Source organism: Ranitomeya variabilis, chromosome 2 (assembly GCF_051348905.1).
Source record: "Ranitomeya variabilis isolate aRanVar5 chromosome 2, aRanVar5.hap1, whole genome shotgun sequence".
In the NCBI taxonomy this organism is placed as follows: Eukaryota; Metazoa; Chordata; class Amphibia; order Anura; family Dendrobatidae; genus Ranitomeya; species Ranitomeya variabilis.
In genome coordinates this window covers 1,100,181,786-1,100,310,223 of record NC_135233.1, presented here as the reverse complement: position 1 = coordinate 1,100,310,223, position 128,438 = coordinate 1,100,181,786, and the positions used below count along the sequence as shown (strand labels likewise).

At 45.9% G+C, this 128,438-nt stretch overlaps 1 protein-coding gene across 2 annotated transcripts; it reads right to left on the bottom strand.

Moving 5' to 3' along the window:
- Window positions 1-25,079: 25,079 nt before the first annotated feature.
- LOC143808797 (fucolectin-like) lies at window positions 25,080-94,531 on the bottom strand. Of its 2 annotated transcripts, XM_077291840.1 has the most exons (5): window positions 94,379-94,531; window positions 83,933-84,114; window positions 83,725-83,797; window positions 26,311-26,611; window positions 25,080-25,361 (listed from the first exon to the last, which is right to left on the bottom strand). In XM_077291840.1, exons 3-5 carry the CDS (start codon window positions 83,780-83,782, stop codon window positions 25,214-25,216), a joined length of 507 nt encoding a protein of 168 aa, XP_077147955.1. In that variant the 5' UTR covers window positions 83,783-83,797; window positions 83,933-84,114; window positions 94,379-94,531; the 3' UTR covers window positions 25,080-25,213. The 2 variants fall into 2 exon arrangements, with proteins under 2 accessions (XP_077147955.1, XP_077147954.1); XM_077291839.1 differs by lacking the exon at window positions 83,933-84,114.
- Window positions 94,532-128,438: the final 33,907 nt, after the last annotated feature.

The window sequence follows — 128,438 nt, the reverse complement described above, 5'->3', positions numbered from 1 at the left end:
GGAATTTAGGACCTGAGAATTACGTCACGGCTTGTGATTGGTCGCGTGGCGGTCACATGAGCGGCATGCGACCAATCAGAAGCCGTGACGTCATGGAAGGTACTGAACGCGCTCATTTTAAGCAAAGCAGGCTGCCGGTTACTACCAGGGTGCGTCAGAAGGTGAGTATATCCCTATTTTTTATTTTAATTCTTTATTTTTTACATGGATATGGATCCCAGGGCCTGAAGGAGAGTTTCCTCTCCTTCAGACCCTGGGAACCATACACTGGGAACTTCCGATTCCCGATACCACAAAAGTATCGGATCTCGGTATCGGAATTCCGATACCGCAAGTATCGGCCGATACCCGATACTTGCGGTATCGGAATGCTCAACACTACACTCTTGGCATTCTCTTGATGAGCTTCAAGAGGTAGTCACCGGGAATGGTCTTCCAACAATCTTGAAGGAGTTCCCAGAGATGCTTAGTAGAGATGAGCAGTGTTCGAGTCGAACTGTTCGCCAATTTCAAATTCGAGTAGTTTTGGGCGGTGTTCGAGTCGTTCGATGAACCCGAACAATTTGCTTAAAATTCGGCTGTTCGAGTTTCTGTTCGATAACTGTTCGTTCACCAAAAGCCTAGCTTGATTTGCACATTAAAACTGTTTATCATTGTTAACGGACTGTTTCAGTGTATAGTGGGCGGGGGGCGGGGGATAGATCTGTGCTGAAATAACGCCGATCTCCATTTTTTTTTTTCTTTCCCGCATTTACAGAGGGGCGGTGCAGTCTCTCAGCCTATCAGCAGTGCGCACACAGACAGCAATGTGCATGTGATGCAGACAAGCAAGGGCATGTGTCATTGGCTGTGTATGTCACATGTCACTCCTTGCCCAATGAGAACCAGCCATTTGCCCCGTCGCCACCATTTCCTCACTGCTGCAGCTTAGTGTTAGACGGCACTGCTGCTGCTGTGGGCGCTATACAGCCTAAGAGTGTTTTTTTTGAGCGAATTGTCAGAGAGATAGGTTTAGGGAGTCGGGAGTCAGGACTAGTTGTAATATCAGCCCTTTTCAGGGTAGGTTACAGCAGTTCATAGCACTGTTTGCCAGGCAGGTCTGAGCCAGTGCTGTGCAAGTGTTAGTCACAGCATTTGGTGTAATCTAGCTCAGCCAATCCTTTTGGGCTAGTAGCATTGTCTGATAGTCATCTGAGTAGCCCACCTGTGAAGCTAGCTACACCGCCTGTGTATCTCAATTTTTACTGCATCTAATCCAGTTAATAGTTTTAGGGTTTGGGGCTTAGTAGCAGTGTCTGCACGTCAGCAGAGTAGCCCACCTGTGAAGCTAGCTACACCGCCTGTGTATCTCAATTTTAACAGCATCTAATCCAGTTAATAGTTTTGGGGTTTTGGGCCTAGGAGCAGTGTCTGCATGTCAGCAGAGTAGCCCGCCTGTGAAACTAGCTACACCGCCTGTGTATCTCAATTTTTACTGCATCTAATCCAGTTAATAGTTTTGGGTTTTTTTGCCTAGGAGCAGTGTCTGCACGTCAGCAGAGTAGCCCGCCTGTGTATCTCAATTTTTACTGCATCTAATCCAGTTAATAGTTTTGGGCCTAGTAGCAGTGTCTACACGTCAGCAGAGTAGCCCCCCTGTGAAACAAACTATACCGCCTGTGTATCTCAGTTTTTACTGCATCTAATCCAGTTAATAGTTTTGGGCCTAGGAGCAGTGTATGCACTGTCTGAAGAGGCCTGGTGCAATACGTTATGATGTATAGCCTGGGCCAACGAGCTCAAGAGGTGGGGCAAATCACGCTGCTGGAGTGGTCTCCGATCAGGGACCTATGCACCCTTCTGCACAGTTTTGAAATAGCAATGAAGATGTTTAGTGCTGACGATGCCATTATCAGCATGACTATTCCGGTGATTTACATGCTGGAGCACACCTTACACAGTGTCCGGAGTTAGGTGGTGGAACAAGAGGAGGAGGAGGAGGAACAGGAGGAGTCGTATGCGAAAGGGATCATATCTCCAGGGTCAAGAAGGTTGGCAGCACCAAGGCGGCTGGCATTGGAGGCTGGGGGAGAGGGATTACCGAGGGCGCATGGTAGCAGCCAAACTGTTGAGGAAGGTGCAGGAGACGAGGAAGAAGTGGAGGACGAACTGCCGCTGGGCATGGAAGACTCATCAGATGAGGGAGACTGTTGTGAACTCTGTTCTGGAACTCCCTCCTGTGGTCAGGAATTATATTTCTGTGAGTTCTGTCCATGGGTTCCCTCTGGTGGCTGGAAGTGGAGCTGCTGGTCTGGAGGTGGCTTCCTCAGCTGCATCGTTTAAAGACTGGGCTGGTTCCTCTATTTAACTCTGCTCAGATCGTTACCTGATGCCAGTTGTCAATGTATTCAGACATTGTGGTTCAGATCTCACTTGGATCTCCTGATGACCTGTCTACTTCAGCAGAAGCTAAGTCCCTGTTAAGCTCATTTGTTGTTCATTTGTGTGCTGAATATATTTCTGAGTACCTGCTAAGTTTTGTCCAGCTGGCTATCATGATATTGTCTCGCTAGCTGGAAGCTCTGGGTTGCAGAGTGGCACCTACCGCGCCGTGAGTCGGCGCGGGGGGTTTCTTGCTCACTCTGCGTGGCTTTTTGTAGTTTTTTGTGCTGACCGCAAAGATCCCTTTATCTATCTTTTGTCTATTTAGTAAGTTGGGCCTCCTTTGCTGAAACCTGTCTCATTCCTATGTTTGTGCCTTCCTCTTAACTCACAGTCAATATATGTGGGGGGCTGCTCTTTTCCTTTGGGGAATTTCTCTGAGGCAAGGTGAGGCTATATTTCTCTCTAGGGGAAGTTACCTCTCAGGCTGTGAAGAGTCGTCTAGGCAGAGTCAGGTACGATCCACGGCTAATTCTAGTGTGTGTGATAATAGATTAGGGCTGCGGTCAGCAGAGCTCCCACTTCCCAGAGCTCGCTCTGTTTTGCAGTTTTTACTATCACGTCATTCCCGGTGCTCCTAACCACCAGGTCCAGCCATAACAGGAGACCTTGATCAAATTTCTGTTGTGCGAGGTTGGGGGGAGAGGGCAGACGATGGAAGCATGATTCTCACCTCGCCACCACCAAGACAACAAGGACTTGGTCCTTCTAGATGCGCAAGACACATGAGTGCCTTCTTGCTGCACTACCTGCAACATGACCCTCGTATTGTCAGAATCCGAAGTAATGCCGACTACTGGGTTGCCACACTCTTAGATCCCCGGTACAAAAGCAAATTTGGCTAAATAATTTCTGCCATAGAAAGGGATTCACGCATGCAGGAGTATCAGCAGAGACTGTTACAGAATCTAACATCTGCTTTTCCACAAAACACCAGTGGTGCACGTAGTGAATCTCTGAGTTCTAACTTGCCAACCGTGGGACTATCGAGTCATCACTCAAACCGTAACAGTAACATCATATCTGGTGGTAACAGCAATTTTTTCCAATCGTTTTGAGATTTTTTTAGACCATCCTTTGCAAGGCCACAGGAGACAAGAAGTCTGACGCACAGCCAACGCCTAGAGAGGATGGTACAAGAGTATCTCCAAGTTAACATCGATGCCATGACTGTGGAACTGGACCCTTGCTCATTTTGGGCTTCCAATCTTGAAAAATGGCCTGAGCTCGCCACTCATGCCTTGGAGATCTTGCCGTGCCCTGCAGCCAACGTTCTCTCTGAACGTGTGTTCAGAGCTGCTGGTGGTGTGCTGACAGATAAGCGCACGCGGCTGTCCAGTGACAATGTAGACAGACTAACGTTCATCAAGATGAACAAATCCTGGATCCGCAAGGACTTTTCTACCCCTGTGTCATCTTGGGGAGACTAAAAGCTTGATGATTTTTGAAAATCACCTCACCAACCGTTTTAAAAAACTCTGGCAAAATTGATGCCACTTAAGTGGTGTCTGTGGCCGAATTTTTGGAAAAAATGGAGACTCTTTGATTTAGTCTCCGTGCTGAGTTTTACATGACATTGCCATCGTCAATTCCAGGTGGGTGGGGTCGTAGGCAGAGTTGTTTACTCATACTATGGCCTGGGATTCAGAGGTCTGCTCCAAAGCTTCAGTGTCTGCTAGTCAGCAGAGTAGCCCAGCCACCCACCGTCTGTTTACCTAAGTACTAGTTTTAACAGCATCTGGCCCAGGAAATCCTTTGGGGCCTTGTAGAATTTGGTGCAACTCAGCAGCGTACCCCACCCATGAAGCAAGCTACACCGCCTGTTTACCTAAGTACTATTTTTAACAGCATCTGGCCCAGGAAATCCTTTGGGGCCTAGTAGAATTTGGTGCTACTCAGCAGCGTACCCCACCCATGAAGCAAGCTACACCGCCTGTTAACCTAAGTACTATTTTTAACGTCATCTGGCCCTGGTAATCCTTTTGGGCCTAGGAGAATTTAGTGCTACTCAGCTGCGTACCCCACCCATGAAGCAAGCTACACCGCCTGTTTACCTAAGTACTATTTTTAACAGCATCTGGCCCAGGAAATCCTTTGGGGCCTAGTAGAATTTGGTGCAACTCAGCAGAGTACCCCACCCATGAAGCAAGCTACACCGCCTGTTTACCTAAGTACTATTTTTAACAGCATCTGGCCCAGGAAATCCTTTGGGGCCTAGTAGAATTTGGTGCAACTCAGCAGTGTACCCCACCCATGAAGCAAGCTACACCGCCTGTTTACCTAAGTACTATTTTCAACAGCATCTGGCCCAGGAAATCCTTTGGGGCCTAGTAGAATTTGGTGCTACTCAGCAGCGTACCCCACCCATGAAGCAAGCTACGCCGCCTGTTAACCTAAGTACTATTTTTAACGGCATCTGGCCCTGGTAATCCTTTTGGGCCTAGTAGCAATTTCTGCTACTCAGCAGAGTACCCCTGTTATGGACCTGGTGGTTAGGTGCACCTGGAATGACCTGATGGCTAAACTAAAAAACAGGACAAGCTCTGGGAAGTGGGAACTCTGCTGACCGCAAATCCTAATCCTAACACACACACTAGAAATAGCTGTGGAGCATACCTAACTCTCCCTAGACGCCTCTTCACAGCCTAAGAGCTAACTACCCCTAAAGATAGGAAAATAAGCCTTACCTTGCCTCAGAGAAATTCCCCAAAGGTAAAGGCAGCCCCCCACATATATTAACTGTGAGTTAAGAGGAAAGTCACAAACACAGGGATGAAACAGGTTTCAGCAAAGGAGGCCAGACTTACTAGATAGACTGAGGATAGGAAAGGGATCTATGCGGTCAGCACAAAAAACAACAAAAAGCCACGCAGAGTGTGCAAAAAGACCCCCGCACCAACTCACGGTGCGGAGGTGCCACTCTGCAACCCAGAGCTTCCAGCTAGCAAGGCAATATCATGTTAGCAAGCTGGACTAGAACTTAGCAAGCACTAAGAAACATATTCAGTACACAATGAACAACAAATGAACTAGCAGGGACTTAGCTTATGCTGGAGTAGACAGGTCATCAGAAAGATCCAAGAGAGATCTGAACCAGTACTAATACATTGACAGCTGGCATGGAGTAACGATCTGAGTGGAGTTAAATAGAGAAGCCAGCCTAGCCGCAAACGAGGGCAGCTGAGGAAGCAACCTCAGAACCAGCAGTTCCACTCACAGCCACCAGAGGGAGTCCACGGACAGAACTCACCGAAGTACCATTCATGACCACAGGAGGGAGTTCAAGAACGGAATTCACAACATACCCCACCCATGAAGCAAGCTACACCGCCTTTTTTCTCAATCTAACCCCTCGGCTCAGGGGTGTCCACTCTCCCTCCAGCTCTCTCCTTCTCACAGGTGGACTACCGCGTGTTTTCAAACTGTGGAGAATCTTTTGGGCCCAGGCATAAGAAGTCGTCGAGGTAATGGATAATATGTGCCGCCTTACAAACGTCCGTGACGACGCATTTGAGGAAGCAACTAAACGCCTCAAATAGTGAGCAGGATATGGAACACCCCATGGGCAAACAGCAATCTATGTAGTATGCTCCTTCACAGAAGCAGCCCAATGGGAGGACACTATTCGGAGGCATAGGTAGTAACCGGAACTCCCCCTCAATGTCTGTTTTGGCCATTAGGGTGCCCCTTACCAACTTCTTGACCCACCTGATTGCCTCGTCAAAGTAGGTACAGTACATAGTACTGTACTTGGTTCCGCATCGATGTTGTCATTTACTGACCTGCCCCTTGGATATGACAAATGGTGGATTAGTCTGAATGTATTGGGTTCTTTTTTTGGCACAACTCCCAACGGGGGTACCACTACGTCTTCTAAGGAAAGTGTTCTGAATGGACCCACCTCCATTCTACCTAAAGATTTTTATTTTTTTATTTTTTTTGTCAAGACGTCTGGGTATTGATAGAGTGAGTTTAGATTTTTACTCCAGCCTTTCTTGATTTTAGAAGGGCATGACATGCCTATATCTGTGTCTCCTCCTCCTTTTACTCCTCCACCTCTTTTCTTTTCACATGACTATATGTAGTTGTGTCATTTCCATGTGTTTGTTGTGTCTTCTGAGCAGTTTGTCAGCTTTTGGACACCTTTTAAGGTGTTTTCTATGTGTTTTCCATGTGTTTGTATGTGTTTGTGTTTGCCTGCCATTGGTTTCTATGGGGTTCGACGGTGTTCGTCGAACGTTCGACGAACAGTTCGTCGAACATCTCCCTGTTCGACGAAGCGAACCGAACCCGAACACTAGGGAGGTGGCTCATCACTAATGCTTAGCACTTGTTGGCCATTGTTATGATCTGGTGACCTTGGAGCCGCATGAGAGACTTTCTCAGGAGTAGGTGGTACCTGTACTGACCGCAAGCCCTAAACTAACACCGCAACTAGAAGTAGCCGTGGGATGTACCTAACACGTCCTAGACATCTCGACACATCCGGAGGACTAAATACCCCTATAGATGGAAATGGGAATTCTATCTTGCCTCAGAGCAGAACCCCAAAGGATAGGCAGCCCCCCACAAATATTGACTGTGAGTATAAGAGGAAAGACACACGCAGGCAGAAAAACAGGATTTAGCAAAAGAGGCACTTCTAGCTAAATACAAAAGGATAGGACAGAATTCTAAGCGGTCAGCATTAAAATCCTAAAAATATCCACAGCAGATAATACAAATATTCCACATCTAACTAAAGACATAGAAAGTATATCTGCATCTCCTGAGAATCCAGCATGACTGAAAAATCCAGACAAAGTCTAAGCTGGACAAAACACAATAAATTGCACTGAATTGCAAAGCACACCGCATGTGTGCACAGAGACAAAAAACCAGACACCTATCTTAGCTGAATTTGGCAGCAGGGCATGAGGAGCCAGAGAGAGATGCAATTACCTCCAAGTACAATGGACAACTGGCACAGACTCATGGATCCTGCACACCTAAATACCTAATAGAGCTGCAATCAGCAGAAACACCTGCCCGGATTACAACCCCAAGACAACTGCACTACCACCAACAACCACTGGAGGGAGCCCAAGAGCAGAATTCACAACAGTACCCCCCCCTTGAAGAGGGGTCACCAAACCCTCACCAGAGCCCCCAGGCCGATCAGGACGAGCCAGATGAAAGGCACGGACCAAATCAGCAGCATGGACATCAGAGGCAGAAACCCAAGAATTATCCTCCTGGCCATAACCCTTCCATTTGACAAGGTACTGAAGCCTCCGCCTCGAAAAGCGAGAATCCAAAATCTTCTCAACCACATACTCCAACTCCCCATCAACCAACACAGGAGCAGGAGGATCAACAGAGGGAACAACGGGCACCACATATTTCCGCAATAAAGATCTATGGAAAACATTATGGATGGCAAAAGAGGCCGGAAGGGCCAAACGAAATGACACCGGATTGATAATCTCAGAAAGCCTATAAGGACCAATAAACCGAGGCTTAAACTTAGGGGAAGAAACCTTCATAGAAACATGACGGGAAGACAACCAGACCAAATCCCCAACCCGAAGCCAGGAACCAACACACCGAAGACGGTTAGCAAAACGCTGAGCCTCCTCCTGAGACAACACCAAATTGTCCACCACATGAGCCCAAATCTGCTGCAACCTGTCAACCACAGAATCCACACCAGGACAATCAGAAGGTTCAACTTGCCCCGAAGAAAAACGAGGATGAAAACCAAAATTACAAAAGAAGGGCGAAACCAAAGTAGCCTAACTAGCCCGATTATTAAGGGCAAACTCGGCCAATGGCAAGAAAGCCAGCCAATCATCCTGATCAGCAGACACAAAGCATCTCAAATAAGTTTCCAAAGTCTGATTAGTTCGCTCGGTCTGGCCATTTGTCTGAGGATGAAATGCGGAAGAAAAAGACAAATCAATGCCCAGCCTAGCACAAAAGGCCCGCCAATACCTAGATACAAACTGGGAACCTCTGTCAGACACAATATTCTCCGGAATACCATGCAAACGAACCACATGCTGAAAAAACAACGGAACCAAATCAGAAGAGAAAGGCAATTTAGGCAAAGGCACCAAATGAACCATCTTAGAAAACCGGTCACAAACCACCCAGATAACCGACATCCTCTGGGAAACTGGAAGATCTGAAATAAAATCCATAGAAATATGCGTCCAGGGCCTCTCAGGGACCGGCAAAGGCAAAAACAACCCACTAGGACGGGAACAACAAGGCTTGGCCCGCGCACAAGTCCCACAGGACTGCACAAAAGAACGCACATCACGCGACAAAGAAGGCCACCAAAAGGACCTACCAACCAAATCTCTGGTACCAAAAATACCAGGATGGCCAGCCAACACAGAACAATGAATCTCAGAAATCACTCTACTAGTCCATCTATCAGGAACAAACAGTTTCCCCACTGGACAGCGGTCAGGTTTGTCAGCCTGAAATTCCTGCAGAACCCATCGCAAATCAGGGGAAATGGCAGAAAGGACCACCCCTTTCTTCAGAATGCCGACCGGCTCAAGTACCTCAGGAAAATCAGGCAAAAAACTCCTAGAGAGGGCATCAGCCTTAACATTTTTAGAACCCGGAAGATACGAGACCACGAAATCAAAATGGGAGAAAAACAGGGACCATCGAGCCTGTCTAGGATTCAGCCGTTTGGCAGATTCGAGGTAAATCAGATTTTTATGATCGGTCAAGACCACAATACGGTGCTTGGCTCCCTCAAGCCAATGTCGCCATTCCTAAAACGCCCACTTCATAGCCAACAACTCCCGATTGCCGACATCATAATTGCGTTCAGCACACGAAAACTTACGGGAAAAGAAGGCACACGGTTTCATCAAGGAACCATCAGAATTCCTCTGAGACAAAACGGCCCCTGCCCCAATCTCAGAAGCGTCAACCTCAACCTGAAACGGAAGAGAAACATCTGGCTGACGCAACCCCGGGGCAGAAGTAAATCGGCGTTTAAGCTCCTGAAATGCAGAGACAGCCACAGGGGACCAATTCGTTACATCAGCGCCTTTCTTCGTCAAATCGGTCAGGGGTTTAACCACACTGGAGAAGTTAGCAATGAAACGGCGATAAAAATTAGCAAAGACCAAAAATTTCTGAAGGCTCTTCACAGATGTGGGCTGAATCCAATCATGAATGGCCTGAACCTTAACCGGATCCATCTCTATAGATGAGGGAGAAAAAATGAAGCCCAAAAAAGAAACCTTCTGCACTCCAAAGAGACACTTAGACCCCGTCACAAACAAAGCATTATCACGAAGGATCTGAAATACCATCCTGACCTGTTTCACATGAGACTCCCAATCATCGGAAAAATTAAGATGTCATCCAAATACACAATCATGAATTTATCAAGCTAATTCCGGAAGATATCATGCATGAAGGACTGAAAAACAGATGGAGCATTAAAGAGCCCGAGTGGCATCACAAGGTATTCAAAATGGCCTTCGGGCGTATTAAACGCAGTTTTCCATTCGCCACCCTGCTTAATACGAACAAGATTATATGCCCCCCGAAGGTCAATTTTAGTAAACCAACTAGCCCCCTTAATCCTAGCAAACAAATCGGAAAGCAAAGGTAAAGGGTATTGAAACTTGACCGTGATCTTATTCAAGAGGCGATAATCAATACAGGGTCTCAAGGAGCCATCCTTCTTAGCAACAACAAAAATCCCGCTCCCAACGGTGCAGAAGATGGCCGAATATGCCCTTTCTCCAATGACTCCTTAACATAACTCCGCATGGCGGTATGTTCCGGCACAGACAGGTTGAAAAGTCGGCCCTTAGGAAACTTACAGCCTGGAATCAAGTCAATAGCACAATCACAGTACCTATGCGGTGGAAGGGAACTGGACTTGGGCTCATCGAATACATCCTGAAAATCAGACAAAAACTCTGGAACTTCAGAAGAGGAGGAAGAGGAGATTGACATCACAGGAACGTCATTATGAACCCCCTGACAACCCCAACTAGTCACAGACATAGACTTCCAATCCAACACAGGATTATGTATCTGCAACCATGGAAAACCCAGCACAATAGCATCATGCAAATTATGCAACACCAGAAAACGACAATCTTCCTGATGGGCTGGCGCCATGCATATGGTCACCTGTGTCCAAAACTGGGGTTTATTTTTAGCCAAAGGTGTAGCATCAATGCCCCTTAAAGGAATAGGGTTCTGCAAAGACTGCAAGGGAAAACCACAACGCCTGGCAAATTCAAAGTCCATTAAGTTCAAAGCGGCGCCTGAATCCACAAACGCCATGACAGAAAATGACGACAATGAGCAGATCAAGGTCACAGATAACAGAAATTTAGGTTGTACAGTTCCGATGGTAACTGAACTAGCGATTCTCTTTGTACGCTTTGTGCAGACTGAAATGACATGAGAAGCATCGCCACAATAAAAACACAACCTATTCTGATGTCTGAATCCTTGTTGTTCCGTTCTAGACAGAATCCTATCACACTGCATAGGCTCAGGCATCTGCTCTGAGGACAACGCCACAGCGCGCACAGTTCTGCACTCCCTCAAGCACCGATCGATCTGAATGGCCAGAGACATAGAATCACTCAGATCAACAGGCGTGGGAAACCCCACCATAACATCTTTAACAGATTCAGAAAGACCCTTTCTGAAAATTGCCGCCAAAGCATCCTCATTCCATTTAGTCAGCACAGACCATTTTCTAAATTTCTGACAATACAATTCTGCCGCTTCTCGACCCTGAGACAGGGCCAACAAGGTCTTCTCTGCTTGATCCACAGAATTTGGTTCATCATATAATAATCCTAGAGCCTGAAAAAAGGCATCTACATTAAGCAAGGCCGGATTCCCAGATTCCAGGGAAAATGCCCAATCCTGAGGGTCGCCACGCAGCAGGGAGATGACAATTTTAATCTGCTGAATGGGATCCCCAGAGGAACGAGGCTTCAGGGCAAAAAACAGTTTACAGTTGTTTTTAAAACTCAAAAATTTTGACCTGTCCCCAAAAAACAAATCAGGAGTAGGAATCCTAGGCTCTAAAAGCGGAGTCTGAGCAATTTAATCAGAAATACCCTGTACCCTAGCAGCAAGCTGGTCTACACGAGAAACTAATCCCTGAACATCCATGCTAGCACAAGACTCCTCAGTCACCCAGAGGAAAAGAGGGAAGAAAAGACAAAGCAGGCTACAGAAAAAAAAAAGGCTCTTTCTTCCCTTCTTCTGAGATGCATTTAACTCATTGTTGGCCAGTTGTACTGTTATGATCTGGTGACCTTGGAGCCGCATGAGAGACTTTCTCAGGAGTAGGTGGTACCTGTACTGACCGCAAGCCCTAAACTAACACCGCAACTAGAAGTAGCCGTGGGATGTACCTAACACGTCCTAGACATCTCGACACAGCCGGAGGACTAAATACCCCTATAGAGGGAAATGGGAATTCTATCTTGCCTCAGAGCAGAACCCCAAAGGATAGGCAGCCCCCCACAAATATTGACTGTGAGTATAAGAGGAAAGACACACGCAGGCAGAAAAACAGGATTTAGCAAAAGAGGCACTTCTAGCTAAATACAAAAGGATAGGACAGAATTCTAAGCGGTCAGCATTAAAATCCTAAAAATATCCACAGCAGATAATACAAATATTCTACATCTAACTAAAGACATAGAAAGTATATCTGCATCTCCTGAGAATCCAGCATGACTGAAAAATCCAAACAAAGTCTAAGCTGGACAAAACACAATAAATTGCACTGAATTGCAAAGCACACCGCATGTGTGCACAGAGACAAAAAAACAGACACTTATCTTAGCTGAATTTGGCAGCAGGGCATGAGGAGCCAGAGAGAGATGCAATCCCTCCAAGTACAATGGACAACTGGCACAGACTCATGGATCCTGCACACCTAAATACCTAATAGAGCTGCAATCAGCAGAAACACCTGCCTGGATTACAACCCCAAGACAACTGCACTACCACCAACAACCACTGGAGGGAGCCCAAGAGCAGAATTCACAACAGGCCATTTTGCCTTCACTCTGCTGTACAGCTCACCCCAAACCATCTCGATTGGGTTCAGGTCTGGTGACTGTTGAGGCCAGGTCATCTGGCGTAGCACCCCATCACTCTCCTTCTTGGTCAAATAGCCCTTACACAGCCTGGGGGTGTGTTTGGGGTCATTGTCCTGTTGAAAAATAAATGATGGTCCAACTAAACCCAAACTGAATGGAATAACATGCTGCTGCAAGATGCTGTGGTAGCCATGCTGGTTCATTATGCCTTCAATTTTGAATAAATCCCCAACAGTGTCACCAGCAAAGCACCCCCACACCATCACACCTCCTCCTCCATGCTTCACGGTGGGAACCAGGCATGTAGAGTCCATCCATTCACCTTTTCTGCGTCGCACAAAGACACGGTGGTTGGAACCAAAGATCTCAAATTTGGACTCATCAGACCAAAGCACAGGTTTCCAATGGTCTAATGTCCATTCCTTGTGTTCTTTAGCCCAAACAAGTCTCTTCTGCTTGTTTCCTGTCCTTAGCAGTGGTTTCCTAGCAGCTATTTTACCATGAAGCCCTGCTGCACAAAGTCTCCTCTTAACAGTTGTTGTAGAGATGTGTCTGCTGCTAGAACTCTGTGTGGCATTGACCTGGTTTCTTATCTGAGCTGCTGTTAACCTGTGATTTCTGAGGCTGGTGACTCGGATAAACTTATCCTCAGAAGCAGAGGTGACTCTTGGTCTTCCTTTCCTGGGGCGGTCCTCATGTGAAACAGTTTCTTTGTAGCGCTTGATGGTTTTTGCAACTGCACTTGGGGACACTTTCAAAGTTTTCACAATTTTTCGGGCTGACTGACCTTCATTTCTTAAAGTAATGATGGCCACTCGTTTTTCTTTACTTAGCTGCTTTTTTCTTGCCATAATACAAATTCTAACAGTCTATTCAGTAGGACTATCAGCTGTGTATCCACCAGACTTCTGCACAACACAACTGATGGTCCCAACCCCATTTATAAGGCAAGAAATCCCACTTATTAAACCTGACAGGGCACACCTGTGAAGTGAAAACCATTCCCGGTGACTACCTCTTGAACCTCATCAAGAGAATGACAAGAGTGTGCAAAGCAGCCATCAAAGCAAAAGGTGACTACTTTGAAGAACCTAGAATATAAGACATAATTTCAGTTGTTTCACACTTTTTTGTTAAGTATATAATTCCACATGTGATAATTCATAGTTTTGATGCCTTCAATGTGAATGTACAATTTTCATAGTCATGAAAATTCAGAAAAATCTTTAAATGAGAAGGTGTGTCCAAACTTTTGGTCTGTACTGTATGTATATTTATCTATGGGAGTTTTTTAAGAATTCCACCAGGAATACATGATGGGTTAATTGCTGCAAAAGATTTTTTTCATGTTTCATAGGGGAAGTATTTTCATGCACTTGAAATATATTTAATTTACTCCTTTTATGTCCAATAAGCTTTTTAAATTTAAACATTTGTAAGCGCTCTACAGTAAGAGGATTAAATCGTCGGGGCTGCGGTTTGAATCAGTGACGCCAACTAGGTAATGGTACCCCTTGTTATATGTTCTTTTTCTTTTTTTCCCTGATACACCATAATTAGAAATATAACTTCAATCCCGCAGAGCTGGTGAGGGAAATCACTAAACCCCCTTTTTTTTTCTTCTCACTATGTCTACTCAGAAAACCAGTAGTTTAACAGAGTATCAACTCCTCTTTCCGGGCTGTCCCTGGACCCCAGTATAATTTTATAAATAATTTCTGGGGTATTGTTAAGATCTATACATTCTTGTTAAGCTTTTTAATATTCCTCTCTGAAATAATTTTAGACAACCAATCATTCCTTTGTTCAAAAGACTGAGCTTTGGCAGATGAGCCATCTCCTTCCTTTCCTTTTATTCTAATTCATCATTAAACAGGAATAAAAAGCCGGAATAAAGTTTTAAAAAAAAAATTATATATTTATAATTTTTTTTCTCTTTTTTATTAATAAAATAATTATTTTTACTTGATTAAAATTTAGATCCATACAATTTAAAATTGTTTTAAATAATGGTTTCTTTTAACATATGTCTCCTCCACATTAGATACGCTGGCAGGAACTTGTTAGTATAGCCGAGTGGTGTAATTGTCGGGCGGCGGATCTTGAGGGAGCTGAGGCATATCTTTTGGGGTTCGTGTCAGAGACGGGATTTTCTTGCTCAGGATAGATGTGTTTTTTTAATTTTCCCTATATTTTTTACTCCTTGTGTTTAAAATAGAGATGTCAGTATAAGAACGGCTTCTATTTATTACTCTAAACTTTGATGCAAATAACAGTATATGGTCGGCTAACTTTGAACTTTGACATGTGTCATGTGACATCGTTTTCCTTTGAAACCTGTGTGTCTTTAATGCTCCACCTATGTATGTTTCATGTGGTATCTGCTGAATTAGGCTACGTTCACATTTGCGTTGTGCGCCGCAGCGTCGGCGACGCAACGCACAACGCAAACAAAAACGCAACAAAACGCACGCTAAAACGCTGCGTTTTGCGACGCATGCGTCCTTTTTTGCCGAAAGTTGGACGCAAAAAAAATGCAACTTGCTGCGTTCTCTGCGCCCAACGCTTGCGGCCAAAAAAACGCATGCGTCGCAAAACGCAGCACAACGCATGTCCATGCGCCCCCATGTTAAATATAGGGGCGCATGACGCATGCGGCGCCGCTGCGGCACCCGACGCTGCGGCGCCGAACGCTAATGTGAACGTAGACGAAGAGGTTGCAAAAAACCTTGAAAGGCGTCGAATAAACCACTGACAAACTTTAATAACTTTCTGGAATCTCATCATTTTGGCAGCACGAACAAAATCCACATATTCCTTTGCAGAGTTCTGTGTTATGCAGTCGGTGACCGACTTGTGGATCTGCGGCAGCCATTACCTACGCGTGCTTGGAATAACTAATACCAGGTGAGCAGTTTTCAGATAAATTGCCTACTATATCTGTGGGATAAGACCCTATTGGCGCTTGTGTCTCCCGTCTCCTCACAATACTAGTGTCATGGGCAGAGCAATGTGGTGATCACCCCCTCTGGACCACATGGCAGCGAAGCTACTGACGTGTATTTCCATATCTTTTCATATGGTGCATTTTTACAGGATGTCAATACTTTTATGATTTTCTTTGCCATGAAGCTATGGCTCATCCATTACTTGGCTGCCAGAATTAATATACACGGTATGGAAAGTATAAAGTGACCGTCTAACCTTGGCATATAACCTATGATATTTTATTGTTACTGTTGTGAGGGAACAAATTCCATTTTGTGTCTGTAGTATCCATGTTGTCTTATATCTCCAGTGTCATGTTGATCAAATAACACTGATAGGCGGAGAACGTTCATATTTCTATTCACGCCCCTGAAGCTCCTGTTGGCTACAAATGTCATAGGGAACTTTTCCTTTGTCTGTGACACTACTTAAGTAGCTTCCATGTGCTAGTAAAGCAGAAATCCTGAGTACATCATGCAAGGCTGTGCAGTATTGATTTTCAGTGCACTTGGAAAACATATCTTATAATTTGGAGTTCAAAAGGCATACAAGAGAGTGGATTTCGCACACACTGTAAAGTCGCATTGTTAGGCGGTGTCATGTAGCAATAAACCACTATAATGTTAAAATTTAATGGTCAGATATTTTTGTAGCTAGAAATCGGATACAATGATTAAATGGGTTATTCTACAGTTGAGTACATCAGAAGACGTGGAGCCTATTGGCCTCTTCCTAGGTCTCATGTACACTGTCAACACTTAGCTTGCACTTCTGTGTGGCAATATCACAATTAATCTGAATTATCCAGACATATTATTTCAGAAGGCCCAGGCACATCAGCTTCAGTTCATGTGAGAATGACTGTTGACCCTTATTGTCATTGAATTACTGTTCACTGGCTGCCATTTGTTGACCGCCTGCTGATTAGCTATTGTATCTGTCCTTGTATTGCAGTCCTAGTATTGTTCTACTATCTTTGGGAAACAAAGGCACAATGTTTGAATGTTTGTTAATATGTTGACCCATTGGTGCTCTGCAATATGAATCTATGCAAGTTGTTTGAACACTCCAGCAGTGAGGGATGGCCTCCTACCTCCTTCCCCCAAGCCTGTTGTGGAGTGGCTGAATGAGAAGTTGTGACTAGTGTTGAGCGATACCTTCCGATATTTGAAAGTATCGGTATCGGATTGTATCGGCCGATATCCGAAAAATATCGGATATCGCCGATACCGATACCCGATACCAATACAAGTCAATGGGACACAAATATCGGAAGTGATCCTGGATGGTTCCCAGGGTCTGAAGGAGAGGAAACTCTCCTTCAGGCCCTGGGATCCATATTCATGTGTAAGATAAAGAATAAAAATAAAAAATAGAGATATACTCACCCTCTGACGCGCCCTGGTAGTAACCGCTGCAACCGGCAGCCTCCGTTCCTAAGAATGAGCGAGTGAAGGACCTTCGATGACGTGGCGGCTTGTGATTGGTCGCGTGACCGCTCATGTGACCGCTCACGCGACCAATCACAAGACCGCAATGTCATCGCAGGTCCTTTACTCGCTCATTCTTAGGAACGGAGGCTGCCTGTTGCAGCGGTTACTACCAGGGCGCGTCAGAGGGTGAGTATATCCCTATTTTTTATTTTTATTCTTTATTTTACACATGAATATGCATTCTGATCCTGATTCCCGATATCGTAAAAATATCGGAACTCGGTATCGGAATTCCGAAACCACAAATATCGGCCGATACCCGATACTTGCGGTATCGGAATGCTCAACACTAGTTGTGACCTGTAAAAAGGAGGATCCGCCTGTGTTCAGAGAGCCTACATTACAGTAAACATGGCATTATGGCTCCAACTGAAGAAATACACAGCTGCCTCATTGACCATCACTGAACCCTCAAAAATGTTTAGAGAATCCAGGTTGGGACAATCAAGTCACCTGACCTTGTACATTAATGGGCTGTCAGCTTCCTAAGCTTGTGGTTACCACCTCACTGTGGGGGAACGTCAAAAGTGGGGGGCCACTGGTGGGGGTATTCGGCATTGCAAGCAGCTCTAATCCCGACGAGTCAGCGGAAGGGTGAGACTCTGTAATTTGCACCATTTTGGCTATTTGCTGGGACTGTTCTATATGTTATTGTGTGTTGGTGGTTCAATAAATTATTGCCACACTGTTTTACCCTCACCCTGTGTTGTCTGCGTAGTGTTCTACCAATGGGGAGAGAGTGCAGGCGTTTAGTGGTATGAGCCCTGGTAAAAGTAGTCTTTCTAAAGACAGCTGGACCAGCGGACGAGAGCACCCACTAACCCTGTATCTTTACATTCTGCTTCATCCTTCACCAATGTGACATGCCACCACCAGCCGTAAATGAATTGATGACAGCCATTGTGTAATAATTATAGGGGATAACTCAGGAGACTCTTTGCATGGAACAAGACAACTACAGGACACAGTTTTATAAGTGGTAAAGTCTATATTATCACACCGTGATTCAAACAGGTGCAGAGAGAAACTCAAGTCCACAACACTTGGAGTAAATATTAAATGCAGCTTAGCAGTCTATAGGAAACATCAGAGGAAAATGCAATCACGCAGAAAGTCTATGAAGCACAATTATTCTTGAGGATACTTGACACGAATAAGTCCTTGCTTAGTCCAAAACACAGATAGATATGCTTATAAGGCAGTTCAAATAATATCTTAGCTCAACCAGGGAGGCCTGGGTAATAGTCTCAGGTTCTTGCAGAGCAGCAACAGCTTACATGTCCAGCAAATGCAGATGGAAGTAAACACGAGCAGCAGGTGAAGGAGGATTATTGGAACTGGTGTATGCAGCAGGAACTCAGAGCAGAGTAGCAGGATAACCCCACAGGTTCACAGGAGCAGGTACATAGCCAGGGAGTCACCAGAGGTCAGGAGCTGGATGCAAGGCAGAATACTCTAGCACAGACTGAAGGCTGGGGTGGAGTTTTATAGCAGGAAGACACAGTGCACATGAGACCAAAGATGCCATCTTGGAAAAGGGCAGTAATGCACAAAAGGTAATAAAAAATGTTCAGAGTCCTGACATTACTCCCTCCTTAGAAGCGGCCTCAGGACGATCCTGGACCTGGTTTCTCAGGGAATCTCTGGTGAAAACGAGAAATCTTCTGTTGGGCATTGATGTTTTCCACAGGTTCCCAAGAGTCTTCCTCAGGGAGATATCCCTGCCATCTTATCAGATATTGGAGCCGATTCCTGCGAATCCTGGAATCAACAGTTTCCTCCACCACAAATTGTTCTTGCCCATCAATCACCACAGGCTGCGGAGGTGGCACAACACGTCCCTGGAAGGTATTAGGAGGGTATTAGGAGATACAGGCTTTAGTAATGATACATGAAAAACTGGGTGTACCTTCATAGTCCTAGGCAGCTTCAGCCGGCAGGCCACAGAGCTCACAATACCGTTGATCTTGAAAGGGCCAATGAATTTCTGTCCAAGTTTTTGTGAAGGAATGTTTAACTTCAGATTCTTAGTTGCTAACCACACGGAATCTCCTACCTTGAACATGGGTTCCAGAATCTTGAAGTGAAGTGCACTCCACGGTCAGAGATGATCTCATCCGGATCCGAATGCAACCGAAAGACATTCTGTATAACCAAGTTCACTGTATCTTTAGCTGAGGGGAGGCCGGTGCACGGAACAAAATGAGCAGCTTTAGTCAGGCGATCAACTACCACCATGATTGTATTCATGCCCCCCGATGTAGGCAGCTCCACAATAAAGTCCATTGATATAGACCCCCAAGGGCGGGACGGAACAGGTAATGGTTGTAGAAGAACCGTAGGTGCCACATGAGGAGTCTTGTAACGAGCACATACCTCGCAAGAGAGAACATAGTCCTTGGCATCCTTCAGGCAAGTTGGCCACCAGAAGAATCGGCTCAGGAACTCTTGTGTCTTCTGTATCCCCCTGTGACCAGCCAACTTGGAGTCATGTACCAACTTGAGGATCTGCAGACGGATGACCTCAGGGACGTAGATACGTCGATCTCTGAACCGCATGCCACCCTTAAAGACAAGATTAATATCCACAGGTGGGTTGGCCAGAAATACATCACTTTCATAGGCCTCCCTGCACTCCTTCCACAAGTCCTTATCGTGGATAACTCCGATGAAATTGGCATCAGATAGAATGGTCTTGGACGGGGCTCCAGGTACGGAATCCGCAGCATGGATTCGGGATAAAGCATCAGCCTTACCATTACGAGAACCTGGACGGTACGAGATAACAAAGTTAAATTGATTTAAAAATAAGTTCCAACGAGCCTGACGAGGAGAAAAACATCTAGCGGATCTAAGGAACTCTAAATTGCGATGGTCAGTTAGCACTATGATCTGTTGTGCAGCTCCTTGCAGATGATGCCTCCATTCTTTGAAAGCTGCAATAATAGCCAGCAATTCCTTGTCCCCCACGTCGTAATTCTTCTCTGCTGAGGTTAGTCTATGGGAAAAGAAAGCACAAGGATGTAGCAGACCCTTCTCTCCAGTTCTTTGGGAGAGAATAGCCCCCAAAGCATTATCAGAAGCATCCACCTCCACAATGAAAGAAAGTGTTGGATCTGGGTGTATCAACAGCGGTGCTGAGGTGAAACAGATCTTAAGCCGATCAAAAGCTTCTTGAGCCTGTGATGACCACTTAAAGGGCTTTTCCTTCTTTGTCAAGGAAGTAATGGGACAGACAATATCAGAAAAATTTCGAATGAAGCGTCTGTAGAAATTTGCAAAACTAATAAAACGTTGGACCTCCTTAACGTTCTTGGGTACCGGCCAGTCAAGAATAGCCTGAATCTTACCAGATTCCATGTTCAGCCCCTGGGGAGAGATGATATAATCTAAGAACTGTATCTCAGAACGATGGATCTCGCATTTCTCTGGCTAAATATACAGATGGTTCTCTTTCAGACGTCTTAAAACAGTTTCGACTAGTGTTGAGCATTCCGATACTGCAAGTATTGGGTATCGGCCGATATTTGCTGTATCGGTATTCCGATACCGAGTTCCAATATTTTTGCGATATCGGAAATCGGAATCGGAAGTGTGCGGTGCGTATGGTTCCCAGGGTCTGGAGGAGAGGAGACTCTCCTTCAGGCCCTGGGATCCATATTCATGTAAAAAATAAATAATAAAAATAAAAAATATTGATATACTCACCCCTCCGGCAGCCCCTGGACCTTAGCGATGTAACCCGCAGCCTCCGTTCCTAAGAATGAGTGAGTGTAGGGCCTGCGATGACGTCGCGGCTTGTGATTGGTCGCGTGAGCGGTCACATGAGCGGTCACGCGACCAATCACAAGCCGCGACGTCATCGAAGGTCCTTCACTCTGCATTCTTAGGGAACGGAGGCAGACGCTTGGACCGGTGAGAGCCGGGGCCGTCAGAGGGGTGAGTATATCAATATATATTTTTTTATTCTTTATTTTATACATGAATATGGATCCCAGGGCCTGAAGGAGAGTTTCCTGTTGTGAATTCTGCTCTTGGGCTCCCTCCGGTGGTTGTTGGTGGTAGTGCAGTTGTCTTGGGGTTGTAATCCAGGGCAGGTGTTTCTGCTGGTTGCAGCTCTATTAGGTATTTAGGTGTGCAGGATCCATGAGTCCGTGCCAGTTGTCCATTGTACTTGGAGGGATTGCTTCTCTCTCTGGCTCCTCATGCCCTGCTGCCAATTCAGCTAAGATAAGTGTCTGGTTTTTTGTCTCTGTGCACACATGCAGTGTGCTTTGCAATTTAGTGCAATTCATTGTGTTTTTGTCCAGCTTAGACTTTGTTTGGATTTTTCAGTCATGCTGGATTCTCAGGAGATGCAGATATACTTTCTATGTCTTTAGTTAGATGTAGAATATTTGTATTATCTGCTGTGGATATTTTTAGGATTTTAATACTGACCACTTAGAATTCTGTCCTATCCTTTTCTATTTAGCTAGAAGTGCCTCTTTTGCTAAATCCTGTTTTTCTGCCTGCGTGTGTTTTTCCTCTTATACTCACAGTCAATATTTGTGGGGGGCTGCCTATCCTTTGGGGTTCTGCTCTGAGGCAAGATAGAATTCCCATTTCCATCTATAGGGGTATTTAGTCCTCCGGCTGTGTCGAGGTGTCTAGGACGTGTTAGGTACATCCCACGACTTCTTCTAGTTGCGGTGTTAGTTTAGGGTTTGCGGTCAGTACAGGTTCCACCTTCTCCTGAGAAAGTCTCTCATGCGGCTCCAAGGTCACCGGATCATAACAGTTTCCTCTCCTTCAGACCCTGGGAACCATTCCGATATTTTGTGTCCCATTGATATGCATTGGTATCGGGTATCGGTATCGGCGATATCCGATACTTTTTGGGTATCGGTCGATCCAATCCGATACCGATACCTTTGCATATCGGAAGGTATCGCTCAACACTAGTTTCGACATGTTCTTCATGTTCCTGTAGAGAGTCAGAAACGATTAGTATATCGTCCAAATAGATCACTACAAACTGGTCCAACAAATCTCTGAAAATATCATTAGCAAGGTGTTGAAACGTTGCAGGGGCGTTACAAAGCCCGAAGGGCATCACAAGAGATTCAAAGTGTCCATACCGGCATCTGAATGCAGTCTTCCAGTCATCCCCTGGATGAATATGCACCAAATTATAAGCCCCACGAAGATCCAGTTTAGAGAACACCTTAGTATGGCGGACTCTTTCCAGTAATTCGGGAATCAGAGGCAAAGGGTAACGGTTTTGTACGGTTACCTTATTGAGTTCCCGATAGTCAACACAGGGTCTCAGGGTCCCATCCTTCTTCTTTACAAAAAAGACAGGTGCCCTGCTGGTGAGGAAGAAGGACGTATGAAGCCTTTGGCCAGATTTTCATCAATATACTCCTTTAAGGCTTAAAGCTCAGGTGCCACCAAAGGGTATATGTTACCAAAAGGAATAGCTGCCCCAGGAAGCAACTCAATGGGACAGTCATAATGCCTGTGTGGAGGAAGCTGATCTGCATTCTTCTTGTCACAGATGTCAGAGAACTCTTTATATGCTGGAGGTAAAGAAAATACCTGTACATGTGGTTCCGTAGCCGTGGACTCAGGGACAGCTTCTGTTAATGCTGAGTTGCTCCTTGCTGGAAAGTTAATCTCCTTGGTCTCCCAGTTGATAATTGGGTTCTGAGAACGCAACCAAGGAATGCCTAAAATCACAGGAAAATGAGGAGAAGAAATTAGCAAGAAAGAAAATTTCAAGGGGTACGGTCTCCTGATCCACAGGCCCAGAGATTAAAGGTGACCCATCCACTGTTTCCATGGTAATTGGAGAGGCTCTTTGCTGAATTTCAATACCATGTTCCTTGGCAAATGTGATATCCATGAAATTGCCACCTGCACCAGAGTCAATCATAGCTGCACTGGAAATCCACTGTCTTTAATAGGGAGAGAACAGTGAGAGTTCTTTTCCTTAAGCTCCTTGGGGGGTGAAGTCATAGAAAGTGAATGGAATACAGCTTTTAAAGGCAGGCTACATTCAGAGATGTCAAATTCATCATCACAGTTGTCATACTCCCCTACCGCTGCTAGCACCTTGTTAGGCCATCTGGGACACTTAGGACAATTGATCAGAAAGTGGTCAGACTGGCCGCAGTAGAAACATAGACTTTCACGAATGCAATGCTCCCGGCACTCATTGATCTCACGCCTCTGAATGGAATCAATTTGCATGGGCACCTCCTCCACCTCCCGAGATGTTTTACCTGCAGGCTCTTTGGAAGGAAGGGAAAAGTTAGAAATACGGTTATATGCAGCAAACTTCTCCTGCCTACGCTCAGTAAGGCGAATGTCAATGCGCACACAATGCTGTATAAATGTCTCTAGCTCTTGTGGTGACTCAGAGCGAGCTAGTTCATCTTTTACAATACTAGTCAGACCCCTTTTAAAAATAGGCAATTGTGCATAACTGTCCCAATTGGTATCTACCGCTAATCTCCTGAATTCAGTAGCATACTCAATAACAGAACGTCTTGCCTGGCGTAAAGACAATAAAGCAGATTCAGCGGTTGCACGGCGATTAGGGTCATCAAACATTAATGCCATAGCGGCCAAGAAATCATCCAAGTTATTTAACCGTGGGTCACGAGACTCAATCATCGGATTCGCCCAGGCGAGCGCTTGTGCGGTCAGCAGCATTATTACACACAATACTTTGGATCTATCATTAGGAAAATGGTCAGCATGCCCATCAAAATATAGCATAAATTGATTCACAAAGCCACAAAATTTGTCGCGATCACCATTAAATCTGAATGGGGGCAACTTAGATGGGCCAGCTGGTGGCGGTTGCACAGAGGGAAAAGTCGCTTGTGCAGCTATTTGCTTATGTCCTGAAAAGCCCGTCCATGCTGGGACTCTATGCCAGCAAGTTTGTTTTCCTGGGCTGCCATGCGCGTGCTTAAGTCCTGCAAAGTCTGTCCAAACACTTGTTGATTGTGTTCAAAGCTTCCAAACTTCTTTTGCAGACCTTCCATATCTTTCCGCAGTGATCTAATTATGGAAAACACCTGCTCTAGTCTGCTTTCTGCAGTCATTGTTCCAGCAGTCTCCTTTTTTTTTTTTTTGGCTAGAGTATCCTGTAATAATTATAGGGGATAACTCAGGAGACTCTTTGCATGGAACAAGACAACTACAGGACACAGTTTTATAAGTGGTAAAGTCTATATTATCACATGGTGATTCAAACAGGTGCAGAGAGAAACTCAAGTCCACAACACTTGGAGTAAATATTAAATGCAGCTTAGCAGTCTATAGGAAACTTCAGAGGAAAATGCAATCACGCAGAAAGTCTATGAAGCACAATTATTCTTGAGGATACTTGACACGAATAAGTCCTTGCTTAGTCCAAAACACAGATAGATATGCTTATTAGGCAGTTCAAATAATATCTTAGCTCAACCAGGGAGGCCTGGGTAATAGTCTCAGGTTCTTGCAGAGCAGCAACAGCTTACATGTCCAGCAAATGCAGATGGAAGTAAACACGAGCAGCAGATGAAGGAGGATTACTGGAACTGGTGTATGCATCAGGAATTCAGAGCAGAGTAGCAGGATAACCCCACAGGTTCACAGGAGCAGGCATATAGCCAGTGAGACACCAGAGGTCAGGAGTTGGATGCAAGGCAGAATACTCTAGCACAGACCGAAGGCTGGGTGGAGTTTTATAGCAGGAAGACACAGTGCACATGAGACCAAAGACGCCATCTTGGAAAAGGGCAGTAATGCACAAAAGGTAATAAAAAATGTTCAGAGTCCTGACACATTGTCTGAGCCTCTGGCAGATACAGCAGAAAAGGCCCCTGTGCAAGAATAATATGTAGGCCCTTTGCAGCCCAAGAACTTCTAAAAATACGAAACTGCATCTACATTGGAGGTAGAAATGACTCCCTTACCTGTTGGGCCCCTGTGTGGCCACACAGGATGCACTAATAATATGTCCGCTCCTGGACTGAACTTTCCTTTATAACAAACCATCTTGGAAACTCATCCTATGAACTCCAGGAAGGAAAGAATTGGACATCATGAATTATAAATGTGAATGCCTTTTTATTTCATGATATTTTGAACTTGTATACATGTAAATGTATTGTAGATTATTACTATGATGTTATTAATATTTTACTTCCGATTATCGCCACAAGTTCTACTTCAATAATCTGTTCCAAAAACCTGAACTTCGCACAGGTGAAGATAGTCCATCCTTCCACGCAAAATGATGTTGACATATCTCCCGACCATATTGTTGCATAGGTAGGTTTGAGAACCTCCACGTGGAATTCCCGTCACCACTGCACACCTGTAATGGGAACCATGATGGGTTGGCGTTATTCCATCCAATGGTATATTCATATAGAAGAGGGCACTGGGCCTGACTGTTAAGGACATAGCTTGAATTCAAGCCCTTAAATTCCAAATAAGATAAACTGCCAGAACAGAGGAGTGAAGACAAGGGAGAAAACTGGAGAGAACAGAAGTGTCTGATTGTGAGAGAGGAGCATGGAGGAGACAAATGGGTGTGGGGGAACAGAGAAGATGAAAAAAAGACAGAAAGTTGTGGAGTGAACAGAGGGGTGTGGATGAAATAGAGGGCGTGGAGGAGGACAGAGGAGTCTGGAGAGAAGAATAGAGTCTGAGTGAGGACACAGAGGTGTGGAGGCAACCGAACCGTCTGGAGGACAGAAGGGTCTGGAGAGGACATAGGAGTTAAAAGAGAAAACGTCTATGTAGAGAACAGAGAAGTCTGGAGGACACTGTAGTCAGAAGGAGACAGTGATCTGCAGAGGACAGAGAAGTCTGGAGATGACAGAGATGTTTGGAGAGGGAAGAGGGTTCTGGAAGAGATAGAGAAGTCTGGAGCAGACATAGGCATCTGGAGAACACAGGGGTCTGGATAGGACAGAGGAGTCTGGAGAAGACAGAGGGTTGTAGAGTGTATAGAAGAGTCAACAGAGGAAAGTGGTGTATGGCGCTAACAGAGGAGGTAAGGGGGTGTCTGGAGGGCACTAAGGACTGAGTCTACAGTAGACAAAGTAGTCTAGAGATGACAGAGGAGTCTGGAGGAGCTATGGGTCTGGAGAGGACAGAGGAGTCTTGGCAACCTGCTGGTCGTATTTCTCTTGACTGCTATAGATAAAACAAATATATTCCTGGATTTTAACATGACGTGGTGAGCTCCGGATATTTATCACCTTGTGAGGTATAAAACACATATTGGTAAATGAGAATCTGTAGCTGCTCGTTCTCACCTTTTATTATTGTTCCCTTCGTTGGCCAACGAGTCTCCAACAAGGATTTCTGCCCCGTTCAGCCGTTCTTCACAACAGTCATTCCGGGTAGTGATGGTGATGTGGTTAATTATGTAAACCCTCAGCAAGTCCACCCTCCACCACGGAGACACATCATTGCTTGTGTGGGAACAGGATCCATGATAAAAATCTGTGTCCTGGTTTCCATCTATTGCGTTTATTGCCATAGACATGTAGCCATAGGTCGGATCCTTTGCAATCGAAGACTGAGTGGCTCGACCATGGAGTGCGAGGTTCCTATCTATCAAAAGAAGGTGAAACATGGAAGATTGAGCGGGTTATACCAGTAGCACACAAACAACAACGCAATGAACATCCAATTGCTTCTTAAAGGGATTTTTACGTTCTTCTTCCTGAGTCCTTAAAGAGATTGTCCACTAATTTTACATTCAAATTTGCTGTCGAAATTGCTGCAGCGCTGCAGAAAATAACAAAGACTGAGAGCAGCGGTGGAGACTCAGCACTGAACCAGGGGAGGGACTGTAAAGCTCAGGGTTTTTTTTCTTTTAAACAACTGCAGCCGGGGACAGGGGTTTTCCGAAACTGAAAAATCCCTTTACGCCATAGCTGCATTCTACATACGGTGTGTTTAGCTTCACCTGAGCAAAAATCTCTCAGCTTCCCACATCTCCTTTGTGTATGCAGAATTTCCCATGACCATGTGCATGTAGAGAGTGATTGGGTGGTTATGTGCCCCCTCTAACTATAGAACCTATAATAATTAGGGGTCAAAAAATAAAGACTAGCAATCCGAAGAGAGGAAATGGATCCTTTGTAATTATGTGGCTGAAAACAATAACAAAACTTTATTAAATAAAAATAAATTCTAATAAAATTGCAGCGCCCCAGAGTCTTGGTCATTGCAGTAATGTCGCTCTTCCACCAGGGGGAGTGATGTTATGTCTGATGGCACTAAAGGAGTTCACCTGACCAGGTATCACAGTCACACATTACACTTCACACTCCAACCACCTTGGGGAGCAAAAGGTTCTATGTATTAGACCACTCCTCACACTCAGGTAAAACTGGGGGTTGGATAGGAAGTCAGGCAGAAAGCTACTGGGTTTGACCCAGGGAAGACCTGTCAGGCAGACAGGGGGAGAAGGAGGAACATCCGAGCTGCAGACAGAGGTCCCTGTCAGGGGTGGGATCCTGACAGAGACATAGCAAGAGATAGAATGTTACGGCACTGCGCCTGCACTACATTGCGGCAGCATCCTAAGAAAGGACACGAAGCGAAGTATAATGTGGAGAGTGAGAAACGAGAGTGCAGCGCCCCAGAGCCCTGGTCGTTGCAGTACTGTGACCCCGCCACTATGGGGAGCCATGGTACGTCTGATGGCACTGAAGGAGTTCATCTGACCAGGTATCACAGACACCAATACATTTCACAGCCGGGCCACCAGGGGGAGCTAAGGGTGCTATTCACTAGGCCACTCCCCATCATTGTGGGTAAAACTGGGGGTCAGGCAGGAAGTTAGAGGAGAAAGCTGACTGGATTAGACCAGACAACACCTTGTGGCAGAGGGTGTTGTAGGGGAAGAGACAGTAGGGTCTCTGTCAGGGGTGGGATCCTGACAGAGGCTTGGCAAGTTGAGCGAATGTAACGGGACCGTGCCTGCTCAGAATAGCGGCGGTGCCCAAGGAAGGATCAGAAGCGAGATATATTGTGCTGAGTGAGAAACGAGATCGAAGCAATAGGAGAATACCAGTAGGAGTCGTGCTGTAAGACCGAGGCAACATCCTACTGAGGCGCACAACCGGTGGCCGGAACGCCGAGAGAGTATTAGACACTGAGCTTCAAGCAATACTCTAAACAGCGGCAGGACAGTCAGTCTAAGGCGGGCTGTCTCACTCAAATCACCTATGCAGTCTTGGGGGGCAACTTGTGGAGAGGGGCGACTCTAGGGTCCCGGAAGAGCTCCGAGCCTACCCGTCAAACGGGTGCCGTTCCAACCAGATCAACAGGGAAGAACGGAGGATTAGCAGAACATCATCTAATCGAGTTGTGAGGGAACTTAAGAAACAGACACAACAGTTGTGGGGTACTTTCCGTAAGCACAGCAGGGAAGGACTACAACACATAGCGCTAAGAAGGAAGGCACTGATTTCCACCTGCAAAGTGAACTCTGGAAGTGCCATTGGACCGGCCGGACTTGCGCAGCCTGGTGATCTGTATTCCGGACTGAGGACCCAGAGATCTTCAGTAAAGAGGTAAAGAGACTGCAACCTGGTGTCCTCGTTATTTACCGTGACCTGCACCCCACAACTACACCACTACTTCACCACCACTTATTGCACCGGACGTCCCCCACTGACAGACAGGGCCACGGACCGGGCCTAGCCACCGTGACAACCCCAGAGCAGAGACTCAGAGGCCCGGCTCCGGGTGCCCCTCTGCCCTGCGGCGGTGTGGGGGCGCTCCAACTTGGTGTCACGAACAGGATCTACTTAAGCCTGAAGAATCAGGTCATGTGTGCCTTGGAACTGTGACTTATTGTGCTTGGACTGTACTTTATTGAAAGGACTGTGCTGTGCTGTTAACCGCCAAAACCGCCGCCATTGCAGCGCTGAGGAGAGGCGCGGGAGAAGAAGAGGGGCGTGGAGTAGGCGTAGACAAGCTGAAGAGCGCGAAGGACAATGGCCGCCCAGTCTAAATATTTCTGTATCCTGAGGACGTGTCCGTCAACAGCCGAGGTCCGCCTCCTGATCCTGTTTGGAGGGTGGAGACCATGGAGACGGGGCTGCCCATGAAAGAGACCGCGGGAAGAGGACACCGAAGAAGGAGAAAAGATGGCGACACCGAGAACACCGCGTGGGACTGACCCGATCCAGCCTGAGGCTGCACCGCCCGACACAGCCCCAGATGCGCCAGCGTTGCGGGGACTGACCCTCACGGAGCTACCGATGGGCCGACCCCCCTTGCCACCGTCAGAGGAGTGTGTAGCTGCAGCCGAGGCCCGCCAGATAGCGCGCCGCGTGGAGGCCGAGGCCCGCGTGCTCGCTCGACTGGGCCAACCCACGGAGGTCCGATTGACTCCGGTGTCCCCTGCTCCTCCCGACCCGGCCGCGGCTGAAGGTGCGCTGCAGACACCAGGCCTGAAGATTGTGCCAGAGGCCGAGCACCTGCGGCGCTTGATGACTGCATGGCGAAACCGACCACAACCGGCAGCCCAGGTTGATTTGACCACCATCGCGGAGGTCCCATCGTCCCACTGGGGTGTAGTGGTCTCCTTCAACCCCCGATATGGAAGAGGGGTTATACAGGAGATCGGGGAGCCGCTACAAGTCCACGTGGACCGGAAGGAGGTCGAGCACTGCGGAGGAAGGTTTGCTCGCGACCTGGAGCCCGGTGAAGCCGTAACTTACACCAGGTGGAGGAGAGCAACAGGCGAAGCTGGCTGGATGGCGCGGGGCGTCCAGCGATGCGTTGCGCTCCAGGCCACCGCTGAAACAGCCAAAGATGAGCCTCCCGCCGAAAAGGCAAAAGAACCTGACCCGGCAGAACAACAGAGAACCCGGACCCACCACGTGCCTTGGGGGCATGCAGGATCCTCGGTGAGAAGAGCATCACGGCGAGAGATCCTGTCGTTGCTGGGACCAGAGCCACTTCCTGGATCGGCAGCGCGGCCCGTTGGCCTGGTGAGGCCCGGGAGGAAACCACCTGCCGCACCACAACAATAAGGAAGAATACTGCAAAAATGTAAATAGTTCTCTCTTTAACTGTTTGTTTACTGTTTGCTAAACCCGTTCAGGGTTAGTTTTTCATGGATCCCTTTGTTGACCCGGGATCCCTATTGTTTTGTTGATTTTTCTAAAGTTTTGCACAAAGTTTACAGAACTGCCGTAATCATGAACAGTGCATGATACAAACTTCTTGTATATAGTTTGCACCTTCTTAAAGGCGCTTCCTACTGGTTTTACTTAAAAAGAGACTCTTTGCGAAGATACCGTACCGGAGCCTTTGCTGAGTAAGGACTGGTAGCCTGAGAAGATATGCTACCTCATAAAAACTTGATCCCCTCTTAAAGGGGATGTTCATTTGTTGCACTCGAGAGGATCATATTGCTTTGAGACTGACAGAAAGCAATAATGTCATAAGAAAGTACTGATGATAATGGTGTTTACATGTAAAGTTATATGTATTTGACTAAGTTAATTGTAACAGAAATGCTGATAATGTCCCGTAGAAGAAAGTGTGAGAGCTAGAAGAAAGGTGCAGTAAGCCCGTAGGGGGTAGACATGGTGTCTCACATAGTTGCAAGCAAGAAAGTACAGATAGAAGTTCATGCCCCAAGAAAATGTTTGATAATGTTGATAGATAATGGGGATAGAAGGTAAACCCTGAGTCCTCCGCAGAAAGCTAGTTTATTGTAAAGGAAAGAGTTAATAATGTGTTGCAGAAGGACAGAAAGTGAACCCGTAGGGGTTAGTCAGTGAGTCCTCCTAGGAGCCATATGAAGATGGCTCAGTGTTCCTAAACTGAAAGTATGTTATGTTCTATACCGTGTATAGTAGTTGAAAAGACAGAAGGCTCGGGCTGAAAGGAGCGGTCCTGTAAGAAAGGAGAGGCAGTAGGTCTGGCGCCGTTAGGACAGGCGGTCCTGCAGATTAAAGAAGGAGAATGCAAAGTTAAAACTTGCCTTATAATGTGATTATAAGAGGGTCTTTAATGGATGTTGAGTGTTGTGAATTTGGATTCTGGGCTCCCCCGGTGGCTACTGGTGGAATTGAACTGGTGTCTTCATCTTCTCTGTTCACCTGTTCCCATCAAGATGTGGGAGTCGCTATATAACCTTGCTGCTCTGTTAGTTGCTTGCCGGTCAACAATGTTATCAGAAGCCTCTCTGTGCTTGTTCCTGCTCCTAGACAACTACTAGATAAGTTGGACTCTTGTCCATGTTTGTTTTTGCATTTTGGTTCCAGTTCACAGCTGTAGTTTCGTTACTGTGTCTGGAAAGCTCTTGTGAACAGGAATTGCCACTCTGGTGTTATGAGTTAATGCCAGAGTTTTAAAGTAATTTCTGGATGGTGTTTTTGATTAGGGTTTTCAGCTGACCATGAAAGTGTCCTTTCTGTCTTCTGCTATGTAGTAAGTGGACCTCAAATTTGCTAAACCTATTTTCATACTACGTTTGTTATTTCATCTTAATTCACCGCCAATACATGTGGGGGGCCTCTGTCTCCTTTTGGGGTATTTCTCTAGAGGTGAGCTAGGACTAGTGTTTTCCTCTGCTAGCATTATTTAGTCCTCCGGCTGGTGCTGGGCATCTAGAATCAACGTAGGCATGCTACCCGGCCACTGCTAGTTGTGTGTTAGGTTTAGTTCATGGTCAGCTCAGTTCCCATCTTCCAAGAGCTAGTTCCTATATATGCTTATGCTATGATCTCTTGCCATTGAGATCATGACAGTTTGACCGGCCCACTAAAGGGTTAAAATCCTTGGCTGAGAAAGGAGAGAAATAAGTAGTCTGCTGAAATTTTTTTTTTTTTTTTTTTTTTCTCTCCTTTGAATGGCTCTGTGTCCACCTGTTTGTAATGGATCTTCAGAGTGTAACTGCAGGTTTGAATAATCTCGCCACGAAGGTACAAAATTTGCAAGATTTTGTTTGTCATGCACCTGTATCTGAGCCGAGAATTCCTTTGCCGGAATTTTTCTCGGGGAATAGATCTGGGTTTCAGAATTTTCGAAATAATTGCAAATTATTTTTGTCCCTGAAATCTCGCTCTGCCGGAGACCCTGCACAGCAGGTCAGGATTGTGATTTCCTTGCTCCGGGGCGACCCTCAAGACTGGGCTTTTTCATTGACACCAGGGGATCCTGCGTTGCTCAATGTGGATGCGTTTTTTCTGGCCTTGGGGTTGCTTTATGACGAACCTCATTTGGAGCTTCAGGCAGAAAAAACTTTGATGTCCCTATCTCAGGGGCAAGATGAAGCGGAAATTTACTGCCAAAGATTCCGTAAATGGTCTGTGCTTACTCAGTGGAATGAGTGCGCCCTGGCGGCGACTTTCAGAGAGGGTCTCTCTGATGCCATTAAGGATGTTATGGTGGGGTTCCCTGTGCCTGCGGGTCTGAATGAGTCCATGACAATGGCTATTCAGATCGATAGGCGTTTGCGGGAGCGCAAACCAGTGCACCATCTGGCGGTGTCCACTGAGAAATCGCCAGAGAGTATGCAGTGTGATAGAATTCTGTCCCGAAGCGAGCGGCAGAATTTTAGACGGAAAAATGGGTTGTGTTTCTATTGTGGTGATTCTACTCATGTTATATCAGCATGCTCTAAGCGCACTAAAAAACTTGGTAAATCTGTTTCCATTTGCACCTTACCGTCTAAGTTTATTCTATCTGTGACCCTGATTTGCTCTTTGTCATCTATTACCACGGACGCCTATGTCGACTCTGGCGCCGCTTTGAGTCTTATGGATTGGTCCTTTGCCAAACGCTGTGGGTATGATTTAGAGCCTTTGGAGACTCCTATTCCTCTGAAGGGGATTGACTCCACCCCATTGGCTAATAATAAACCACAATACTGGACACAAGTAACTATGCGTATTAATCCGGGTCACCAGGAGATTATTCGCTTTCTGGTGCTGTATAATCTACATGATGATTTAGTGCTAGGATTGCCTTGGCTGCAATCTCACAACCCAGTCCTCGACTGGAGAGCTATGTCTGTGTTGAGCTGGGGATGTAAAGGGGCTCATGGGGATGTACCTGTGGTTTCCATTTCATCATCTATTCCCTCTGAAATTCCTGAGTTCCTGTCTGACTATCGTGACGTCTTTGAAGAATCCAAGCTTGGTTCGTTACCTCCGCACCGAGAGTGCGATTGTGCCATAGATTTAATCCCGGGTAGTAAATACCCAAAGGGTCGTTTATTTAATCTGTCTGTGCCTGAACATGCTGCTATGCGAGAATATATAAAGGAGTCCTTGGAAAAGGGACATATTCGTCCATCGTCATCTCCCTTAGGAGCCGGTTTTTTCTTTGTGTCAAAAAAAGACGGCTCTTTGAGACCATGTATTGATTATCGGCTTTTGAATAAAATCACTGTTAAATATCAATACCCATTGCCGTTGCTGACTGATTTGTTTGCTCGCATAAAGGGGGCCAAGTGGTTCTCTAAGATTGACCTTCGTGGGGCGTATAATTTGGTGCGAATCAGGCAGGGGGATGAGTGGAAAACCGCATTTAATACGCCCGAGGGCCACTTTGAGTATTTAGTGATGCCTTTTGGTCTTTCAAATGCCCCTTCAGTCTTCCAGTCCTTTATGCATGACATTTTCCGCGATTATTTGGATAAATTTATGATTGTGTATCTGGATGATATTCTGATTTTTTCGGATGACTGGGACTCTCATGTCCAGCAAGTCAGGAGGGTTTTTCAGGTTTTGCGGTCTAATTCTTTGTGTGTGAAGGGTTCTAAGTGTGTTTTTGGGGTACAGAGGATTTCCTTTTTGGGATATATTTTTTCCCCCTCTTCCATTGAAATGGATCCTGTCAAGGTTCAAGCTATTTGTGATTGGACGCAGCCCTCTTCTCTTAAGAGTCTTCAGAAATTTTTGGGCTTTGCTAACTTTTATCGTCGATTTATTGCTGGTTTTTCGGATATTGCTAAGCCATTGACCGATTTGACTAAGAAGGGTGCTGATGTTGCTGATTGGTCCCCTGATGCTGTGGAGGCCTTTCGGGAGCTTAAGCGCCGTTTTTCCTCTGCCCCTGTGTTGCGTCAGCCTGATGTTGCTCTACCTTTTCAGGTTGAGGTCGACGCTTCTGAGATCGGAGCTGGGGCAGTGTTGTCGCAGAAAAGTTCTGACTGCTCCGTTATGAGGCCTTGTGCCTTCTTTTCCCGTAAATTTTCGCCCGCTGAGCGGAATTATGATGTTGGGAATCGGGAGCTTTTGGCCATGAAGTGGGCTTTTGAGGAGTGGCGCCATTGGCTTGAGGGGGCCAGACATCAGGTGGTGGTATTGACTGACCACAAAAATTTGATTTATCTTGAGACCGCCAGGCGCCTGAATCCTAGACAGGCGCGCTGGTCATTATTTTTCTCTCGGTTTAATTTTGTGGTGTCATACCTACCGGGTTCTAAGAATGTTAAGGCGGATGCCCTTTCTAGGAGTTTTGAGCCTGACTCACCTGGTAACTCTGAGCCCACAGGTATCCTTAAGGATGGAGTGGTATTGTCAGCCGTTTCTCCAGACCTGCGGCGGGCCTTGCAGGAGTTTCAGGCGGATAGACCTGATCGTTGCCCACCTGATAAACTGTTTGTTCCTGATGATTGGACCAGTAGAGTCATCTCTGAGGTTCATTCTTCTGCGTTGGCAGGTCATCCTGGCATTTTTGGTACCAGGGATTTGGTGGCAAGGTCCTTCTGGTGGCCTTCCCTGTCACGAGATGTGCGAGGCTTTGTGCAGTCTTGTGACGTTTGTGCTCGGGCCAAGCCTTGTTGTTCTCGGGCTAGTGGATTGTTGTTGCCCTTGCCTATTCCTAAGAGGCCTTGGACGCACATCTCGATGGATTTTATTTCAGATCTGCCTGTTTCTCAGAAGATGTCTGTCATCTGGGTGGTGTGTGACCGTTTCTCTAAGATGGTCCATTTGGTTCCTCTGCCCAAGTTGCCTTCTTCTTCCGAGTTGGTTCCTCTGTTTTTTCAAAATGTTGTTCGTTTGCATGGTATTCCTGAGAATATCGTTTCTGACAGAGGGACCCAATTCGTGTCTAGATTTTGGCGGGCATTCTGTGCTAGGATGGGCATAGATTTATCTTTTTCGTCCGCTTTCCATCCTCAGACGAATGGCCAGACCGAGCGGATTAATCAGACCCTGGAGACATATCTGAGGTGTTTTGTGTCTGCTGACCAGGATGATTGGGTTGCTTTTTTGCCATTGGCGGAGTTCGCTCTCAATAATCGGGCCAGCTCTGCCACTTTGGTGTCCCCGTTTTTCTGTAATTCGGGGTTTCATCCTCGATTTTCCTCTGGTCAGGTGGAATCTTCGGATTGTCCTGGAGTGGATGCTGTGGTGGAGAGATTGCATCAGATCTGGGGGCAGGTGGTGGACAATTTGAGGTTGTCCCAGGAGAAGACTCAGCTTTTTGCCAACCGCCACCGTCGTGTTGGTCCTCGGCTTTGTGTTGGGGATTTGGTGTGGTTGTCTTCTCGTTTTGTCCCTATGAGGGTCTCTTCTCCTAAGTTTAAGCCTCGGTTCATTGGTCCGTATAAGATATTGGAGATTCTTAACCCTGTTTCCTTCCGTTTGGACCTCCCTGCATCCTTTTCTATTCATAACGTTTTTCATCGGTCATTATTGCGCAGGTATGAGGTACCGGTTGTGCCTTCCATTGAGCCTCCTGCTCCGGTGTTGGTTGAGGGTGAGTTGGAGTACGTTGTGGAGAAAATCTTAGACTCTCGTGTTTCCAGACGGAGACTCCAGTATCTGGTCAAGTGGAAGGGATACGGCCAGGAGGATAATTCTTGGGTGAATGCATCTGATGTTCATGCCTCTGATCTGGTTCGTGCCTTTCATAGGGCCCATCCTGATCGCCCTGGTGGTTCTGGTGAGGGTTCGGTGCCCCCTCCTTGAGGGGGGGGTACTGTTGTGAATTTGGATTCTGGGCTCCCCCGGTGGCTACTGGTGGAATTGAACTGGTGTCTTCATCTTCTCTGTTCACCTGTTCCCATCAAGATGTGGGAGTCGCTATATAACCTTGCTGCTCTGTTAGTTGCTTGCCGGTCAACAATGTTATCAGAAGCCTCTCTGTGCTTGTTCCTGCTCCTAGACAACTACTAGATAAGTTGGACTCTTGTCCATGTTTGTTTTTGCATTTTGGTTCCAGTTCACAGCTGTAGTTTCGTTACTGTGTCTGGAAAGCTCTTGTGAACAGGAATTGCCACTCTGGTGTTATGAGTTAATGCCAGAGTTTTAAAGTAATTTCTGGATGGTGTTTTTGATTAGGGTTTTCAGCTGACCATGAAAGTGTCCTTTCTGTCTTCTGCTATGTAGTAAGTGGACCTCAAATTTGCTAAACCTATTTTCATACTACGTTTGTTATTTCATCTTAATTCACCGCCAATACATGTGGGGGGCCTCTGTCTCCTTTTGGGGTATTTCTCTAGAGGTGAGCTAGGACTAGTGTTTTCCTCTGCTAGCATTATTTAGTCCTCCGGCTGGTGCTGGGCATCTAGAATCAACGTAGGCATGCTACCCGGCCACTGCTAGTTGTGTGTTAGGTTTAGTTCATGGTCAGCTCAGTTCCCATCTTCCAAGAGCTAGTTCCTATATATGCTTATGCTATGATCTCTTGCCATTGAGATCATGACAGTTGAGTGTACATCCTTAAGGGCAATGTTAAATTATTGTTCAAATAATTGCACTAAGTAGAATACCCGGTTGGGTACTAGAAGTTATTTATAGCCTGTTGCTGTAATATTTAACCATGTTTGCAACGTTCAAGTGTCCTCACCTCCCATAAAGGGAAGCCTGTTCAAGTATACTTATTGTTATTTGCACTCACAAAAATTGTATGTCTTTTTGCTAACTGTATTGTTGTTTTCTTCCCAGTCCCGGAGTACTGGATTTAACCGGGGGGGAGTGCAGCGCCCCAGAGCCCTGGTCGTTGCAGTACTGTGACCCCGCCACTATGGGGAGCCATGGTACGTCTGATGGCACTGAAGGAGTTCATCTGACCAGGTATCACAGACACCAATACATTTCACAGCCGGGCCACCAGGGGGAGCTAAGGGTGCTATTCACTAGGCCACTCCCCACCATTGTGGGTAAAACTGGGGGTCAGGCAGGAAGTTAGAGGAGAAAGCTGACTGGATTAGACCAGACAACACCTTGTGGCAGAGGGTGTTGTAGGGGAAGAGACAGTAGGGTCTCTGTCAGGGGTGGGATCCTGACAGAGGCTTGGCAAGTTGAGCGAATGTAACGGGACCGTGCCTGCTCAGAATAGCGGCGGTGCCCAAGGAAGGATCAGAAGCGAGATATATTGTGCTGAGTGAGAAACGAGATCGAAGCAATAGGAGAATACCAGTAGGAGTCGTGCTGTAAGACCGAGGCAACATCCTACTGAGGCGCACAACCGGTGGCCGGAACGCCGAGAGAGTATTAGACACTGAGCTTCAAGCAATACTCTAAACAGCGGCAGGACAGTCAGTCTAAGGCGGGCTGTCTCACTCAAATCACCTATGCAGTCTTGGGGGGCAACTTGTGGAGAGGGGCGACTCTAGGGTCCCGGAAGAGCTCCGAGCCTACCCGTCAAACGGGTGCCGTTCCAACCAGATCAACAGGGAAGAATGGAGGATTAGCAGAACATCATCTAATCGAGTTGTGAGGGAACTTAAGAAACAGACACAACAGTTGTGGGGTACTTTCCGTAAGCACAGCAGGGAAGGACTACAACACATAGCGCTAAGAAGGAAGGCACTGATTTCCACCTGCAAAGTGAACTCTGGAAGTGCCATTGGACCGGCCGGACTTGCGCAGCCTGGTGATCTGTATTCCGGACTGAGGACCCAGAGATCTTCAGTAAAGAGGTAAAGAGACTGCAACCTGGTGTCCTCGTTATTTACCACGACCTGCACCCCACAACTACACCACTACTTCACCACCACTTATTGCACCGGACGTCCCCCACTGACAGACAGGGCCACGGACCGGGCCTAGCCACCGTGACAACCCCAGAGCAGAGACTCAGAGGCCCGGCTCCGGGTGCCCCTCGGCCCTGCGGCGGTGTGGGGGCGCTCCAACATCACAGCACAAGGAGATAACACCGGGAGGAGGGTCTGCCCCGAGATCGGCGGCCTCCTTCTGAGGCACGTAGCCGGTGGCCGGAACACCGAGGGAGTAATTGGCTCTACGCATTACTTTCAACTACGGCAGTACAGTTAATTCCAAGTTGACTGCCCAACCTTAATACCTAATGAAGACAACGGAGGCAAATTGTGGGAGAGGGGCATCTCTAGGGTCCCTATAAAATACCTCCAGGCCTACCCCGTCATATGGGTCGTCCTATCCATACCATCTGGGGGACGGAGAGAGAATATCTGAAACATACACGACAGTTGTGAGGACTATCCCATGGTGCTCAGCAGGGAAGTACTACAACACACAGGCACTAGTAGGAAGGCTACTGATTTCCACCTGCAAAGGGAGCTCTGGATGTGCCTTCGGACCGGCCGGATTCAGCCAGCCCTGTTAGCAGTGCTCTGGATTGTGGACGCTGAAGTCTACAAGTAAAAGGTAAAGAGACTGCAACCTTGTGTCCTCGTTATTTACTGCGACTTACACCATCATCATCTACCTTACTGGGAAGCCCTGGGGACATACTTCACCTGTGGGAAGGTATAACATCTAGCTGCCATAACAACACCCCAGCGGACCCCTAAGCAGCGTCGGTCATCCTGACCGAATACCACAAGTGACGTTACGAACACTTGACAAACTACACCTTTAACTGGGCACCCCTTAGCAGGGCCATGGACCGGGTCGGGCCACCGTGACATCCCCAGAACCGAGACCGAGGGACCCGGTACCGAGTACCCCACTGCCATGCACCTGGGGTCGATCCAAAATTACATAAAAGCCTGGAGTTGTGCTGAAGCAGAGAACAAGAAGTATAAAGTGCAGATGTGCAAGACAGGTACATAGTACCAATAAAAAGGAAATCACACAAAAGTATAACCCTATGGGGCTAGACGCTCACCAACGATATGCAGCAGATGGCGCTATAAGGCCCATTTCAATAGTCCCAGCTGATAATCTCAAAAGGGACCAAATGAAAAACAAAGTCCCCCACCTCATCTGCTGGACACTGACTCTTCACTTCATGTTGCCATCATCTCCATTATCTCGTCTGAACACAAATTGGAGTGTTCATTGTACCATATGTTTTGCACATTAGGGTAGCCTATACCAGCTCTACCCGTCCCCAACATTTACCCGTAGACATATGATTTATGTTTTCCATCTATATGTCTAATGATAGGGCTTAGTAGAGGAGTACATTGACAACAAATGCACGAGCGGTGGTGCTGTCATGATCCAGACCGGGTTTTGAGTCCTGTCTTCCCCTTTTTCCGGTCTGGCCATGCCAGGGGTTAACTTTCTCAGCCTCAGCAGGTTTGCTATTTATCTCCGCTGTGTCCTGCAGACCATGTCAGTTATAGTTTCTGCCTACGGCGTGAGTAGCTGACTCCGTTTGCCCTGGTTTGTCCTGCTGTTTGCTTACTGAACCTGGGTCTGTTTTTCCCCTCTTCCCTTCCCGACTCAGTGTTCCCCTTTTCTGACTCTCTGGTTTTGACTTGACTTGGACCTTGACCTGTGGTTTTGTCTCTTGTCTTTGGCATAACTGCTCCTGACCGGTACTGACCCCTTTGGCTTGTTGCTGACTCTGTGTTTGCGTATTCCTTTTGTACTGCGCTTCAGTCTTATATTGACCCGGCTTGTTTTGACTATTCTGCTGCCACCTGGTGGTGGCCTCGCTGCTGCATTGAAGGTCTGGTCTTGCTGTGTGCAGTCCTTCCTCGACTCTATTGCCACCTAGTGTAGATTGCATTTTCCTGCATTGCAGCGGCGTGACAGGTGCCATCTCTTTCATTTAGGGTGCCAACCTTCGCAAGGAGGAAGGGATGCAGCAGGCTCTAGTCTCGGGGATAGTGCATCGCTCCTTACACCGAGCCTTTTGTATGAATGCATGCTGCATCATTTCCTGCACTGTGCTTATCCTACATACATACACATATACCTAGGCAGAGTTTTTTCACTGGCATTACTATCTGACCATTTTCCCCTAGATGGTGTTATTACAGCATTAGGGTTGGTTCCATTGTGCATCTTATTTTGCACATCACTTATCTATCATTTTCCTCATTGTTTTTCATCGGAATTCTTAAATTAAGTATTATCAAAGTGTAAGTAGTAGAATAAAAATCAGTTAGATGTTGTAGTGAGGGAAAGATGGGGAATTTTTAACTAAAGTATATTGGAAATAAGATTAGATTATGACATTAAATAGAGTTTATGATGAAAATATAATTTAGTTTCAGTTCACCCCTTTAAATGATGCGCACTGAGTGATCTGTCTCATATTATACAGCATTCCCTGTTGTTGTATATAGCGTTGTCCCTTATTACATAGCATTGCTTTCTGTCATGCTTAGCGCCGTCCCATATTATAAAGGGTCCTCTTGTTTTATATAGCGCTGTCCCTTATTACATAGCATTGCTTTCTGTTATGTATAGTGCTGCCCCATATGACCTAGTGTCTTCTTGTTATAAATAGCGCTATCCATGATTACATATCATTGCTTTCTGTTATGTATAGCACCTTCTGTTTTATATAGCATCTGCAACGGGGTCTACCAAGCTGGGGTACCTCTTTCAGTACCACCCCGTGTTTCAGGAGGTCCACTTTGCTTTGACTGGAGTCTGAATGAAGGACGCTGGCTGGAATTCCTTGATTACATGAGAGCATATAAAAGGTGACGGCTTCTCCACGTATTTCCAGTCTCACAACATTTTATTCACAGAACACAGAATATATATCGCAACAGATACAGAGGGCAGGCCCATTCAAAAGCGGTAGGCCAGACATACATTACAATAGCCGCAGGTGGCCGGAGCCTGCTGATATTTACTGTGGGAATTACAAAGGTGGGGGAGGTCAGAAGGGGGATAGCTTGTCTCCTCTGCCCAGGGGCGCAGCCTGTGGGCTGATGCATTAGGGACATACAGTATATCTCACATGGAACCTATTATACATACAAATAAATGCATAACATATTCTGGGTGCTGGGGGGTTCTGTAACACGGCTCCCCCTTTCAGCGATGCGATCGGCATACACAGTCTGATCCTTAACGGATCGGTTTGGGGATGACCAAAGTTTATGGGGTTGGCACAAGTTCCGTTTGTCGACTTAGTCCATTGGCGTTACCGTTTTGTTTGCCGGGTCTGTAGTGGATGGTGAAGTCCAGAGGTTGTAGGGCTAAACTCCACCGCAGTAACCTGGCGTTGTCTCCGGAGACCCGATTAAGCCAGACTAGGGGATTATGGTCCATTAGGAGGGAAAACTGTCGTCCATACAAATATGGTTGTAACTTTTTGAGTGCCCATACTACTGCCAGGCACTCCTTATCGATGGCCGCATAGCTTACTTCACGGGGCAGTAGTTTCCGACTCAGATAAACTACCGGGTGTTCTTGGCTTTCCGGCCTGACTTGGCTTAGTACTGCCCCCAATCCAAACATAGAAGCTTCTGTGTGAACAAGGAAATGTTTAGTTGGATCGGGTGCGGCCAATACAGCGGTATTGGTGAGGGCGTCCTTTAGCTGGTGGAAGGCTTCCTCACACTCTGGGGTCCAGGTTACCTGGCGGGGTTGGTTCTTACGGGTCAGATCAGTGAGGGGCTTGGCTATGCTGCTGTAATTGGGGACGAATTTCCTGTAATACCCCGCTGTCCCTAGAAACGCCATGACCTGGGTTTTAGTGCGTGGGGTGGGCCATTTGGCTATGGCCTCAATCTTGGCTGGTTCTGGTCTCTGTTTCCCACTTCCCACCCAATGCCCTAAATACTGAACCTCTGCTTTGCCCACGTGACACTTGTTTGGGTTCAGGGTGATTCCGGCCTTGTGGATCTTGTCTAATACTGTCTCTTGGTGATTTAGATGCTCTTCCCATGTCACACTGTAGATGGCGATGTCATCCAGGTAGGCACACGCATAGTCCTGGAGACCATCCAGAAGCCGGTCTGCCAGCCTCTGGAAGGTCGCAGGGGCATTCTTCATCCCGAATGGCATAACTCGAAACTGGAATAAGCTGAACGGGGTGACAAATGCAGACTTGGGAATAGCGTCAGGACTAAGGGGAATCTGCCAGTAGCCTTTGCATAGATCGATGGTGGTCAAATACTTTGCCCCCGCCAGCCGGTCTAACAGCTCATCCACGCGCGGCATGGGATACACATCCGTCACCGTTTTCTGATTGAGCCTGCGATAGTCTACACAAAACCGTGTAGTCCCATCCTTCTTGGGCACTAACACTACGGGGGATGCCCAGGGACTATCTGATTCTTCAATGACCCCTAAACGCAACATCTCTCATACCTCTTGTCGCATCCCTTCTCGTACAGACTCAGGGACACGGAAGGGGGGTTGTCTCAGGGGGTCTGATCCTGGGTCTCAACCTTGTGTTGTGCCAGGTGGGTGTACCCCAGTCTCCCTGAAAACATCCTCTGTCACTGCCTCAACAATGCCTCTGCCTGCTGTCTCTCCCGGGGACCTAGGTCTTCACCCCAGTGTACCTGGTCCCATGTTTTAGACTGAGTCCTCTCCCCTAAGACATCAGGCAAGGGGAGTCCGGCTACATCCTCTGCTTCAGGTGCACAGATGGCCACTACCTCTTCAGGGCGCTCCCGGTAGGGCTTCAGCATGTTCACGTGGAACATGCGGATAACAAAGGGGTCGTCACAATCGGCGACATTATAGGTGGTGTCGGCTATTTTCCCCACTACCTGGTAGGGCCCCTGCCATGCAGCTTGGAACTTGTTCTGCCTAGTGGGTTCTAACACCAGGACCTTCTGTCCTATCTCAAAGGTGCGTTCTCTGGCCCTCCGATCGTACCATACGCGCTGGCGCCATTGGGCCACCTGCAGGTTCCCACGTACAGCCTGGGTCAGCTCCTGTAGGCGGTCCTGGAATTCCAGCACATAGGGTACAATAGGTACCCCTTCTATGGTGCCCTCCCCTTCCCAGTGATCTAGCACTAAGTCTAGGGGTCCCCTTACCCGTCTCCCGTATACCAGTTGGAACGGGGAGAACCCCGTGGATTCTTGGGGCACCTCCCGATAGGCAAACAGGAGGTGAGGCAAGAATTTCTCCCAGTCCCTGTAGGTCCTGGTAAAAGTCCCAATGAGTTGTTTTAACGTCCCATTAAAGCGTTCACACAACCCATTGGTTTGCGGGTGGTACGGGGTGCTTCTAATGGACTTTACGCCGCACAGCTTCCACAGTTGGTTGTTCACCTCTGCTGTAAACTGGGTACCCTGGTCCGAGATAATCTCCCGGGGAAATCCAACCCATGAGAAATCCTGGAGCAGGGCAGCCGCCACCGTCTCTGCCAGTATGTTAGGTAACGCAACCGCCTCTGGATACCGTGTGACATAATCTACCACTGTCAATATATACCTTTTCCCTGACGGACTTGGTTTGGCTAACGGCCCTATCAGATCAACCGCTACTCGGCTAAATGGTTCCTCCACAATGGGGAGGGGGCGTAATTTGGCCTTGCATTGATCTCCCCTCTTGCCAATGCGCTGGCAATTGTCACAGGTCTGGCAGTACTGACGAACATAGGTTACCCCCGGCCAAAAGAAGTTTTGTGTCAGACGATGCCTGGTGCGACTGACGCCGAAGTGCCCGGCCAAGGGTATGTCATGAGAGATTCGCAGTAACTCCTGCCTATAATTCTTGGGAACTGTCATGAATCCCCAATGGCTAGGGATAGCACAGGATGAGCAAAGTATAATAAATATCGGACGAGCTCTAGGGTGATGGAACCTGGGCTGACCGCTGCCCTACGCCTGACAAACGCAACTAGAGATAGCCAGGGAGCGTGCCTACGTTGGTTCTAGACGCCACGCACCAGCCTAAGAGCTAACTAGTACTGCAGAGAAAACAAAGACCTCACTTGCCTCCAGAGGAATTAACCCCAAAGATATAGTTGCCCCCCACATGTATTGACGGTGAAATGAGAGGAAGGCACACACATAGAGATGATGTATATAGCTTTAGCAAATAGAGGCCCGCTGAAAACTAGAAAGCAGAATGACACAAAAGGGGACTGAGCGGTCAGCAAAAAACCCTAATCAAAAAAACCATCCTGAGATTACAAGAACCCATGTGCCAACTCATGGCACATGGGGAGAACCTCAGTCCACTAGAGCAACCAGCTAACAAAGAGACATTCTAAGCAAGCTGGACAAAAAACCAAACAACTGAAAATCAGCACTTAGCTTATCCTGAAAGATCTGGGAGCAGGTAGGCAGGAACCAAACAGAGCACATCTGAACACATTGATAGCCGGCAAGGGAAATGACAGAGAGGCCAGGTAAAATAGGAAACACCCAGCCTCTGATGGACAGATGGAAACCAAAGGCCGCAACCCACCAAAGTCACCCAGTACCAGCAGTAACCACCAGAGGGAGCCCGCAAACAGAATCCACAACAGTACCCCCCCCTTGAGGAGGGGTCACCGAACCCTCACGAGAACCCCCAGGGCGATCAGGGTGAGCTCTATGGAAGGCGCGGACCAAATCAGTCGCATGAACATCGGAGGCGACCACCCAGGAATTGTCCTCCTGACCATAACCCTTCCACTTAACCAAATACTGGAGTTTGCGTCTGGAAACACGAGAATCCAAGATCTTTTCAACAACATACTCCAATTCTCCCTCCACCAGCACCGGAGCAGGAGGCTCGACCGAAGGAACAACAGGCACCTCATACCTCCGCAACAACGACCGATGGAACACATTATGAATAGCGAACGATGCTGGAAGATCCAAACGGAAAGATACAGGGTTAAGAATCTCCGAGATCCTATAAGGACCGATGAACCGAGGCTTGAACTTAGGAGAAGAGACCTTCATAGGGACAAAACGAGAAGACAACCACACCAAGTCCCCAACAAGAAGTCGGGGACCCACGCGGCGACGGCGATTAGCAAACTGCTGAGTCTTCTCCTGAGATAACTTCAAATTGTCCACCACCTGATTCCAAATGTGATGTAGCCTGTCCACCACCACGTCCACTCCAGGACAATCCGAAGACTCCACCTGACCAGAGGAAAAACGAGGATGAAACCCCGAATTACAAAAAAAAGGAGAGACCAACGTGGCCGAACTAGCCCGATTATTAAGAGCAAATTCGGCCAGTGGCAAAAAAGCAACCCAGTCATCCTGATCAGCAGAAACAAAACACCTCAAATAAGTTTCCAAGGTCTGATTAGTTCGCTCCGTCTGGCCATTCGTCTGAGGATGGAATGCAGACGAGAAAGACAAATCAATGCCCATCTTGGCACAAAACGTCCGCCAAAATCTAGACACAAACTGGGATCCCCTGTCAGAAACGATATTCTCCGGAATCCCATGCAAACGAACCACGTTCTGAAAAAACAAAGGAACCAACTCAGAGGAGGAGGGCAACTTAGGCAAGGGCACCAAATGAACCATCTTAGAAAAGCGGTCACACACAACCCAGATAACGGACATTTTCTGTGAAACCGGGAGATCAGAAATAAAATCCATGGAAATGTGCGTCCAAGGCCTCTTCGGGATGGGCAAGGATAACAACAACCCACTAGCCCGTGAACAGCAAGGCTTAGCTCGAGCACACACTTCACAAGACTGCACAAAGGTACGCACATCCCTAGACAAGGAAGGCCACCAAAAAGACCTGGCCACCAAGTCTCTTGTACCAAATATTCCAGGATGACCAGCCAACACAGAAGAATGGACCTCGGAGATGACTCTACTGGTCCAATCATCCGGAACAAACAGTCTTTCTGGTGGACATCGATCCGGTTTATCCACCTGAAACCCCTGCAATGCGCGTCGCAAGTCTGGGGATACGGCGGACAATATTACCCCATCCCTAAGGATACCAGCAGGCCCAGTGTCTCCAGGGGAGTCAGGCACAAAACTCCTGGAAAGAGCATCTGCCTTCACATTCTTTGAACCTGGCAGGTATGAAACCACGAAATTGAAACGAGAAAAAAATAACGACCAACGAGCCTGTCTAGGATTCAAACGCCTGGCAGACTCAAGGTAAGTGAGATTCTTGTGATCAGTCAAGACCACCATGCGATGTTTAGCACCCTCAAGCCAATGACGCCACTCCTCAAATGCCCACTTCATGGCCAAAAGCTCCCGATTACCCACATCATAATTGCGCTCGGCGGGCGAGAATTTTCTAGAGAAGAAAGCACATGGCTTCATCACCGAGCCATTAGAACTTCTCTGTGACAAAACCGCCCCCGCTCCAATCTCGGAAGCATCAACCTCCACCTGGAAAGGAAGTGAAACATCTGGTTGACACAACACAGGAGCAGAAGAAAACCGGCGCTTAAGTTCCCGAAAGGCCTCCACAGCCGCAGGAGACCAATCAGCAACATCAGCACCCTTTTTAGTCAAATCAGTCAAAGGTTTAACAATACTGGAAAAATTAGCAATGAACCGACGATAAAAATTAGCAAACCCCAAGAACTTCTGAAGGCTCTTAACAGATGTAGGTTGTGTCCAGTCACAAATAGCCTGAACCTTAACGGGATCCATCTCAATAGTAGAAGGAGAAAAAATGTACCCCAAAAAAGAAATCTTCTGGACTCCGAAGAGACACTTTGAGCCCTTCACAAACAGAGAATTGGCCCGCAAAACTTGAAACACCTTCCTGACCTGTAGAACATGAGACTCCCAGTCATCAGAAAACACCAAAATATCATCCAAATACACAATCATAAACTTATCCAGATATTCACGGAAAATATTGTGCATAAAGGACTGAAAGACTGACGGAGCATTGGAGAGTCCAAAAGGCATTACCAAATACTCAAAATGGCCCTCAGGCGTATTAAATGCGGTTTTACACTCATCACCCTGTTTTATCCGCACCAGATTATACGCACCACGAAGATCTATTTTAGTGAACCACCTAGCCCCCTTAATGCGAGCAAACAAATCAGTAAATAATGGCAATGGATACTGGTATTTGACTGTAATCTTATTCAGAAGGCGATAATCTATACAAGGCCTCAGGGAACCATCTTTTTTTGCCACGAAAAAAAAACCTGCTCCCAGAGGGGACGAAGATGGACGAATATGTCCCTTTTCCAAAGACTCCTTAATATAATTCCGCATAGCAGTATGCTCTGGCAGTGACAGATTAAATAAACGACCCTTAGGGAACTTACTGCCAGGAATCAATTCTATAGCACAGTCACACTCTCTATGGGGAGGGAGCGAATTGAGCTTAGGCTCCTCAAAAACATCCCTATAATCCGACAAAAACACAGGGATCTCCGACGGAGTAGATGAAGCTATAGAAATCGGAGGTGCATCATCATGAACCCCGTGACATCCCCAGCTTAGCACAGACATTGTTTTCCAGTCCAGGACAGGATTATGAGTTTGTAACCATGGTAGACCAAGCACTAGTACATCATGTAAATTATACAGTACAAGGAAGCGAATCACCTCCTGATGAACGGGAGTCATGCGCATGGTCACTTGTGTCCAATACTGCGGTTTATTCATAGCCAATGGTGTAGAATCAATTCCTTTCAGAGGAATAGGAACTTCCAGAGGCTCTAGACTAAAACCGCAGCGTTTAGCAAATGACCAATCCATAAGACTCAGGGCAGCGCCTGAATCCACATAGGCATCGACGGAAATGGAAGACAGTGAAAAAATCAGAGTCACAGACAAAATGAACTTAGACTGCAGAGTATCAATGGCAAAAGATTTATCAACCCTTTTTGTGCGTTTAGAGCATGCTGATATAACATGAGTTGAATCACCACAATAAAAACACAAACCATTTTTCCGCCTATAATTTTGCCGTTCACTTCTGGACTGAATTCTATCACATTGCATAGTCTCAGGTGCCTGTTCAGAAGACACCGCCAACTGGTGCACGGGTTTGCGCTCCCGTAAACGCCGATCAATCTGAATGGCCATAGCCATAGACTCATTCAGACCTGTAGGCGCAGGGAACCCCACCATAATATCCTTAATGGCCTCAGAAAGACCATTTCTGAAGTTTGCAGCCAGGGCGCACTCATTCCACTGAGTAATATATTTCCGCTTCATCATGCCCCTGAGAGAGGGCTAATAAAGCCTTTTCAGCCTGAATCTCTAGGTTATGTTCCTCATAGAGCAATCCCAATGCCAGAAAAAACGCATCCACACTGAGCAATGCAGGATCCCCTGGTGCCAATGCAAATGCCCAATTCTGAGGGTCGCCCCGTAGGAACGATATAACAATCTTGACCTGTTGAGCAGGGTCTCCAGAGGAGCGAGATTTCAAAGAGAGAAACAATTTACAATTGTTCCTGAAATTCAGGAAGGTAGATCTATCTCCAGAAAAAAACTCTGGAATAGGAATTCTAGGTTCAGACATGGGAGTGTGAACAACGAAATCCTGTATGTTTTGAACCTTTGCCGCGAGATTACTCAGGCTGGAAGCCAAACTCTGGACATCCATGATAAACAGCTAAGATCAGAGCCATTCAAGGGTTAAGAGGAGGTAAGAAGCAGCTAGACAGCAATTAAGGGCTAGGCAGCAAAACTCTGAAGGATAAAAAAAAAAAAAAAAAAAAAAAAAAATTTCCTTGAACACTTCTATTTCTCCTGCTTCAGCCCAAACAATTAACACCTTGTGGGCCGGCTATACTGTCATGAATCCCCAATGGCTAGGGATAGCACAGGATGAGCAAAGTATAATAAATATCGGACGAGCTCTAGGGTGATGGAACCTGGGCTGACCGCTGCCCTACACCTGACAAACGCAACTAGAGATAGCCAGGGAGCGTGCCTACGTTGGTTCTAGACGCCACGCACCAGCCTAAGAGCTAACTAGTACTGCAGAGAAAACAAAGACCTCACTTGCCTCCAGAGGAATTAACCCCAAAGATATAGTTGCCCCCCACATGTATTGACGGTGAAATGAGAGGAAGGCACACACATAGAGATTATGTATATAGCTTTAGCAAATAGAGGCCCGCTGAAAACTAGAAAGCAGAATGACACAAAAGGGGACTGAGCGGTCAGCAAAAAACCCTAATCAAAAAAACCATCCTGAGATTACAAGAACCCATGTGCCAACTCATGGCACATGGGGAGAACCTCAGTCCACTAGAGCAACCAGCTAACAAAGAGACATTCTAAGCAAGCTGGACAAAAAAACAAACAACTGAAAATCAGCACTTAGCTTATCCTGAAAGATCTGGGAGCAGGTAGGCAGGAACCAAACAGAGCACATCTGAACACATTGATAGCCGGCAAGGGAAATGACAGAGAGGCCAGGTAAAATAGGAAACACCCAGCCTCTGATGGACAGATGGAAACCAAAGGCCGCAACCCACCAAAGTCACCCAGTACCAGCAGTAACCACCAGAGGGAGCCCGCAAACAGAATCCACAACAGGGAACTACCAGCTGTCGTTTTATAGTGGGGCTCGTCCCTGTGTGGTGCTGCTCTGTGATCCGGTAGAGGAGTCCCTGCTTCCATATAAACTGTTTCCCTTCCAGTACCCCTCTCCCCTCCTGTGCCTTCCCACGATATCCCTCCAATGAAGGATCCTCAAGTAACTCCCTCCTAAATTCATCTGGGATGGCCCAAGAAATGTGTCTGGCTATGGGAATGCGTGTAGGGCTGGGATGTTTTACCTGGGCCTCCTCTGAGTGTGATTCCGCCTCCGCAGCTCGAGCTTGTCTCCGGGTGGTCACAGGATATGTCTCAGCCAGAGGGGCAACCGAGAAGGCAGACAACATGGGCCCCAAGTAATTTCCCACCAAGACGTCTGCAAGCAAATCATCAAGCCGACCTCAACAAGGCCATCCCCGACTCCCCAGTTCAGGTGAATCCTGGCAGTGGGCAGTCGATGTTTGGCTCCCCTGCTACACGGACTGACACTGTCCGGTCTGTCTTCTCTTGGTCCCGGACGAGATGAGGCTTCACAAGGGTCAAAGTTGCTCCGGAATCTCTTAGTCCCTGCATGCATTTCCCATTAACCCACACGACCTGTCTATGCTGTTGTCGATTATCTGCCCGGGCTGCCTGCACGGGGTCTACTTCATGCAGCACTTCCTCCATTTCTTCCACCACTTGGTTAGTTGTAGCCCCCAATGCCTGGTCAGCTTCGCCTTGGTAGCAGTGTACAGCGGCCCGGCTGAAGGTAGCTCTTCCTGCCTTTGGCCACTGGGTATGCTGAGTCCGGTTGGGACATTGTCTTTGCAGGTGGCCCAGCTGACAGCAGGTGTGGCATCGCGCCCCAGGGGGACTGTGGTAGGCCAGGTTTCTAGCTGGTCCCCCTACAATCTTCGGTGGTTTGGGGCCCTCCAGGTCCATGGGCGGACTCTTAGTGACCATCTTTGATCCAGACAACTGAGGCCTCCTGGCGTCATGATGTTCATCGGCCAGACGAGCGGCTTCCTCTAGAGTCATTGGCCGCCTGTCCCGAAGCCATTCCTGTGTCTTGGGGGTTAGTCCATTAAAGAATCGTTCTAACAAGAAGAGCTGGAGGATGTCCTCCTTAGTGGTTGCTTGGCTCCCTTGTACCCACTGTAGCAGTGACCGCTGTAATTTACAGGCCCATTCAGCGTGGGTATCGGTTACTCGTTTTATCAGTCCTCGGAACTTTTGGCGGTATGCCTCTGGTGTCAACGCATACCGGGCCAAGATCACTTCTTTGATCCGCTCATAGTCCATACAGTTCTCATCAGGTACCATGCGATAGGCATCCGCTGCCCGGCCAGTCAGCTTGCTGGCCAGAATCTGAACCCGTTCCTCCAGCTTCACTTGATGAATAGCACACTGCCGCTCAAAGTCCTGCAGAAAGCCATCAATGTCTTCCTCTGCCTCCCCCAACTGTCGGAAGGCATTATACTGGATCTTTTTGTGGCTTACTGTTGAAGGTACTTGGTCGGAGGCCAGAGCTCCCCCTGCTCGCTGACTCTCCTCTCTCCACTCTGCCATCTCCATCTTGGTTAGCTCTATCCTGGTCCGCTCAGCCATCTTTTCCTTCAGATCAGTACGCACATCAGCCATCACCTCTCGTATGATCTCTACTGCAGGGTTTGGGCCATAGAACGCCAGTCTGTTCTTTACCTCCCTCTGGAATTCAGTCTCCTCCACGTTCACATTGGGGGGCGCTGCACTGTCGTGTTCCATGATGGCTGCTATCAAATCCGCTTTTGTTTTGTTGCTGGCGATTAACCTTCGGGCTTCCACCAGATCTTTTAATGTAGTCCTCTTTAACTTCTGGTAGTTGTTTTCCATTCATTCCTTTCCTTCTGTAGAAGGGGTATCAGATGCCGCTGTCTGCCACCAGTGTAACGGGGTCTACCAAGCTGGGGTACCTCTTTCAGTACCACCCCGTGTTTCAGGAGGTCCACTTTGCTTTGACTGGAGTCTGAATGAAGGACGCTGGCTGGAATTCCTTGATTACATGAGAGCATATAAAAGCTGACTGCTTCTCCACGTATTTCCAGTCTCACAACACTTTATTCACAGAACACAGAATATATACCACAACAGATACAGAGGGCAGGCCCATTCAAAAGCGGCAGGCCAGACATACATTACAATAATAATAATTTTTATTTATATAGCGCCAACATATTCCGCAGCTCTTTACAAATTATAGAGGGGACTTGTACAGACAATAGACATTACAGCATAACAGAAATCACAGTTCAAAACAGATACTAGGAGGAATGAGGGCCCTGCTCGCAAGCTTACAAACTATGAGGAACAGGGGAGACACGAGAGGTGGATGGTAACAATTGCTTTAGTTATTTGGACCAGCCATAGTGTAAGGCTACCTTCACACTAAACGATATCACTAGCGATCCGTGATGTTGCAGCGTCCTGGCTAGCGATATCGTTTAGTTTGACACGCAGCAGCGATCAGGATCCTGCTGTGATATCGCTGGTCGTTGAATAAAGTTCAGAACTTTATTTGGTCATCAGACCGGCGTTTATCGTCAGGTTTGACACCAAAAGCAACGATACCAGCGATGTTTTACGCTGGTAACCAGGGTAAATATCGGGTTACTAAGCGCAGGGCCGCGCTTAGTAACCCGATGTTTACCCTGGTTACCAGCGTAAAAGTAAAAAAAACAAACACTACATACTCACCTGCGCGTCCCCTGCCGTCCGCTTCCTGCTCTGACTGAGCGCCGGCCCTAAAGTGAAAGTAAAAGCACAGCGGTGACGTCACCGCTCTGCTGTTAGGGCCGGCGCTCACACAGTGTAGGAAGCGGACGCCAGGGGACGCGCAGGTGAGTATGTACTGTTTGGTTTTTTTACTTTTACGATGGTAACCAGGGTAAACATCGGGTTACTAAGCGCGGCCCTGTGCTTAGCAACCCGATGTTTACCCTGGTTACCCGGGGACCTTGGCATCGTTGGTCGCTGAAGAGCGGTCTGTGTGACAGCTCTCCAGCGATCAAACAGCAACGCTGCAGCGATCGGCATCGTTGTCGCTATCGCTGCAGCGTCGCTTAATGTGAAGGTACCTTAAGGCTCGGGTGTTCATGTAAAGCTGCATGAACCAGTTAACTGCCTAAGTATGTAGCAGTACAGACACAGAGGGCTATTGACTGCATAAAGTCTATGAGAACATGATGAGAGGAACCTGATTATGTTTTTTTTTTTTTTTTGAATGGGCCACACAGGGATGGTTAGGTTAATGCATTGAGATGGTAGGCCAGTCTGAACAAATGAGTTTTTAGGGCACGCTTAAAACTGTGGCCGCAGGTGGCCGGAGCCTGCTGATATTTACTGTGGGAATTACAAAGGTCAGAAGGGGGATATCTTGTCTCCTCTGCCCAGGGGTGCAGCCTGTGGGCTGATGCATTAGGGACATATATCTCACATGGAACCTATTATATATACAAATAACTGCATAACATATTCTGGGTGCTGGGAGGTTCTGTAACAGCATCCTATTGTTATATACAGTGGGTATGGAAAGTATTCAGACACCTTTAAATTTTTCACTCTTTCTTTCATTGCAGCCGTTTGGTTAAGTTCAAAAAAGTTCATTTTTTTCCTCATTACTGTACACTCTGCACCCCATCTTGACTGAAAGAAAACAGAAATGTAGAAATTTATTAAAAAAGAAAACCTGAAATATCCCATGGTCATAAGTATTCAGCCCCTTTGCTCAGTATGGAGTAGAAGCCCCTTTTGAGCTAGTACAGCCATGAGTCTTCTTGGGAATGATACAAGTTTTTCACACCTGGATCTGGGGATCCTCGGCCATTCTTCCTTGTCTCTCCAGTTCCGTCAGGTTGGATGGTGAACGTTGGTGGACGCCATTTTCAGGTCTCTCCAGAGATGCTCCATTGGGTTTAGGTCAGGGCTCTGGCTGAGCCAGTCAAGAATGGTCACAGAGTTGTTCTGAAGCCACTCCTTTGTTATTTTAGCTGTGTGCTTAGGGTCATTGTCTTGTTGGAAGGTGAACCTTCAGTCAAGTCTGAGGTCCAGAGCACTCTGGAAGAGGTTTTCATCCAGGATCTCTCTGTACGTGGCCTTCATGTTTCCTTCAATGACAACCAGTCGTCCTGTCCCTGCAGCTGAAAAACACCCCCATAGCATGATGCTGCCACCACCATGTTTCACTGTTGGGATTGTATTGGGTAGGTGATGAGCAGTGCCTGGTTTTCTCCACACATACCGCTTAGAATTATCACCAAAAAGGTCTATCTTCATCTCATCAGACCAGAGAATCTTATTTATCATAGTATGGGAGTCCTTCGTGTGTTTTTTCGCAAACTCTATGGGGGTTTTCATAGGTCTTGCACTGAGGAGAGGCTTCCGTCGGGCCACTCTGCCATAAAGACCAAAGACCTGACTGGTGGAGGGCTGCAGTGATAGTTGACTCTGTGGAATTTTCTCCCATCTCCCTACTGCATCTCTAGAGCTCAGCCACAGTGATATTGGGGTTCTTCTTTACCTTTCTCACCAAGTCTCTTCTCCAATGATTGCTCAGTTTGGCTGGACGGCCAGGTCTAGGAAGACTTCTGGTGGTCCCAAACATCTTCCATTTAAGGATTATGAAGGCCACTGTGCTCTTAGGAACCTTGAGTACTGCAGAAATTCTGTTGTAACCTTGGCCAGATCTGTGCCTTGCCACAGTTGTCTCTGAGCTCCTTGGCCAGTTCCTTTGACCTCATGATTCTCATTTGGTGTGACATGCACTGTGAGCTGTGAGGTCTTACAGTGGGTATTGAAAGTATTCAGACCCCTTAAAATTTTTCACTCTTTGTTTCATTGCAGCCATTTGGTAAATTCAAAAAAATTCATTTTTTTCACACTACTGTACACTCTGCACCCCATCTTGACTGAAAAAAATAGAAATGTAGTAATTTTTGCAAATTTATTAATTCCTTCCCGACCTGTGACACAGTGTATGCGTCATGAAAGTCGGTGCCAATCCGACCTGTGACGCATATGCTGTGTTACAGACTGATCGCGTCCCTGCAGGTCGGGTGAAAGGGTTACCGTGTATACTCGAGTATAAGCTGAGATTTTCAGCCCACTTTTTTGGGCTGAAAGTGACCCTCTCGGCTTATACTCTAATCATTGTCAGCGGGTCATTGTCAGCGGGGGGGAAGTCGGCGGGGGAGCGGCGCGGTGACATAATCACCTGCCCCTGGCACGGTCCCTGCATGTCCCATGGTCTCCGGGCAGTTCTTCCTGTGTTCAGCGGTCACGTGGTACCGCTCATTAAAGTAATGAATATGGACGCATATTCATTACTGTAATGAGCAGTACGTGACCGCTGAACACAGGAAGATGCCGCTGGCTCCCGGAGACCATCTGACAGTGAGACGCTGCCAGGGACTGTGCTGGGAGAAGGTGAGTATATCGTGGGAGGTGAGCATTGCACGATAGTCACCTTCCTCGTTCCACGCGCTGCTCTGTCTTCCATCCTGTGCACTTACTGTTCAGGTCAGAGGGCGCGATGACGCGATTAGTGTGCGCGCCGCCCTCTGCCTGAACACAGTCAGTGCAGAGGATGGAAGACAGAGCGGCGCGTGGAACGAGGAAGGTGACCATCGCAAGTGCCGGGGGCCTGAGCGAAGAGAGATGAGTATGTGATTTTTTTTATTTTAATCGCAGCAACAGCATATGGGGCAAATATGTGGAGCATCTTATGGGGCCACAATGTATGGAGCATCATATGGGGCCACAATGTATGGAGCATTGTTGTGAATTCTGCTCTTGGGCTCCCTCCGGTGGTTGTTGGTGGTAGTGCAGTTGTCTTGGGGTTGTAATCTGGGCAGGTGTTTCTGCTGATTGCAGCTCTATTAGATATTTAGGTGTGCAGGCTCCATGAGTCAGTGCCAGTTGTCCATTGTATTTGGAGGGATTGCATCTCTCTCTGGCTCCTCATGCCATGCTGCCAATTCAGATAAGATAAGTGTCTGTTTTTTTGTCTCTGTGCACACATGCAGTGTGCTTTGCAATTCAGTGCAATTTATTGTGTTTTTGTCCAGCTTAGACTTTGTTTGGATTTTTCAGTCATGCTGGATTCTCAGGAGATGCAGATATACTTTACTTTCTATGTCTTTAGTTAGATGTGGAATATTTGTATTATCTGCTGTGGATATTTTTAGGATTTTAATACTGACCGCTTAGAATTCTGTCCTATCCTTTTCTATTTAGCTAGAAGAGCCTCTTTTGCTAAATCCTGTTTTTCTGCCTACGTGTGTCTTTCCTCTTATACTCACAGTCAATATTTGTGGGGGGCTGCCTATCCTTTGGGGTTCTGCTCTGAGGCAAGATAGAATTCCCATTTCTATCTATAGGGGTATTTAGTTCTCCGGCTGTGTCGAGGTGTCTAGGACGTGTTAGGTACATCCCACGGCTACTTCTAGTTGCGGTGTTAGTTTAGGGTTTGCCGTCAGTACAGGTACCACCTACTCCTGAGAAAGTCTCTCATGCGGCTCCACGGTCACCAGATCATAACAGAGCATCTCATGGGGCCATAATGTGTGGAGCATCTCATGGGGCCACAATGTGTGGAGCATCTCATGGGGTCACAGTGTATGGAGCATCTCATGGGGCCACAATGTATGGAGCATCGTATGGGGCCACAATGTATGGAGCATCTCATGGGGCCACAATGTATGGAGCATCATATGGGGCCATAATGTGTGGAGCATCTTATGGGGCCATAATGTATGGAGCATCTTATGGGGCATAATGTGTGGAGTATCTCATGGGGCATAATGTGTGGAGCATCTTATGGGGCCATCAACCTTTATGCAGCATTGTATGGGGCAAATGTTTCTATGGAGCATCTTATGGGGCCATTATTAACCTTTGTGCAGCATTATATGGGGCATATTTTAATATGGAGCATTATATGGGGCTCCTGATTCAATATGGATATTCAAAAACACTTAACCTACTGATGTCTCATTTAATTTTACTTTTATTGGTATCTACTTTTATTTTTGACATTTACCAGTAGCTTCTGCATTTTCCACCCTAGGCTTATACTCGAGTCAATAAGTTTTCCCAGTTTTTTGTGGCAAAATTAGGGGGGTCGGCTTATACTCGATTATATACGATAACTGTAATTTCACCCAACCTGCAGAGACAGGGGGAGTGGTACTTCAGCCCAGGGGTGTTGCTTCTGCAATATCATCGGCCATGGCTGGAGATCGCGATCTGCCCCCGCCACCGCCACCGATCCACCGCCCCCGCCCTCCGTCCTGTCCTGTGCTACGCTCTCCTCTGTCCTCCTGTGCGCTCCCCCCGCAGTCCAATCTCACCCCCCGTGGCCCGATACTTACCGACCTCCGGTGTCCCTCCCGGTGTCTGTCTGTCTTCTGCATGGGCGCCGCCATCTTCCAAAATTTGGGGGTCACTGCACCGGCCGACAGATTCATTCCAGGTACATTTTGATCGCTGTGATAGAACCTATCACAATGATCAAAATAAAAAAAATAATAAATAACCCCCCCCTTCCTTACCACCCCATAGATAGGGACAATAATAAAATAAAGAAAATATATTTACTTTTATTTTTTCACTAGAGTTAGGGTTATAACTACGGTTAGGGTTAGAACTAGGGTTAGAACTAGGGTTAGGGTTACAACTAGGGCTAGGGTTAGAACTAAGGTTAGGGTTAGAACTAGGGTTAGGGTCACAACTAGGGTTAGAAATAGGGTTAGGGTTAGAACTAGGGTTAGGGTTAGAACTAGGGTTAGGGTTACACCTAGGGTTAGGGTTGCAAATAGGGTTAGGGTTAGAACTAGGGTTAGGGTTAGAACTAGGGTTAGGGTTAGAACTAGGGTTAGAGCTAGGGTTAGGGTTAGAACTTGGGTTAGTGTTAGAACTAGGGTTAGGGTTAGAACTAGGGTTAGAGTTAAAATTAGGTTTAGGGTTAGAATTAGGGTTAGAACTAGGGTTAGGGTTAGAACTAGGGTTAGGGTTAGAACTAGGGTTAGGGTTGCAATTAGGGTTAGGGTTGCAATTAGGGTTAGGGTTAGAATTAGGGTTAGGGTTTCAATTAGGGTTAGGGTTAGAATTAGGGTTAGGGTTGAAATTATGGTTAGGGTTAGAATTAGGGTAAGTGTTATGGTTCTCAATGGCAAGAGAACATAGCCCAGCAAACATAAGTCCTAGCTCTTGGAAGGATGGAAACTAAACTGACCATGAACTAAACCTGCCGCACAACTAACAGTAGCCGGGTAGCGTTGCCTACGTTTTTTATCCCTAGACGCCCAGCGCCGGCCGGAGGACTAACTAATCCTGGCAGAGGAAAATATAGTCCTGGCTCACCTCTAGAGAAATTTCCCCGATAGGCAGACAGAGGCCCCCACATATATTGGCGGTGATTTTAGATGAAATGACAAACGTAGTATGAAAATAGGTTTAGCAAAATTGAGGTACGCTTACTAGATAGCAGGAAGACAGAAAGGGCACTTTCATGGTCAGCTGAAAACCCTATCAAAATACCATCCTGAAATTACTTTAAGACTCTAGTATTAACTCATAACATCAGAGTGGCAATTTCAGATCACAAGAGCTTTCCAGACACAGAAACGAAACTACAGCTGTGAACTGGAACAAAATGCAAAAACAAACGAGGACTAAAGTCCAAATTAGCTGGGAGTTGTCTAGAAGCAGGAACATGCACAGAAAGGCTTCTGATTACAATGTTGACCGGCATGGAAGTGACAGAGGAGCAAGGTTAAATAGCGACTCCCACATCCTGATGGAAACAGGTGAACAGAGGGGATGATGCACACCAGTTCAATTCCACCAGTGGCCACCGGGGGAGCCCAAAATCCAATTTCACAACAGTACCCCCCCCTCAAGGAGGGGGCACCGAACCCTCACCAGAACCACCAGGGCGATCAGGATGAGCCCTATGAAAGGCACGGACCAGATCGGAGGCATGAACATCAGAGGCAGTCACCCAAGAATTATCCTCCTGACCGTATCCCTTCCATTTGACCAGATACTGGAGTTTCCGTCTGGAAACACGGGAGTCCAAGATTTTTTCCACAACGTACTCCAACTCGCCCTCAACCAACACCGGAGCAGGAGGCTCAACGGAAGGCACAACCGGTACCTCATACCTGCGCAACAATGACCGATGAAAAACATTATGAATAGAAAAAGATGCAGGGAGGTCCAAACGGAAGGACACAGGGTTAAGAATCTCCAATATCTTGTACGGGCCGATGAACCGAGGCTTAAACTTAGGAGAAGAAACCCTCATAGGGACAAAACGAGAAGACAACCACACCAAGTCCCCAACACAAAGCCGAGGACCAACCCGACGCCGGCGGTTGGCAAAAAGCTGAGTCTTCTCCTGGGACAACTTCAAATTGTCCACTACCTGCCCCCAAATCTGATGCAACCTCTCCACCACAGCATCCACTCCAGGACAATCCGAAGATTCCACCTGACCAGAAGAAAATCGAGGATGAAACCCCGAATTACAGAAAAAAGGAGACACCAAGGTGGCAGAGCTGGCCCGATTATTGAGGGCAAACTCCGCTAAAGGCAAAAAAGCAACCCAATCATCCTGATCTGCAGACACAAAACACCTCAAATATGTCTCCAAGGTCTGATTCGTCCGCTCGGTCTGGCCATTAGTCTGAGGATGGAAAGCAGACGAGAAAGACAAATCTATGCCCATCCTAGCACAGAATGCTCGCCAAAATCTAGACACGAACTGGGTTCCTCTGTCAGAAACGATATTCTCCGGAATACCATGCAAACGGACCACATTTTGAAAAAACAGAGGAACCAACTCGGAAGAAGAAGGCAACTTAGGCAGGGGAACCAAATGGACCATCTTAGAGAAACGGTCACACACCACCCAGATGACAGACATCTTCTGAGAAACAGGAAGATCCGAAATAAAATCCATCGAGATGTGCGTCCAGGGCCTCTTCGGGATAGGCAAGGGCAACAACAATCCACTAGCCCGAGAACAACAAGGCTTGGCCCGAGCACAAACGTCACAAGACTGCACAAAGCCTCGCACATCTCGAGACAGGGAAGGCCACCAGAAGGACCTTGCCACCAAATCCCTGGTACCAAAGATTCCAGGATGACCTGTCAACGCAGAAGAATGAACCTCAGAAATGACTTTACTGGTCCAATCATCAGGAACAAACAGTCTACCAGGTGGGCAACGATCAGGTCTATCCGCCTGAAACTCCTGCAAGGCCCGCCGCAGGTCTGGAGAAACGGCAGACAATATCACTCCATCCTTAAGGATACCTGTAGGTTCAGAGTTACCAGGTGAGTCAGGCTCAAAACTCCTAGAAAGGGCATCCGCCTTAACATTCTTAGAACCCGGCAGGTAGGACACCACAAAATTAAACCGAGAGAAAAACAATGACCAGCGCGCCTGTCTAGGATTCAGGCGTCTGGCGGACTCAAGATAAATTAGATTTTTGTGGTCAGTCAATACCACCACCTGATGTCTAGCCCCCTCAAGCCAATGACGCCACTCCTCAAAAGCCCACTTCATGGCCAAAAGCTCCCGATTCCCAACATCATAATTCCGCTCGGCGGGCGAAAATTTACGCGAGAAAAAGGCACAAGGTCTCATCACGGAACAATCGGAACTTCTCTGCGACAAAACTGCCCCAGCTCCGATTTCAGAAGCGTCGACCTCAACCTGAAAAGGAAGAGCAACATCAGGCTGACGCAACACAGGGGCGGAAGAAAAGCGGCGCTTAAGCTCCCGAAAGGCCTCCACAGCAGCAGGGGACCAATCAGCAACATCAGCACCCTTCTTAGTCAAATCAGTCAATGGTTTAACAACATCAGAAAAACCAGCAATAAATCGACGATAAAAGTTAGCAAAGCCCAAAAATTTCTGAAGACTCTTAAGAGAAGAGGGTTGCGTCCAATCACAAATAGCCTGAACCTTGACAGGATCCATCTCGATGGAAGAGGGGGAAAAAATATATCCCAAAAAGGAAATCTTTTGAACCCCAAAAACGCACTTAGAACCCTTCACACACAAGGAATTAGACCGCAAAACCTGAAAAACCCTCCTGACCTGCTGGACATGAGAGTCCCAGTCATCCGAAAAAATCAAAATATCATCCAGATACACAATCATAAATTTATCCAAATAATCACGGAAAATGTCATGCATAAAGGACTGAAAGACTGAAGGGGCATTTGAAAGACCAAAAGGCATCACCAAATACTCAAAGTGGCCCTCGGGCGTATTAAATGCGGTCTTCCACTCATCCCCCTGCTTAATTCGCACCAAATTATACGCCCCACGGAGATCTATCTTAGAGAACCACTTGGCCCCCTTTATGCGAGCAAACAAATCAGTCAGCAGTGGCAACGGATATTGATATTTAACCGTGATTTTATTCAAAAGCCGATAATCAATACACGGTCTCAAAGAGCCATCTTTCTTAGCCACAAAGAAAAAACCGGCTCCTAAGGGAGATGACGAAGGACGAATATGTCCCTTTTCCAAGGACTCCTTTATATATTCTCGCATAGCAGCATGTTCAGGCACAGACAGATTAAATAAACGACCCTTAGGGTATTTACTACCCGGAATCAAATCTATGGCACAATCGCACTCCCGGTGCGGAGGTAATGAACCAAGCTTAGGTTCTTCAAAAACGTCACGAAATTCAGTCAAGAATTCAGGAATCTCAGAGGGAATAGATGATGAAATGGAAACCACAGGTACGTCCCCATGCCTCCCCTTACATCCCCAGCTTAACACAGACATAGCTTTCCAGTCAAGGACTGGGTTATGAGATTGCAGCCATGGCAATCCAAGCACCAACACATCATGTAGGTTATACAGCACAAGAAAGCGAATAATCTCCTGATGATCCGGATTAATCCGCATAGTTACTTGTGTCCAGTATTGTGGTTTATTACTAGCCAATGGGGTGGAGTCAATCCCCTTCAGGGGTATAGGAGTTTCAAGAGGCTCCAAATCATACCCACAGCGTTTGGCAAAGGACCAATCCATAAGACTCAAAGCGGCGCCAGAGTCGACATAGGCATCCGCGGTAATAGATGATAAAGAACAAATCAGGGTCACAGATAGAATAAACTTAGACTGTAAAGTGCCAATTGAAACAGACTTATCAAGCTTCTTAGTACGCTTAGAGCATGCTGATATAACATGAGTTGAATCACCGCAATAGAAGCACAACCCATTTTTTCGTCTTAAATTCTGCCGTTCACTTCTGGACAGAATTCTATCACATTGCATATTCTCTGGCGTCTTCTCAGTAGACTGTTGTGAATTTGGATTCTGGGCTCCCCCGGTGGCCGCTTGTGGAATTGGACTTGTCATCCTCTTTCCTGTTTCACCTGGTTCCATCAGTAGTGGGTGTCGCTATTTAAGCTCATTTCTCTGGTGGTTTCTTGCCGGTCAACAATGTTATCTGATGCCTCTCAGTGCTTGTTCCTGCTTCTAGACAACTACTGATAAGTTGGACTTTTGTCCATGTTTTGTTTTGCCTATTTGTTCCAGTTCACAGCTGAAGTTTTGTTACTGTGTCTGGAAAGCTCTCGTTGATCAGGGATTGCTACTCTGGCGTTATGAGTTAATGCCAGAGTTTAAGGTAACCTCTGGATGGTGTTTTGTTAGTGTTTTTCTGCTGACCATGAAAGTATACTATCTGTCTTCTGCTATCTAGTAAGTGGACCTCAAATTTGCTAAGACTATTTTCCTGCTGCGTTTGTTGTTTCATCTGAACTCACCGTCATTATATGTGGGGGGCTACTGTCTTCTTTGGAATATTTCTCTAGAGGTGAGCCAGGTCTTATATTTCCCTCTGCTAGCTATTTAGGTCTTAGGCCAGAGCTGGGCATCTAGCGATAAATAGGAAATGCTACCTGGCTATTTCTAGTTGCGCGGCAGGCTTAGTTCATGGTCAGTATAGTTCCATCTTCCGAGAGCTTGTCCCTCTATAGGCTTGCTATGATCTCTGCTTGCAGAGATCATGACAGTTTGACCGGCCCCTAAAGTGTTAAAGACCCAGGTTGAGAAAGGAGAGTTATAAGAAGTCTGCTGGAATTTTTTTTTTTTTTTTTTCCCTCCAGTCTGCCTTGCTGCAGTCTTTTTTCTCTCTCTCCTCCTAATCTCTGTGTGCACCTGACAATAATGGAACTCCAGAGTGTAACTGCGGGTTTGAATAATCTCATCACGAAAGTACAAAATTTACAAGATTTTGTGGTACATGCTCCGGTATCTGAGCCGAGAATTCCTTTGCCGGAGTTCTTCACAGGGAATAGAGCTAGCTTCCAGAATTTCCGAAATAATTGTAAGCTTTATTTGTCCCTGAAGTCTCGTTCAGCTGGAGACCCTGCTCAGCAGGTTAGGATTGTGATTTCCTTGCTCAGGGGTGACCCTCAAGATTGGGCCTTCTCATTGCCAGCAGGGGATCCTGCGTTACGCGATGTGGATGCGTTTTTTCTGGCCTTGGGCTTGCTTTATGAGGAACCTCATTTGGAACTTCAGGCAGAAAAAACTTTGATGGCACTATCTCAGGGGCAAGACGAAGCTGAAGTTTTCTGCCAAAAATTCCGTAAGTGGTCTGTGCTTACTCAGTGGAATGAGTGCGCCTTGGCGGCAACTTTCAGAGAAGGTCTCTCTGATGCCGTTAAGGATGTTATGGTGGGGTTCCCTTTGCCTGCAGGTCTGAATGAGTCCATGACAATGGCTATACAGATTGATAGGCGTCTGCGGGAGCGCAAACCGGTGCACCATCTGGCGGTGTCTATGGAAAAGACGCCAGAAAGTATGCAGTGTGATAGAATTCTGTCCAGGAGCGAGCGACAGAATTTTAGACGGAAGAATGGATTGTGTTTCTATTGTGGGGATTCTACTCATGTTATATCAGCATGCTCTAGACGTACAAAGAAGCTTGATAAGTCTGTTTCCATTGGCACCATTCAGTCTAAGTTTATTTTGTCTGTAACCCTGATTTGTTCTTTGTCATCTATTGCCACGGACGCCTATGTTGACTCTGGCGCCGCTCTGAGTCTTATGGATTGGTCCTTTGCCAATCGTTGTGGTTTTGATTTAGAGCCTTTGGAGACTCTTATTCCTCTGAAGGGGATTGACTCCACCCCATTGGCTAATAATAAACCACAATACTGGACACAAGTAATCATGCGTATCAATCCGGATCACCAGGAGATTATTCGTTTCCTGGTGCTGTATAATTTACATGACGATTTGGTACTGGGATTGCCATGGTTGCAGTCTCACAACCCAGTCTTGGACTGGAGAGCAATGTCTGTGTTGAGCTGGGGATGTAAGGGTATTCATGGGGACGTACCTTTGGTTTCTATTTCGTCGTCCATTCCCTCTGAAGTCCCTGAGTTCCTCTCTGATTATCAAGACGTCTTTGACGAACCCAAGCTTGGGTCGTTACCTCCGCACCGTGAGTGCGATTGTGCCATAGATTTGATACCGGGTTGTAAATATATAAAGGAGTCTTTGGAAAAGGGACATATTCGTCCATCTTCTTCTCCCTTGGGAGCTGGGTTTTTCTTTGTCTCAAAAAAAGACGGCTCTTTGAGACCATGTATTGATTATCGGCTTCTGAATAAGATCACTGTTAAGTATCAATACCCATTGCCATTGCTTACTGATTTGTTTGCTCGTATAGAGGGTGCTAAGTGGTTCTCTAAAATTGATCTTCGTGGGGCGTATAATTTGGTGCGGATCAGGCAGGGGGATGAGTGGAAGACCGCATTTAATACGCCCGAGGGCCACTTTGAGTATTTGGTCATGCCTTTTGGTCTTTCTAATGCCCCTTCAGTTTTCCAGTCTTTTATGCATGATATTTTTCGCGATTTTCTGGATAAATTTATGATAATATATCTGGATGATATTCTGATTTTTTCTGATGACTGGGACTCTCATGTCCAGCAGGTCAGGAGAGTTTTTCAGGTTCTGCGGTCTAATTCTTTATGTGTGAAGGGGTCTAAGTGCGTTTTTGGGGTCCAGAAAATTTCCTTTTTGGGGTATATTTTTTCTCCCTCTTCCATTGAGATGGATCCCGTCAAGGTGCAAGCTATTTGTGACTGGACTCAGCCCTCCTCTCTTAAGGGTCTTCAGAGATTTTTGGGCTTTGCCAACTTTTACCGCCGATTTATTGCTGGTTTTTCGGATGTCGTTAAACCACTGACTGATTTGACCAGACAAGGCGCTGATGTTGCTAATTGGTCCCCTCATGCTGTAGAGGCCTTTCAGGAGCTTAAGCGCCGTTTTGCCTCTGCCCCTGTGTTGCGTCAGCCTGATGTGAATCTGCCTTTTCAGGTTGAGGTTGACGCTTCGGAGATCGGAGCTGGGGCAGTGTTGTCGCAGAAAGGTTCCGACTGCTCCGTCATTAGGCCTTGTGCCTTCTTTTCTCGCAAATTTTCGCCCGCAGAGCGGAATTATGATGTTGGGAATCGGGAGCTTTTGGCCATGAAGTGGGCGTTTGAGGAGTGGCGCCATTGGCTCGAGGGGGCTAGGCATCAGGTGGTGGTATTGACTGACCACAAAAATTTGATTTATCTTGAGACTGCCAGACGCCTGAATCCTAGACAGGCGCGCTGGTCTTTATTTTTTTCTCGCTTTAATTTTGTGGTGTCATACCTACCGGGTTCTAAGAATGTTAAGGCAGATGCCCTGTCTAGGAGTTTTGACCCGGACTCTTCTGGTAATTCTGAACCCACAGGTATCCTTAGGGAGGGAGTAATTTTGTCGGCCGTTTCTCCTGATCTGCGGCGGTCCTTGCAAGAGTTTCAGGCGGATAGACCGGATCGTTGTCCGCCTGATAGACTGTTTGTTCCGGATGATTGGACCAGCAGAGTCATCTCTGAGGTACATTCTTCTGCATTGGCAGGTCATCCCGGAATTTTTGGTACCAGGGATTTGGTGGCAAGATCCTTCTGGTGGCCTTCCCTGTCACGAGATGTGCGAGTCTTTGTGCAGTCATGTGACGTTTGTGCTCGGGCCAAGTCTTGTAGTTCTCGGGCTAGCGGACTGCTGTTGCCCTTGCCTATTCCTAAGAGGCCTTGGACACACATCTCGATGGATTTTATTTCAGATCTGCCTGTTTCCCAGAAGATGTCTGTCATCTGGGTGGTCTGTGACCGTTTCTCTAAAATGGTCCATTTGGTTCCTCTGCCCAAGTTGCCTTCTTCTTCTGAGTTGGTTCCTCTGTTTTTTCAGAATGTTGTCCGATTGCACGGTACTCCTGAGAATATTGTTTCTGACAGAGGTACCCAATTTGTGTCTAGATTTTGGCGGGCATTCTGTGCTAGGATGGGCATAGATTTGTCTTTTTCATCTGCTTTTCACCCTCAGACTAATGGCCAGACCGAGCGGACTAATCAGACCCTTGAGACATATCTGAGGTGTTTTGTCTCTGCTGACCAGGATGATTGGGTTGCTTTTTTGCCATTGGCAGAGTTCGCCCTCAATAATCGGGCCAGTTCTTCCACCTTGGTGTCCCCGTTTTTCTGTAATTCGGGGTTTCATCCTCGATTTTCCTCCGGTCAGGTGGAATCCTCGGATTGTCCTGGAGTGGATGCGGTGGTGGAGAGATTGCATCACATCTGGGGGCAGGTTATGGACAATTTGAAGTTGTCCCAGGAGAAGACTCAGCGTTTTGCCAACCGTCATCGTCGTGTTGGTTCTCGGCTTTGTGTTGGAGATTTAGTGTGGTTGTCTTCTCGTTTTGTCCCTATGAGGGTCTCTTCTCCTAAGTTTAAACCTCGGTTCATCGGCCCTTATAGAATATTGGAGATTCTTAATCCTGTTTCTTTCCGTTTGGACCTCCCTGCGTCCTTTTCCATTCATAACGTTTTTCATCGGTCGTTATTGCGCAGGTATGAGGTACCTGTTGTACCTTCAGTTGAGCCTCCTGCTCCGGTGTTGGTTGAGGGTGAGTTGGAGTACGTTGTGGAGAAAATTTTGGACTCTCGTGTTTCCAGACGGAAACTCCAGTATCTGGTCAACTGGAAGGGTTACGGCCAGGAGGATAATTCTTGGGTCAATGCATCTGATGTTCATGCTTCTGATCTTGTTCGTGCCTTCCATAGGGCTCATCCTGGTCGCCCTGGTGGATCTGGTGAGGGTTCGGTGCCCCCTCCTTGAGGGGGGGGTACTGTTGTGAATTTGGATTCTGGGCTCCCCCGGTGGCCGCTTGTGGAATTGGACTTGTCATCCTCTTTCCTGTTTCACCTGGTTCCATCAGTAGTGGGTGTCGCTATTTAAGCTCATTTCTCTGGTGGTTTCTTGCCGGTCAACAATGTTATCTGATGCCTCTCAGTGCTTGTTCCTGCTTCTAGACAACTACTGATAAGTTGGACTTTTGTCCATGTTTTGTTTTGCCTATTTGTTCCAGTTCACAGCTGAAGTTTTGTTACTGTGTCTGGAAAGCTCTCGTTGATCAGGGATTGCTACTCTGGCGTTATGAGTTAATGCCAGAGTTTAAGGTAACCTCTGGATGGTGTTTTGTTAGTGTTTTTCTGCTGACCATGAAAGTATACTATCTGTCTTCTGCTATCTAGTAAGTGGACCTCAAATTTGCTAAGACTATTTTCCTGCTGCGTTTGTTGTTTCATCTGAACTCACCGTCATTATATGTGGGGGGCTACTGTCTTCTTTGGAATATTTCTCTAGAGGTGAGCCAGGTCTTATATTTCCCTCTGCTAGCTATTTAGGTCTTAGGCCAGAGCTGGGCATCTAGCGATAAATAGGAAATGCTACCTGGCTATTTCTAGTTGCGCGGCAGGCTTAGTTCATGGTCAGTATAGTTCCATCTTCCGAGAGCTTGTCCCTCTATAGGCTTGCTATGATCTCTGCTTGCAGAGATCATGACAGTAGACACCGCCAAATGGTGCACAGGTTTGCGCTCCCGCAGACGCCTATCGATCTGGATAGCCATTGTCATGGACTCATTCAGACCCGCAGGCACAGGGAACCCCACCATAACATCCTTAATGGCATCAGAGAGACCCTCTCTGAAATTCGCCGCCAGGGCGCACTCATTCCACTGAGTAAGCACAGCCCATTTACGGAATTTCTGGCAGTATATTTCAGCTTCGTCTTGCCCCTGAGATAGGGACATCAAGGCCTTTTCCGCCTGAAGCTCTAACTGAGGTTCCTCATAAAGCAACCCCAAGGCCAGAAAAAACGCATCCACATTGAGCAACGCAGGATCCCCTGGAGCCAATGCAAAAGCCCAATCCTGAGGGTCGCCCCGGAGCAAGGAAATCACAATCCTGACCTGCTGAGCAGGATCTCCAACAGAGCGAGATTTCAGGGACAAAAACAACTTGCAATTATTTTTAAAATTTTGAAAGCAAGATCTATTCCCCGAGAAAAATTCAGGCAAAGGAATTCTAGGTTCAGATATAGGAACATGAACAACAAAATCTTGTAAATTTTGAACTTTCGTGGTGAGATTATTCAAACCTGCAGCTAAACTCTGAATATCCATTTTAAACAGGTGAACACAGAGCCATTCCAGGATTAGAAGGAGAGAGAGAGAGAGAAAGGCTGCAATATAGGCAGACTTGCAAGAGATTCAATTACAAGCACACTCAGAACTGAAGGGAAAGGAAAAAAAAAAAAAAAAAAAAAATCTTCAGCAGACTTCTCTTTTCTCTCCTTTCTCTGTCAATTAATTTAACCCTTTTTGGGCCGGTCAAACTGTTATGGTTCTCAATGGCAAGAGAACATAGCCCAGCAAACATAAGTCCTAGCTCTTGGAAGGATGGAAACTAAACTGACCATGAACTAAACCTGCCGCACAACTAACAGTAGCCGGGTAGCGTTGCCTACGTTTTTTATCCCTAGACGCCCAGCGCCGGCCGGAGGACTAACTAATCCTGGCAGAGGAAAATAAAGTCCTGGCTCACCTCTAGAGAAATTTCCCCGATAGGCAGACAGAGGCCCCCACATATATTGGCGGTGATTTTAGATGAAATGACAAACGTAGTATGAAAATAGGTTTAGCAAAATTGAGGTACGCTTACTAGATAGCAGGAAGACAGAAAGGGCACTTTCATGGTCAGCTGAAAACCCTATCAAAATACCATCCTGAAATTACTTTAAGACTCTAGTATTAACTCATAACATCAGAGTGGCAATTTCAGATCACAAGAGGTAAGGGTTGCAATTAGGGTTAGGGTTAGAATTAGGGTTAGAATTAAGCATTGTGCACACGGTGCGAATTTGGCTGTGGATCCTCAGCGGATTGGCCGCTGCGGATTCGTAGCAGTTTTCCATCACGTTTACAGTGCCATGTAAACGTATGGAAAACCAAATCCGCTGTGCCCATGGAGCGGAAAATACCGGACGGAAACGCTGCGTTGTATTTTCCGCAGCATGTCAATTCTTTGTGCGGATTCCACAGCATTTTACTTCTGCTCCTCAATAGGAATACGCAGGTGAAATCCACACAAAAAACACTGGAAATCCGCAGGTAAAACGCAGTGTGTTTTACCTGCCGATTTTTAAAAAACTATGAGGAAAAATCCTCACACGAATCCGCAATGTGGGCACATAGCCTTAGGGTTAGGGTTGGAATTAGAGTTAGGGTTGGAAATAGGGTTAAGATTAGGGTTAGTGGTGTGTTGCGGTTAGGGCTAGGCTTGTGGTTAGGGTTATGGTTAGGGTTGGGATTAGGGTTAGAGGTGTGTTGGGGTTAGTGTTAGGGTTGGGATTAGGGTTAGAGATGTGTTGGGGTTAGGGTTGTGGTTAGGGGTGTGTTGGGGATAGGGTTGTGATTAGGGTTATGGCTAGAGTTGGGATTAGGGTTAGGGGTGGGTTGGGGTTAGTGTTGGAGTTAGAATTGATGGGTTTCCACTGCTTAGGCACATCGGGGGTCTCCAAATGCGACATGGCGCCACCATTGATTCCAGCCAATCTTACATTCAAAAAGTCAAATGGTGCTCCCTCCCTTCCGAGCCCCGACGTGCGCCCAAACAGTAGTTTACCCAAACATATGGGGCAGAAGCATATTCAGGAAAAATTGCACAACAACTTTGGGGGTCTAATTTCTCCTGTTACCCTTGAGAAAATAACAAAATGGGGGCTTAAAACTTATTTTTGTGGGAAAAAAATGATTTTTTATTTTCACGGCTCTGCGTTATAAATTTCTGTGAAGCACTTGGGGGTTCAAAGTGCTCACCACACATCTAGATAAGTTCCTTGGGGGGTCTAGTTTCCACAATGCGGTAACTTGTGGGGGTTTCTATTGTTTAGGCACATCAGGGGCTTTGCAAACGCAACGTGATGCCCGCATACCATTCCATCAAAGTCTGCATTCCAAAACGTCACTACTTCCCTTCCGAGCTCTGACGTGTGCCCAAACAGTTGTTTACCCCCACATATGGGGTATCAGCATACTCAGGACAATCTGGACAACAACTTTTGGGGTCCAATTTCTCCTGTTAACCTTGTAAAAATAAAAAATTGCAGGCTAAAAAATTATTTTTGAGGAAAGAAAAATGATTTTTTATTTGCACGGCTCTGCGTTATTAACTTCTGTGAAGCACTTGGGGGTTCAAAGTGCTCACCACACATCTAGATAAGTTCCTTTGGGGTCTAGTTTCCAAAATGGGGTCACTTGTGGGGGGTTTCTACTGTTTAGGCACATCAGGTGCTCTGCAAACGTAACATGACGCCCGCAGACCATTCCATCAAAGTCTGCATTCCAAAACATTACTACTTCCCTTCCGAGCCCTGACGTGTGCCCAAACAGTTGTTTACCCCCACATATGGGGTATCAGCATACTCAGGACAATCTGGACAACAACTTTTGGGGTCCAATTTCTCCTGTTAACCTTGTAAAAATAAAAAATTGCAGGCTAAAAAATAATTTTTGAGGAAAGAAAAATATTTTTTTATTTTCACGGCTCTGCGTTATAAACTTCTGTGAAGCACTTGGGGGTTCAAAGTGCTCATCGCACATCTAGATTAGTTCCTTGGGAGGTCTAGTTTCCAAAATGGTGTCAATTGTGCGGGAGCTTCAATGTTTAGGCACATAGGGGCTCTCCAAACGCGACATGGTGTCCGTTAATGATTGGAGCTAATTTTTCATTCAAAAAGTCAAATGGCGCTCCTTTCCTTCCGAGCCCTGCCATGTGCCCAAACAGTGGTTTACCCCCACATATGAGGTATTGTTGTACTCAGGATAAATTGCCCAACAAATTCTATGATCCATTTTATCCTGTTGCAAATGTAAAAATGAAATAATTGAGGCTAAAATAATTTTTTTGTGAAAAAAAAGTACTTTTTCATTTTTGCGGATCAATTTGTGAAGCACCTGGGGGTTCAAAGTGCTCACTATGCATCTAGATAAGTTTCTTGGGGGGTCTAGCTTCCAAAATGGGGTCACTTGTGGGGGAGCTCCAATGTTTAGGCACACAGGAGCTCTCCAAACGCGACATGGTGTCTGCTAACGATTGGAGCAAATTTTTCATTCAAAAGTCAAATGGCGCTCCTTCCCTTCCAAGCCCTGTCGTGCGCCCAAACAGTGGTTCCCCCCCACATATGGTGTTTTGGAGTACTCAGGACAAATTGTACAATAATTTCAGGGTCCAGTTTCACCTTTTACCCTTGGGAAAATAAAAAAAATTGTTGCTGAACGATCATTTTTGTGACTAAAAAGTGAAATGTTCATTTTTTCCTTCCATGTTGCTTCTGCTGCTGTGAAGCACCTGAAGGGTTAAAAAACTTCTTATAAGTGTTTTTGAGCACCTTGAGGGGTGCAGTTTTTTTAATGGTGTCACTTTTGGGTATTTTCAGCCATATAGACCCCTCAACCTAACTTCAAATGTGAGGTGGTCCCTAAAAAAAATGGTTTTGTAAATTTTGTTGTAAAAATGAGAAATCGCTGGTCAAATTTAACCCTTATAACTTCCGAGCAAAAAAATAATTTTGCTTCCAAAATTGTGCTGATGTAAAGTAGACATGTGGGTAATGTTATTTATTAACTATTTTATGGCACATAACTCTCTGGTTTAACAGAATAAAAACTCAAAATTTGAAAATTGCTAAATTTTCAACATTTTCGCCAAAGTTCCGATTTTTTCACAAGTAAGCGCAAAAATTATCGACCTAAATTTACTACTACCATGAAGCCCAATGTGTCACAAAAAAACAATCTCAGAATCGCTAGGATCCGTTGAAGCGTTCCTGAGTTATTACCTCATAAAGTGACACTGGTCAGAATTGCAAAAAATGGCTAGGTCATTAAGGTCAAAATAGGCTGGGTCATGAAGGGGTTAAAAAAGAAAAGCTGAAATGTCACATGGTCATAAGTGTTCAGACCCTTTGCTCAGACACTCATACTTTAGTCACATGCTGTCCATTTCCTTGTGATCCTCCTTGAGATGGTTCTACTCCTGCATTGGTGCCCCGCTGTATTTAAGTAAACTGATAGGACTTGGAAAGGCGCACACCTGTCTATATAAGACCTCACAGCTCACAGTGCATGTCAGAACAAATGACAATCATGAGGTCAAAGGAACTGGCCAAGGAGCTCAGAGACAGAATTGTGGAAAGGTACAGATCTGGCCAAGGTTACAACAGAATTTCTGCAGTACTGTAGGTGCCTAAGAGCACAGTGGCCTCCATAATCCTTAAATGGAAGAAGCTTGGGACCACCAGAAGTCATCCTAGACCTGGCCGCCCAGCCAAACTGAGCCATCGTGGGAGGAGAGCCTTGGTGAGAGAGGTAAAGAAGAAGCCCAAGATCACTGTGGCTGAGTGTTATGATCCTCAGTGGCTTAGGATCCCAAATCTAACCAGCTAAGTAGAAGATAATAGGACGAGCTCTGGGGATGTGGTAACTGGACTGACCCCAAACCTGATCCTAACCGCACACTATAGGCAGCCGTGGAACGTTTCCTGAAATCCTAGACGTCTCTTCACGGCCTGAGAAACTGACTAACCCTAAAGAGAAAGTAAAGACCTCACTTGCCTCAGAGAAATAACCCCAGAGATATAGAAGCCCCCCACAAATAATAACGGTGAGTTAAGAGGAAAAGACAAACGCAGAGATGAAACAGGTTGAGCAAATGAGGCCCGCTAACGCTAGATAGCAGAAAATAGCAAGGGATCTGTGCGGTCAGTAAAAAACCCTATGCAAAAATATCCACGCAGAGAATGCGAGAACCCCCACACCAACTAACGATGTGGGGGGAGCAACTCAGCACCCCAGAGCACCAGCAAGCAAGGAAATCACATTTTAGCAAGCTGGACAAAACTCATCATATTCTAGGAAACATCTTGAACACAGATGAGCAAAAATAAGCAAACAAAACTTAGCTTCTCTTGAGAGACTGATAACGGATGTAGACAGGAGCAATCAGAATAGAACTGAATACAACGACAACAGGCAAGGAATGAAGGACCAGGTGGATTAAATAGGAAACCTGACTAGCAGATGACGAGACAGCTGATCCCAGCCAGAAACCTGCAAAATAACAAAAAGAGCCACCAAAGAGAGAACTCACACAGTACCACTCACGACCACAGGAGGGAGCCCGGAAACAGAGTTCACAACAGTACCCCCCCTTGAGGAGGGGTCACCGAACCCTCACCAGAACCCCCAGGGCGATCAGGGTGAGCCACATGGAAGGCACGAACCAAATCGGCCGCATGAACATCAGAGGCGACAACCCAGGAATTATCCTCCTGACCATAGCCCTTCCACTTAACCAAATACTGAAGCCTCCGTCTTGAAATACGAGAATCCAAGATCTTCTCCACCACGTATTCCAATTCTCCCTCAACCAGCACCGGAGCAGGAGGCTCAACAGAAGGAACCACAGGCACCACATACCTCCGCAACAAAGACCTATGGAACACATTATGGATGGTAAACGATGCCGGGAGGTCCAAACGAAATGACACAGGGTTGAGGATTTCCAAAATTTTATAAGGACCGATAAAACGAGGTTTAAACTTAGGAGAAGAAACCTTCATAGGAACATAACGAGAAGACAACCACACCAAATCCCCAACACGAAGTCGGGGACCCACACAGCGACGACGGTTAGCAAAGCGCTGAGCCTTCTCTTGTGACAAGGTCAAATTGTCCACCACATGGTTCCAAATCTGCTGCAACCTATCCACCACAGAATCCACCCCAGGACAGTCAGAAGACTCAACCTGACCCGAGGAAAAGCGAGGATGAAAACCAGAATTACAAAAAAAAGGCGAAACCAAAGTAGCCGAACTAGCCCGATTATTAAGGGCAAACTCGGCCAATGGCAAAAAAAGTCACCCAATCATCCTGGTCAGCAGAAACAAAACATCTCAAATAAGTTTCCAAGGTCTGGTTAGTTCGCTCGGTTTGGCCATTCGTCTGAGGATGGAAGGCCGACGAAAAAGACAAATCAATGCCCATCTTAGCACAAAAGGACCGCCAAAATCTGGACACAAACTGGGATCCTCTGTCAGACACAATGTTTTCAGGGAAGCCGTGCAGACGAACCACATTCCTAAAAAATAACGGAACCAAATCGGAGGAAGAAGGCAACTTAGGCAAGGGCACCAAATGGACCATTTTAGAAAAACGATCACAAACCACCCAGATGACAGACATTCTCTGAGAGACCGGAAGATCCTAAATAAAATCCATGGAAATATGCGTCCAAGGCCTCTTAGGAACCAGCAAAGGCAAAAGCAAACCACTGGCACAAGAACAGCAAGGCTTAGCCCGAGCACAAATCCCACAGGACTGCACAAAGGAACGCACATCCCGCGACAAGGAAGGCCACCAGAAGGATCTAGCCACCAAATCTCTGGTACCAAAAATCCCAGGATGACCCGCCAACACTGAAGAATGGACCTCGGAAATAACTCTGCTGGTCCATCTATCTGGGACAAACAGTCTCTCTGATGGACAACGGTCAGGTCTATCCGCCTGAAATTCCTGTAACACCCATCGCAAATCTGGGGAAATGGCAGACAAAATTACCCCCTCTTTGAGGATACCAGCCGGCTCAGAAACTCCAGGGGAGTCAGGCACAAAACTCCTAGAAAGAGCATCAGCCTTCACGTTCTTCGAACCAGGAAGGTACGAGACCACGAAATCGAAACGTGAGAAAAACAATGACCAACGAGCCTGTCTAGAATTCAACCGCTTGGCCGACTCAAGATAAATCAAATTTTTATGATCAGTCAAGACCACCACACGATGCTTAGCTCCCTCTAGCCAGTGTCGCCACTCCTCAAACGCCCACTTCATTGCCAACAACTCCCGATTACCAACATCATAATTTCGCTCAGCCGGCGAAAATTTTCTTGAAAAGAAGGAACATGGCTTCATCACAGAGCAATCAGAGCTTCTCTGTGACAAAACAGCCCCTGCTCCAATTTCAGAAGCATCAACCTCGACCTGGAAGGGAAGAGAGACATCTGGCTGACATAAAACTGGAGCCGAAGAAGACCGGCGCTTCAGCTCCTGAAAGGCCTCAACGGCCGCAGGAGACCAGTTAGTCACATCAGAACCCTTCTTGGTCAAATCCATCAAAGGTTTAACCACACCAGAAAAATTAGCAATGAAGCGACGGTAAAAATTAGCAAAACCCAAGAACTTCTGAAGACTCTTAACCGATGTAGGTTGAGTCCAATCATGAATAGCCTGGACCTTGACTGGGTCCATCTCAATAGAAGAAGGAGAAAAAATAAAGCCCAAAAAGGAAACTTTCTGGACTCCGAAGAGACATTTGGAACCCTTCACAAATTAGGCATTGGCACGCAGGACCTGAAATACCATCCTGACCTGCTTCACATGGGATTCCCAATCATCTGAAAAGACCAAAATATCATCCAGATACACAATCATAAATTTATCCAGATATTCTCGGAAGATATCGTGCATGAAGGACTGAAACACAGAAGGGGCATTAGAAAGTCCAAAAGGCATCACCAAGTACTCAAAATGGCCTTCGGGCGTATTAAATGCTGTTTTCCATTCATCGCCCTGTTTTATACGCACAAGATTATACGCACCGCGAAGATCTATCTTGGTGAACCAACTAGACCCCCTAATCCGAGCAAACAGATCAGACAACAATGGTAAGGGATACTGGAATTTGACCGTGATTTTATTTAGAAGGCGATAATCTATACAGGGTCTCAACGAACCATCCTTCTTGGCCACAAAAAAGAATCCCGCACCAAGAGGGGACGAGGAGGGGCGAAAATGTCCCTTCTCCAAAGACTCTTTTACATAGCTCCGCATAGCGGCATGCTCTGGTACAGACAAATTAAACAGTCGTCCCTTAGGGAACTTACTACCAGGAATCAAATTTATAGCACAATCACAATCCCTATGAGGAGGTAGGGCACTGGATTTGGGCTCATCAAATACATCCTGGTAGTCCGACAAAAACTCAGGGACTTCAGAAGGAGTAGAGGAAGCAATTGATACCAATGGAGCATCGCCATGAATTCCCTGGCAACCCCAACTCAACACAGACATTGCTTTCCAATCCAGGACTGGATTATGAGCCTGCAACCATGGCAGACCCAACACGACAACGTCATGCAAATTATATAACACAAGAAAGCGAATCACCTCCTGCTGTGCAGGAGTCATACACATGGTCACCTGAGTCCAGTATTGAGGTTTATTCTTGGCCAATGGTGTAGCATCAATTCCCTTCAATGGAATAGGGAACTGTAATGGCTCAAGAATAAAACCACAGCGCTTGGCAAATGACAAATCCATCAGATTCAGCGCGGCACCTGAATCTACAAAAGCCATAACTGAGTAGGATGACAGAGAGCAAATCAAAGTAACAGACAAAATGAATTTAGGCTGTACAGTACCAATGGTGACAGATTTAGCGAAGTTTTAGAGCATGCTGAGATAACATGAGCTGAATCACCACAGTAAAAGCACAACCCATTCTGACGTCTATGATTTTGCCGTTCAATTCTGGTCAGAGTCCTATCACATTGCATAGACTCAGGTTTCTGTTCAGAAAACACCGCCAGATGGGGCGCAGGTTTGCGCTCCCGCAAACGCCGATCAATCTGAATGGCCAAAGCCATTGACTCATTCAGACTCGCAGGCGTGGGGAACCCCACCATAACATTCTTAATGGCTTCAGAAAGACCTTCTCTGAAATTTGCAGCCAGGGCACACTCATTCCATTGAGTAAGCACTGACCATTTCCGAAATTTTTGACAATACACCTCAGCTTCCTCCTGACCCTGAGAGAGAGCCAGCAAGGCCTTTTCTGCCTGGTTCTCAAGATTAGGTTCCTCATAAAGCAATCCAAGCGCCAGAAAAAACGCATCCACATTCAGCAATGCAGGATCTCCTGGTGCCAGGGAGAAAGCCCAATCTTGAGGGTCGCCACGTAACAGGGAGATAACAATTCTAACTTGCTGAGCGGAATCACCAGAGGAACGAGGTCTCAAAGAAAGAAATAATTTACAATTATTCTTAAAATTCAGAAACCTTGATCTATCTCCAGAAAACAACTCAGGAATAGGTACATTTGGCTCAGACATAGGACTGTGAACAACAAAATCCTGAATGCTTTGCACCCTTTCAGCAAGATGATCCACACTAGAAGTCAGACTCTGAATATCCATGTCTGCAGCTGAACTCAAAGCCACCCAGAGATTAAGGGGATGAGAGAAGCTGGACAGACTGCAGCAAAGGGAGAGGAAAAAAAAAAAATTGTACTCAGGACTTCTCTTATCCCACTTCTGCGATGCATTAAACACTTTTTGGCCTGTTGTACTGTTATGATCCTCAGTGGCTTAGGATCACAAATCTAACCAGCTAAGTAGAAGATAATAGGACGAGCTCTGGGGATGTGGTAACTGGACTGACCCCAAACCTGATCCTAACCGCACACACTATAGGCAGCCGTGGAACGTTTCCTGAAATCCTAGACGTCTCTTCACGGCCTGAGAAACTGACTACCCCTAAAGAGAAAGTAAAGACCTCACTTGCCTCAGAGAAATAACCCCAGAGATATAGAAGCCCCCCACAAATAATAACGGTGTGTTAAGAGGAAAAGACAAATGCAGAGATGAAACAGGTTGAGCAAATGAGGCCCGCTAACGCTAGATAGCAGAAAATAGCAAGGGATCTGTGCGGTCAGTAAAAAACCCTATGCAAAAATATCCACGCAGAGAATGCGAGAACCCCCACACCAACTAACGATGTGGGGGGAGCAACTCAGCACCCCAGAGCACCAGCAAGCAAGGAAATCACATTTTAGCAAGCTGGACAAAACTCATCATATTCTAGGAAACATCTTGAACACAGATGAGCAAAAATAAGCAAACAAAACTTAGCTTCCCTTGAGAGACTGATAACGGATGTAGACAGGAGCAATCAGAATAGCACTGAATACAACGACAACAGGCAAGGAATGAAGGACCAGGTGGATTAAATAGGAAACCTGACTAGCAGATGACGAGACAGCCAGAAACCTGCAAAATAACAAAAAGAGCCACCAGGGGGAGCCCAAAGAGAGAACTCACACAGTACCACTCACGACCACAGGAGGGAGCCCGGAAACAGAGTTCACAACACTGAGCTCCAGAGATGCAGGAGATGGGAGAAAGTTCCACAAAGTCAACTATCACTGCGGCCCTCCACCTTGCCCAGCCAGAGCCCTGACCTAAACCCAATTGAGCATCTCTGGAGAGACCTGAAAATGGCATCCACCAACGTTCACCATCCAACCTGACGGAACTGGAGGGGATCTGCAAGGAAGAATGGCAGAGGATCCCCAAATCCAGGGGTGAAAAACTTGTTGCATCATTCCCAGGAAGACTCATTGCTGTACTAGTGAAGTGGGAGAGGGTAAGGTCGCCCATGTATATCCATGATCTGGCCCAGCAAAACTTCCACACTCAGATTCCATCTTAAGAAACGTATCTTTACTGTTATACATTTTCCTTAACACAGCGGAACACAATAATAGACAATACAAAAATATGCCTATTCACAGAGATAACGTGTAATAACAAACTATCCCTCACTGTCCCTATCCACACGTTACCAGTTCCTTTGCTCCAGGAGGTTATCTTCCCACGTCGCAGGCCTGTCTGTCACTGCAGGGAGACGCTCCAGCCGAAGAGGAAACAACAGGGATTAAACAAAACTCTGTCTCTCAGGTCCAGACTGTAATCCTTGGGGTTCAGCAGGTAAGGTGGAATGTTCGGCCTCTCAACAGAGGACCCGCTTACAGTTCATGGGCTCCAGGATCTGTGAAGATGTCACCGCTGAGTGCTCCGCAGTGTGGGAGCAGGGAACAATCTGGATGTCAGCTTCCGAGAGAGAGAGGTCATCCAGGCAATCTTCTATATCGCATCTACGGGAGGACGCCAGCACACACCGACCTCTCTCTGCACACACCAGTTTCCCGGGCTCTCTTTTTCCCTCCCCTTCCTGTTCACATGACACAACAGGGGGAAGTTTAGCCAATACAGTTTGTTTCCCTGTAATCTCATTCGGCATAGGTATAACTTCTGGCCACACGGGGGCAGTGTCTGTCACAGATTCTATGTCAATGATAATAGAACAGTCACAGCCGGCCAGCTCACTACACTAGCTCAAAAGGTGCTTCTACTGAATACTGAGCAAAGGGTCTGAACACTTATGACCATGTGATATTTCAGCTTTTCTTTTTCAATAAATTTGCAAAAGTCACTACATATCTGAGTTTTTTCAGTCAAGATGGGGTGCAGAGTGTACATTAATGAGGAAAAAAAACTTTCTTTGAATTTACCAAATGGCTGCAATGAAACAAAGAGTGAAAAATGTAAAGGGGTCTGAATACTTTTGGTACCCACTGTCTATAGACAGGTGTGCGCCTTTCCAAATCAAGTCCTATCAGTTTACTTAAACACAGCTGGCCTCTAATGAAGGAGTAGAACTATCTCAAGGAGGATCACAAGGAAAATGGACAGCATGAGACTTAAATAGGAGTGTCTGAGCAAAGGGTCTGAATACTTAGGATCATGTGATATTTTAGTTTTTCTTTTTTATTAAATTTCCAAACATTTCTACAGTTCTGCTTTTTTCATTCAAGATGGGGTTTCGGAGTGTACATTAATGAGAAAAAAAACTTTTTTTGAATTTACCAAATGGCTGCAATGAAACAAAGAGTGAGATATTTAAAGGGGTCTGAATACTTTCCGTACCCACTGTATATATATATATATATATATATATATATATGTATATATATATATATATATATATATATATATATGTATATATATATATATATATATATATATGTATATATATATATATATATATATGTATATATATATATATATATATGTATATATATATATATATATATATATATATATAGTTGTGGCCAAAAGTATTGACACCCCTGCAATCCTGTCAGATAATACTCAGTTTCTTCCTGACAATGATTGCAATCACATATTCTTTGTTATTATTATCTTCATTTAATTTGTCTTAAATGAAAAAACACAAAAGAGAATGAAGCAAAAAGCAAAACATTGATCATTTCACACAAAACTCCAAAAATGGGCCAGACAAAAGTATTGGCACCCTCAGCCTAATACTTGGTTGCACAACCTTTAGCCAAAATAACTGCGACCAACCGCTTCCGGTAACCATCAATGAGTGTCTTACAATGCTCTGCTGGAATTTTAGACCATTCTTCTTTGGCAAACTGCTCCAGGTCCCTGATATTTGAAGGGTGCCTTCTCCAAACTGCCATTTTTAGATCTCTCCACAGGTGTTCTATGGGATTCAGGTCTGGACTCATTGCTGGCCACCTGAGAAGTCTCCAGTGCATTCTCTCAAACCATTTTCTAGTGCTTTTTGAAGTGTGTTTTGGGTCATTGTCCTGCTGGAAGACCCATGACCTCTGAGGGAGACCCAGCTTTCTCACACTGGGCCCTACATTATGCTGCAAAATTTGTTGGTAGTCTTCAGACTTCATAATGCCATGCACACGGTCAAGCAGTCCAGTGCCAGAGGCAGCAAAGCAACCCCAAAACATCAGAGAACCTCCGCCATATTTGACTGTAGGGACCGTGTTCTTTTCTTTGAATGCCTCTTTGTTTTCTCCTGTAAACTCTATGTTGATGCCTTTGCCCAAAAAGCTCTACTTTTGTCTCATCTGACCAGAGAACATTCTTCCAAAATGTTTTAGGCTTTTTCAGGTATGTTTTGGCAAACTCAAGCCTGACATTTTTATGTCTCGGGGTAAGAAGTGGGGTCTTCCTGGGTCTCCTACCATACAGTCCCTTTTCATTCAGACGCCGACGGATAGTACGGGTTGACACTGTTGTACCCTCAGACTGCAGGGCAGCTTGAACTTGTTTGGATGTTAGTCGAGGTTCTTTATCCAACATCCGCACAATCTTGCGTTGAAATCTCTTGTAAATTTTTCTTTTCCGTCCACATCTAGGGAGGTTAGCCACAGTGCCATGGGCTTTAAATGTCTTGATGACACTGCGCACGGTAGACACAGGAGCATTCAGGTCTTTGGAGATGGACTTGTAGCCTTGAGATTGCTCATGCTTCCTCACAATTTGGTTTCTCAAGTCCTCAGACAGTTCTTTGGTCTTCTTTCTTTTCTCCATGCTCAATGTGGTGCACACAAGGACACAGGACAGAGGTTGAGTCAACTTTAATCCATGTCAACTGGCTGCAAGTGTGATTTAGTTATTGCCAACACCTGTTAGGTGCCACAGGTAAGTTACAGGCGCTGTTAATTACACTAATTACAGAAGCATCACAGGATTTTTCGAACAGTTCCAATACTTTTGTCCACCCCCTTTTTTATGTTTGGTGTGGAATTATATCCAGTTTGGCTTTAGGACAATTCTTTTTGTGTTTTTTCATTTAAGACAAATTAAATGAAGATAATAATACCAAAGAATTTGTGTTTGCAATCATTTTAAGGAAGAAACTGAGTATTATCTGACAGAATTGCAGGGGTGTGAATACTTTTGGCCACAACTGTATATATATTATGATAAAGTCACTGGCAAAGTACTGTAAGGGAGATAATAAGCACTAGTAGATTGTTAGCTACAGTAATATAAGCATAGAAAAATGCTCCAGCACACGAACTGCTGAGAGGGGTTAATCAGCCATGTTTAGTTCTAAGATGACTAAACAGCTGTAGAGTGGGAAGAGTCCGGAGGATAAATACTCAGCCTTCTAAAGCCTTTGGTTTGGAGATGTATTGTCACGTGAAGTAAAGCTAAACCTTGTGTTGCTTGTTCTGAAGCGGGCAAATTCACGTAGCAACAAGGACTGTGCCATACGTTATGTTTTACTTTTCGTGTTCATCTGGAAAGGCTGTGTTGGTTATGCTAAGATTACGTTGGTTTATACAGTCTACCTCTATATACAGGCAAGTGAGCCAATCTACCACAGTTGGTGCTAGAACTATGGGCAAGATCCCCAGGAAGCAAGTGTAATGGCTGTGGACAGATTGCATCTCCTGGGTGAAGGCCACTATAGAGATGGAACAGCGGTCAGACAAAATGGAGGACCTGGTCCAAAGCCAGCAGCAGAAGCACCAGCAGCAGCTCCAGGTGCAGCACCAACAACAACTGGCACAACAGGAGACAAGTAAGCTGCTGATGCAACAGAACCGATAACAGCAGCAGATTTAATTACTCACAGAGGTGATTCGTGGTACAGCGGCAGATCCGGCCCCAATGTCAACTGATGGTTTCTCTGTTACAAATACGGCGAGGAGAGCTTTGCAGAAAATGACCCTGAGTGATGACATAGAGGCCTTTTTAACCGTTTTTTAAAGGGTCGCAGATAGGGAGAAACTCCCAAGAGCAGTGGACGGAAGTCCTGGTGCCATACTTAATGGGGGAGCCACAAAAGGCCTACTATATTTTGGTTCTTCTAGGATTTCAAAGAATATGCAAAATTGAAAATAGAAGTTTTGGCGCGCTTGGGGGTGAACAATGTCTGCCAGTGCACAATGGGTCCACCGCTGGGCATATCACCGTGATAAACCCCCTTGCTCCCAAATGTTTGATCTACTGCACCACAACCAAAAGTGGATACAGCCGGAGTCCTCTATAGAGATGAGCCAACTTGTTTGGAAAACATTCACCAATCTCAAATTCGGCATGAACGTAGCACATTTGTGTTCAGACTTCCATTGCATTTTCCTCAAAATCGGCAACATTTGGCCAAACTTCAGTAAATTATCGAATTTCCAGTAATGCTTTTGTTTGAGAGGGGGAACTGTTGAGAGGGGTTAATGAGCCATGTCTCGATGATTAAACAGCTATAGAGTGGGAAGAGTCCCGAGGATAAATGCTCAGTCTTCTAGAGCATTTGTTGTGGGGTGGGCCCAGATGTGAAAGCTCTGGAGCTGTATTGTCACATAAAGGAAAGCTAAACCTTGTGTTGTTTGTTCCTGAAGCGGGCAATATCACGTAGCAACAAGGACTGTGCCATACGTTATGTTTTATTTTTCCTGTTAGGCCGGGAACGCCATGTTTGTTCTGCTATCTTTAGCCTGGTTTATGCAATACTCTAAATAAACCAGGGGAAGATTTAAAGAGACAGTGTTCCTGTGTCTACCTCTATATGCCGCCGAGTGAGCCGATCTACCACAATATACTGTATACATATATTTTTTTTTGTTGTTGCCTAAAATACAAAGGAAATGTGTCATCTGTAACTTTAGGCCATTTAGAGATCACTTGCTTAACTGTTTAATAACAGTAATTTTGATCAAACTTTTACAAGCCACTGTATTACGTGCGAGTCCATGCATCTTATAATGCCACCGCATCGCTGCATATAGCAAAAATCATGGTTTCCTGCAAACTTTAGCAGTAGGTCCCAGCTGTAATACACAGCCATCACCTGCCAGCTCCATACACCCACTTCTGACTTTCACCCTACATGTACGGCAGAAGTCGTGAAGGGGTTAAAACACACAATCAATGTAAATGTCGAAGACAGGACAGAAGTTAGTAGAAAAGCTAAGATCTTCCAGAATTTGTTTCTTACTTCCCCCCATTCTGTTATCATTTTACAGTTATTACACAACTCACATTTATCTTTGTCAGCGAACACGGAAATCCACAAGACGATGAAGGTGAGGAAGAACATGATTATTCCACCAGACTGGAAAACAAGCAAAATAATTACATTAAGATCAATAGAAGATGAATGAGAATCAGACAGCGGGGTGTAAGGATTACAGGAGCCTGACCACCACCCGGAGCCGGGACACCGCTCTACTGAAACGCCCCAACTTACAGATCATACAAGGAAAACTAGAAGTCTTCACGATGTTACATTGTGCCACCATTATCACGTTTATGAACAGTTTTTCGTCTTTGTGGGGTTTTTTTCACCTGCGGTTCTGTGAGCCATAACTCTGTTTTTCAGTTGACATCGCCTTATGAGGGCTTATTTTGTTGTGGGCCGAATGTATTAGACTGGGAAAAAAAAACCAAATACTGTGAAATGGAAAAAAGTAAACGGCAATTGTAGCATTGTGTTTTAAGAGGGCTTTCATTTTTATGGCTTCTATTTTGTGGTAAAAAATGATTTTCCAGGTCAGTAAGCGACACTAAACATGTAGTTTTGTTTTATTTCAGAAATTTGGAAATTTATAAACAAAAAATGTTGGCTGAGACCAGTAATTATTATTATTATTTTTTTCCATCAACATACGAGGACTTGTTTTTGGCACGCCGAACTGATGTTTTCAATTATATTTTTTGGGGAACATGTGACATTGTGGTCACTTACACTGCAGTTTTTTAGGAAAATGGAGCATCAAAAAACTGCAATTCTGGCGCTTTGACTTTAATTCTCTTTATGGCATTGTTACGGAGAAGCGGGGTCAGTGGGTGCTCTCGTCCGCTGGCTCGGCTGTCTTTACCACGGCTCATACCACTGAACGCCCGCCCTATCTCCCAATGGGCAATACACTACACAGACAACACAGGGTTAAGGTAAAACAGGGTGGCAATACTTTATTGAACCACAGCACACAATAGCAAACAGAACATTCCCAACTTGCCTGGAATTGTATGGGTAAGTAAAGAAAATTGGCGTGCACTCAGGATAATATGGGAGCGAGGTGCTGGTGTAGTGGGCCGTGATAGCCCCACGTAAATAGAGAAGATAGTACACCGCACACTCTGTATAGATATTGCAAAATGGTGAAGAATTTATTGACAAAATTGACTATGTGACATGAAAAGCGACCAGAGGTAATTATTATGACGTTTCGGCTCATCCAGAGCGTTAATCATATAATCGCTATGGAAAAACAAAAAACAAAAATACGTAAACATACAATATATACAATAAACAAAATTCAAAGTAAAAGGATAGGGTGGAGATACAAATAAAGTTCCCAACCTGGATGGAGAAAACAAAGGAACGGGTAAAAAATAGTAACTGCGTCGCAACATAATATGCTTGTTACATGTAACACCACGTATATCAGTAAAAAGAAAATATATACAAGCATGATAACAGGGGTGGACTAAGGCTTGGTAAGCCAGACCCCACGACATTGCACTTGGCATATATAATATAATACAAACAATTTACCTTATATGTGCACAGAGGAGAGGATAATAGTCCTAGGAGATGGAGTTTAACACTGTAGATAGGATGGTAGAAATACGTAAGATACAGAAGGTACATAGAAAATAAAGTATAGCTGGTGGAGTTGTATCAGGTGTAGTGTACCTTAAGTGCCAGGTGGTAATGCGTGAGATCACGCTGAGGCTGCCCTTTTGTGGGGTCTGCAGGGAAGTAAGACATGGGGAGGTAAGAAGTATGTAACATGTAACATATACGGCCATAAATGCGCTGGAATGGCGATGGCAGAATACATGAGGAGAGGTGGTGGAGGAGTAAATACCTTATAATCAAGGTAGATAAGCGGCGCTCCCGCGCCCTGCTGCCGGTATGTAGCGTGGCCGGCGTTGTTGTGCCTTAAATGCGCGGACCGGAAGTAGGACCTGCGGTACCGGAAGTGACGCGGGTGGCTAAGGAGTGTCACTGCGCATGCGCTGCCGGCGATCCTATGCGTGCCTGGTTGCCAGGGAACCTAGTCGCTGGCAAGATGTCAGCGGCTGGATAAAGATGTAGCGCCCGTGCGGGTAGTGCGCAATTGCTGCGGTATATAAGAGGAATAATGTATGGCCTAATAAACTGATGTATGGATGTTGGTAGTGGTGGCCTAAATGGGTATGTGCGCGGTGTTAAGGGTGTACTAGGTGTGAAAATAGAATATATATATACACCTAACAATGTGTATAATATAATAAGGCGCAGATATGGACAAAGGTACTTGTGGTATTATAGAGGGGAAATGCCCCAAATTAATACACTAATGTGAAGACTGGCTGTAAAAAAATGGTAAATATATATATATGTATATATATATATATATATAAAAAAAATACACCATATGTACCTTTGCCCATATCTGCCCCTTATTATTTTTTTTATATATATATATATATATATATATATATACATATACATATATATATATATTTACCATTTTTTTACAGCCAGTCTTCACATTAGTGTATTAATTTGGGGCATTTCCCCTCTATAATACCACAAGTACCTTTGTCCATATCTGCGCCTTATTATATTATACACATTGTTAGGTGTATATATATATTCTATTTTCACACCTAGTACACCCTTAACACCGCGCACATACCCATTTAGGCCACCACTACCAACATCCATACATCAGTTTATTAGGCCATACATTATTCCTCTTATATACCGCAGCAATTGCGCACTACCCGCACGGGCGCTACATCTTTATCCAGCCGCTGACATCTTGCCAGCGACTAGGTTCCCTGGCAACCAGGCACGCATAGGATCGCCGGCAGCGCATGCGCAGTGACACTCCTTAGCCACCCGCGTCACTTCCGGTACCGCAGGTCCTACTTCCGGTCCGCGCATTTAAGGCACAACAACGCCGGCCACGCTACATACCGGCAGCAGGGCGCGGGAGCGCCGCTTATCTACCTTGATTATAAGGTATTTACTCCTCCACCACCTCTCCTCATGTATTCTGCCATCGCCATTCCAGCGCATTTATGGCCGTATATGTTACATGTTACATACTTCTTACCTCCCCATGTCTTACTTCCCTGCAGACCCCACAAAAGGGCAGCCTCAGCGTGATCTCACGCATTACCACCTGGCACTTAAGGTACACTACACCTGATACAACTCCACCAGCTATACTTTATTTTCTATGTACCTTCTGTATCTTACGTATTTCTACCATCCTATCTACAGTGTTAAACTCCATCTCCTAGGACTATTATCCTCTCCTCTGTGCACATATAAGGTAAATTGTTTGTATTATATTATATATGCCAAGTGCAATGTCGTGGGGTCTGGCTTACCAAGCCTTAGTCCACCCCTGTTATCATGCTTGTATATATTTTCTTTTTACTGATATACGTGGTGTTACATGTAACAAGCATATTATGTTGCGACGCAGTTACTATTTTTTACCCGTTCCTTTGTTTTCTCCATCCAGGTTGGGAACTTTATTTGTATCTCCACCCTATCCTTTTACTTTGAATTTTGTTTATTGTATATATTGTATGTTTACGTATTTTTGTTTTTTGTTTTTCCATAGCGATTATATGATTAAGGCTCTGGATGAGCCGAAACGTCATAATAATTACCTCTGGTCGCTTTTCATGTCACATAGTCAATTTTGTCAATAAATTCTTCACCATTTTGCAATATCTATACAGAGTGTGCGGTGTACTATCTTCTCTATTTACGTGGGGCTATCACGGCCCACTACACCAGCACCTCGCTCCCATATTATCCTGAGTGCACGCCAATTTTCTTTACTTATCCTGCCATAGTCTTGGCTGCTGCACCGGATTGCCCTAATGTCCACTACTACTTTCGCTTACGATACAGCTACTAGCGCCAATATTATTTCAACAGTAACTGGTTCTACTGAGTTTCTCAGAACACCCGTAACAGACCTGAGAACCAGGGATTATGAAAAGACTAAGCTAGTCTCATACGACTTGCATTGTACTACTCTTGCCGAATACTATCGCCAGAGTAAAATCCCTAGAGGATTGAGATGCAATTTGCGACCCACATTATTCGCGGACAATCCCGAATTTTGTGAAAGATACAAACAGATCCTTAATAAATGCTCACTGGACATCATTGTCCTTACTATTGAACACCTCCAGAAGGAAATTATTGACGTTAAAAAAAACATTCAGGCCATCGAGACCCAGCTGACGACCACTCTCACGTCTACCGATTGGACTGCACTTAAAACGAAGACCGATAAAGCCATCACCGAATTTGAAAGGGTCCTACAGGAACGCAAGAGACTCAAGTTCCAGAGAGACAGCGAGGACTACGCCACGGACAAGGTTTATAGATGGAGCGACTCCTCCAACACCACAAACTGGCGGCGGCGCAACAATTACAGGCGACCAGGGTCATACAGTTCCGGCAGCGACTCCTCCACCGGTTCCACCAGGCAACATTTTTTAGCCACAAGCCGCAGGGGAGGACGACACCAAACAGACCAACCCGACGAGCGCGGCGAAAGGATGGTGACCCGAAGCCAGGTAAGCCAACCAATCAAGTGGTTAACATCTCCAGCTATTCCCTGTCACCAGCAGAACTGACAGTCCTACAGAAAGGATTATCCTTTTGTCCAACACCCCACTGGGATCCATTCCAACTGGAAAAGGACTTACATCGTTTCTACAGGTCCATTAGACTTAAGACTCATTTTGGCAATATGCCCGCATTGGACCCAGTCGTAAGGTCCTCGGAATCTACCGACACTACTTCGGCACTATCTATTTCTTCTTTGGGGCTTCGAAATGTCAGCACCTTTTCACCGCCACACTCAGATCATGCCATTGAAACCTTCATCTCTCTTGTAGACCGCGACATCAAATCTCTGTCACACGAACAGAGATTAGGGTTTTTTCCAACACATACGAACATGACACTGGAAGAGAAACAGGCACTCTCTTCCATACGGTCCAATAATTCTATTACAATAAAACCTGCTGACAAAGGGGGCGCTACAGTTGTCATGGATCGGTCCCATTACCGGGATGAGATACTCAGACAGCTCTCGGATACCAGTACCTATAGGGCCATACCTAGGGACCCAACTGCAGCAATCACCACGAAAATTAAGGACCTCATTGAAATATACCTGGAAAACGGAACCATCGATCGTAAGACAGCTACTTTCCTACAGAATCCTCACCCCATCATCCCCGTTTTTTATGTCCTCCCCAAGATTCACAAATCCCTCCATAACCCCCCTGGCAGACCAATCGTGGCCTCCACGGATTCGGTCCTCTCACCACTGTCGATATTTCTTGAAAAAATTCTGACACCTTTAACCAAAAACACCAGGTCCTTTATACTAGACACAAGCCAATTCCTTGAAAAAATCAAACAGATCCATCAGGTACCACCCCATAGTCTTCTCGTAACTATGGACGTCAACAGCTTATACACTTCCATAACCCACGAGAAGGGCATACGTGCCACCAGAGAGCTCCTTGAACAAACAGATATGTGTCATAATGCCATATCCTTCTGTCTCGATCTTTTGAGTATAGTCCTATTCGAAAATTACTTTCTTTACGAGGACACATACTACGTCCAAGCGTGCGGGACCGCAATGGGCTCGAATGTGGCACCGGCTTACGCCAATGCATACATGAATCATTTCGAGGTACATCATGTTTATAACAATGAGTTTTTTTCCCAACATGTCCTAAATTACTGTAGGTACATAGATGATATCTTCCTAGTCTGGACAGGGTCATCTGGTACCCTAAATTCATTTTTTTCCACCCTTAATTCAACTTTTCAAGAGCTTAAATTTACCATCCACACCCATGAGACGCAAATAGCTTTTCTGGATACCCTTGTATTGAAAGATGCCAACGGATTCCTCAAAACGGATCTATATACAAAACCCACTGACTGCAACAGTTTGCTACTCTATTCAAGCTGCCATCCAACCACCACTAAAAATAGCCTACCCCGGTCTCAATTTAAAAGAGTTTCCCGCATAGTCATGGACCCTGAAGTACGACAAATCAGACTTACATCCATGGCTGAGAAGTTCAGCGACAGGAATTATCCCTCTACCCTTCTGGCACAGGAGCTCAGTAGGTCCTCCGATCCACCGACAAGTCCTACACCACGCCAACCCCAGGAGAGGATACCGTTCGTACACACCCATCATCCGTTCATGACCAAGGTATATTCCGTCATTAAGAAACACTGGCCCCTCCTGGGTAGAACCCATCCGGAAATCCCGTCGTTCAGGGTGCCTGCGCTCATGAGCACGAGGAGACCCCCCAACATCCGTGATCAATTGGTCAGGGCCGACATGGGTAGCACACTTCGAGTACCAACCCAACAGTTCTTAAGCTCACGCCGCAATGGGACCTTCCCTTGCTTGAACTGTGCTGCCTGTTCGAACGTGATTAAATCCGACAATGTGACCCACCCTAGGACTGGGAAATCTTACCCTATCCGCGGATTCTACACGTGCGATTCGAATTTCGTAGTTTACATCATTAAGTGCCCTTGCGGCCTGCTCTACGTGGGAGAGACCACGCAGCACATACGGGATAGGATCGCAAGCCATAAGTCCACCATCAGGTGTAATAAAGTCTGGCTCCCCCTTCCTGATCATTTTACGAAGGCGAGACACACAGTGGCCCAACTTAAATTCCAGGTCTTGGAGCGGGTACCTCGCCCCAGACGGGGAGGTAATCACATTAAACTATTGAGGTCCAGGGAAACATATTGGATATACACACTTGATACTCTCGCACCAAGGGGCCTCAATAGAGAAATTGACTGGCTGCTTTAAACATCATTGTAGCCTACTAACACTTTCCTCTTCCCTTACAGATCCGTTGAATATCTGGGTGAGTGTCTCCAGTTGTATGATGATACCTTTGCCCAAATTTGCTCTCTAAAAAATATACATGACTTCCAGCCTGTCTCCGTCGTAGTGTATAACTATGGGACGTTCCCCTCCATAACACCATATGTACCTTTGCCCATATCTGCCCCTTATTATTTTTTTTATATATATATATATATATATATATATATATATATACATATATATATATATTTACCATTTTTTTACAGCCAGTCTTCACATTAGTGTATTAATTTGGGGCATTTCCCCTCTATAATACCACAAGTACCTTTGTCCATATCTGCGCCTTATTATATTATACACATTGTTAGGTGTATATATATATTCTATTTTCACACCTAGTACACCCTTAACACCGCGCACATACCCATTTAGGCCACCACTACCAACATCCATACATCAGTTTATTAGGCCATACATTATTCCTCTTATATACCGCAGCAATTGCGCACTACCCGCACGGGCGCTACATCTTTATCCAGCCGCTGACATCTTGCCAGCGACTAGGTTCCCTGGCAACCAGGCACGCATAGGATCGCCGGCAGCGCATGCGCAGTGACACTCCTTAGCCACCCGCGTCACTTCCGGTACCGCAGGTCCTACTTCCGGTCCGCGCATTTAAGGCACAACAACGCCGGCCACGCTACATACCGGCAGCAGGGCGCGGGAGCGCCGCTTATCTACCTTGATTATAAGGTATTTACTCCTCCACCACCTCTCCTCATGTATTCTGCCATCGCCATTCCAGCGCATTTATGGCCGTATATGTTACATGTTACATACTTCTTACCTCCCCATGTCTTACTTCCCTGCAGACCCCACAAAAGGGCAGCCTCAGCGTGATCTCACGCATTACCACCTGGCACTTAAGGTACACTACACCTGATACAACTCCACCAGCTATACTTTATTTTCTATGTACCTTCTGTATCTTACGTATTTCTACCATCCTATCTACAGTGTTAAACTCCATCTCCTAGGACTATTATCCTCTCCTCTGTGCACATATAAGGTAAATTGTTTGTATTATATTATATATGCCAAGTGCAATGTCGTGGGGTCTGGCTTACCAAGCCTTAGTCCACCCCTGTTATCATGCTTGTATATATTTTCTTTTTACTGATATACGTGGTGTTACATGTAACAAGCATATTATGTTGCGACGCAGTTACTATTTTTTACCCGTTCCTTTGTTTTCTCCATCCAGGTTGGGAACTTTATTTGTATCTCCACCCTATCCTTTTACTTTGAATTTTGTTTATTGTATATATTGTATGTTTACGTATTTTTGTTTTTTGTTTTTCCATAGCGATTATATGATTAAGGCTCTGGATGAGCCGAAACGTCATAATAATTACCTCTGGTCGCTTTTCATGTCACATAGTCAATTTTGTCAATAAATTCTTCACCATTTTGCAATATCTATACAGAGTGTGCGGTGTACTACCTTCTCTATCTGGAATTGTATGGGTACATGGGCGCATATAAAATATCACTGCGTCTCCACATATTTCCAGTATGACATGATGTCAGAGCTCCCAGGGTCGCTACTCCATCTGTGGATGAACGCACAGAGAAGGGGTAACGACAAGCATAGGGAGATGACAGAGAACAGTCCATAGAGTCCATGCAAGGTCCAAAGTCAGTTGACACGAGAGTCACCACCTGGCTTATCTGACCATCTCCATGGAACCAGGCAACCAGCGGGTCCCAACCCTGGCTTTCTCCAAACATATCCATGGTTCAGAGATGGTCACTGGATCAGATCTGTGTCCTTCCAACCGGAGCCGAAAACCCCTAGGTTGTATCCTATAGAATCCTAGATCAGTGTCCCTCGTGATGGTGCCATGATGAATTGGCTGCAGTCCTTTCTCTTGTCTGTTGGGTGGTTTGCAGAATGTCTGGCTCCTAGCTCTGTGTTCCTTCAGTCTCTTTATCCCCAAGGCATGTAAGCTACCCTTAGAACCACCCAGGGTCTTTCAGTCCAACATCAAGAAAAGGTAAACAATGGTGATTGGATTAAATATATTAGCATATAAGCACACATCAACAAACAAAGCTCAATACACTTAATGTACAGTCACCACTACAGACTTACACTGTATGTTAAATGGTATCAGTCTGCAAGTCTGTCCTCTTGAACCACCAGACATAAACACTTAAATGCACAAGCCAATATACAGATGAAAATTCAGTTCTTATTGGTTTGCAAAAACGTAGCTGTCTGGGTAACTAAGATACAATCTGGTTTCTTTACAGGCATTTACTTTATGGATTTCTACATTTTTTTATTGTGATAAATCGGACTTTTAAAGATGTGGTGATGCCCAATTTTTATTATTATTATTATTATTATTATATTTTGTTCTTTCTCTATCATTAAAAGTAGAAAATGGGATGATACTATTTTTTTCTTTCTTTTTTTCATTTTATATATATTTATATATACTATATATATATATATATATATATATATATATTTATTATTATTATTTTTTTTTTATATTTATTTTTTCATTAGCTGAAAAAAAAAATAAACTCCAACTCCTGAGCCCACTCCATACATCGGTACCTGACATATGAGGTGCTATTGTGCCACATTTTGATATCGCAGCCTCTGCCCCTGAGGACACTTTGTTTTACTATTCCAGCATTCAATGGGGATTCTCAAACGAAGTGTCATCAAAAAGGGAATAGCAAAACAAAAAAAATAGAAAAATAGAAAAGCAGTTAGATAGTCTCCTTAGGGAAGGACAGAAAATTTTTTAATTCACGTATAATATTAGAAAGTGCTTTTTATGACATTAAATAGAAAGGGATTTTGGAGGAAAATTACTTTGGACTTAGGAATACCCCTTTAAAATCCACTAAAGTAACTAACAAATAAGATAAAAAAATGTTTTTTAAATATGATAAAATTAAATGAAAAACATAAAAATGCGAATCTCCCCACTTTTCCCCAGTACTGTATCTGGCATTGTTGCATCCATAAAAGTACGATCTGTCAAAATATAAAACTAATTTACCCGATTGTTAAACATCATAAACAGAAAAATGTTGCTGTTTTTTGGGATCACCACAATGCTGCAAAAAAGTAGTAAGAAGCGATGAAAATGTCACATCTACTCCAAAATGGAATCAATAAAAATGTTGTCTCCCCCCACAACAAGGAAGCCCTCACACAGCTCCATCTAATTAAAAATGAAAACGGTAACTCAACACAAAGTTTTTTTTTACAAATTCACAAATTTTTTCACCACTAGAATAGTAAAAAAAACCCTAACAAGCTTGATATTTCCATAATTGGACTTCAATGTTCACTGTAAAACAATTCTTAAGAACCAAAGTCAATACAGAAGTTTGTATTTTTTCACAATTTAACCCTACGTTGTTTTTTTCCCCCTATTTTAAATTCAAAACTACATCTCTTCCTGCACAAAACAATCCCTCATATGTCTGTGGACAGAAAAATAAAAAAAGTTATGACTCCCTGAAGAAGGGGAGGAAAAAACGAAAACACAAATAATGAAAATTGACAATGTCGTTCTCTTTGGTAGCGGAAAGTTTGGAAAAGTTAAGAAAACTTGGAAAAATTGATATTGCAAACATGAACCTGCCCGTTAGGACTACACATGCCTGGTGTCGCTCTAGTTTTCCATTGTAGTAATCCTGTAAATGAATAAAGCACAATTAATAAAGAGATAAAAATTATTTCTTACCCGTGGACTCTAAAGTGACTAGTGTTAGGTCCCAGCAGTTGCCTGAATACGGTCTTGTGGATGTCGCTGGCCAGCAGAGTGTGAAGGCAGCACTTCTCAGTCTCCCTTATTTATAGAAATAACAATGTTAAGCATAAACTGTACATAGATACAGGCGCAGCACATATAAGGTACCGGAAGCTTACATACTCCGTACCAGTAACACCTGTAGTGTCACATGCAAGATCCCAGAGATCCATCCACCTACACTATTAATTCTGGTCCAACCAGCGCAACCAGTCAGGCCACTCTGGCTTCCAGTCGCCCCTAGAGAAAGCTTTATGTTGTGATAGTATCAGTTTCTCTATGTCACATAATTTATGTGCTTTTGAAACAAATAGTTCTAAGAGCCTTGGTAACGAAATGCAGCACCCAGAGACCTGGTCGTTGCAGTAACGTCGCTCTGCCGCTAAGGGGAGTGATTGTAAGTCTGATTGCACTAAAGGAGTTCACCTAACCAGGTATCACAGTCACCAATACACTTCATAGTCTGGCCGCCAGGGGGAGCAAATGGTTCTATGTATTAGGCCACTCCTCACACTTGGGTAAGTAAGGAAGTTAGAGAGAAGCTGACAGGGTTTTGCCCAGGCAACACCGAGTGAGAGAAGGGGTTGCAGGGGAAGATTCAGGGGGGGTTCTTGTCAGGGGTGGGATCCTGGCAGAGGCCTAGCGAACAGAACAAAACGTTAAGGAACCGTGCCTGCACTACATCGCAGCGGTGTCTCAAGAAAGGACAAGAAGCGAGGTTTATTGTGGAGAAGTGAGAAACGAGATCACAGCAAAAAGGAGATAATACCAGTAGCAGTCGTACCCCGAGATCGGAAACATCCTACTGAGGCGCGTAGCCGGTGGCCGGAACGCCGAGGAAGTATTGGGCTCCAAGCATTACTTCAAACCAACGGCAGGACAGTTAATTATAGGTTGGCTGTCTCACCTAAATCACCTAAGCAGACAGAGGGGGCAACTGTGGGAGAGGGGCGTCACTAGGGTCCCGGAAGAACTCCAGGCCTACCCGTCATACGGGTGCGTCCTAGCCATATCATCTGGGGGACGGAGAAGAACATCAGAATAGAAACGAGAGTTGTGAGAAAGAACATCAGAAGCAGACACAACAGTTGTGAGGACTATCCCGTGGTGCTCAGCAGGGAAGTACTACAACACACAGGCGCTAGAAGGTAGGCACTGATTTCCACCTGCAAAGGGAACTCTGGAGGTGCCATCGGACCGGCCAGTCTCAGACAGCCCTGTTAGCAGTGCTCTGGATTGCGGATCACGAAGCCTTCAGTAAAGAGGTAAAAGTCTACAACCCTGTGTCCTCGTTATTTCATCGCACCCCTCACCAACACCCTTAATTGGACGCCCCTTAGCAGGGTCACGGACCGGGTCAGGCCACGGTGACAACCCCAGGACCGAGACAGAGAGGCCCGGTACCGAGTGCCCCGCGGCCCTGCGTCTGGGGGTGCTCCAGAAACACATAATGTCCATAGAGGATTAACTTCTCTTATCAATAAAATATATCTTTATTTCTAACACATCATAATATAAGTATGAAATAAGGTGCCTCGTGCCAAGAAGAGATGCAGTAAGACGAAAAACTCTCAATGGGCAATAATAATAACTACTGCACAATAGCTGCCTCGGTGATCTGGCACAAGTGTACAGTCTAAATATAAAAAGTCTGGACAATGATGCAGAGTTCAATATGTAAGTGCTTAGAGGGGATCCTTCAACAATAGTAGATATGGTAAGCAATAGTTTTACCTAACGTAAGAGTGCTGGTGGCATCCGCAGAGGAGATAGTACTGCGGCCCTCCCACCCGACGCGTGTTTTGCCTTGCTTCTTTCGGGGCTGTGTCTAGGTGAGAGAGCGCCGTTGCTATTTAAAAGGCCACTTGGAAAGTCACAAATCATGATGGAGACCGTGCCCTTTCTAAGTACATACCAATCAAACGATAGCACTTGAAGGTGACGATTGCATGCGGTTACTGTTGCAAATCGGGACAACAGAGGAGACAGCCCCAACAGTTCCAGACCCAGCACAAGACAGATACCCCCGGTCCGGTACTTCTTCTTACAGAGATGTAAGGCCCTCATTTGTTTAAATGAGAACACTCCTGGTTGGGTGTCCTTCTGCTGTATTGGGTGAAGTGGAAGACCTGTCCGTCCCTATTATACTATTTCTACAGTGGTGAAATTGATGCCACTCTTGTGGTGTCTGCCAATAATTTTTGGAAATGTGAACACTCCTGGTTGGGTCTCCTTCATGTGTGTTGCCTGTAGTAGAAGGCCTCCAAGACCGTCAGGGCTCCACTTCATTGGACTCAACTACCTGTGTTATTATCCTTAAATTTTTCTGACACTGTTAGTCTACAAAACTGATATGTGTGCCACCTGAGTGTGGTTCAGCATGAAAGCCGGTAGAGGTGTTGCATGTGGTGTCAGGGCTCCCATCACAGGAGGTCTACACCGATCTCTCACCCACCTCGTCTTACTGTGACGTTCAATTGAAAGCTGTAAATGCCGTCCTAGACCCCGATACCTCATGCCTGGCTGATTGCTGCAGTTCTATGCTAAAATTAGTACTGTGAGTGAAATGAGGCCACTTTCCTGGTGTCTGTCCCTCATTTGATGTGTCTTTGGGAGCATTTGGGGCCGTTATAAGGTGTTGTGCATGCATTTCTTTTTGCTTCCCATTGACCTGAATGGCTTTCGGTTATGTACTGCAAATATTCGAGAAATTAATCGGCGAATATTGCAAATTCGGAGATCTTCATCCAAACCAAACATTGAAATATTCGCTCAGCTCTACTCTGCACCAGGCTGTTAGGGCAATGTTCATCTGGCTGTTAGTAATAAATATAGCGTGCACTCTGTCAGAAGTTTGGGGTGCAGGTGTAACGGACCAGATGGCCACGTAAATAGTTAAGTATAAATTCACCGCACTCTCACAGGGAATATAATGCAGAATCTTTTCAAATTTATTGAATGTGTTTCTGGGAGCATAACAGAATATTTTAACAAAGCGACAAGAGACGTTTTGGCTCGGCCGGAGCCTTTATCATACTCGCTGTAGATAACAAAAATAAACAGAACAGAAAGAAAACAAAATAATTATAAATAAGTAATAAATCAAATGATAAATTCATATATCCGTAAGGGTCCCCAGAGATCCAGGTCATCCTATTGGAGATAGATCAATATCTATAAGCAAATACACATATTTATATACAAATATACATATATACAGCGGTCCCCGGGAACTTCAGTCTTCACGCCACACAGGTGGCGTCTTAAGCGCCATCCATAGCGGCGGATCTGCGCCTTCACCCAGCACAACCTCCTCAGGCACATAGAGGCTTTCTGCCTCTCTGCCTTTGTCCCGGGATACCCAGCCTTGGCCTGTCGGGCCTTGATATACCCATGTGCATTATTTTTCCAGTTTGATAAAAAGGAATTTCTGATGAAGGTCTGATGTATGGACCGAAAACGTTTATTCTTTAACTGGATGCACAAATAAATGGAATAATCATCTTGCAAAAATATTCTTCTGAGTGCCAAGTGTTTTTTGAGTATACATATATATATACACACACAGAGGTCAATATGTATCCTGTCAGAGACTGGTATCAAATGAAGAAAACAGCTTAAAGTAACATGTTATTACCTTGTTCAGGTACATAAAAGGTAAAGGAAGAATCGGGATAAGGGTCCCGGTGAAGCTGTAGGAGGTTTAAAAGTACATTAGTATTGAGAAGAAGAGCCACGGAAGGGAGAGAGTTAAAAGGGGAGGATGTAATAAAATACCTACTATTGTGTGATGCCCAGGCGTAGTAGCGCAATTAGGGATTGTTGGGGATCTGTAGAGACAGATATACCATAATGTAGGTATGTGGTAAGGGATAGGGCTGATTAGAAAGTGCGCACACATAGTGGGGGTATATCTACCTGTGTCAGTAGCGTAGATAGCGGCGCTCCCGTGCCTAGCTGCGGTGGTGGATGACTATCTGTCCCCAGTGTGGCGTTATATAGCACGGGACCGGAAGTGGCCAGTCAAAATCGGAAGTGACATATCACTATGTGCATATGAGAACTGCGCATGCGCGGCTGTAGTCAGGGAAACCAGAATGCCTGTGGGAGGCTAAATGCGACCGTAAAGGAGTAGTAATGATGTAAACTGCGCAGGGGGACTCGAATGTCTGTATAAAGCACATTATGGCTGTAGAGGGAGTGGTAGCGATGCGTCACTCTGGTCCCAGAAAAATTTGAAAAATAAAAAATAAAAATAAAATTTTATTTTTATTTTTTATTTTTCTAATTTTCTTATTTTCATCATTATTTTCCTTATTTTTTCTTATTTTTTCTTACTTTATTTTACCATTTTTCTTTTGCCATTAGACTGTATTAGGTGCCCGTTTTATAGCGTTCTATCCTATTACATACTGATTTGCATATCGCATGACTTATGCCATATGTTTGGAACCAGGGTGACGCAGCGCGGAAATGTCTCCAGAAGCGATATGGTTTACACCGTAAACCATTGCTGTTTGACTTCGTTGCAGCCTTTCAACAAACTTTATTTGGCATCCGAATACAAACAGTGCAACAGACTTTTGGGAAAATTCTTTGTTTGGAGTTCAGCAGCAGATCATAGTTGTCTGGTGCGAACCCTGAATTTTACAGTTCGAGTTTGCTTATCTCTACCTGACTTCCATGAAAGAAAGAATTGGACATCATGCATCATATATGTGAATGCCTTTATTTAAAGATATTTTACACTTGTATATATGTGTATTTATCGTATATTATTACTCTGTTATTAATACTTTACTTTCGATTATCAGTACAGGTTCTACTTCAGTCACCTGGTCCAAAAAACTGAACTTCGCACATATGAATATATTCATATCTTCCACGCACAATGATGTTGACATATCTCCCCACCATATTGTGGCATTGGAAACTGGAGAGTCTGGAGGATAGAAGGGTCTGGAGAGGACATAGGAGTCTGGAATAGAAAGAAGAGTCTGGAGAGGATAGAGAAGTTTGGAGGAGAAGGAAGTGTCTGGAGAAAACAGAGAAGTCTGAAGGCTACTTCAGGCAGGAGGCCGCATGAAACTTTCTCTGGAGTAGGTGGAAACTGTACTGACCGCAAACCCTGAACTAACACCGCAACTAGAAGTAGCCGTGGGGTGTGCCTAACAAACCCTAGACACCTCGACACAGCCGGAGGACTAAATACCCCTATAGATGGAAATAGGAATACTACCTTGCCTCAGAGCAGAACCCCAAAGGATAGGCAGCCCCCCACGAATATTGACTGTGAGTAGGAGAGGAAAGACACACGCAGGCAGAAAACAGAATTCAGCAAAAGAGGCCACTCCAGCTAAATAGGGAAAGATAGGACAGAATACTAAGCGGTCAGTATTAAAACCCTTCCAAAAATATCCACAGCAGATAATACAAAAAGTTCCACAATCTAACTAAACACATGGAATGTATATCTGCAACTCCTGAGAATCCAACAAGACTGAGAAAATACTGACACAATCTAAGCTGGACAAAAAATGAATTGCACTGAATTATTAAGCACACAGCATGTGTGCCACAGAAACAAAACCAGACACTTATCTCTGCTGATTTGGCAGCAAGGCAGAAGGAACGAAACAAGGACCAACACCTCCCAACAACCATGGACAACTGGCAAGGACTAATGAATCCTGCACGCCTAAATACCCCAGTCAGAACTGCAATCAGCAGATACACCTGACCAGAACTGCAACCCAGGGACCATTACCACCTACAACCACCGGAGGGAGCCCAAAGGCAGAATTCACAACAGTACCCCCCCTTGAGGAGGGGTCACCGAACCCTCACCAGAGCCCCCAGGTCGATCAGGACGAGCCAGATGAAAAGCATGAACCAAATCAGCAGCATGGACATCAGAGGCAAAAACCCAAGAATTATCCTCCTGGCCATAACCCTTCCATTTGACAAGGTACTGAAGCCTCCGCCTTGAAAAACGAGAATCCAAAATCTTCTTAACCACATACTCCAACTCCCCATCAACCAACACAGGGGCCGGAGGATCAACAGAGGGAACAACGGGTACCACATATTTCCGCAATAAAGATCTATGGAAGACATTATGGATAGCAAAAGAGGCCAGAAGCGCCAATCGAAAAGACACCGGATAAATAATCCCAGAAATCTCATAAGGACCAATAAACCGAGGCTTAAACTTAGGAGAAGAAACCTTCATAGGAACATGATGGGAAGACAACCAGACCAGATCCCCAACCCGAAGCCGGGAACCAACACACCGACGACGGTTAGCAAAACGTTGAGCCTCCTCCTGAGACAACACCAAATTGTCCACCACATGAGCCCAAATCTGCTGCAACCTGTCAACCACAGAATCAACACCAGGACAGTCAGAAGGCTCAACCTGCCCAGAAGAAAAACGAGGATGAAAACCAAAATTACAAAAAAAAAGGCGAAACCAAAGTAGCCGAACTAGCTCGATTATTAAGGGCAAACTCGGCCAATGGCAAAAAGGCCACCCAATCATCCTGATCAGCAGACACAAAGCATCTCAAATAAGTCTCCAAGGTCTGATTAGTTCGCTCGGTTTGGCCATTTGTCTGAGGATGAAATGCAGAGGAAAAAGACAAATCAATGCCCAGCCTAGCACAAAAGGCCCGCCAAAACCTAGAAACAAACTGGGAACCTCTGTCGGACACAATATTCTTCGGAATACCATACAAACGAACCACATGCTGAAAAAACAACTAAACCAAATCTGAAGAGGAAGGCAATTTAGGCAAAGGCACCAAATGAACCATCTTAGAGAACCGGTCACAAACAATCCAGATAATAGACATCCTCTGAGAAACCGAAAGATCAGAAATAAAATCCATAGAAATATGCGTCCAGGGCCTCTCAGGGTGGCAAAAGCAACCCACTAGCACGGGAACAACAAGGCTTGGCCCACGCACAAGTCCCACAGGACTGCACAAAAGAACGCACATCACGTGATAAAGAAGGCCACCAAAAGGACCTACCAACCAAGTCTCTGGTACCAAAAATACCAGGATGACCAGCCAACACAGAACAGTGAACCTCAGAAATCACTCTACTAGTCCATCTGTCAGGAACAAACAGTTTCCCCACTGGACAGCGGTCAGGTCTGTCGGCCTGAAATTCCTGAAGAACCCGTCGTAAATCAGGAGAAATGGCAGAAAGAACCACCCCTTCTTTCAGAATGCCGACCGGTTCAAGGACCTCAGGAGAATCAGGCAAAAAACTCCTAGAAAGGGCATCAGCCTTAATATTCTTAGAACCCGGAAGATACGAGACCACAAAATCAAAACGGGAAAAAAACAAGGACCATCGAGCCTGTCTAGGATTCAGCCGTTTGGCAGACTCGAGGTAAATCAGATTCTTATGATCGGTCAAGACCACAATACGGTGCTTAGCTCCCTCAAGCCAATGTCGCCACTCCTCAAACGCCCACTTCATAGCCAACAACTCCCGATTGCCGACATCATAATTGCGTTCAGCAGGCTAAAATTTACGGGAAAAGAAGGCACACGGTTTCATCAAGGAACCAACAGGATCCCTTTGAGACAAAACAGCCCCTGCCCCAATCTCAGAAGCGTCAATCTCAACCTGAAACGGAAGAGAAACATCCTGTTGGTGCAACACCGGAGCAGAAGTAAATCGACGTTTAAGCTCCTGAAAGGCAAAAACAGCCGCAGAGGACCAATTCGCCACATCAGCGCCTTTCTTCGTTAAATCGGTCAAGGGTTTAACCACGCTGGAAAGGTTAGCAATGAAACGACGATAAAAATTTGCAAAACCCAAAAATTTCTGAAGGCTCTTCACGTATGTGTAAACCTATAAGGAGGGCACTATAAATAAAGGCTCAGCCATCAAAATATATAATAAACCAAAAAGAAGATGGACTCCAAAGCTAAAAGTTACAGTTTATTCAAGAATTATTAAAACAATACAAGATATAAATAGATAAATAAAAATAGCAAGGCAACACTAGTGCCGCATACACATATATCCTGCTCTTACAATAGAGTAAAGGGAAGGGGAATATAGCGTAACCCAATGCACAATTTAATAATTTAATAAGATGAAAGTAATAACTCCCAACTAAAGACCTGTCAAATATTAAAGTAATAATTCATATACAAGATACAAAGAGACAGGACATATGAGAGGAGGACAATAATTGAAGTGTCTAATACGAGTTAAAATGTGACAAAAAAGACCCTATGTGTGAAACCTAATTATATTGTTTGTATAAGTATACTGACACCAAGTGATGGTTCACACATGAGGAGCAGGTACAGGGTAACAATAGGTGTGCATATCAATCACAGTGGATTATAATACAATCCCATCAAAAGAAGCCAATTATATTAGCTGTGTGCAAGTATAGTAGGGAGAAATCCCAGGCACATACATCAAAAAGCCAATATTGTACTTACAAGGTAAGAGGGTATATGCACACGTAGAGTCACACCACGTAGCCGTATGCGGGAAAGAGGAGCCCCGACGCGCGTTTCGCAGATATTGCTTCCTCGGGGGGCGCTAGTGTTAAAGTGGGAGCGAGTCCCTGTGGAGGATTCGTTGTTTCGCTCCAGGTGGGAGGAAGCATGTAACGTATGCTCACGCTCCCTTATCGGTCTTCTGATTGGAATGGACAAAAATAATTTGGATACTATGGAGAATGAGATCGAGACTCTCCAACAGAAACTTACTGAGCTGGCGAGCTCTGCGGACATTGATACCTTCAAAAAGGATCTGGATGGTCAATTTATCATTTGGGAAAGGGAAATTAAGGAGGTCAAAACTAGTAAGTTCATGCGGGATGTGCAGGATTTCAAGACCAACACAGTTTATAAATGGCATAAACCCCGGTCTTCTACTAGATCTTCCTCAATTTCGTCCCAATCTTCGGCGGAAGGGAGTACAGAGGTATTGGATATACAGCGTTTTTCGGCCACTGGTCGAAATAAACGCAAGGGTACCAACTACACTCGCAAATATAACTTTTCCAAACGCCCCCATACCAACACGGCTGGGTCATCTAAACTACAGGTGATTAACCTTTCCTCTGTGACTCTTACAGAGGCACAATTGGAAGTATTGGGCCTTGGCCTCTCATTTTCTCCTACCTCACCATTTAATTTCTTTACAGCCGTGAAAGACCTCCATTTATTTGCCAGGAAACTGGTTTTGCATAAATTACATCAAAGAAATAATACGGACAATGTACAATGGACCATTGAGGAACAGGAAACTATTGCAATTTTAAACGAATTATGTGAGGAATCCTCCCCTGGCATCTGTATGGGTAAGTTCACACTCCCTAAGCTTAAACGCTTTCCTCCTCTTAATCTGTTTCCTGAAATTGAAACATTTGTCCGAGTGGTTACGGAGGATTTCAAGAAAATCCCAGTGGGCTCACAGCACGACAATTTGACCCGTAAACAGCGTCAAGCACTGACTGAGTTGCGCTCTATGACTCAATTTCTCATTAAACCTGCTGATAAAGGTGGCAATGTCGTGCTGTGGCCCACTGAGATGTATGAAAAAGAGGCTTTCCGGCAGCTTCGAGATAGTGATACATATAGGAGGTTAAGTTTCAATCCCACCTCTATCTTCCAGGCGGAATTATCTGATATTGTGGAGGAAGCATTCACTGATGGAATAATCACTAAGGACTTGAGGGATGGCTTGGTTCCTAATACACCTCGGACTCCATGTCTGTATTTATTACCCAAAGTCCACAAGAATTTGACATGTCCAACTGGCCGCCCCATTGTCTCCGGAAATGGGGGACTCTCTGAGAACATCGGTAAGATGTTGGATTTCTATCTTAAACCTATTGTAGAGACACTACCATCTTATCTGCGAGACACAGGGGACATTCTATCCAAAATTTCCAACATCAATTTGGAACCAGATATGTGGCTAGTGACGTTAGACGTAGAGTCCCTCTACACGTCTATCAGACATGCCGATGGCATGGAGGCGGTTAGTTTCTTTTTAAACAATACTGACATTGACGACCACCTTAGTAGATTTTTACTCTCCCTGCTGGAGTTTGCACTAACTCATAATTTTTTCATCTTTAAGGAGGTACTCTACCTACAGCTCCAGGGTACAGCCATGGGGGCGGCCTTTGCGCCGTCCTATGCATGTCTGTTCCTGGGGCTGTGGGAGAGGAGGGTCTTTATCACTGATGCCACACCCCTTTCGTCTAATATACTCATGTGGTCTAGATATATAGACGATGTTTTTGCAATCTGGCAGGGTACTGAAAGTGATCTAAAAAAGTTTGTAGAGGAACTAAATGTCAACGATACTAATATAAAACTTACCTGCCATTACAGCCAGGATAGTGTGGACTTCCTTGACGTGCGTATCCACAGGGGTAGTGATGGTCTGCTACAAAGTGATCTACATCGGAAAAATACATCGGTTAATAGCTTGTTGCACTCCATGTCGGCACATCCTAGACACCTCAAGAACAGCATCCCTTATGGACAGTTCCTTAGAGCCAAACGTATCTGCTCTGAAGAAGTGACATATCAGAAACATGCTGAGGATATTTCTAACCGATTCTTGGACCGTGGCTACTCGTCAAGAATAATTCGTAGATGTAAAAGAAGAGCTTCAATGATAGATCGAAGGAATCTCTTAAAGACAAAAAAGGAATCCAAAACATTCAATCAGGTGAGATTTATAGCTACATACTCAAATAACTCCTCACTAATGAAAGAAGTCTTAGACAAATATTGGCCCATCATCAAGTATGACACAGTACTTAACAAATGCCTGACTGACACATCCTCCATTACATATCGGAGAAATAAAAATCTTCGTGACCTGCTTACCCACAGCCACTATAGGGGCCAGGACCCTAAATATATTTTTGGCTCTAAGGGCCCCAGGTGGGGTTTTTTCCCTTGCCGGGATTGTACAGCATGCAGGAATTTAGAGCGCTGCTTTACTTGTTTATCCAGTGATGGATCTAAGGAATTCCGTATCACCCAGCATATTACGTGCTCCACGGAATATGTGGTGTATTACGCCACATGTCCGTGTGGACTTATATACGTGGGCTTAACATCACGCCAGCTACGCATCAGAATCCTGGAACACATCCGTGACATTAAGGCAGCTTCTAACCCATTGGCTGATGAATTTTTGAAGCCTATACCAAGACATTTTAAAGAAAAACATGAATGCAATAGTCAGTTGCTCCGAGTACGAGGCATTGACCGTGTCATCTTGGATGGACGAGGCGGGGACTTGAAGAAACGTCTTGCCCAATTAGAAACCCAATGGATAGTGCGCATTGATTGTATCCGCCCTAAGGGCCTCAACGAGGTCCTTAGTTTTGTCCCATTTTTATAATTGTTTTCTTTAGTTTCCTTTTTGGTTTCTATTCAAAACGGTTTTAGTCTAGTGTTTTTAATTCTTGTTTAATTCTTACATCCTTTTCTCTTTTGCTCACTTAATAGATTACATTTCTATATGTTTTTCTTCATGTGATCTTTGGAGGCGTGTATGGACTGCCTATATTGGAGTGACCTTGGACTGTTCCGGACTGGGAAATCGGCAGTGATAGCGGCTGTTATTGTTTCGTTGCACTAGTTTATTGTATCTTTATACAAGTATGCATATATACGTGCTGACACATGTGCACTATCTTGCACTTTATTATTGTATATATTGCTCTGCTCTTTTGGGCATTGTATTTTATTCTCATTAGATGTATCGTCACTTTGATGTTTTAATGTGTATATATATATATATATATGCATCATTCTTTATTGTGCACATAATTAATTGTTTTATATATTTCATTTCTCACTCATATTTATATTAGTTTGGTTATCTGGTATGGTATATTTTTGTTTTTGCACTTATTTCTATGTTTCACTTTGGATTTTTGATCTTTACTTAATCAATCATCCGTCTTTTTATCCTTACCATTGCTCTTCCCAGTCAGGTCTGTGTACACTCACACATAGGTTATTCAGGCTGTGTTTGTTCGCATGGCTGCTTCCTTCCTTCATTCCTCTGCTCGCTGCGGTGTGCGCTGCTTCTGGCCGGCGCTTGCTGGTTGCCGTGGATACGCGTCCTCCCCGCGTCGCTCCCTTGGCTCCTCCCACTGGCGCGTCAGTGTGGGGCGCCGGGGAGTGACGTCGGACGCCGATTCGGCCGCTTCCGGCGGGCGCTGGGCGGGAATAGCGCCGGTATTTCCGCACCGTGCATTTCTTACTTATATATAAAGAGTCTCGCTCCCACTTTAACACTAGCGCCCCCCGAGGAAGCAATATCTGCGAAACGCGCGTCGGGGCTCCTCTTTCCCGCATACGGCTACGTGGTGTGACTCTACGTGTGCATATACCCTCTTACCTTGTAAGTACAATATTGGCTTTTTGATGTATGTGCCTGGGATTTCTCCCTACTATACTTGCACACAGCTAATATAATTGGCTTCTTTTGATGGGATTGTATTATAATCCACTGTGATTGATATGCACACCTATTGTTACCCTGTACCTGCTCCTCATGTGTGAACCATCACTTGGTGTCAGTATACTTATACAAACAATATAATTAGGTTTCACACATAGGGTCTTTTTTGTCACATTTTAACTCGTATTAGACACTTCAATTATTGTCCTCCTCTCATATGTCCTGTCTCTTTGTATCTTGTATATGAATTATTACTTTAATATTTGACAGGTCTTTAGTTGGGAGTTATTACTTTCATCTTATTAAATTATTAAATTGTGCATTGGGTTACGCTATATTCCCCTTCCCTTTACTCTATTGTAAGAGCAGGATATATGTGTATGCGGCACTAGTGTTGCCTTGCTATTTTTATTTATCTATTTATATCTTGTATTGTTTTAATAATTCTTGAATAAACTGTAACTTTTAGCTTTGGAGTCCATCTTCTTTTTGGTTTATCTTCACGTATGTGGGCTGAATCCAATCATGAATGGCCTGAACCTTAACCGGATCCATCTCAATAGATGAAGGAGAAAAAATAAAACCCCAAAAAGAAACCTTTTGTACCCCAAAGAGGCACTTAGACCCCTTCACAAACAAAGCATTGTCATGAAGGATCTGAAATACCATCCTGACCTGTTCCACATGAGACTCCCAATCATCAGAAAAAAATCAAAATATCGTCCAAATATACAATCAAGAATTTATCAATATACCGTATATACTCGAGTATAAGCCGAGATTTTCAGCCCAAATTTTTGGGCTGAAAGTGCCCCTCTCGGCTTATACTCGAGTCATGATCGGTGGTGGGGTCGGCGGGTGAGCACTGTCATATACTCACCTAGTCCCGGCGTTCCTGGCGCTCCCCCTGCCTGTCACACTGTCTCCGGGTGCTGCAGCCTCTTCCCCTGAGCGGTCACGTGGGACCGCTCATTAGAGAAATGAATAGGCTGCTCCACCTCCCATAGAGGCGCCTATTCATTTCTCTAATCAGGGGTACAGGTGACCGCTGATAGAGGAAGAGGCTGCGGCACCGAAGACCAGCTGTCCGGGGGAAGGAGCGGGACGCCGGGAGCAGGTAAGTATCGCATATTCACCTGTCCTCGTTCCACACGCCAGGCGCCGCGCCATCTTCCCGGTGTCTCTCCGCTCTGACTGTTCAGGCAGAGGGCGCGATGACGCATATAGTGTGCGCGCCGCCCTCTGCCTGATCAGTCAGTGCAGAGAGATGCCGGGACGGGACGTGAGGAGCTGCAAGCAAGAGAGGTGAGTATGTGTTTTTTTTTTTTTTATTGCAGCAGCAGCAGCAGCAGCTATGGGGCAATAATGGACGGTGCAGAGCACTATATGGCACAGCTATGGGGCAATGGTGCAGAGCACTATATGGCACAGCTATGGGGCAACGGTGCAGAGCACTATATGGCACAGCTATGGGGCAACGGTGCAGAGCACTATATGGCACAGCTATGGGGCAACGGTGCAGAGCACTATATGGCACAGCTATGGGGCAATAATGGACAGTGCAGAGCACTATATGGCACAGCTATGGGGCAACGGTGCAGAGCACTATATATGGCACAGCTATGGGGCAATGGTGCAGAGCACTATATGGCACAGCTATGGGGCAATGGTGCAGAGCACTATATGGCACAGCTATGGGGCAACGGTGCAGAGCACTATATGGCACAGCTATGGGGCAATGGTGCAGAGCACTATATGGCACAGCTATGGGGCAACGGTGCAGAGCACTATATGGCACAGCTATGGGGCAATGGTGCAGAGCACTATATGGCACAGCTATGGGGCAATGGTGCAGAGCACTATATGGCACAGCTATGGGGCAACGGTGCAGAGCATTATATATATGGCACAGCTATGGGGCAACGGTGCAAAGCATTGTATATATGGCACAGCTTTATGTGGAGTATCTATGGGGCAATGGTGCAGAGCATTGTATATATGGCACAGCTTTATGTGGAGCATCTATGGAGCCATAATGAACGGTGCAGAGCATTATATGTGGCACAGCTTTATGTGGAGCATCTATGGGGCCATAATGAACGGTATGGAGTATCTATTTTTAATTTTGAAATTCACCGGTACCTGCTGCATTTTCCACCCTAGGCTTATACTCGAGTCAATAAGTTTTCCCAGTTTTTTGTGGCAAAATTAGGGGGGTCGGCTTATACTCGGGTCGGCTTATACCCGAGTATATACGGTAAGTCCGGAAGATATCATGCATGAAAGATTGAAAAACAGATGGAGCATTAGTGAGCCCGAACAGCATCAGAAGGTATTTAAAATGGCCTTCTGGCGTATTAAACGCAGTTTTCCATTCATCACCCTGCTTAATACGAACAAGATTATACGCCCCCCGAAGGTCAATCTTCATAAACCAACTAGCCCCCTTAATCCTAGCAAACAAATCGGAAAGCAAAGGTAAAGGGTATTGAAACTTGACCGTGATCTTATTCAAGAGGCTATAATCAATACAGGGTCTCAAGGAGCCATCCTTCTTAGCAACAAAAAAAAACCCGCTCCCATCGGTGAAGAAGATGGCCGAATATGCCCTTTCTCCAAAGACTCCTTAACATAACTCCGCATAGCGGTATGTTCAGGCACAGACAGGTTGAAGAGTCGGCCCTTAGGAAACTTACAGCCTGGAATCAAATCAATAGCACAATCACAGTCCCTGTGCGGTGGAAGAGAACTGGACTTGGGCTCATCGAATACATCCTAAAAATCATACAAAAACTCTGGAATTTCGGAAGAGGAAGAAGAAGAGATGGACATTAAAGGAACATCATTATGAACCCCCTGACAACCCCAACTAGTCACAGACATAGACTTCCAATCCAACACAGGATTATGTACCTGCAACCACGGAAAACCCAGCACGATAGCATCATGTAAATTATGCAACACCAGAAATCGACAATCTTCCTGATGGGCTGGCGCCATGCGCATGGTCACCTGTGTCCAAAACTGGGGCTTATTTTTAGCCAAAGGTGTAGCATCAATGCCCCTTAAAGGAATAAGGTTCTGCAAAGGCTGCAAGGGAAAACCACAACGCCTGGCAAACTCAAAGTCCATTAAGTTCAAAGCGGCGCCTGAATCCACAAGCGCCATGACAGAAAATGATGACAATGAGCAGATCAAGGACACAGATAACAGAAATTTAGGTTGTACAGTACTGATGGTAAATGAACTAGCGATTCTCTTTGTCCGCTTAGGGCAGACTGAAATGACATGAGAAGCATCGCCACAATAATAACACAACCTATTCTGACGTCTGAATCCTTGTTCTTCCGTTCTAGACAGAATCCTATCACACTGCATTGGCTCAGGACTCTGCTCTGAGGACAACGCCACAGCGCGCACAGCTCTGCGCTCCCGCAAGCGCCGATCAATCTGAATGGCCAGAGACATAGAATCACTCAGACCGACAGGTGTGGGAAACCCCACCATAACATCTTTAACGGATTCAGAAAGACCCTTTCTGAAAATTGCCGCCAAAGCATCATCATTCCATTTAGTCAACACAGGCCATTTTCTAAATTTCTGACAATACAATTCTGCAGCCTCTTGACCCTGAGACAGGGCCAACAAGGTCTTCTCCGCTTGATCCACAGAATTAGGTTCATCATATAATAGTCCTAAAGCCTGAAAAAAGGCATCTACATTAAGCAAGGCCGGATTCCCAGATTCCAGGGAAAATGCCCAATCCTGTGGATCGCCACGCAGCAGGGAAATGATGATTTTAACCTGCTGAATGGAATCACCAGAGGATCGAGGTCTCAAAGCAAAAAACAGCTTACAGTTGTTTTTAAAACTCAAAAATTTGGACCTGTCACCAAAAAACAAATCAGGAGTAGGAATCTTCGGCTCTAAAACAGGAGTCTGAACAATATAATCAGAAATTCCCTGTACCCTAGCAGCAAGCTGGTCTATACGAGAAACTAGTTCCTGAACATCCATGCTAACACAAGATTCCTCAGCCACCCAGAGAAAAAGAGGGAAGAAAAGGCAAAGCACACTGCAGAAAAAAAAATGACTCAACACCTTTCTTCCCTTCTTCTGAGATGCATTTAACTCATTGTTGGCCAGTTGTACTGTTATAATCCGGTGACTTTGGAGCCGCATGAAACTTTCTCTGGAGTAGGTGGAAACTGTACTGACCGCAAACCCTGAACTAACACCGCAACTAGAAGTAGCCGTGGGGTGTGCCTAACAAACCCTAGACACCTCGACACAGCCGGAGGACTAAATACCCCTATAGATGGAAATAGGAATACTACCTTGCCTCAGAGCAGAACCCCAAAGGATAGGCAGCCCCCCACGAATATTGACTGTGAGTAGGAGAGGAAAGACACACGCAGGCAGAAAACAGAATTCAGCAAAAGAGGCCACTCTAGCCAAATAGGGAAAGATAGGACTGAATACTAAGCGGTCAGTATTAAAACCCTTCCAAAAATATCCACAGCAGATAATACAAAAAGTTCCACAATCTAACTAAAGACATGGAATGTATATCTGCAACTCCTGAGAATCCAACAAGACTGAGAAAATACTGACACAATCTAAGCTGGACAAAAAATGAATTGCACTGAATTATTAAGCACACAGAAACAAAACCAGACACTTATCTTTGCTGATTTGGCAGCAAGGCAGGAGGAACGAAACAAGGACCAACACATCCCAACAACCATGGACAACTGGCAAGGACTAATGAATCCTGCACGCCTAAATACCCCAGTCAGAACTGCAATCAGCAGATACACCTGACCAGGACTGCAACCCAGGGACAACTGCATTACCACCTACAACCACCGGAGGGAGCCCAAAGGCAGAATTCACAACAGCATTCCAAAGAATTAGCGCAGCACATGCAAAGTCTTGGAGACAGGTGTGGGAGGTTCTGATTATTGAGGATGCTAACCTCAGGTCATTAGCGGAGTGGAGAGCACGGGTAGGGTGGTAGACTGAGACCAGGGAGGAGATGTATGGTGTTGCTGAGCCATGGAGTGCTTTGTGGATGAGGGTAGTAGTTTTGTACTGGATTCTGGAGTGGATGGGTAGCCAGTGTAATGACTGGCACAAGGTAGAGGCATCGGTGTAACGGTTGGTGAGGAATATGATCCTGGCGGCAGCATTCAGGACAGATTGGAGCGGGGAGAGTTTGGTAAGAGGGAGGCCGATTAGTACAGAGTTACAATAGTCCAGACGAGAAAGAATAAGTGAAACAGTAACAGTTTTTTGCAGAGTCGAAAGTAAGAAAAGGGTGAATTCTAGAAATATTTTTGAGAAGCAGATAAGAAGAGCGAGCCAGTGATTGAATGTGGGGGGTGAAGGAAAGCTCGGAATCAAGTATGACCCCAAGGCAGCGGGCATGTTGCTTGGGAGTAATGGAGGAACCACACACAGAGATGGCAATGTCAGGCACAGATAGGTTAGTAGAGGGAGAGAACACGAGGAGTTCAGTTTTTGACAGGTTCAGTTTCAGATAGAGGGAGGACATGATGTTCGAGACAGCAGTAAGACAATCACTGGTGTTTTCTAAAAAGTTCGGCATGATATCAGGAGAAGAAGTGTATAATTGGGTGTCGTCAGCATAGAGATGGTGCTGGAAACCAAATCTACTGATTGTTTATCTAGTAGTGTCAGTATACAAAGAGAAGAAGAGGGGCCTAGGACTGATCTTTGAGGAACCCCAACAGTTAGGTTATGTGTCATGAAAGAATATGCTTCATGTATGGTTATGCTTCATGTAAGGTAATGCTTAATGTCGGGTCATGCTTCATGTAAGGTAATGCTTAATGTCGGGTCATGCTTCATGTAAGGTTTTGATTCATGTAGGGTTATGCTTAGCTAGATGGTGGCCCGATTCTAACGGTATTCTAGAATATGTATGTATGTATGTATAAATATAGCAGCCACATAGCATATATCTGAGGCCACATAGTATATAGCACAGCCATGTAGTATATAGGAGCCACGTAGTATATAACACTGCGCACGCAGTATATAACACTGCGCACGCAGTATATAACACTGCGCACGTAGTATATAACACAGCCCACGTAGTACATAACACAGCCCACGTAGTATATAACAGCCCACGTAGTATATAATACAGCCCACGTAGTATATAACACTGCGCACACAGTATATAACACTGCCCACGTAGTATATAACACTGCGCACGTAGTATATAACACAGCCCACGTAGTATATAACACAGCCCACGTAGTATATAACAGCCCACGTAGTATATACCACAGCCCACGTAGTATATAACACTGCGCACACAGTATATAACACTGCCCACGTAGTATATAACACTGCGCACGTAGTATATAATACTGCCCACGTAGTATATAAGACTGCCCATTGTGAGTAGCTTCTGTACACTACAGCTCACTCTCTAACTGCTCCTCTACATTATTCCCTGCATTTGTGAGCTGTAATTCTCCATTTCTAGTCACCTCCATTTTAGATGCAATGCATTTCTCATTTGCTGTGTTCTGGCACCATCTAATGGTGAAAGTGTACAATGACTCATAATTATTGTTTTGTAAGGATCTGAGATGTGAATCCGGTGTCCTATTGGCCAGCTCCTAGTCACATGGTCAATAGGGGGAGCTGTTTTCTAGGCAAGTCTAGAATGTTCTTTAGTCGGAGGGATGCCCTCAGGGAGAGCAGAGCACACGGGAGGCTGTTTTCACTACAAGATCTCCTGCAGGCCTAAGAGCCTGAGTTCCCTCTAAAACCTCTACAGACATCATTCTGAAGTATTTGTGACTGGGATCACCTCAGTTTTTACATTCACCTATAAGTGACATCATTCTAAAGTCTTTCTGACTGGAATCACCTCAGTTGTTACATTCACCCATAAGTACTTGTGCACGTGCCATGACACACCGTGGAGTTAACCCCGAGCACAGTTCTCTAACCTCTCATTGCTGCGTCTACCTCCTTCTGTAAGCTATCAAAAGACACTGTCGAGTGCTCTTAAAGCTCCAGACCCCAATCACATCTCAGCATCTAAGTGTGAGCTGTAATTGACGCGATCTACCCATGAGAGACTGTTCCTTATTTGTTCCAAGTTATAATTCCCGTTCCTGCTGTCGTAAAAGCAACTGTTATCCCCGAGACCGGTGCGTGTCATAATTCATTCGGCTGCGGACACTGTGTGGGGGTGGATAGCAGGGAACATTCGGCCTGGTCATTACAATTACACTTCATGTATGGTTATTATGCTTCATGTAGGGTCATGCTTCATGAAAAGTTATGCTTAGTGTAGAGTTATGCTTCTTATACTGTTATACTTCATGTAGGGTTATGCGTCATATAAGATTATGCTTCATGTAGGATTATGCTCCAAGTAGGATTATGCTTCATGTGAGGTCATGCTTAGTGTAGGGTTATGCTTCCTATAGGGTTATGATTTATGTAAGGTTATGCTTCTTATAGGGTTATGCTTTATTTAGGGTCATGTCTAATGATTCAGCTGACATTCTCTTAGACCCCTGCAGGGTCTAAGGAACTTAAGACTTGACATTAACATGACATTAATAAGCAAATAATCCAGCACGAAACAAGGAAATTGCAGAGAAAAATAAATTGAGTCAGAGACAGCAGAGTACATTGTCCTTTATTGATGTAAGGCGGCGATCCTTGCAGGATGGAATGTTCCAGAGGTTACATGGAAATACTATGAGCAAGTGATCAGCAAATATGTCGGAACAGTTGGGGCTAAAAGATATGAGACATTTTTATATTCATAACATTTGCTGCTTCAGTGTTTTCGCTCTTCTAGTTGGCTGTTCCTATAGTTACTGATGGACAATTATAAAAAGTGTATAAATTGTATAAATCAATTAAGTTTCTGTGATGCCTCAATATTCCCAGTGCTGCCCCTTATTCTCCAGACTTCTGCCCCTTATTCTCCAGACTCCTGCCCCTTATTCTCCAGACTCCTGCCCCTTATTCTGCAGACTCCTGCCCTTTATTCCCCAGACTCCTGCGCCTTATTCTCCAGACTCCTGCCCCTTATTCTCCAGACTTCTGCCCCTTATTCTCCAGACTCCTGCCCCTTATTCCCCACACTCATGCCTCTTATTCTCCACACTCCTGCCCCTTATTCTCCGCACTCCTGCCCCTTATTCTCCAGACTCCTGCGCCTTATTCTCCAGACTCCTGCCCCTTATTCCCCACACTCCTGCCTCTTATTCTCCACACTCCTGCCCCTTATTCTCCAGACTCCTGCCCCTTATTCTCCACACTCCTGCCCCTTATTCTCCAGACTTCTGCCTCTTATTCTCCACACTCCTGCCCCTTATTCTCCAGACTTCTGCCCCTTATTCTCCAGACTCCTGCCCCTTATTCTCCAGACTCCTGCCCCTTATTCTCCAGACTTCTGACCCTTATTCTCCGCACTCCTGCCCCTTATTCTCCACACTCCTGCCCCTTATTCTCCAGACTCCTGCCCCTTATTCTCCAGACTTCTGCCCCTTATTCTCCAGACTTCTGCCCCTTATTCTCCACTCTCCTGCTCCTTATTCTCCAGACTCCTGCCCCTTATTCTCCAGACTCCTGCCCCTTATTCTCCAGACTCCTGCCCCTTATTCTCCAGACTCCCGCCCCTTATTCTCCACACTCCTGCCCCTTATTCTCCAGACCTCTGCCCCTTATTCTCCAGACTTCTGCCCCTTATTCTCCAGACTCCCGCCCCTTATTCTCCAGACTCCTGCCCCTTATGCTCCAGACTCCTGCCCCTTATTCTCCACACTTCTGTCCCTTATGCTCCAGACTTCTGTCCCTTATTCTCTAGACTTCTGCCCCTTATTTTCCACACTCCTGCCCCTTATTCTACAGACTTCTGCCCCTTATTCTGCACACTTCTGCCCCTTATTCGCCACACTTCTGCCCCTTATTCTCCAGACTCCTGCCCCTTATTCTCCACACTTCTGTCCCTTATGCTCCAGACTTTTGCTCCTTATTCTCTAGACTTCTGCCCCTTATTCTCCACACTTCTGCCCCTTATTCTCCAGACTCCTGCCCCTTATTCTCCACACTTCTGTCCCTTATGCTCCAGACTTTTGCTCCTTATTCTCTAGACTTCTGCCCCTTATTCTCCACACTCCCGCCCCTTATTCTCCACACTCCTGCCCCTTATTCTACAGACTTCTGCCCCTTATTCTCCACACTTCTGCCCCTTATTCGCCACACTTCTGCCCCTTATTCTCCAGACTCCTGCCCCTTATTCTCCACACTTCTGCCCCTTATTCTCCAGACTCCTGCCCCTTATTCTCCACACTTCTGTCCCTTATGCTCCAGACTCCTGCCCCTTATTCTCCACACTTCTGTCCCTTATGCTCCAGACTTCTGCCCCTTATTCTCCAGACTTCTGCCCCTTATTCTCCAGACTTCTGCCTCTTAGTCTCCAGACAGCTGCCCCTTATTCTCCAGACTTCTGTGGCAGGCAAAAGCGGAGTAATACTGGTTTGGGTAGTTATCTCTGGATGTGCCAAAGTTGTGGAGGCTCTAATCCCTGGCGAGCCAGTGCAAGATTAAGACTCTGTCAGGTGCACCATCTTGTATACTTCCTGAGAATGTACTACATGCTGCTGACTGTTGGTGACAAAATAAAGTCTTACCTAAGGGTGACGCCCTCACCCTGTGTTGTCTGAATAGTGTTCTGCCCATGGGGAAGAAGTACAGGCGTTCAGTGGAATGAGCCCTGGTCAATGAGGTCTTTCTATAGACAGCCTGTAATGATTATAGGGGATAATTCAGGAGACTCTTTGCGTGGCACAAGACAACAGGACTCAGTTTTATAAGTGGTAAAGTTTATATTATCACACGGTGATTCAAACAGGTGCAGAGAGAAACTCAAGTCCACAACATTTGGTGCAAATAATAAACGCAGCTTAGCAGTCAATAGGAAACTTCAGACGGAAATGCAAACAAACCGAAAGTCTATGAAGCACAGTTATTCTTGAGGAAACTTGACACGAATAGATCCTTGACTTAGTCCAGGCACAGATAGATATGCTTATTAGGCAGTTCAAATCATATCTTAGCTCAACCAGGGAGGCCTGGTTAATAGTCTCAGGTTTTGCAGAGCAGAAGCAGCTTACATGTCCAACAAATGTAGATGGAAGTAACACGAGCAGCAGATGAAGGAGGATTACTGAACACTGGTGTATGCAGCAGGAACTAAGGCTACGTTCACATTTGCGTTGTGCGCCGCAGCGTCGGCGCCGCAACGCACAACGCAAACAAAAACGCGGCAAAACGCATGCACAACGCTGCGTTTTGCGCCGCATGCGTCCTTTTTTTCATTGATTTTGGACGCAGCAAAAATGCAACTTGCTGCGTCCTCTGCGCCCCGACGCGGGCGCCGCAGGGACGCATGCGGCGCCAAACGCAAGTGCACCGCATGTCCATGCGCCCCCATGTTAAATATAGGGGCGCATGATGCATGCGGCGCCGCTGCGGCGCCCGACGCTGCGGCGAGGACCGCAAATGTGAACGTAGCCTAAGAGCAGAGTGGCAGGATCTCCAACACAGGTTCACAGGAGCAGGTGCAGGTGCAAGGCCAGGGAGTAATCAGGAGCTGGATGCAAAGCAGAATAATCTAGCACAAACTGAAGGCTGGGGTGGAGTTTTATAGCAGGAAGACAAGTGCACATGAGACCAAAGACGCCATGTTGGAAAAGGGCAGCAATGCACAAAAGGTAAAAAATGTTCAGAGTCCTGACACAGTCAGGTTGTCGGACGAGAGCACCCACTGACCCCCGTGTCTCCACATACATTGCTTGCTACTCTTCGTAGAAGGTTCTGTTCACTGGCGTAGCTAGAGCTTTTGCCGCCCGGGGCTGATTCCGAGTTTGGCGCCCCCCCCCCCATTGCCGTCACTCAACGCCGGGCACCGCCCCCTCAGCACTGTTTACCCATGAAATCCGGTGCCTGCGCTGTGTATCGCTGTTTGGTGCAGGCGCAGAGAGCTCTGGCCGTCTGACGTCACAGCCAGGCTTGCAGACTGCGCCTGTGCGGCGAGTGCGGCCACCCACCTTGGTAATCCCAGCCCCACAGTGTGTTATGCATTATGCAGAGTGCGGGGCTGGGATTCACAAGCAGGGCGGCCGCACAGGCGCAGTGTCCAGCATTGCCCCAGTGTGTCCAGCATTGCCTTAGTGTGTCCAGCAATCTGCCCCAGTGTCCAGCATTGCCCCCAGTGTCCAGAATTGCCCCCAGTGTCCAGCATTGCCCCCAGTGTGTCCAGCAATCTGCCCCAGTGTCCAGCATTGCCCCCAGTGTGTCCAGCAATCTGCCCCAGTGTCCAGCATTGCCCCCAGTGTGTCCAGCAATCTGCCCCAGTGTCCAGCATTGCCCCCAGTGTGTCCAGCATTGCCCCCAGTGTGTCCAGCAATCTGCCCCCAGTGTACAGCATTGCCCCCAGTGTGTCCAGCAATCTGCCCCAGTGTCCAACATTGCCCCCAGTGTGTCCAGCTTTGCCCCCAGTGCGTCCAGCAATCTGCCCCCAGTGCGTCCAGCAATCTGCCCCCAGTGCGTCCAGCAATCTGCCCCAGTGTCCAGCATTGCCCCCAGTGTCCAACATTGCCCCCAATGTCCAGCATTGCCCCCAGTGTGTCCAGCAATCTGCCCCTAATGTCCAGCATTGCCCCCAGTGTGTCCAGCAATCTGCCCCAGTGTCCAGCATTGCCCCCAGTGTGTCCAGCAATCTGCCCCAGTGTCCAGCATTGCCCCCAGTGTGTCCAGCAATCTGCCCCAGTGTCCAGCATTGCCCCCAGTGTCCAGAATTGCCCCCAGTGTCCAGCATTGCCCCCAGTGTGTCCAGCAATCTGCCCCCAATGTCCAGCATTGCCCCCAGTGTGTCCAGCAATCTGCCCCAGTGTCCAGCATTGCCCCCAGTGTGTCCAGCAATCTGCCCCAGTGTCCAGCATTGCCCCCAGTGTGTCCAGCAATCTGCCCCAGTGTCCAGCATTGCCCCCAGTGTGTCCAGCAATCTGCCCCAGTGTCCAGCATTGCCCCCAGTGTCCAGCATTGCCCCGTGTCCAGCATTGCCCCCAGTGTGTCCAGCAATCTGCCCCAGTGTCCAGCATTGCCCCCAGTGTGTCCAGCAATCTGCCCCAGTGTCCAGCATTGCCCCCAGTGTGTCCAGCAATCTGCCCCAGTGTCCAGCATCGCCCCCAGTGTGTCCAGCAATCTGCCCCAGTGTTCAGCATTGCCCCCAGTGTGTCCAGCAATCTGCCCCAGTGTCCAGCATTGCCCCCAGTGTGTCCAGTAATCTGCCCCAGTGTCCAGCATTGCCCCCAGTGTGTCCAGCATCGCCCCCAGTGTGTCCAGCATCGCCCCCAGTGCGTCCAGCATTGCCCCAGTGTGTCCAGCAATCTGCCCCCAGTGCGTCCAGCAATCTGCCCCCAGTCTGTCTCCAGCATATTGCCCCCAGTCTGTCTCCAGCATATTGCCCCCAGTGTGTCTCCAGCATATTGCCCCCAGTGTGTCTCCAGCATATTGCCCCCAGTCTGTCTCCAGCATATTGCCCCCAGTGTGTCTCCAGCATATTGCCCCCAGTGTGTCTCCAGCATATTGCCCCCAGTCTGTCTCCAGCATATTGCCCCCAGTCTGTCTCCAGCATATTGCCCCCAGTCTGTCTCCAGCATATTGCCCCCAGTCTGTCTCCAGCATATTGCCCCCAGTGTGTCTCCAGCATATTGCCCCCAGTCTGTCTCCAGCATATTGCCCCCAGTCTGTCTCCAGCATATTGCCCCCAGTCTGTCTCCAGCATATTACCCCCAGTCTGTCTCCAGTATATTGCCCCCAGTGTGTCTCCAGCATATTGCCCCCAGTCTGTCTCCAGCATATTACCCCCAGTCTGTCTCCAGCATATTGCCCCCAGTCTGTCTCCAGCATATTGCCCCCAGTCTGTCTCCAGCATATTGCCCCCAGTCTGTCTCCAGCATATTGCCCCCAGTCTGTCTCCAGCATATTGCCCCCAGTCTGTCTCCAGCATATTGCCCCCAGTCTGTCTCCAGCATATTGCCCCCAGTCTGTCTGAGTCAGACATAAAGAAAAAAATAAATAAATAAAATCCTCACCTCTCCCGTTCCCAGCGCAGGTCCCGTGCACTCAGCGTCTCTCCGGCTCGGCAGCGCTCAGGACAGAGAGGCTGAGCGCGCAGTGATGACGTCATCGCACCCTCTGCCCTGAGACGTCGCAGAGTCAGAGGGCGCTGAAGACGGTGCAGCTGCCGCAGGAACCAGGAGAGGTGAGTATTAAAGGGGGGCCCAATGCCAGCGCTGGCAACGGGAGGGGGGGGGGGCCTGGTCGTGGCGGCGGTCGGCGCCGCCCAAAGATTTAAAGGGCCCGCGTCTCTATTTTTTTTTTTTTTCTTCCTCCTCCTCTCTGGGTCGGAGCCGCCCCCGGCATTGTGCCGCCCGGGGCGGCCCGCCCCCCCCGCACCCCCCTTCCTACGCCACTGGTTCTGTTGACATACATGTACTATTTCTGTACACTTATTTCGGGTACATGGCAGTGTCATACTTTACTCTCAGTCCGCCATAGATGGACATCCCAGGTGTTGGGCCCAGTGTATATTTATTATACATTACACATGGGGACACATGGGATTTCTATGTAGGGGCTGCTACAAAGGCACTTGGCCATTCACATTCATGGACACAAACAGTGGACAAGCCTTCTATTCAGGATGCAGAAAAGGTGGGTCTTCCAAAAATTAAGGCTAGCAGGAAGAGTTAAATGACCGTAACCCTCATTCTCCATCCTTAGAAAGGCAGATGGCTTGAAAGGACACAGACATACAGAGATAATTGTTATAATAAATAATAAAATAAATAATACATTTTTCAAGAGTGATTGGTTTATTGCCATGAAATGCAAACGTTCACCAGTTTGCATTTCATGGCAATAAAACCAATCACTCTCGGAAAAGTTAGGTTAAGTTCACACTTGCGTACTCTGGCTTTGCGGACGGCTGAGTACTTCCTCCCTGAAACTCCGCCCACTTCAGTCTGCCTACTTCTGCATGCGTCCTGCATACCTATCTTTAACCCCTTTACCCCTAAGGGTGGTTTGCACGTTAATGACTAGGCCAATTTTTACAATTCTGACCACTGTCCCTTTATCAGGTTATAACTCTGGAACGCTTCGACGGATCCTGGTGTTTCTGACATTGTTTTCTCGTTACATATTGTACTTCATGATAGTGGTAAAAAAATTTTGATATTACCTGCATTTATTTGTGAAAAAAATGGAAATTTGGTGAAAATTTTGAAAATTTCGTAATTTTCCAACTTTGAATTTTTATGCAATTAAATCACAGAGATATGTCACACAAAATACTTAGTAAGTAACATTTCCCACATGTCTCCTTTACATCAGCACAATTTTGGAACCAAAATTTTTTTTGTTAGGGAGTTATAAGGGTTAAAAGTTGACCAGCAATTTCTCATTTTTACAACACTATGTTTTTTTTAGGGACCACATCACATTTAAAGTTATTTTGAGGGATCTATATGATAGAAAATACCCAAGTGTGACACCATTCTAAAAACTGCACCCATCAAGGTGCTCAAAACCACATTCAAGAAGTTTATTAACCCTTCAGGTGTTTCACAGGAATTTTTGGAATGTTTAAATAAAAATGAACATTTAACTTTTTTTCACAAAAAATTTACTTTAGCTCCAATTTGTTTTATTTTACCAATTTACCAAGGGTAACAGGAGAAAATGGACCCCAAAAGCTGTTGTACAATTTGTCCTGAGTACGCCGATACCCTATATGTGGGGGTAAACCACTGTTTGGGCGCATGGCAGAGCTCAGAAACGAAGGAGCGCCATTTGACTTTTCAATGCAAAATTGACAAGAATTGAGATGGGACGCCATGTTGAGTTTGGAGAGCCACTGATGTGCCTAAACATTGAAACCCCCACAAGTGACACCATTTTGGAAAGTAGACCCCCTAAGGAACGTTTCTAGATGTGTGGTGAGCACTTTGACCCACTAAATGATTCACAGAAGTTTATAATGCAGAGCCATAAAAATAAAAAATCATATTTTTTCACAAAAATGATCTTCTCGCCCCCAATTTTTTATTTTCCCAAGGGTAAGAGAAGAAATTGGACCCCGAAAGTTGTTGTACAATTAGTCCTGAGTACGCTGATACCCCATATGTGGGGGTAAACCACTGTTTGGGCGCATGGGAGAGCTCGGAAGGGAAGGAGCGCCGTTTGACTTTTCAATGCAAAATTGACAGGAATTGAGATGGGACACCATGTTGCGTTTGGAGAGCCACTGATGTGCCTAAACATTGGAACCCCCAATAAGTGACACCATTTTGGAAAGTAGACCCCCTAAGGAACTCATCTAGATGTGTTGTAAGAGCTTTGAACACCCAAGTGTTTCAGTACAGTTTATAACACAGAGCCGTGAAAATAAAAATTCTTTTTTTTTTCCACAAAAATTATTTTTTAGCCCCCAGTTTTCTATTTTTCCAAGGGTAACAGTTGAAATTGGACCCCAAAAGTTGTTTTCCAATTTGTTCTGAGTACGATGATACCCCATATGTGGGGGGAACCACCGTTTGAGTGCATGGCAGAGCTCGGAAGGGAAGGAGCGTCATTTGGAATGCAGACTCAGATGGATTGGTCTGCAGGTGTCACATTGCGTTTGCAGAGCCCCAATGTACCAAAACAGTAGAAACCCCCCAAAAATGACCCCATATTGGAAACTAGACCCCCAAGGAACTTATATAGATGTGTTGTGAGAACTTTGAACCCCCAAGTGTTTCTCTACAGTTTATAACGCAGAGCCGTGAAAATAAAAAATCTTTTTTTTCTTCCACAAAAATTATTTTTTAGCCCCCAGTTTTGTATTTTCCCAAGGGTAACAGGATAAATTGGATCCCAAAAGTTGTTGTCCAATGTGTCCTGAGTACGGTGATACTCCATATGTTGGGGTAAACTCCTGTTTGGGCGCATGGGAGAGCTCGGAAGGGAAGGAGCACTGTTTTACTTTTTCAACGCAGAATTGGCTGGAATTGAGATCGGACGCCATGTCGTGTTTGGAGAGCCCCCTGATGTGCCTAAACAGTGGAAACCCCCCAATTATAACTGAAACCCTAATGCAAACACATCCCTAACCCTAATCCCAATGGTAACCCTAACCACACCCTTAACCCTGACACACCCCTAACCCTAATCCCAACCTTATTCCCAACCGTAAATGTAATCTAAACCCTAACCCTAACTTTAGCCCCAACCCTAACCCTAACTTTAGCCCCAACCCTAACTGTAGCCTTAACTGTTATGGTTACCCCAATGACCAGGGGAATAAAAATACAAAACGGACTAGCTCTCGGGTGATGGAAACTAAGGTCGACCGTGACCTGAACCTGACCCAACACTTACAGTAGCCGGGGGATGTACCTACGATGCCCTAGACACCACGCGCCAGCCGGAGATCTAACTACCCCTATAAGAGGAATATACAGGCCTGCCTTACCTCCAGTGAGGAACCCCAAAAGATGATAGTAGGCCCCCACAGATATTGACGGTGAGTTCAGAGGAAATGACATACGTAGGATGAACAGCAGATTTAGCACAGTGAGGTCCGCTTACTAGATAGCAGAAGGACAGGAAAGTGTTACTTCACGGTCGACCTAAAAATCACTATTCAAAAACACCATCCAGAAATTACTTTAAACTCCCGTGACAACTCATGCCACTGGAGTAGTAATTTTCTGTCCACAAGAGCTTCCAGCACTGAAGAGTCACATTGCAGATAGCTGGACAAAAATAGCAAAAACAAGAAACAAAATTCCACTTAGCTGAACTGGAACTTGAGGCAGGTGAATGCAACAGAATGCTACTAGCACATTGTTGGCCGGCATGTGACTAACAGCCAAGCAGCCTTAAATAGGAAACTCCCCTAGAGGGTGGCGACAGGTAATCAGAGATGGAGGAAGGCACATAAGAGACACTACCATAACAGACCACCGGGGGAGCCCACAAACCGAATTCACAACAGTACCCCCCCCTTAAGGAGGGGGCACCGAACCCTCACCAGAACCACCAGGGCGACCTGGATGAGCACTATGAAATGCACGAACCAAATCGGGAGCATGAACATCGGATGCTGTCACCCAAGAATTATCCTCCTGGCCATAACCTTTCCACTTAACCAGATACTGAAGTTTCCGTCTGGAAACACGGGAGTCCAAGATCTTTTCCACCACATACTCCAATTCACCCTCAACCAACACAGGAGCAGGTGGATCAGCAGAAGGAACAACCGGTACCTCATACCTCCGCAATAATGACCGATGGAAAACATTATGGATATTAAAAGATGCTGGGAGGTCCAAACGAAAGGACACAGGATTAAGAACCTCCAGAATCCTATAAGGGCCGATAAACCGAGGCTTAAACTTAGGAGACGAGACCTTCATAGGAACAAATCGAGAAGACAGCCACACCAGGTCCCCAACACAAAGACGAGGACCAATACGCCGATGACGATTAGTGAACTGTTGAGTCTTCTCCTGGGACAACTTCAGATTGTCCACAACCTGTCCCCAAATCTGATGCATCCTATCAACCACAGCATCCACTCCAGGGCAATCCGAAGACTCCAATTGACCGGACGAAAACCGAGGGTGAAACCCTGAATTACAAAAAAATGGAGAAACCAAAGTGGCAGAACTAGCCCGATTGTTAAGGGCAAACTCTGCCAATGGCAAAAAGTCAAGCCAATCATCCTGATCAGCGGACACAAAACACCTCAAGTAAGTCTCCAAGGTCTGATTAGTACGCTCAGTCTGGCCATTAGTCTGAGGATGGAATGCAGACGAAAAAGACAAATCGATACCCATCCTGGCACAGAACGTCCGCCAAAATCTAGACACAAACTGAGTACCCCTGTCAGACACTATATTCTCAGGAATACCATGCAAACGCACCACATTCTGAAAAAATAGAGGAACCAACTCAGAGGAGGAGGGCAATTTGGGTAAAGGTACCAAATGAACCATCTTGGAAAAACGGTCACAAATCACCCAGATGACAGACATCCTACGAGAAACCGGAAGGTCAGAAATAAAGTCCATAGAGATGTGCGTCCAAGGCCTCTTAGGAATAGGCAAGGGCAACAACAACCCACTGGCCCTAGAACAGCAGGGCTTGGCCCGAGCACAAACATCACAAGACTGCACAAACATGCGCACATCTCGAGACAAAGAAGGCCACCAGAAGGACCTAGACACCAAATCCCTGGTGCCAAAAATTCCAGGATGACCTGTCAACGCGGAAGAATGAACCTCCGAGATAACTCTACTGGTCCAATCATCAGGGACAAACAGTCTACCAGGCGGACAGCGATCAGGCCTATCCACCTGAAACTCCTGCAAAGAACGCCGCAGGTCTGGGGAGACAGCTGACAATATCACCCCATCCTTCAGGATGCCGGTAGGTTCGGAATCACCAGGCGAGTCAGGCTCAAAACTCCTAGAGAGGGCATCCGCCTTCACATTCTTGGACCCAGGCAGATATGACACCACAAAGTTAAATCGGGAGAAAAACAACGACCAGCGCGCCTGTCTAGGATTCAGACGCCTGGCCGACTCAAGATAAATTAGATTCTTGTGGTCAGTGAGGACCACCACCTGGTGTCTAGCACCCTCAAGCCAATGACGCCACTCCTCAAACGCCCACTTCATGGCCAGAAGTTCCCGATTTCCCACATCATAATTTCGCTCAGCGGGCGAAAACTTTCGGGAGAAAAACGCACATGGTCTCATTACTGAGCAGTCAGGATCTTTCTGCGACAAAACTGCACCTGCTCCGATCTCCGAAGCATCCACCTCAACCTGGAACGGAAGTAACACATCAGGTTGGCGCAACACAGGAGCGGAAGAAAAGCGGCGCTTAAGCTCTTGAAAGGCCTCCACAGCCGCAGAGGACCAATTAGCAACATCAGCACCCTTTTTGGTCAAATCAGTCAAAGGTTTAGCAATGGCAGAAAAACCCGCTATAAATCGGCGATAGAAATTAGCAAAACCCAAGAACTTTTGCAGACTCTTCAAAGAAGTAGGTTGCATCCAATCACAAATAGCCTGGACCTTGACAGGGTCCATCTCCATAGATGAAGGGGAAAAAATATATCCCAAAAAGGAAATTCTCTGAACTCCAAAACTACACTTTGAGCCCTTTACAAAAAGAGAATTAGCTCGCAAAACCTGAAAAACTCTCCTGACCTGTTGAACGTGAGATTCCCAGTCCTCCGAAAAAACAAGAATATCATCCAAATACACAATCATAAACTTATCCAGATATTCACGGAAAATATCGTGCATAAAGGACTGAAAAACGGAAGGGGCATTTGCGAGACCGAAAGGCATTACCAAATACTCAAAATGGCCTTCAGGCGTATTAAATGCGGTCTTCCACTCATCCCCCTGCTTAATCCGCACCAAATTATACGCACCACGTAGATCGATCTTAGTGAACCACTTAGCCCCCTTTATACGAGCAAACAGATCAGTCAGTAAAGGTAACGGGTACTGGTATTTAACTGTAATCTTATTCAAAAGTCGATAGTCGATACAAGGTCTCAATGAACCATCCTTTTTACCTACAAAGAAAAATCCTGCCCCTAGTGGAGACAACGAGGGGCGAATATGACCCTTTTCCAAGGATTCTCTGATATACTCCCGCATAGCAGTATGTTCAGGTACAGACAAATTAAACAAGCGACCCTTAGGAAACTTACTACCGGGGATCAATTCAATAGCGCAGTCACACTCTCTGTGGGGAGGGAGAGAATCAACTTTAGGCTCTTGAAAGACATCATAAAAATCTGACAGAAATGCTGGGATCTCAGAGGGAGTAGATGAAGAAATAGGAACCAAAGGTGCATCCCCATGAATGCCCCGACATCCCCAGCTCAACACAGACATAGATTTCCAGTCCAAGACGGGATTATGAATCTGTAACCATGGTAATCCAAGCACTAAGACATCATGTAGGTTATATAATACAAGGAAACGAATAATCTCCTGATGGTCTGGGGTGAGACGCATAGTCACTTGTGTCCAATATTGTGGTTTATTGCTAGCCAAAGGTGTAGAATCAATACCCTTCAGGGGAATAGAAACTTCCAACGGCTCCAAATCAAACCCACAACGCTTGGCAAAGGACCAATCCATGAGACTCAGAGCGGCGCCAGAATCCACATAAGCATTCACAGTCACAGATGATAAGGTACAAATCAATGTCACGGACAAAAGAAATTTTGACTGCAAGGTACCTGTAGAAAAAGATTTATCAACCTTTTTATCAACCTTATTTATACGTTTAGAGCATGCTGATATAACATGAGCTGGATCTCCACAGTAGAAGCACAATCCATTTTTGCGCCTGTAATTTTGACGTTCGCCTCTAGACAAAACACGATCGCATTGCATATGCTCTAATGCCTTTTCAGAGGTCACCGCCAAATGGTGCACAGGTCTTTGCTCAGAAGACACCGCCATATGGTGCACAGGTTTTTGCTCAGAAGATACCGCCATATGGTGCACAGATTTTTCCTCAGAAGACCCCGCCATATGGTGCACAGATTTGCGCTCCCGCAAACGCCGATCAATCTGGATAGCCAATTTCATGGCATCATTCAGACCTGTAGGCACAGGGAACCCCACCATGACATCCTTCACGGCATCAGAGAGACCTTCTCTGAAATTAGCTGCTAAAGCGCACTCATTCCATCTAGTAAGCACCGACCATTTACGGAATTTCTGGCAGTATATCTCAGCTTCATCTTGCCCTTGGGAAAGAGCTATCAAGGCTTTCTCAGCCAAAATCTCCAAATTAGGTTCTTCATAAAGCAACCCCAAAGCCTGAAAAAACGCATCTACATTCAACAACGCAGGATCCCCTGGCGATAATGCAAATGCCCAACTTTGTGGGTCACCGCGCAGTAGAGAGATAACAATTTTAACTTGTTGAGTCTGATCACCAGCAGAGTGAGATCTCAGAGACAAAAACAATTTGCAATTTTCTCTGAAACTCAAAAACCGGGATCTGTCTCCGGTAAAGTATTCAGGCAGAGGAATCTTAGGTTCAGACATTGGAGCACGTATAACAAAATCTTGTAGGTTCTGTACTTTTGTCGCAAGGTTATTCAAACCCGCAACTAAACTCTGTGGATCCATGTTTCAAATGGGTGTAACCCAAGCATTCAGAGGTTAAGAGGAGAGGAGAAAAAAAAAAGGCTGAAGACTGCAGTTTAAGCAAGGAATACAAATGATCAAACTAAGGTGCACTTTCAAACACAGAAAAAAAAAAAAAAACCTTTTCTTCTCCTTCCTACTTTAGTGCATATTTTAACACATAGATTTTTTACAGGCCGGCCAAACTGTTATGGTTA

Coding starts and splice junctions, on each gene's coding strand:
- LOC143808797 (XM_077291840.1), bottom strand. CDS start 83,782: ATGTTCTTCCTCACCTTCATCGTCTTGTGGATTTCCGTGTTCGCTGAC. Junction 26,612..83,724: donor GTTCGCTGACAAAGATAAAT/GTGAGTTGTGTA, acceptor TTCTTTTGATAG/ATAGGAACCTCGCACTCCAT. Junction 25,362..26,310: donor GAAGGGAACAATAATAAAAG/GTGAGAACGAGC, acceptor TTCCCATTACAG/GTGTGCAGTGGTGACGGGAA.